Source organism: Dromiciops gliroides, chromosome 6 (genome assembly GCF_019393635.1).
Source record: "Dromiciops gliroides isolate mDroGli1 chromosome 6, mDroGli1.pri, whole genome shotgun sequence".
NCBI classification, from domain to species: domain Eukaryota; kingdom Metazoa; phylum Chordata; class Mammalia; order Microbiotheria; family Microbiotheriidae; genus Dromiciops; species Dromiciops gliroides.
In genome coordinates this window covers 120644611-120772365 of record NC_057866.1, presented here as the reverse complement: position 1 = coordinate 120772365, position 127755 = coordinate 120644611, and the positions used below count along the sequence as shown (strand labels likewise).

The window sequence follows — 127755 nt, the reverse complement described above, 5'->3', positions numbered from 1 at the left end:
GGGAGGAACCCAGAATTATGATATGGTATGCATTATCATCAGTTCCCTTCTTGTGATTCAAAAATTTCCTCACTATAACAAAAAGAAAAGTAAGAATAAAAATAAAAATAGAAATAGAACATTCAAATTAATAAGGACCAAGCATACACACAAGGTCAATCCTGGCATGGGTGAATAGCCACAAAAGCAGGCTTACAAGGTTAAAATTTAGAAGGCTTTTTTGATACATTGAAAATAGGAGGCTAAAATTTTAAAAAGGGTACTTAACAGGTAAACTATATACTTAGTGGTTAATTTAAAATTTAAAGAGACAGCACATGGGAAATAGGAGAAAATCCTTCTCCAACTGGAAGATCAGAAGATTGCAGGATTCAGCATTCTTCTCGTGGTCACCAGTCTGTAAGGGCCTAAAATTCTAGCTACGATGTCTAAAATCTAATGAGTGGTTGCCTTAAATTAGAAACTTTAGCAAGAGTTTGGACTTTTAAGTATTTATTAAAGTGCATCAGAAGTTAGTGAAGAGAGGGAGAGAAGTAAAAAGCAAACTTCATATAACCATCTAAGAGAGCCCAGCATCTGTCCTTTTGCCAAGCAGAGGTCCCAAAATGAAAGGCCCCGCTCCTCCCAGAAGCCTCCTGTGAAACAGGAAACAGGGCTGTCCACACACACAGCTCCAAGCCAAGTGGTTGGTAGCACTGATTGACAGGACCCACAGGTAGCAAACATCACTTCTTAACTCTCATCTGACTTTTGAAACCCCAGAAAAGTTCGCTTCTGAACACTAATTCACAGGTGGATGCCAAGTCACATGCTTTCTCCTCATGGTGAGGCTTCCTTGCAATATCTTTCCTAACACGTTGGTAGCACTCTAATTCTTACACAAAGTCCTTTTTGAGCCCTTCCATAGCCTGAGTGCAATTCATATTTTTCTTGGAGGCTTTGGATGTAGGAGCTTTGACTTTGTTAGCTTCTTCTAAGTGTGTATTTTGATTTTCTTTTTCATCATAGTAACTTTCTGTGGTCACAATTTTTCCTGTTGTTTGCTCATTTTCTCAGCCTACTTCTTGACTTTTAACTCTTTGTTAAAGTAGGGCTCTGCTTCCAGGGTGGAGGGTTCACTGTCCCATACTTCAGGGATTCTGTGCAGCTATTTTCAGAGATATTTCTAGGGACATGCAAGTTTTCATTTCTTCCAAGGTGATATGATCTAAGAAGAGGTGTGTTTACTATTCTCTTGACCTATGCTGTGGTCTGTGAGAGATGACAAGCCCTCTTTTCTGCCCTGGAACTGTGAGGAGGGTCCCTGCTTCACTGTGGCTGTAAGCTCTCGTGTGCTAGTGCCCCTCCCTGCCCTGGGACTGCTATAACTTGGAACTGAGTATGGGTAAAGCAACTAAATCTTGCCTCAGTGTCAGCAAAGAGACCCCTAGAATCTCCTTCTGATCAGCTGTTCAACCACTTTACCATCTCTGTGCTGGGAGTGCCAGAATCATTTGCTGCGTTTGCTGATTCAGTGGTTGCCAAGGCCTGCCCCTAGTTTGCTGGGGTTTTTTCTGTGCTGGTTTGGCCTGTGCTGGACTGTGCTCCATTCACACCCCAGTACAGCAGACCTTTCCTGGTGACCTTCTAAGTTGCCTTGGGCTGGAAAATTATTTCACCCTGTCTTTTTGTGGGTTCTGTTGCTCCACAAATTGTCTCATGGTATTATTTAAATGTATTTGAAGGTGTTTTTGGGAGAACTCAGGCTAGTCACTGGCTTTCCTCCATCATCTTGGCTCTGCCTGGTCCCGTTTTCTTCATTATATTTATGCCACATCTACTGAGTTTCCTCTTTTCAAATCCTTTTCAATAAAACTATGATGTTGAATCTTCCTTGTTGCCTAGAGCTTTTTCTCAAACGGCAGTCTTTTCTGCCTTTTTATTCACTGGAATAATGACTCCTTTTATTGTAGAAGTAACAGAAAATCTCATGTTGGTGATTTTTAATCTGTTTCCAACATACTGTTTTGCACAAATTTGCGTTTAAAAAACCTGTCAAATAAAGGAATAATTCAGTAATTATGACATTTTAAATTTCTATTGTATCTTATTGATAACAAATGTTTTGCAGCAGCTAGGTGGTGCAGTGGATAAATCACTGGCCCTGGATTCAGGAGGACCTGAGTTCAAATACAGCCTCAGACACTTGACACTTACTAGCTGTGTGACCCTGGGCAAGTCACTTGACCCTCACTGCCCTTCCAAAAAAAATTAAAACAAAACAAAAAACCCCAAGCCCCCCAAATGTTTTACATGTATTATGTCATTTGATCTTCACAACTATTATGTAAAGTGGCTAGGGTAAGGTATTTCCATTTAAGAGATGAGGAAGCCTGAGACTCATATAAGTTAAATAATTTGCTCACAATCACACAATTCATAAGAAATGGAGCTCGGACTCAAACCTTGGCTTTCATAATCGAAATCCTATGCTCTTTCTCTTACAGCATTAATGTAAGTTAGGAAATTCAGGGATTTCATAAAGTGAATTTTTTTCTCTCCTTGGATGTATGGAAGGTAGAAAAAAATTTCAAGATAGTGGAAAAATCTGAAATGTTTCCATTGGAGTCTTCTATTAGAGTAGAGAAATATTAGTACTTTAGAAAGGATGCTAGTGAAAAGAACATTAGATTGGGAACCAGAGGGCCTGGGTTCTAATATCAACTCTATCATTAACCATGATAGCTTAGATTTATAGGTCTAGTTGTCTGAGCTTCAATGAGTGAGTCCTTTTATCCATATGGGCTTCAGTTTCCTCTTCTGTAAAATGGAAGGTAGGCTAGAATAGCTCTATGATCTTTTCCATTTCTGACATTCTATAATTCATTATATTCTCAGATCCTGGAGCCAGGTGTAAGAGAGTGTAATGATCAGCTTATATGATTTGTGATAGCTAGAAGAATATTATAGATAAATTATTTTAATATCAGAACTGATAGAGATCATCTAGTCTGACTTCATCATTTTCCAGATGAGGATACTGAGGTCTAGAGAGGCCATTGTGACTTTTCTAAGGTCTCTCATGTCATGTAGCAGAGCCAGGATTTGAACTCAGGACCATATTTACTAACTGGTAAGATTCTATTCTATTTCTAACCAGACTTTCAGCAAACTAATTGACAGATCTCCAGCTTAGCCAAGAAAATACAATATTAAAATAATTGAGTGTATTATTTAAAGATAGAAATGGTCTTTTTTACTGTTTTGAGCATGAAGTATGTAGACCTTAAAGGCCAGGTTTTTAGAATAGCAACTAAGATCATACTGAATTTAAGCAAGTTTTTGAGGCATTAAAAATACCTGATAAGAAATTGATAAATAAGAAATAAAAGATAATTTGTAATAACTTTCATTTAACTAATATTTCAGGGTTATAAAATAATTCATTTGCAGTACCTGTTGCAATTCCCAGGTCTCATATGGAATTTTGTGGATAACCAATTATGCTGGCAAAGGTGTGAGCACCATCCAGTGCATTCTCTAGAGCTAAACCAGATGAGAAACAAATAACTTGAATAACAAAAGCATTGAATTAAATCATGTTACAATATAAATAACAGGAAAAGAAATCAAGTAGAAAACCATTCTCTCTACTCACACACAAATAGCCAAAATATACCATCCTCTGAACTAACACTTGTTGAGCTGATCCAAGTTCCCATGTTTTTATTCTAAACACCAATTGAAACTATTTAAAAGGCCCAAAGATGTCTATCTATGCTGGTGATCAGTCTTTCAGCATCATAAACCCAGATCTTGAGGGCCCATGTAAAGTTTCAGACTAAAAATATTATTAATATCATGACTGGAAAGATTGGGAGAGGAAGCAGTGACAGGGAGAATTGAAGGGGAAAAATTCATACTTTTGGGACAGAATTTAATGTGAAAGAAGCTGTTCAAAGAATTCTACAGCGCTTGAAATGAGTCTTTCCTTAATGTTGTCATTGTGCACCCTGCAGTCCCACCAGATAGTTGTTCTTGCTATTACACGTGGCATTCTCCCTCTTGTCTCTGCACCTTTATACTAGCTTTATCCCATGGGTGGAAGGCATATTTTCTTAGGTTCACCTCTTTCATGCCTTGTTTCTTTCAAAACCCAACTCAAGTATTATCTTCTTCACCAATCCTTTCCTGATCCCCAGCTGTGCCCTTTCCCACCCCACTACCTGCACAAATTACTTTGCATTTATTTCTATTTTTCCTATACTAATATGTGGACATGTCTTCTCTGATAGAATGCAAGTTCTTTGAGAGTAAGGCGAGTTTCACTTTTGTTTTTGCATCTGTAGCATCTAGCATAGTGCCTGACATATAGGCATTGAATAAATGCTTCTTGATTGATTCATTATTGATGGTAGTGTATAGAGAACCAGCATTAGAGTCAGGAAGACTTTATTTCAAATCCTCCTATAGATAATGTGTGACTGGGAATGCTACTTAATCTTTCTCAGCCTCGGTTTCCTTATCTTTAAATTTAAGATAATTTCTCAGTGAGAATAAGCACCTTCTTCACATGGTTGTTATGAAAATCAAATGTTTCTTTCTTGAAAAAGTCTTTCATATATAACATCTATCAAATTGCTGACTGTCTTAGAGAGGGAAGGGATGGAGGGAAAAAAATTTGGAATTCAAAAGTTTATTTAAAAATGAATGTTAAAATTATCTTTACGTGTAAATTGGGAAATATAAAATACTATTAAAGAAGTAAAAAATAAGAAAAGAAAAACATCTTATTTATGATTGAAGGCTCCTTAAGAGAGGAAACTGGTACTTGACCATTATCAAAGATATTTGAAAATATGTTTATAACATGTGTCATTTGAAATATTGAGGGCCAACCTGTCTCTGTTATAAATTATTGGGAAACTCTGCTGGGGTTTCTAAGATATTGCTACTTATAAATGAATGGCTATTGCATCAGTTTAAGGCATTAAGCATTTAATTCATATTAAATGTTAGTAAAGAGTTGACCGTGCCTGACTTCCCTACTAGTTACATACCTAGCACATTTTTCCAAGAGGGAGAGGAGAGTGCTTGGCTAGCTTAAGTGGGTGCCTAGGACAAGAGAGTGAGCAAAAGAAAGCCTGCTGTGGTCCACCCCAGTTCCTCCTTCCCTAAGGACTATTACACACTGTTCAAAGCTAATTGGCTAGCATCATTCAGTTCCATTGGTTGACATGACCTGAGGGTGGTCCATACCAAAATGAGCTGTACCATGCTGAGGTCAGGACCTGGTGCAAAGACTAACCCTCTGAGGGGAAAGGCACTCTCAAAAAGGTGTGGTTTTAATCTCTATCTACTGAGTTAGTCTGATCTCTATTTTCTGTGGGCTGGCTTTGAAAGAGATCAGCTAAGCTTTCTGAGTGTAAAGAATTAATTGTTATTTGAGGTTTTTAATGCCTCACGGCACACTGGCCTGGGGCTCCGCAAACTGCTAGTTGCTCCACCCACGGGTTGTAGCCATTGCCAGGGCTCTGGCACCTCACGTCATCACCACTCGCAGACGCCTACATGGGCCTGGCAAAATTATAAGGATTGGAAGCCTAGTGAGGGCAGTCATGTGACTGTCAGAGCGGCCATCCCATTGGCTGGGGCTGTGTAGGGGTGTTTCTAGGTTTGGGGGAGGAGAATTGGGCATTCTAGGTGGAAGTTGGAAAGAGACAGGAGTTCTGCTGCGTATTTTCAGCTGATTCCTGGGCGGTGGTATTTTTTCAGGTATTATAATTTCCCTTTCCCCATTTTATTTCCTTTCCCTTGATCCTACTGATCCTGTTTGTGTGTGTTTTTTTAAGTTCGTTCTTGTTAAAATAAATCTTGTTCTTTTTTTGAGGGAGGCTGCCAGTCTCCTTCCTTGCCCCAATATTGCGGTGAACTGCTTAGCTAGCACTCCCCAATTAAAAATTGGTCCCCACATGAGCTAATAAGCCTTGGAGTGGAGGGGTCCCTGTGTTCCACAAAAGTCTATTATTAATAATTATTTTCTCACACATATAAATAGCATTAACTTGTGACCCATATGCCAGATGGTACAGTGGATAGTGATCCAGGCTTGCAGTTAGGAAAACTAGTTCAAATATAACCTGACACTTATTAGCTGTGTGACCCTGGGCAAGTCACTTGAGCTTATTCTGCCTCAGTTTGCTCATCTGTAGAATTGGAACAACAATAGCACTTACTTTCCAGGGTTGTTTTGAGGATCCAGTGCTATAACATTTTCAAAGTGCTTAGCTCAGTGCTGGGGACAGGATGCATTTAATAAATATTTGTTCACTTCCCTCCCTAGGAGACATAGAAAAGATATCTAAGAGAAGGGGGATTAGAAAGAAGAGGTAGACTAGTCATGTAGCAAGAATGGAGAATAACTGGACAGCCTTAATGATTGATCTGTTACCCATAGAATTTTAAAGTTACAGCAAGATATTGCATTTGGGTTTTTCCTTTATGGAGAATTAAGGGCAAGAGGATATGGAAGGCAAGAGTTACACAGGATAAGAAAGAATGGAAGGGTTACAGTCTATTCTACTGAAGAGAGGAACAAGATCCATCAGATAACGAGTGTGTTGAGAGATACAGAATTGTGTTTATGACCCAACATCTTTCCTATTATATGTATTTAAATATATTTTTAGATTGATTACCTTCATTAGTTAGAGTATGGTAGTAATCAGGCCCAAATTATGGGTATTAGTTCAAAAGACTGAGTAGTTTCACTCGCTTACTAGGCAGTGCGGTAGCCACAGTGAGATGACTGGAACTTTGACTTAACATGTGAAAGTGGGAGAGGGTAGAGGTTGCTTCCTTTTTGAGATTTTCCTCTATATAAGGGGGGAGAAGGAAAGAGGAGGAGAATTACATGTGTAACAATGTGTGGGGGGTCAGTTCTTAAATGAGAAGCAGACATGAATTGAATTCATTGGAATTTGTTATTCTAAATCAGGTGTAATATTAGGCAGAGGGGCACCACCAGGGATGAGCAGCAGACTGACATGCAGTCTCTCACATCATTTTCTATTATTAAACAGGGGCCCTTTAGGGACCTTAATTCACTTAAAGGTGTGTGTGGGGGGGTGGGGTGGGTTGGCCGGGGGGAGGTCTATTTCTCTCAATCTTTTTTTTTTTTTTTTTTGCTTCAGCTGAATTGTGGGAAAGAAGGGGAAATGATCCTTTGGGCTATAATTACTAACTCAAGTGAATTTCCTCCAATGTACCAGAATTCAGTGATGGCTCAGTTTTAAGAATACAATTTCATCCTAAGCCCTGTGTAGTCAGCACAGAAATTCATGATGTTTGCTGAGGAAAAGTGTGGATGAATCATTGTCAACCTATCAATACTTATAAAAAATAACTTGCTAGAATTAGTTAATATAATCTTGAATACACATATAGTATTTCTCTTTTTTCTTTAAATAACGTTTGTTGTTAGTGCAAACACATCTTCACTCCATATTGAATTAAAAACCCTAGTAAATAACATTTATCCTGCGAATATAATTTACCCAGATTTTAGCAAAGCTTCCGATAAAATATATAATGACATTCTTATGGAAAAGATGGAGAAATATGGATTAGATGATAATATAATTAAATGCATTCAGAACTGGTTTGATGGTTGGACTTAAATAATAGTTGTTAATGGTTTACTGTCAATGTAGCAAGTGGGATTCCCAAGGGGTTGTTCTTAGTTCTATGTTATTTGCCATTTTTATCAATGACTTGGAAAAAACAGCATGCTCAATAAGTTTATAGATGATATTAAGTTGTGAGAGATAGCTCAAACAGTGGATGACAGGAATAAAAAAGGATTTTCACAGGCTAGAGCATTAGGTTAAATTCAAGAAGATGAAATTCAGTAGCGATAAATGCAAAGTTTTCTGCTTGAGTACAAAAAAAGTAACTCCCCAAGCACAAGATGGAAAGCAATTGTTCTGAAAAAATTCTGGAGGTTTTATTGGAGTATAAGTTCAATATAAGTCTGTATTGTGATATGGCAGCTAAAAAAACCTAATTAGACATTGGGCTATATTGAGTGAAATAGCTTTCAGGAATAGGGAGGTGATAGTGTCTCCTGTCAGAGCTTATCTGGAGTATAACATTCAGTTTTGGCACCATGATTTAAGAAGGACCTTGTTTCCAGAAGCAACCAGGATGATGAATGGCCTTTAGTCAAACGAGTATTGATTGAAGGAATTGAGCATGTTTGGCCTGGAGAAGAATCATGCAGGACATGATAACTTCTTCAAGTATGTGAGTGTCTTTCCTGTGAAAGAGACAATCTATTTGTTCTGTTTTGGCCCTAGACAGCAGAACCTGTAGTAATTAGTGGAAATGGCAAAGAAGCCAATTTAGGCTTGATGTCAGGGAAAACAAACAAACAAAAACCTTGTTAACAATTAGAGCTGTCTTAAAGTAGAATGAGCTGCTTAGAGAGGTGGTGGAACTCTCCTGGGAGTCCTTCAAAAAGGGCTGGACGGCCATTTATCAGCTATGGTAGAGTGAGGATTCCTTTTGCATATGAGTTGGTTGAGGTTGTTGCTGAGGTCTCTTCCCACTTTCAAAATCTGTACTTGGTGAAAAAGGCTCAATAGTACAAAATGAGTATAGAAGTTAAGGGAAAGAATGGAAATGACTTCTTAAGAGAGTCCATTGATAGATTGATTTAACTATACAAAACTAGCTCTTGCACTCAAAGATATTTCTTCATTTATCTAGTTAATTTTTTCAGATAGTTAACTTTCCGGATAAAGAGGACTTAGCAAAAAATACATTGACATTTGGCTTTTTATGAAAGAAAATATTGAATAATATTTGGAGAAATTAAGTAAAAAAGAATCAGATTTCAAGCAGATGGCAATTCTGAACATTTCAGCCATGGAAGACTCTGAAGAAACTAACCAATATACAATTCTTTTCAAGACAGTCTGGCAACCCAGCTAGTACTTGAATTCTTATTCATTAGACTGGGTATGAATTCCCACATTAAAATTCATCACTTGTATTAAACAAACATTTATGGATTGCCTATTGTGGGCTAGAAACTGTAAAATATATGACTTCTACTTAAATCTGGAGGTGGGGTGAAGTGGGCCTGGGAGGGATTGGCTCTCTTTCCCAATGTGATGAAAGACCAGGCTGATTGAGTATGTTTCTACATCTACCTACAAAAGCCCCTTAAACAGGGCACACTAATTGGGGCATGATCCCAAAGACCTTGCATAATGAAAATTATTTGGGTCATCAAATCAGGTTTCACCTTAGGAAAACCAACACATGCATAGCCAAAAGAGTAATCCACACAACCTCTTTCTCCCCCCTCCCCTTTTTCTTTCTGTTCTTGGTGTTCAGAAAATCAAAGCAATTAACTATTTTATATATATTTGGGTGCACTCTTTATTTTTAGCACAGCAGTCACAGGGCCATTTAAACCATCATGATTTGTCTATGACCTGTTCATTTCAGCTCCACATTTCCCCCCACCTGGTTTTAAATCAGAGAACAAACAGAACTAGCATACTGGCAGAGCAGGTATTCGTTTTATTTCCACTTTATTTTTAAACTTTCGAGAGCAGTTAGAATCTAGCCAAAGAACCTTCGTCTTTTTTCTTCTTCTTCTTTTTTCGAGGAGGATAAAACTGAAGGGGAGGTCTGAAAGCAAGTGTGCGTCATTCTGGGAGAGGGTTGCAAAGAAGTCAAAGTAATTTTCAGTAGGCGTCCCCTTTCATCTCCCTCCGGAGGCCCCCAGGCCTGGGGGGTTGGAGTGGGGTGGTTAAAGTGATGGTGGGGGAGGGACATAAAGGATGGAAGGAAGCAAGGGAATATTGGTGGAGAGGGAAGGAGTGCTAATAAAGGAATTAAGTTTTATTAAAGCAGTTGTCTTAAACATGAATAGTGAAGCTCGAGCCTATTTTTGAGTCACCGTATCAGTCATAGATTGGGGTCCGTTCCGTGGAATTTAACCCCTTTACCAGGAGTTGGCTAGCCCTTCTCCCCAAATCCTTGAAGGTGGTAGATTCGTAGTTTCTGCCCCTAAACCATCTCCGTGGATTTGGTTCTTTGGGGATAAAGCGGAGGAGGGGGAAGAAGAAGGACCCCGCCCCCCCCGCCCCCCTTTCCTTGCCCTGAGAAAAAAAGAGGAGTCGTCAAACACCCTATATTTCATTGGCAAAATCAAAATCCATCTCTGGGGGAAGAGGATTAATGGAGGTGGGGGTGGGGGCGGGGTGGGGTTGGGATTAAAGAAGGAGCTTGGAATAGGGGGTGGGGTGGAGAATGTTCCTCTTTTTCCTCCCCGGGAGTTGAAGGTTCAGACAAACTTGCGCAGCCTGGACTGTAGGGGGAAGGAGTGGGAGGGGTGCCGAGGTGGGCACCTACCTCTCTACATTTAAGCTTTTCCTAGAAAAGGCTAGCGATTAAAATCAGGTCCTGCCTTCCCCTCCCACCCGCACCCCAACCCCCCACCGCACACACACTTGCTCATCCTGTGATGAGCGCTCTGGGTGAGTGTGTCAGAGTGTGAGTGTGAGCGCGAGTGTGCGTGTGTGCCCGCGCGGTTGCCAACCGCTGTGTGATCTCTCCGCTCCCTGGACTAGGCATTTGCGAGACGAAAGACGTGAACAGGCTTAAAGTATGGCATGTTGCAAAGATGGTTTCTACCAAGAAGGAGCCAGGAACCACGATGTCCTCCGGGGTCAGTTTTACCCTCTTGCACTTCCTGTGCCTGGCGGCTTGGTGAGTACTCCCCAGAGGCCTTGGGTATGTGGGGTACAGGGTGGCCCAAGTGGCCTACTAGCCAGCCCCCTCCTGCGCCCCGGCTAGTTCCCAGGGCACCCACTCTGGGCTTTGGACTCTGGCTGAACCGAGGCTTTCTTGGGACCTGGTAAAGGGGAGAGCAGAAAGGGGATAGGGAGAAAAGAGCCTGTGTGCATATGTGTGCTTTTGTGGTGGGTAGGGGGAGAAGAAGGGAGAGGAAGTGTGCCTCCTTTGACCATTCCTTTTTTTTTTCCTCCATCCCTCCCTCAATCAGTTCACCTCCTCCCCACTCACTCCTCCCCCCACCCCATCCTCTTCCAATGATGCTTCAGGTGGAGTGCTTTGACCCTTGAAAATCAAGTCAATATTCCCTGTATCTTTCATTTATGATTTTCTGTATTTCATACATTTTTGTTGTTTTTTGTTGATTTTGTGGTGCAGTTTAAACGAACCCCCAGGAGATATCAAAAAGGAGGAGAAATTACGTCCAGAGAATTTCACCCACATCCTGGACAGTTTACTCGATGGTTATGACAACAGACTGCGTCCTGGATTTGGGGGTATGAATGATTTCAAACACGCAAGTGTGTCCTGTCCCTCCTGTCTGTCACTCTCTTCGTCTGCCTGTCTGTCTGTCTTTGGGGATATCAATAGGTACGCTTCTTATGCCAATATAAATCTGTCTCTGTCCCTGTCCCTGTCTCTGGCTCAGTCTCTGTCTCTTAAGTTTCAGTCTCTCTATGATAATTATGATATAAATACCACCCCCACCCTTTCTTGCCCTCTCCCACCTCACTTCTCTCTAGTTGCTTTTTCTTTCTTTCATAGCACCCAGGATCTCTTAGGCTATGTGGGTGAGAGACTAGGGAATTTAAAAAAAAAAAAAAAGGAGGAGGAAGAAGAAGAAGAGTGTCACAGTATCTCAGTTCTGATACACTAAAGTAAAGAGTTTGGAGTTACTCCCTGTCTGAGACTGAATGAGGACACATATTCCTATACCTGAACACTTTGGATGTTTCATGCAAACTTCACCTGTTGTCCTTCCACTAGAACATAATAAGTAGGTGTGTTAACACATGGTCAGCAAGGGAGGGAAGCACAAGAACTTGTTCTTTTTAGTGCTTCAGTTAGTTTGGTGGTTTCTATTTTCTTAGTGTATTTGATTCTCCTCTATGGTTTTGGGAATCTTTTAGGCTCCATCATTAATACATCCACCAAATATTTATTGAGCACTTAAGATGTGCAATGCACTTTGCTAGGTTCCATGCAAGATATGAAGTTGACTAAAACAGTTTCCCTGCTTTCAAGGACTTTACAATCTATTAGAAAAATGTCTTGATTCGAGCATTTCACATTAAGTGCTTTAAATATTTAGAGTAAGGAGAGAATACATCCACATAGGATGATCAAAGAGGTTATTATGGAAGAACTATAGAATCTCAGCATTGAGATGTATTTCAGAAACCACTTTATTTAACCCATACCTAAGCAAGAATCACCACTATAATATACTCAACAAATGGTCACCTAGCCTTTTCTGGAAGTCATTTCATGAGAAGAGATCATTGAGTTGTCTCATTTAATTTCTGTTTAACTCTAATTGTAAGGAAATTCTTTCTTATATAAAACTTAAAATTGCATTTTTAAACTTCTACCCATTGTTCCTAATTCTGTTCTCCAGAGCCAGGCAGCATGTCTAATTCTATTTCTATATGATAGGCTTTCAAATATTGGGGATAGCTATCATTTCCTATGAGGGTTTTTTTTTTTCCTGTAAGCTAAACTCCCTCAATTCTTTCAACTGATCCAAACAGTTTTATATTAAGGACCTTTACAATCCTAGTTACGTTACTCTGGATGCTCCATAACTTATTTCTCCTAAATGTAGTCTCTAGAACTGAACACAGTATTCTAGGTGGGGTTTGATCAGGTCAGACTATAGTGCTTCTGTAATGTCATCTAAAAGCACATTAGCCTTGTTGGCTGTCTTATCATGCTGTTGGCTCATATTAAAGTTGTAGTTCGCTAAAATCCCTAGAACATTTTCATAAGAATTGGAATGTAAACACCTTTTATTTGTGACATTGATTTTTTGAACCTAAGGTGACACTTTACATTTTCCCCCTTTTAGGAAATGGGTTGAAACACAGAGCTCATGATGCAGAGTAGTATGAAATAATAATGCTGGAAAAGTAGGTTGAAGGTGGCATTTGAGATCGGCTTTAACAGTAAAATTTTGAGAGTTGAAACCTAGAAAGAGAACAATGAGAGGAAAGGTGGTCCTAGGCAGTGAAAATTAACAATAGCAAGGGTCAGAGAGTGATCTATATTGGTTAGAACTTTAATTCATGTTTATGCATATTTGGGAGATAAAGTTGGAAAGGCAGGATGGGATTAGGAGTTTGAACCTCCCTCTCATAGGCAACCAGGAACCACTGAACATTATTTACAAAGTTTTTCTTTTTTCCTCTCATTCCATCAAGTCCAAAGATTATTAACCTCATTAAAGCCCACGTGAAAGTGTTTATCATAGAATCATGATTCTAGTGCTAGAATGTTGTTTGTCCTTTGATCTAGAAGAGGACCATGACATTGGGGTGATGTCATGACTTTCAGCGAATTGGATTTAAGTGAGGGAGACCTGTTCAAGGATATCAACCTAAGGCTCTCCTCTGGAGCCATCTGGGTCCAGTGGCAAGATATAGATCAGGATGATTGGAGATGGCTCCAGATATTTAATACAATTGGAGTTAAGTAACTTGCCTAGGGTCACACAGGTAGTAAGTATCTGAGGTGAGATTTGAATTCAGGTCCTCCCAACTTCAGGGGGAGTGCTCTATCCACTGAACCACATAGCTGCCCCTAGTGCTATAATAGGCCTAAGAAATCATATAGTCCCTGTTGAAAAGTCATCAAAAGTGAAATTTGAACCCAGGTCCTCTGCTCTAGAGCCAGTGCTGTTTTCTTAACCCAGATGATTTCTACCAGTTAGTTCTCCTAGGGAAACAAAGAAACAAAAACAAGTGTATTTGAGAGCTATGACTTTTCAACAGGGATATGTTTCCTTGAACAGTGAGTACCTTGGTTTTATGTACAATCACAGAACGTTGGAGTGGGAAGGAGCCTTTGAAATAATCTCTTACAACCCCCTCATTTTATAAATGAAGAAACTGCAATCCTTAGAGTTGAAATGACACCCCAAATGCCATGTAGGTAAAGTAGCATAGTTAGGATTTGAGGGCAGCCACTCAAACTCAAGTTCTGTGCTCTTTCTGCCAAACCACAATGAAAAATTGGTAATTAATTAGGAACATATTTTTTAAAAATAATCTGATCACTTAAGTTACTGAGTAATTCTAATGTCAGTGCAAAAATAGCATGCAGGGAAAATCAGGATACAATTTGGTCATTTTAGATGATTATGTCAATAAAGAAGGGTTGTATTTGGCAATATTTTAAATATGAATTTAAAGAGAATAAAGCAATTATGATTAAATTACATGTATGGTTTCAATGTTGGTTAGGGTCCACCTTACATCATCAGTGAGATTATGAAACTGAGGAATAGTGACTGAAAGTATTGCATTTTTATTGTTAAGTGATCACAAGTAAAATATTAATATCTCTTCAGCTGACTGCTGATAAACTTGGCTATATTTATTTATCATTGGTTTAGACATTATATACAACATATATTGCAAGTGTGTGTGTGTTTGTGTTTGTGTGTTGTTGTTGTTGTTGTTTGACCTTCGTTCCTGAAGAGGACCATGACATCAGGGTGACTTGAAGTAGGCGTGGGAGAGGAACCTAATATTGAGTTCACAGTCATTTTACTTCAGACTCCTCCCTTTCAAGTCAGTAAACTGTTAGTAATAATTCAAATAAGCAATGAGCTTTGAGACTCTCCTTAAATTGTTCTGGGGATTGAAAATGTGGCTAACTGCAATACTGTTGTAATTCTAAAGTTTATATTTAGTTACCTTAATTTGTCATTGTTGACTTTGATTTAATATAGTCTAGCTTCCATACTTTCAAAACTATGCAGGATAGAACTTCCTTCTCATTACTGAGAATATCAGCAGTTGATTAATCATTAAAATATTTACTATACAAATCAAAATTTCCTCTTAGTCTCCTGGTCTACGCTAATAAATATTTATTGCATTAAAGTGATTCATAATTTGAAAGTGAGCCGCCCATCGCTATATGGAGAGTACTCCAAATGTCAGACAATAATAATTCATGCCAAAAGAAAACATAGGCACTTTCATGATGTTAATGTTGTATGTCCCTAAAAAATCAAGAGAAAATTCAGTATTAAAGTCAAGTTTGTTTCCTTCTCTGAAACACACTACCTTAGGGGAAGTTTGGGCTTTTTTAAGGTGAAATAGAAAATACTTGGCTTTGGATGATACACAAAAAAGCCATAAGGAAAGATTTACTTGCTGGTTCTGCTGACTCTAAGAGATAAATCATTTTTATGTCTTTGCTTAAACATTTTATTATGTTCTTTTTAAAATAAAAGTTAAAATGGAAGATTAATCAGTCAGCAAGCATTTAATTTGGATCTTGGTTGACAGCTTGCTCATTAGACTAGGCAGGGGTTTGAATAGATTTGGAACTTAAATAGACTGGTTTTTGTTTATGGAGGATAAAGGAAATGGGATGGTGGTTTGTTTGGTTGTTTGTTTTTACCACCACCTTCTTCCTGCCTTACCCTATAACCTTCCATATTTCCACTTTTCTCTACTTAACCCAATCATTTTTAGAACAATAAAGTATTGGGGTGGGAGAGGAAATTATTAAAAAAAAATAAAAACAAAAACCCCTCAGAAGGATACATGGGAGGAGCCTTGGTGAGTATTCCTAACAGGTTTTCATCTGTTCCACAGTTGAATAAAATTAAAGCCTTCTAAAAAGATATTTAAGAGCAGCTTTACCTTATTCCACCTATACCACAAGCCCTGATTTAGAAACTACTTGTGTGCCTGAAGGAAGCTTGGCTTGTAATTATCCAATCACTTACTGGATGATACAGTAAATGAAATACAACCTAAAATATCTGGATCTTGTGGGACCAGATGTGACTAGGATATAGGAAATCGTTCAGAATGTTATTGTGGAAAGAATGTTGGCTCTAATAGTAGGGGCCCTAGATTCAAATCTCCTCTCTGCTCCTTATTTTGTGATCTGAGCCAATTTACTTTCCCTCTTGGGGCCTCAGCTTCATCTCTAAAATGAGGGTGTTGTTCCAGATGACCCTTAAGGTCTCATTCGGTTCCGATTCCATGATTTCATTGCCCTGGACAATCTACTACAACTCTTTTGAGTTAGGGAAGGAAATGCCAAGGGTCATGTTTTCAAGCAGTTATTGGAAAGTGTTTTAGATTCTAGATAAACTCCTGGAGAAGGGGGGTGAAAATTTAACTTCACATTAATTTGAAGGCTGTTTATATGTATTGCCAAACCCATTTGAACAAACCTTATTGTTACTGATTTAAGTTGTCCATTTAAAATGGCAAAAAACTCACATTTCATTAAAATGAATTGTGATGTATGTGTGAGATACAGTTGCTCAGTTCTGTAAAATTAAAAGATTCAGTAACAAACCACAAAATTTCAGAAATGTGAAGCTTTATGGTATTATTTTTCAAGTCCATCAAAATCTTAGCTCCCATGTATTCTCCATCCCTTGTCCAAAGAAACTTGAAACTACACACAATTCAGTTGAGAAACATAATTATTTCAGTATTTAGAATGTTATTTATAATAATATTATTATTTATATAGTACTTTAAGGCACTTTACAAATATTAGCTCATTTTATCCTCATTAAATGAGGTAGGTGTGGTTATTATCTCCATTTTACAGATGAGAAAAGTGCAGTAAACAGAGATTAAGTGACTTGCCCAGGGTGACACAGGTATTTAGCATCTGAGGCTGGATTTTAACTCTGGTCTTTCTGACTCCAGGTCCAATTCTCTATAACCTCCACCTTTTAGCCCTCTGTGTAGGGGTGTGTGTGTGTGTGTGTGTGTGTGTATATATATATATATATACACACACACATATATATATATATATATATATATATATGTATGTATGTATGTATGTATGTATGCAGGGCAATGAGGCTTAAGTGACTTGCCCAGGATCACACAGCTAGCAAGTGCCAGGTATCTGAGGTTGAATTTGAATATTTGTATTCAGGTCCTCCTGAATCCAGTGTTTGTGCTTTATCCACTGCATCATCTAGCTGCCCCCATGGATGTATAATTTTTAAAGCTTCAATATTTATTTCCTTCTGAATATTGTAGATGTTTATTATTCTGGGTTTTTAAAAATACTTGGACCAGGTAATACCCTGTCTAATATTGGTACATTTAGATACATTTAAAATTTTCAATATTTTGTAAACTAATCTATGGGTTAAAGGTATGTTTCATATATTTTCTATCATGGAATTATCCTAGAAAAGGTGGTTAAATGGTATTAATAGTTTTGTTATTAGACACTTTTACTAAATGAGATACTTTCTTACTGGGCCCATTAGAATCTTCAATCTGAATTCATGTGCCATTAAACCTAATGGTGCTTTTATTTGTTTTAGAGGGTTTGACAATTTAAAGAGAATTTGTGTTCCTAAGGAATAAAAAGAGTGAATTTATTACTGAGTTATCTAATCTCACATTCTAACTAATCCTGATACCCTGAAAAATGTTACATTTACATACAAGAACTCCTGAAAAAAATATTTGTTCACTTTGGTGGGATCCTACCCCAATATACCTCATACTGGAGGATTGTAAACTGTATGCTCATTTGCAACTAAAAATAGTTAAAGAACACTTTTTGATTTTTGTTGGTCTACCTAGGAGTTCACTGTTTAAATTAGTACTAATAGATGAACCTCTTGATTGTAGGGCTACTTAAGCTTGATGGCCAAAAGATTTTTGAGACAAAGCTAAGTGTCTAGGTCCCCTGATTGGGAAAGAGAGTTTAGAGGGGCCTGGAAAGGGAGCATGTGCTTTCTGAATTTCTTCATATTTTAAATTAGGAACAAGTTTTGGACCAGCATTCGTTGTAGTTTGTAATATCAGTTACAAACAGAACTCTGTCCTTCAGTTTGCAGTGATAAGGATATCAGACACTGAGCTTGGGAAAGACCCTCAGAAAGACAACTTTTTGCCAGTTCTAAGAAGCAAGGTGAAATAGCAAGTTGTCAATTCTGAGAAATGGACACATTGTTATTGTTTATACAAGTGGTACAAAACAAATAGAAATGGATGGGCAGCATATTGATTTAGAAAACCACAAATTAACACTACTTATGCTGTATTATATTTTTATTTATTTTGTTAAACATTTCCCCATTACATTTTAATCTGACCCACTCAGGGAGCAGGCCTCCTTGAGTTTGACACCTATGGCTTACTGTTCATATTCACCTGTAAGTTTACAGGTTTCTATTTACTCTTGTATTTATAATTATTTGCTCTTGGGAGTAATCCTCCTTACCCTCACCCCCCCTTTTTAATAGTTAATATGGTAAAATGGAAAGAGCAATGTCTTATGCAGTCAAAAAACATGGGTTCAATCTGAATTCTCCCAATTGTTTGTTACATGACTGACTAAGTTACTGAATATCTCTGGGCCTATGAGAGAGGACACACTTACAACTTGTTATTCACCATTACATCAAACTAATCACTCTTCCTTATTTCACTGAATACATTTGGAAAGCTGAGGAATCTGGGAGAAGAATAATTGTTGTATAGGGCAGTACAAGTTCCACTTCATCAAGAATTCTTTTCCTTCCAATGCTGACGTCATGGAAAGGGAAATTCCACTCTACATGATTGCATGACAGATGGAGGTTTCTAGCATGAAAGACTCCAGGAAAGGATGATGGTTCTAGGCAGGGAAAAAGGGTATGATTAGGTGAGAGAAAGGCTATCTGAGAAAGACTGGAAGTGGAAAAATAAGAGTCCTTTCAGGACTACTGCATACAGACCCCAATATATTTTTACCCAGTTTCAGAATGAGAACATTGCTTCTTTTTAGGAGATGTGCTTTCCTGAAGCTATATGATGGAAAGAAGGCTATTTTTATGCCCCAGTACAGAAAATTGTGGAAATTGCATTAAGTGTCAGCTTTTATTGATCGTATTCAATGTCCCTACTTTCTCCATTTCAAAAATGAGAGTCCTGGAAGATCTTAAACAGTAAACATAGAATGACATAGTGTTAAGGACCATTGCATGATTAATATTCTTTCAATCCATTTATTCAACACAATTAAGTGGTTATTGTGTTTAAGGCACTGTGCCAAACCACTTTTGGAGGCTTAAAGTAAAAGGCATGGTCCCTTTTCTTAAAGAATTTATAACTTAGTAGGAGAATATTATTCTTAGCTCTTTTGGGACAGTGGATTAATTCATAACTTTTGTCTATTGGAGGAAATGTAGCATGATGAATTCTTTTCTGAGGTTAGAGTCAGAAAGACATGAAATAAAAATATACCTCTGACAATGGTGTGTGGGGGGCAGCAAGGTGGCACAGTGGATAAAGCACTGGCTCTGGATTCAGGAGGACCTGAGTTGAAATCTGGCCTCAGACACTTGACACTTGCTAGCTGTGTGACCCTGGGCAAGTCACTTAACCCTCATTGCACCACAAAAAAACAAGCAAACAATAAGACAATGGTGTGTGACACATTCCAAAATTCTCTTAACCTTTTTACGATTCAGGTAATTCTTTAGAATTGATGTGTTATAGGTAGTTCAAAGTGTCTATTGGCCAAATAATTTTCTACATTAATAGAATAATATATCTTGTATATATTACAAAATTTAAAACTATAAATATATGAGTTACTATTTCTATTATAATTCATACTTAATATTGTTATAAATAAAATGATCTGATGATAATAAAATCATTTTAGAATTCTAGAAGGAATGAAAAGTTTGAGAAAAATTTGATATATATCATCAGACTTAATTAGAAATTCCCATGCTTCCTTGAAATGTTTAATGGATAATAAAGTCATAGAATATTTGAGCTGGAAGAAGCCTATGAGCTTTCTGCTCATAGGTCCAAGCTATCATTTATTGGGGGCAGGGGAGGCAGAAGAGAGGGTAGAGTTGGGGAAACTTCAGTCCCTTTCCCCTACAAACACACATATACTTGATCTGCCCCACCCTGATTCATGTTTGCTTAGAATTACATGAAAACAGGGGGGTAGCTAGGTGGCGCAGTGTATAAAGCACCGGCCCTGGATTCAGGAGTACCTGAGTTCAAATCTGGCCTCAGACACTTAACACTTATTAGCTGTGTGACCCTGGGCAAGTCACTTAACCCCCATTGCCCCGCCAAAAAAAAAAAAAAAAGAATTACATGAAAACAAAAAACTCCATGAGACAGCAAATTTATATATATATATATGTAACATATATATTTCTCTCCTTAGCCACAGAAGCAACAAAAATCTCCGCCTCATAAGAAAGTCAATTGCTACAGATTTATTTGTGTGTGTATCTTTACGTGAGCAAATTTTTAATATTAAGAAAATTTCATTTAAAAAAATGAAGAACTCAGTACATTCTGGAGGCTAATCTGAATCAGAGGTGGACATAACTAAATCTTTCTGAGCTTCACTTTGGTTTATATTGAAGCAATTACTGCTGAAAAATGTTGTTTAGACTAGATTCAGAATTCAGTAGGAGGAGTTACTGATGTAGCTCAATGACTCAATTGCTTTAGCTTCATTTGTACCCCTAGTTATGTAAGTTAAGCTTTTATGTAGGGGAGACATTACACAAGGGAGACTCAACCATAGCACTTTCCCTCTTGGCATTTAAAGTTGGGGATTGTACTTGATTATGGTATTTAAAAAAAAATAGTGCATTTATAGTCTATTTTGATGTTTGTATTTCCCCTACTTAGTAGGACACCCCAAGTCTGCATCAAAAGACAGTCTTTTTCCCACGTGTGTTTGTGTGTACGGGCATGTGTGTGTGTGTTTGATTTCAGGACTATTTCAATTTACACGAGACCTGTGGGCAGCTAAGTTTCTCATGAAGATCAGAATTCTCCTTTTCTGTTTGGATTATAAGGTCTTTAAGTAGCTTAAAAGTTGGGCTTTCAAAGCATTGTCTTTGATAACTCGTAAAATCAATAGTTATAAGCCTCCAAGACCAGATTTGTATAAGTGACCCACTGAAAGCACTCCTACCTTAGGTGGAAGGAAAGGAGAAAGTTTTCTTCCTAGAAAATGACACAGTAACATGTGGGGTCTCTCATGTCAGTTTTGTGGAGGTGGTTGTCACCACAGCATACTGCTGAGTCATACTAAAACTCCTAGATCCTAAAATAATAGATCTAGGGCAGGAAGAGAGGCCATTTAGTCCAATTTCTTCATTTTACAGTTGAAAAAATTGAAGCACAGGGAAATTAAGTGACTTGCCCAAGGTCATGCAGAAAGTGTTTTTTAGACATGCGTACTTGTACAGTTGACTTTGAATCTAAATATGAAAGTTTATGTGAAATTTCATTCTTCATATTTATATCTTTAGAAATGAGCACAGTGCCTGTCACATAGTAGGCATTTATTTAACAAATACTTTTTGATAGAAAGATTGATTCATCGTTCCAATGCTCTTTCTCACCAAGATTTTTTTGGATCCCAACCTTGCTATAAATGAAATTAGCTATTTCTCCCAACTTTATGACACCTGCAAATTTGATGAGGATGCCATCTATGCTTTTATCTAAATCATGAATACAATTTTAAATAGCTAAGGGCCAAGCACAGATCCCTGGGGGATTCCATTGAAATTCTCCAGCCATGTTGACTCCAAACCATTAATAACTCTTTGACTCTAGCCCTGCAACCAGTTCTGAATTGGTAAAATCATGTAATCGTCTAGTAATCTAGTATGTAGAGAAGTAATCATCTCTATATACCAGCTAATGAATTAATTCAGAACATAAAATTCCCTGGTCACTTGATAGTTGCAACCATATATTTCATTTTGTATACAAAATTGACTTAATGTCTTGGTGTCAATACACATCAAGATCCCCAGACTGATTCAGTAATGCTCAGATAGCTACATAAAGCCTTTGGAATGAATTCTATGTGGCTAAACATAGCTTTTTGTCACTTAACATGACTCAGCTAGCAACACAAAGCATGAAGGCTTGGTTTTATACTGTGCTTATTACATATCTCATTATTTAGATCCAATGAGAAATATTTGTAAAGTGCTTAGCACAGGCCTAGCACACAGTAGGTGCTTATTCTCTTTCCCTTCCTCCTGCCTCAAGAGGCAGCTTCATGTAACACTAGGAGTATGGCCTAAGGAGTCAGAACACCTCTGTTCTGTTCCTAATTCTTCTGCATGCTTTATGTGTGACCTTGGACAAATTGTTTGACATCTCTAAGTCTTAGTTTCCTTTCTGGTAAAACAGAATAAAACAACTTCCCTTGCCTATCTAAATCAACTTCAACAGGGTCATTGGGAGGATCATGTGAGATATGTAGGTGGAAATGTTTTGAAAATGCTAAAGTTTAATACAAATAAAAGGTATGGTTATATCATCATTTAGGCATATTCTCTTGTCTCTAGCCTGGTTTTCTAAAGGAGCAGGTTATGATATTTTGGTCTCAGTCTTGATTCAAGCTGCTAGACTGTATTTGAAGTGATCTTTAGGTCACATTTGATTCCCTTTTGAAAGTCAGTCATTTTGAAGAGAGAAAGACTCTTTTCAATATCAAGACTGTTGTGAAGCTAGAGGCCTGTGTGGGAGTATACAGGAAGTCTGGAAAGGGGAGAGGTTGCAACTAAAGGCCAAAATTGGTAAATTGAGTGATACCAAAGGCCTTTTAACCTACTTTTTTTGTTTTACTGATGCTTTTTACTTTTTTGATCTATCATTATCGACAACAAACATTTTTCCCCCAGTTACATGTAAGGGTAGTTTTCAACATTCATTTTCATAAGATTTAGAGTTCCAAATTTTTCTCCCTCCTTTCCTCTCTTTCCTCCCCCTCCACAACACCACAATCAGGTTATTTATGTACATTCCACAAGTGCTCTTTTTATCAGTTCTTTCTATGGGGGTGGATAGTAAACTTCCTCATTAGACCCTTGGGATTGTCTTGGATCATTTGCATTGGTGAGTTAAGTCATTCACAATTGCTCATTGAACAGTACTGCTGTCACTATGTACAATGTCCTCCCAGCTCTGCTCACTTCACTATACATCAGATCATGAGTCTTTCTAGGTTTTTTCTGGGATCATCCTGTTTGTCATTTCCTATAGCACAAGACCATTCCACCACAATCATATACCATAGCTTCAGCTGTCATTCCTCAGTTAATGGACATTCCCTTGATTCTCAATTCTTAGCCACCACAAAGAGTTGCTATAAATATTTTTTCTATGAAATTTCCCCCTTTTTCATGATAACTATTGTTAACTGTTTCCCTTCCATCCTATTCCTTTCTCCATGATATTTATTCTATTATAATTCTTCTTTCATCCTATCCCTCTTCAAAAGGGATTTGCTTCTGTCTGTCCCCTCCCCCAATCTGCCCTCCCTTCTTTTGCCTCTCTCTCTTTATCCCCTTTCCCTCCTGTTTTCCTGCAGGGTTAGAGAGATTACTCCACCCAATTCAGTGTGTATGTTATTCCCATCTTGAGCCAATTCTAATGAGATTGAGGTCTTTGAGCCAATTCTGATGAGTGCTAGGCTCATTTACTGCCCAGATTAAATAGATTACTCCACCCAGTTGGGTGTATGTGTTAGTTTCCCCTTGAGGCAACTCTGATGAGTTTAAGGTCTTTGAGCCTCTTCTGATGAGTATAAAATTAATTTACTGCCCTGATCCTCTCCCATCTCTTCCCCCACTCCATAAGCCTTTTCCTGTTTCTTTCATGTAGGATTTCACCTCTGCCCTTCCCCCTCCCCTAGTGCATTCCCCTCACCCCTCAATTTAACCTGAAAGATGTCATCATGGGGCAGCTAGGTGACAGAGTGGACAAAGCATCCACCCTGGACCCAGGTTGATCCCAGCCAAAACCCGTCCTCAGACACAAGAGAGTCACCCACTGCACAACCCCAGGTATGTCCCCCAACTCCAATATTTTATGGTTCTCTAGAGTCTTGTATTTGAAAGTCAAATTTGCCATTCAGTTCAGGTCTTTACATCATGAATACCTGAAAGTCTTCTTTTTCATTAAAGTCCCATTTTTTCCTCTGAAAGATTATGCTGAGTTTTGCTGGGTAGGTGATTCTTGGTTGTAATCCTAATTCCTTTGCCTTCTGGAATATCATATTCCATGCCCTCCGGTCCTTTAATGTAGCAGCTGCTAGATCTTGTGCTATTCTGACTGGGGCTCCACAGTATTTGGATTCTTACTTTTGGGCAGCTTGCAATATTTTTTCCTTGACCTGAGAGCTCTGGAATTTGGCTATAATATTCCTAGGAGTTTTCCTTTTGGGATCTCTTTCTGGAGGTGATTGGTGGATTCTTTCAATTTCTATTTTAGCTTCTTCTTCTAGAATTTCAGGGCAGTTTTCCCTGACAAATTTTTGGAGGGTGATGTCTAAGCTATTTTCTTGATCATGGTTTTTCAGATAGACCAATAATTTTCAAATGATCTCTCCTGGACCTATTTTCCAGATCAGCAATTTTTCCCAGAAGATATTTCACATTGCCCTCTATTTTAAAATTCATTTGGATTTGCTTTATTGTGTCTTGGTTTCTCATAAAGTCACTGGCTTCCATTTGTTCCATCCTAATACTTAGGCAATGATATTCATCAGAGAGCTTTTCAAGCTGTTGACTTTTTTCTCATGTCTTTCCTACATCACCCCCATTTCTCTTTTCATTTTTTCCTCTACCTCTCTAACTTTATCTTCAAAGTCCTTTTTGAGTACCTCTGTGGCCTGAGATCAATTCATATTTTTCTTGGAAGCTTTAGCTATAGGGGCCCTGATATTCACTTCTTCCTCTGAGGGTGCACCTCGATCTTCCTTGTCACTAAAGAAACTTTCTATGGTCCTCACCTTTCTCTGTCTGCTCATTTTGCCTTTCATTTACTTGGCTTTTAGCTCCTTAAAGTGCAGCACTGTTTCCAGGCTGAAGTATCCCAAGGTTCAGAAGTCCTAGGTGGTATGATTTAAGGAGGATCAGGGGGCAGCTTGGTGGCACAGTGGATGGAGCACTGGCCCTGGATTCAGGAGGACCTGAGTTCAGGTCCAGCCTCAGGCACTTAACACTTACTGGCTGTGTGGCCCTGGGCAAGTCACTTAACCCTAATTGCCTCCCCCTCCCCCCCCCAAAAAAAAAGGAGGAGCAGGTTCTTCACTCACCTGGCCTGTTCTCTGGTCCATAGATGACCCCAGACCAACTTGCTAATCAACCAGCTTTGTGTGATGTGGCTGTCAGCTCCACCTTGGCCACTGCTTTTTAAGTCTACCTCCTGGTTCCCAGCAGGGGTGGAAAACCCAAGTTCTGCCTCAGCTTCAGCATAGACCTCTGTAGTCCCACCCCCCCTGCCAAGTGCTCAGCCCTCTTATCAGACTGTGAGTTTAGTTCCAGATGACACTGGCCCTTCAGCTGATTCAGAGGCTCTGGGGGTCTCCTTCTCTGGTGAAGCCTTCCTGGGACTGGATCTGTGTCAGGGTGACTCTGGGGTTGGGCTCCTCTCCTGTCTTAGCACAGCAGCTCCCTCCTTCTGACCTTCCAAACCGTTCTTGGTTAGAAGATGATTTCAGCACATTCTTCTGTGGATTTTGCTGCTCCAGGCATTGTCCTATGGCATTATTTGGATGCTTTTTGGAGTGATCTTGTCATGAGTTCGAGAGCTCACTGCCTTTCCTCTGCCATCTTGGTTCCACCCTGGAAGTCGATTAACCTGCTTTTGAAGTTGAAAAACCTGATGTTTCTTAAGGAAATAGGAATTTTGTATTGATGTTTATTTGCCATATTTTCATAGTTATGTGTTTACTATAGGTAAGGGATGTGAGAAAGTTGCTTTGTTATTTTAGGAACTTTTCTATGAAGAGGAAAACACTGATAGTTATCTGGTAATAAAGATGTGGGGATCCTTGACAAATTGTGTAGCTAATTAGAACATTCATGTACTTTATAGCTTGAATAAGTTATGTATGAAACATGATGAATTTTCCTTTTTTTGAATCTCAATTTTATTTGCAAATGTTACCCCCTGCCTTGACTTCCTAGAAGCTATTTCTTATAACAAAGAATTTTAAAAGAAGAGGAAAGAAAATAAAAGAAAGCAGTTCAGTAAAATAATAAAGCTGGCTTTTAAATAGCACTTTAAAGATATGATTTCATTTTGTCCTAATGATAGTCCTGGGAGATAGTCTTCTTTCCTTTTTACAGATGAAGAAATTGAGGCAGGCAGAGATTAAGTGACTTGCACAGGGTCACAAAGCTAATAAGTACCTGAAGTAAGAGTTGAAATTAGGTCTTCCTGACCACAAGTCCAGGACTAGATCCCCTCTATCACCTACTGCTTAGAACTAAACATCCCATCGATTTGGTCTGATATATAGAATATTCACACTCATAATCTCCTACCTCTGCAAAGAAGGTAGAGAAATGCATTTTCTCTTCTTTACTGTTGAGTTTGATTATGATAATCACACAGTCCCTCCTATCCATCTGCCCGCACCCCTCCCTTTTTGGTTCCACTTTATACATTTACTTTGTTGGTTTTTTTTGTTTGTTTCTTTTTGTTTTTGTTTTTTTTGGCAGGGCAATGAGGGATAAGTGACTTGCCCAAGGTCACACAGCTAGTAAGTGTCAAGTGTCTGAGGTCTGATTTGAACTCAGGTCCTCCTGAATCCAGGGCCAGTGCTTTATCCACTGCGCCACCTAGCTGCCCCCTATACATTTACTTTGTAGTAGTCATTGCATATTTTATTTTCCTGGTTCTTACTTTGCTTTGTATCCTTTAATACAAATCTTCTTATGCCTCTTATTGTTGAATGGATGGATGAGTAAAGCATTCATTAAATGCTTCCTATATGTGAAGCCTTCTTCTAAACATAGGGGATACCCATACTAAAGCAAAGTATGCTTTGCCTCAAGGTACACACATTCTAATGAGGGAATTTACACATTTGGAGGGTTTCAGCTGCCAGTCAGTTGGTAAGGTCCTGTGTACCTGAGGGTGCAGCAGCAAAGCAGATGGTAATGTCTCTTTTAAAATGTCATTTTCTCTGATGAAGATCATAGCAGTTCATGATGTTATCTGTTTGCCAGTTCCAAGGACTTTGGTGGCAAGAATAATCTTTTCTGGGTCCTTAGTAGCAGGAGCTGTGGGACCTAGGGTTTACCTTCCTGCTTCTGGGGTACATCTTCCACCTCCTTGGGTATATCACCCCACTCCTGGGGTACCTCTGCCAGTCCCAGGGGTGCATCCTCCAGCTCAGCACCTGGAATTCATCCTCAGACTCCAGGGGTACCCTCAAAATCCCAGGTGTGTATCCCCCAAACCCAAGACTACATCCCCCAACTCCTATGCTCCCAATGTTATGACCCCCTCTTCCTTCAGAAGCTCCTAGAAACATTATTTCTTCTCTACTAACCAATTGAAAAGTTTTTTCTCCTCCCCTACCAAGTTGATTTTTATTTACATTATATCATTTCCCCAAAGGTAAGTTTTGTTGTTTGTTGTTTTTTGTTTTCGTACAGGGATTGGCACTCTGTCCTCAAAGTTCATTAAACGGATTTCTGCCTTGTTTACACTGAATGGAAAAAAAAAATCACAGAATGACGGCCAAAGAGTGTGGAGATATTTCTGTTCCCAAGCTCTTGGGTTCAGGGTTCTGGGCTGTTGTCTCCATCTGTGTCTGAGGGGAGATGGTGATCAAAGTGATGGGGGTGGACTGACTTGACTGGCCCATGCTGCCTCCTGTTTCACACTCTATGTGCCTTGTTGCTATATTCTTTACACTTGCTTATTTTGTAGTGCAGTAAAACTTCATATTAATTCATGGGAGTTTAATTAGCCATTCCCAATTAATGAGCACTTGCATTGTTCATAGTTCTTTGCTAGTACCACAAATGCTGCGATAAAGATTTTGGTGTTTATTGGATCTTTTTGTATGTGTGTGTTTTTTAAACAATCTTTGATCTCCTTGGACTATGTGTCCAGCAGTGGACATTTTAGTTATTTTCTTAACATTAATACTTTCTAGAATGGCTCAATCAATTTCCAATCCTACCAACATTGTATTTGTGTTCTTGTCTTTTCACAACCCCCTCACCATTTATTCCTAGCTGCTGTTATCTTTGACGATTTGCTGAGTGGGAGATGAAAACTCAGATTAAAAACTAAACAAAACAAAACAAAAAACAAAAAGCAATTATTTGGAACAACTTTTCATGTGGTTGTATAAAGTTTGTGATTCTGCTTTGAGACTATTTGTTTATATTCTTTCACTAGTTATTCATTGAGGAATGTTTTTTTAAAAAAAAATCATATTTGTGTTAGTTCCCTATAGATAGATATATATCTTGGAGTTTGGATATTAATATACAGATACATTGATTATCAATCTCTTGTCAAAAATATTGGATGCAAAGAATTTCCCTCAAATGAATTTTACCTTCTTACCATAACTTTTCATATTAATTTTTATGCAAAATCTTTTCAATTTCACATAATTAAAATTACCTTTTTATTTCTTTTGAGGTAAACTTGATCTTTTATTTGTTTAAGAAGTCTCCCTCTATGCCTAATTGTAAATTGTGCCTGCTCTGGCTCTTTCTTATATTTTTAGTGGTGTGGCATTTAACATTCAGATTGTGGTATAACTATATATGGCATCAGGTGCTTATCTAAACCTAATTTGTGCCAAATTACTTAATAGTTATTCCACTGGTACTTTTTCAAATAGGGAGCTATTTCCTAAGTAATTTATTCCCTGGTTTAGCAAACCTAGCTTGTTATTGAGTTAAATTATTTCTGATTCCTCTTTATATACTGTGTTCCACTGATTTACTATCTTACTCAATACCAAGGAGTTTTGATGATAACTGATTTATGGTATAATTTGAGGTCTGGAAGAGCTATTTTCTCCTCATTGCTACATCTTTGATTATTTTCATTGCGAATCTAGATCTTTTGTCCTTCCAAATTAATTTTGTTACTTTAACTCTATAAAGTATTCTCTTGGTGTTTAAGTGGTATGGCATTAAATTTGTAAATTAATTTAGGATCATCATTTTTATTATGTTGGCATGGCCCAGACATGAACAATGACTCCAATCAATCAGACATTTATTCACATGCCAAGGCCTCTGCTAAGTGCTGTTATTTGAATTATTTTTAAAATGCCTTTAATGAATTCTATATGTCTTCTATACAATCCTTGAGTGTACCTTGCTAGATTGACTCCTTAATGTTTTTGTGCATTTTGTAGTTTTTTTGAAACATGACAAAAAATAAGAAGTTTTATAGTTTTTTCTTTATGTAACTATGTCTGCTGCACTGTATATGTTGAATAGCTTGCTTAACTTATACAATTTCCTCATGTGTAGAAACTAAAGAATTCCTGTGGGATACTTATGTAGGAGGGAAGTGCCTTGGGGAGACTGGAATATGAGTAGACATTCCATTACTAGTTGTAGGTGGCTAATCACTTAGTGCAGAGGAGGCTCTTTGTTTGGCTGTAGAAACACTCAAAGAGGCCTGTTGGCTTCAGTCACCTCCTCATTGCCTCTCTGCTTCATTCAGTAATTCTTTAAGTCATAATATCTTTTGAGAATTGATTCTCCAAGGGAAAAGTTCTTAGGGCTTTCTTCACTTTTCAGGCCATACAGTCCAAGAACTGGTCTCTGGTCTTTGGCCTCTGCATTTTTTTCCATTCTAGGTAAAAAGAGTAGACCCTCTATGACTTTTTTAGTTTCAAAATTTCAGAGGGCAACTGAGCACCCCAGTGTTCCAGAGCACAGAAGGCCTTCAGTGTTACAGAGCTGGTTTTGCAGATATTCCAACATTGATGCTTCAAGGAACAAGGAAAGACCTTCTAGACTTAACCCAAATCTGGACATGAATTTTATAGGAACAATAACATGTAGGGAATGAGCTAAGGTAACTCTACATCTCCTGCTCTCCTCCAGAGAAGAGGTGGCACAGGGGAGAACATACTCCTGAGATATTGGGGCAAATGTATGTATTTTGTTCTTGCTGTACCTTGATTAAGTAGTTAAATGTCCCCTAACAATGAGAGAAACAGAGCTGAGAAAGACTAAAGCCATCACCGGAGGAGACACAATTTTCCCGTCCTTCCCCCCCAAAAAAACAAACAAGCAAAAACAAACCTTCAGGATATCCTAGAATTCTTAGGAGCAAATGTAGCCAGCTTGGCTCTGGGAGAGATGGCCAGAGCACACACAATACTTTTATCTTGAGTGTTTCTTCTTCACTCAATTTTGTTTTCAAATTGGAATGACATCAATATGAACTTTTCTCCATTGCTAGGAAAAATACCCCCCCCCCCAGATCTTTTTAGTTATAATAGCAAGTAATCTTATACTAGATGACACATTTTAGGTGCATAATAAATACTTCTTTATTTGACCTTTTTCATCATATGTAACCACTGGCCTATAAACATTTTCATCTTAGAAATTACTTCCTTCAAGTAACATTAAAATAATTCATCCTAAAAATTTGTTCATATTCTAGTAAAAGATAGATTAGTGGACTACTTGATCTTATTTTCCCCTTTCCTCATTTCTCAGCAAAGACTGTGATAAATGCTCTTGCATAATATTTGTGGACAAAGAGAGAAAATGTGAATTACTTGACAGTAGCCTTGGTTGGATTTGGAACTTTGAGAGTGTAACATGGAGTAATATCTCTAGGAAGATTTCCAAAGCATCTTTTCTTGGCCCAACTGTTCAACTGTTTTCCCCCCTATGACTTGTATGAAGGCACAAATAGCATGCTTATCAGCTTTGTAGATAAATTAAGGCTTTGAAGGATAGCTCATCTGTTGTATGAAAGTAAAAATGACTTGACAGTGCATTGCCTATGGAGTGAGTGGAGTGGGGTGAATGAGAATAAAGAATGGAGAATGACCCCAAGGATGTAAGCCTAGGTGTCTGAGAAGATGGTGCTACTCTTGGTAGCAATAATGAAGCTCAGAATGGAATGGGGTTTGGAGGGAAATAATGAGTTCTGTTTTTGGAATGTTGATTTTAAGATGTCTATGGCAATTCAGGCTTAAGATATATGAGGCAGTTAGAGATATATGACTGTAACTCAAGAGAGAGTCTGGTTCTGGATATATAGATTTGGGAATTATCCGTATGGAGTTTACAAGTGAACCCATGGGAGCTGATGGGATCACCAAATGAGAGAATCAGGATCCAAAAGACTCCTGACAGGATAGGCTACTGGGCAAAAAACAGTAAAATAAAATTTAATTGTGATGAAAATAAAACCCTATTCTCATAAGTACCATGTACAGTTGGTGTGGCTAGGCAACAGTTCATTAGAAAAACATCTAGGGATTTGTAATGGATTAGAAACTCCATATCATTCAGTACTCTGATTACTCTGATGTAGCAGCTGAAAAGGCTAATGAAGACGTAGGCTTCCTTGAGTTATAGTGTTAAGAATAAGGGAAAAGGGGGGCAGCTAGGTGGTGCAGTGGATAGAGCACCGGCCCTGGAGTCAGGAGGACCTGAGTTCAAATCAGGTCTCAGATACTTAACACTTACTAGCTGTGTGACCCTGGGCAAGTCACTTAACCCTCATTGCCTCATCAACAAACAAACAAACAAGAATAAGGGAAAAGGATAGTTCTGCTCAATTATGATTTGGTCAGACCACATTTGGAATATTTGTTTTCCATTCTGGATGCTACTTTTGAGAAAGGATATTGGTAAGCTGGAAAATCTCCAGAGAAAGTAGGTCAGGCTGATAAAAGATTTCAAAACCATGTCATTTAAGGATCAATTGAAGGAATTTTGAATATTTAGTCTGGAGAAGAAAAGACTCAAGTGAGACATGATTGTTGTCTTCAAGTTTTTGAGAGACTGTCATTTGAGAGAGGGATGAACCAGTGGTAATGGGGTGAAGTTGCAGACCAAATTTGTATTTGATGTAAAGAAAACCCTAATAAATTACAGGTAACCAAAAGTAGAATGCACTGCCTTAGGGCCTAATGTCTTTTTCCTTGTCTCTGGTCTTCTAGCTAAGTTGGGTGATTATTTGTAGAGGGGATTGTCATTTAGATATATATTGGTTTACGTGACTTGTGTGATATTTTCCAAGTCTGAGATTCTGTTATTCTTACAGATTTCGTACTGTGCCATGGAGTCGAACTAAGATTCTGTAATTCTGTGATTATTTACTGGTTCTGTAGAGTCCAATTGTGTAATGATAACTTACAGTTTCATAATGGTTTAAGCTTTGAAAAACTGTTTCTGTTTTGGAAGGAAAGTCCATTCATTCTTTGAGTTTAATTTCTATAATTTCTAAAGGTCTTCTCAAGTTAAAGTTCCCAATGGGAAAGCTATGTATTTATGTGTATATATAGTATGTGTAAACATGTAAGTATGCATATGCATACACATGTATATGTATACACACATACATATATATGAAAAATATATTCTCTATAAAACTTTCGAATGACAAGCTATTTTCTTAATTCTTTCCAAAAGTGGCTTAATAATTAAGAACAATATCCTTTCCCTTAACCTTTCCTTTCTAGCAGTACTGTTTTCCACTTCTTAGAGATCTCTCTCTATCTCTATATATGCATATCTATCCATCTGTCTGTCTATCTATCTATCATGGAGTAAAGCTTAAAGACATTATACAACACATAACACTCTTAGACTTCCTTGGTATAAGTCTAGTGAGTGACTTGTTTTTAACTAAATTTAAAAATCCCTTTATAAAGTGCAAACTCTATTTGAAGGACTATACTGGAAACAAATGTAACTAAAATAAAGAGGACATGGTCTTGACCTCAAGTAGTTTATAGTCTTACAGAGAGTATCCATGGGTCATTTCATAAGGAGCTATTTTTTCTGCTATGAGGGTCCTGCAGTGCTTCTGTTCCTGAAAGCTACAGATCAGTAAGGAATGGGATGGCTATGACTTCCTAGTATGCCCTTTTCTGAAATCTATACAACAAGTTCTCTGGTCCCCTCCCCATACTTTCATGAAGCTCTACTGCTTTGGATATCCAAGAATGGAAAGGGCTACGTCAAGACAGTGCCTTCTCATTTGAGGTTTTCATATGAAGGCTAGATGACAACATATAGGGGATATTACAAATGAAATTTTAGGTCACCTATGGGCTACTGATGGCATATGAAGTCTCTTCTAGGTTTGGTATTCATTGATTCTCATAGTATTATCATTTAAAAAATTCTAGAATGATGATTATCTTTTTAAAACTTAATGGCCACATTCCCGTGGCCCATCTACATAGGTATGCGTGTTACCAGCTGAGGATTTCTTTTCACATCTGGTAGAAACACTGAATTTCAGAGGTGGAAATGATCTAAAAGGCGAAATTCCTAGTCCAACCTGTACCTGGCAAAGAATACAATTTAGAACTTTTATAAATGATTGCCTGAGCCCCAGGGACAAGAGCTTATTCAGTCTTCTGTAAAAGACCCTAATTGGGGAAGAACTTATTACCTTCTCAGGCAGTCCAATCTTTTGGATAGCTCTGCTTGTCAGGAGGTTTTCCTTTACTTTAAGCTGAAATTTGTCTCTGAAACTAATACCCATTTCTGCTAGTTCTGATCTCTAATGAGCAAAACAAGTAAATTCTCTTTTCCAGAAAGTAGCCCTTCAAAAATGTGAAAACAACTATCAGGTCCCCCTAAGTCATTTCTTTAAATAGCTAGTACTTATATAGTGCTTTAAAATATGACAAATAATTTCTGCACATTATCTTATTTGTTCCTTATATTAACACTCTCAAGGAGGTGCAATCATTATCCCCATTTTACATGTTAGAAAACTGAATCAATCCAAGAGAGACTAACTGTCTTGCTGATGGTAATATGGCTAGTGACTCTGTGTGGTAAGATTCAAATTCGTGTCTTCTTGACTCTTACTTAAGTTCCTTGCTATATCCATTGTTCCTCTTCTCTAAGTTATGCATCCCCAGTTATTTCAACTGATCCCCATATTTCAAGAATTTCCTATTGTACTGAGAAATTTAATAATATTCATATTTCCGAGAAGATATATGACTTCTGGGAGCTGTTATGGATTTCTTTCCCCTTCCACATTAGCAAGTTCCAGGTTAACCACCCTTTAATGATTTACCTCCTTGATCTCGGTTTATTGAAGATCTCTCAAAAGCATTTCGTCTTCACCATGGAGCTCCAAGGTCAGAGGCTCTTTTGAAATCATGGGATAATTGCTGTCTATCAGGACACACAAGCCTTTCATTTAATGTCAGGTTAACCTGGGAGACCTTAATTAACATAGCAACTGTTATAGACCACATGTATTTGCAGAAACAAACTTACTAAGGTAGTGTTAACCCTGAGCTATTTGTGGCTCTTTCTTTCTTTGAGAGATGTTCAGAATGGCATCGCCATTTCTGGGGTTCTATTAGTTTACATTCTTGAGAGAACTTGTGAAGTAGTGGAAAGAAGACTGGATATTGAAAAGGAAGATTTGGGTTCAAATATTTTGTGTGACCATGGGCATTTCACATGACTAACGTCTAAGCCTCGGTTTCCCCATCTGTAAAATGAGGAGGTTGGCCTGAATGATCTTTGAGGGTTCTTTTATCTCTAGATTCTCTGATCTAGGACACCAATAGTTTTGTTGGTAACCAACTGGGATTTAAGTTCTGGCTTTAATTGACTCTCATTGCCTGCATATGTGTGTATTTGTAAAAACCGTGTCTACTTTTTAGTGATCTCCTAGAAACTTTAAGGCAATAATTACAAAAACCTATGTGTATTTTTTATTACTTCCTCTCACCCAGTTATCCTGTAAAATTAATGATTATTTTTTCACACTCATCTATTTCCTATCTACTAGGTCCTGTTACAGAAGTGAAAACTGACATATATGTCACCAGCTTCGGGCCTGTTTCTGATGTGGAAATGGTAGGTGTTGGAGAAATTTAAAATAGCTTTCTGTAGTTAGGAGAAACCATGCACAACAGAAGGAAATAGATGTTTATTTCACTGTCAATCAGGAGAGTAAGAGCAGCTCTGTTTCTAGTGTGAGTAATTAGACCCATACATTTGTCAAGAGGAGGTCACAGAATTTGCATTTCAACCCTAACATTTGAGTACATTTTTGCCTGGATTTATTTTCTACAAAAGGAAAGAACTTTATTGTTACTACTCCCCATACGACAGTCTTATCAGTTGATTTTTTTCCCTGTGAAAACCACTGAGATGGAGAAAATTAGAGATTATAACAGCTGAAATTATTTCTGGCACAAAACTATCTCACAGTCCTGAGGGGCCATATTTTAGCATTTCATTTTGGTCCAGTTGTATGTTTTTTCCCCTTAATGCTTGAAGAGCTCAGTACACCAAACTCTGGTAGATGTTGGAATGAATTCATCTATTTTAGTGTGTGCTCTTAAGGTTACATAAAGATCTTTAGCTTGCCCAGTGGATAGTTGGTGGTACCTTTAAATCAGGTACACGTGATTTAAAGTCCTTGAATACCTCCTTTTCTAATTTTAATTAATTTTTTGGGTATAAAACTGTTTTAGTTGTTGATTTACTTTATTCTTTTATTTTACTGTTGTAAAAAACCCAGTAACATTTGTTACTGTATTATTTCATTTTGTTTCCTCATACATATTAGATTGAAAATGCAGTTGCTACCTTCCTGAAATCTTATTGAATTATAGTAATTATTTTTGAATGATTAAATATGTATGGTGATTTATTTATCTGACTAATGTGGGGAGTTGAAGTATCAATACATATATACCGTGCTTTAATTGCTGGAACTCTGTGTCACTGCCTTTTGTAAATTTCTGCTCCTGTTGATTTGGTTTTACTTGTGTGGTGTTGTGTGCATATGTGCATATGTGCCTATGCATTCTATTTTTGATTTATGTATAATAACCTGTGTTTGGGATTGCTGTGGTTTGCTCATCTAGGAATACACAATGGATGTCTTCTTCCGGCAAACATGGATTGACAAAAGACTAAAATATGATGGTCCCATTGAAATTTTAAGGCTGAACAATATGATGGTGACTAAAGTGTGGACACCTGATACTTTCTTCAGGAATGGGAAAAAATCTGTTTCCCATAATATGACCGCCCCAAACAAGCTTTTTAGAATTATGAGAAATGGCACCATTTTATACACAATGAGGTGATCAACTCATTCTTTCATTTTTATGCATATTAAGAAATAAAGATGATCATGAAAATGATTAAATCTTTCTGATTTTATTTGTTTCATTGTAGGCTTACCATAAGTGCAGAGTGTCCCATGAGATTAGTGGATTTCCCCATGGATGGTCATGCATGCCCTTTGAAATTTGGGAGTTGTAAGTTATAATCATAGAGCTTCTTTTCACTAACTATTCAATTCAGTAATAAATTTTATAAAGTACTTAATAAAAGCTTACCCATACCATTCCACAGAATGTGAGTGAGAGGGGAGGGCCAAAGATGACCCCAAGGTTGCAAGCCTTGGTGTTTGGCAGGATGGGTAAAATGTAATAGTTTTAGATTCATGAAATATTGGGTTTTCAGCATATCATCTATAAGCTGGTAATCATCAAACAGGGCCAAAATATTCTTGAAGCACCCTTGAGGCTTTGTATTTGCTGACAGTTTGGGTGGAAGGAATGATAGAATCCTGCCATGTCAGCTCTCAGGTTGGCTGCTGGTTCTTCTGTATAAGAATAAGGGATTTATGGGATGGGATTAGGGCTACTCTGTGGTCCTTCAGTTGATCTTCAGGTAAGTGCTTCAGGGAGAAAACCAGGAGATATGATGATATGCCCATCATCTTCATTGGAGTAATAAGCAAATGAAGTGATTTATCACGTCTGCTAAAGTGCAACAGAATAGTTTTAGTCTTATGAAATGAAGTGAGTAGTGTTTTGCCTCATGCTACCTTTAAATTCAAGTACCGATGATGATTCAGAGTAATTCAAAATCTGGTTTGCAGTCTTGGGACCCACAGGAGGCTCCCTTAATGTCATAACTTCTTGATTGAATATCAGTGTAGAACATGTCAGTGTCTGCATAAACTCAGTTTCCCAGAATTTGGAGGGAACTTTTGCCTATGGAGACAGATAGCACTTAGCTGACTTCATTGTGGAGAGATGACCTTCAAATCCAGATACCACATCCACATAGATTTCCCTTTCCCTGTGCAACTTCTCTTAGGTGGCATTGGGAAAACAACTCATTGGCCTCTAATTGAAATGGAAAATGTGTGTTGCTATTGTGAGAATGAAGACAAGAACATGATGCTTATTACCAGTGCTTATTCTTCTCTTCTATTCATTCAACAGGCATTTTCAAAATAACTGCTATGTGCCTATTATCCTTATATCTAAGGAACATATGTACACACATATGTGCATATTTAAGTATGTTTAGGTATATGTTTGTTTATACATATGTTATCCATAAGCTGATTATCTTGAAATAAAATCTATATACCCACATGTCTATACATGCATACACACATACATTCATACACAGTATGGATTTTTTTCTTTGCATCTCTAATGCTTAGTGTCATGCCTCATACTTAAAAACTACTTAGTAATTATTTGTTGTTCAATTAGTTGTTTTTTTAGCATCAGCAGTCATTGTTTTTATTATTATTTCTGTTAATTATACATAGAACTTGCTAAAGCAATATCAAATATTTTCCTGGTGGTTTTTATAATTGGCTTAAAAGAGAGAGGATTAAAAGGATGGAGCTTACATTCTTTTAAGAGAGATAAGACACAGATGCATATAGTTATAAGAGGTAATCCTATTTGATAAGACAATTAGAATGCAAAAAAAAAAGTGGTAGGAGAACTCTGAGGGGAAAACTTGCAATGTACTGGGGTATTAGGGAAGACTACCATGGGGAAGCAGCATTTGGGTTTGTTTTTAAAAGATGGCTAGGAATTCAATAGGAAAAGAGAGGGAAGAAACATCTTCTAAACAGGGAAAAGCCTTGGCATGAGTAGAAAGGCATGAGAGTATGATGGAAGTTCATAAGGAAGAATGCTTCCTAGTGGCTATAGAGCTGTAGAGTTTGGAACATTGTGTGTGTGTGTGTGTGTGTGTGTGTGTGTGTGTGTGTGATTATAGCAGATAATGATGAAATTGAAGACTAGGTTGCAGATTGAATGCCAGGTAAAGTGGAATAATAGGAGGTATTTTTTGGAAAGGAAGACTAGATTATAAGGATGGGCTTTAGTATCTTGAACTTTACTTTTTTTTTCCATAAAAGTATTTATTTTCCAGTTACATGTAAAGATAGTTTTCAACATTCATTTTCATAAGATTTTTAGTTACAAATTTTTCTCCCTCCCTCCCTCCCTTCCCTTCCCTTCCCTTCCCACCCCGCCCCAGATAGAAAGCAATCCAATATAGGTTATATATGTACAATCATATTAAACATTTCTGCATTAGTCATGTTGTGAAAGAAGAATCTTGAGGAGGAGAAAAGAGACAACTACTATGATTTTTGAGCAGGGGGAATTATAGTCACAGATCTATTCCAAGAAAGCTTATTCTGTCACTAGTATGAAGGACAGCTTAAAGGGGAAAAGAGTGCAGGCAAGAAGGCCTGAGGTGCCAAAGAGGACTTTCTCTCAAGCAGGGGTTCTTCATCTATTTTTTGTATATATCATGGATCCCTTCAGCAGTCTGGCAGAATCTAAGGACTACTCAGAATAAAGTTTTTAAGTATATAAAATAAAATATGTAAGATTACCGAAGAAACCAATTGTATTCAAATGCAATTATCAAAATATTAAAAACAAAATAAGTTAGTGGTAGTGGGAATCAAGGGAAGGGTATGAATTTGAGATATGCTGTAGAATCTAGAAGACCTTTTTTTACTGATTGACTGTGAAAGGTAAAGGAAAGGGAAGTGTCAAAAGTCTAGAGGTTCCTAAGGTTATGGAAACTGGGGACCAGTTGGTATCACAGAAAGGAAGAATGAGATTCAAAAGGAGAAGCAGCTCTAAGGGGAAAGTTGATAAGCACTATTTTTGACATATTAAGTATGAAGTACTTGTGGTACACCTGGGAAGGCAGCTCAGAAGAAAGGTCTAAAAGATTTAGATCTAGGAGTAATGTACTGGGCACATATGTTTTCATCCATTCATTCTTCATAGATGATTGAACCATGGAAGCAAACAAAAAATTCAAGGAAGGGGGGAAGAGGGTTAAGGACAGATCTTTGTGGAGCTGCCATATGTCAAGCTCAGGGAGAAAATGCAAAGGCAGAAAAGGAGTGGTTAGAGAAGAAGGAAGATCAGAAGTGTACTGAGGTACAGAACACAATGGGGCCTTGATGATAGGAATAAAATATTTTGAACTTGCCATAGGTAAATTTTGGTTACATAGTGGTACATTGTAAATTGAAGACAGGTAGCATCATATTTTTTTCCTCCATATAATTTGTAAAGTGCTTTTTTGGTTAATTTTTTAGAACAGACATTCTTATGTAGGGTAGGGTCAAGTAGCAGTTCCTGTCTAATCTTGGCCATGAAGTCAATACTCCATGATCATAATGTTGGATTGGTTTGTGTCTGAGTGAAGACATTCTCTTGGGAGAGTGCTAAGCAGTTGTTATCTATTTACACTGATAACAGGACAAGAGGAAATGGATTTAAATGACAGCTACTGGGATTTATGGTAGATGTAAGGGGAAAATATCCCGATTATAAAGGTTCAAAGGTAGTGCAACTGTTTATATAATCCCATTCCCTGGAGAGCTTTAAAAAAGGCAGAGGCAGTCATCTGTGTAGAGTGGTTTAGATGCAGTGTACTTTGCCCAGAGGCAGTGGGCTGGACTAGGTGACCCCTGGAGATCTCTTCCAACAATAGCATCCTTTGTTATAAATAGCATCTGGCATTTTCTTATTGGCAATTTTGCATTAAGGTGGAAGAAGTAAGTTATGGTCCAATATTGGAGAGGAGTCAGAGATGAGAGAGAGAGAGGAAGGAGTGGGTTTATTTAACTTTAATAGAAAAGATTTTAGATGGACTGCCTGGTATTTTCCCCTGCACATTTCCAGGTGCAGTGATGCAGACACAGCATTTTAGTTTATTTTCCTTTGACCTGAACAAAAGAAATCCTGCTGAATTGCAAGGCTTATTTGGATTTTTAGACTTCTCTGAGGCTTAAAGCTGACCCTAAATAAGTTAAAGGGTTGTTGTTTTCCAACAGTTTTTGTTTTTGCTATTCCCAGCTAGCCCAGCATGTCTACTTGTGAAACTGATAAGGATGTAAGCCCTCAACCTAATTTCTTACCCTGTGTTGCTGTCTAGATGCTTACCCAAAGAGTGAGATGATCTATACCTGGACAAAAGGTCCTGAGAAGTCTGTGGAAGTTCCAAAAGAGTCTTCCAGTTTAGTTCAGTATGACCTGGTTGGGCAAACAGTGTCCAGCGAAACCATCAAATCTATTACAGGTAAGATGGCTACCAATTAGAATGAACTTGGGCTATGACATCTGCAATATAGTTTTGTCTTACCCATTGTTTAGAGAGGATTCTGATAAAGACTCCCGAAGCAGAATGGCATGGCAAATATGGCTTAGGTTTTCTTTCTTTAGATTTGTATTCTTGAACCCATCAATGATCTGTCTGGTATTTGAGCCATAAGTCCATCAAAGAAACCAGATGATGTTACCAGTCAGAAAGGTTAGAAGAGGATGTATCATGACCATTGAAACACATATACGAGGTGCAGGGGACATTTTTATTTTCTTAGATAAGTAGCATAAAGGCTATTCTGCAGGTCATTGAAGTTGCTGATGCTTTCACAGAGCCATCTTTATCTTGCTCAGTTTGTAATTGTACCTCTGAGTTAGAAGAGGAAATGATGTAGAGCCATGTAAGGGGACTTTAAGAGACTTTAGAGAAGATGTAGTTGACAAGTATAAAAGGTCTTTATACCATCTATGGTCTTAGAATTTATGTGAAAAAGAATAAAAAAATTGATTTTAGTTTACTTAAAGGGAAAATGCCAACTGGTTATTTGAAAATGATGCCTCTTCTTCAGTTTTTAGACCTAAGCTCACACACCTTGTATGCATTTCTAAAAATGAATTATCTGGGGCAGGTAGGTGGCACCGTGGATAGAACATTGGCCCTGGAGTCAGGAGGACCTGAGTTCAAATCTGACCTCAGACACTTAACACTTACTAGCTGTGTGACCCTGGGCAAGGCATTAACCCCAATTGCCTCACCCCCCCCCCAAAAAAAAAAAAGAAAAGAAAAATTAATTATCCAGTTTTCTGCTGGACAATGCCACTTTAAAAACATGTGGATGACTTCTGAAAGCTTAGGTTACATAGTTAATGGAAACCAGAGTTTTCTTCCAAAGCTTTCTTAAATGGGAGTTTGGTGGTTGGCATTTTAAAATTACCTTATTATTATTATTTTTTTCTGACAGGGAGTAGACATCCAAATTTGTTTTAATTAGGTCTATGGTTTAAAAAATTTTTTATTTAATTTTTAAATTTTTTTGGTGGGGCAATGGGGGGTTAAGTGACTTGCTTAGGGTCACACAGCTAGTACATGTCAAGTGTCTGAGGCTGGATTTGAACTCAGGTCCTCCTAAATCCAGGGTCAGTGCTTCATCCGCTGTGCCACCTAGCTACCCCCCATGTCTATGTTTATAAAGCAAATTAAAAAGCAAGGTAAAATTATAACTGTAGAGTGTGTGTGAATATTCAGGTGTGATCACATATGTAGCTATATCTATTTCAATTCAAATGTGTACCATATGGAAATTAAGTCCTTGGTGTAAACTGTTGACCTAAACTCTTAGGAGAAGTGATTTGGACCATTTGGAGAGAGAACCAGACTCGGAATGAGGTATACCAGTTCAATTCCTGTTTCCAATTGATCCCAACTGTGTGACTGTGTCTAAGTCACTTAAACATTCAATGCCCCAGGAAACTTTGTATGACTTTTAGTCACAGAATTGCTATTCTTCTCTCCTGGAGGAAGTTTCCACACAAGGAACTCCTTATACATATGAAATATCAGGTCTAGACTTCTTCTTCAGCTTCCCCTTCCCCAACAAAAGAAAACAAAGCAAAACAAAACAAACACAAATTCCCATTGTTATGAATATATCCATTTAAATCAGCAGGCTTAAACCAGTAATTTTCCAAGTAGAAAATTAAGATCTCACAGGTTGTACCCTATGTGTGTATCATCATTCCTTTAAGTGCTAAATGAGGTTAGCTAAGAACTCATACCATAATCCCTCACCCAAAAAACCATTGTCATTATTGGCCCTAAACGTTGTCAACAGATTATCACAGTGAAAAAAAAGTGATATTCGGCCTCCTTTAAGCATCTCTTTCTGCATCTCTCCCCACCATGCGTGCGTGTGTGCGCATGCGCGTGCGCGCGCGCGCACACACACACACACACACACAGAGTTTCTGGTTTGTGTTCCAAAGCTTAGATGATATTATTACTTCAGATATAAGTTGGTACTTTGAAATATGCATATGGAAAAATGACATGCAGAGCCAGTAACACATTTTGCTTGTGTTTTATTTTGTAGGTGAATACATTGTTATGACAGTTTACTTCCATCTCAGAAGGAAAATGGGCTATTTCATGATTCAGACATATATCCCATGCATCATGACTGTGATTCTTTCTCAAGTTTCCTTCTGGATAAATAAAGAATCTGTTCCAGCTAGAACTGTGTTTGGTAATTACAATTTATTTATTCGTCCTTTTTTGTTAACTGTCCTCCTTTAGAATATTGCTTTCAGAATGAAACTTCCCTTAAGATCTTTGTGTTAGCATGTTTATGTCAGGTTGAGTAATGTACAGAATCTTATTTGTATTTACAAATGTCTAGCCAGAAAGAAACGTTAAGGTTATGTGTATGTATAGTCCTTGTAGCTTATGGTACCTTTAGGTGTTTGGGTAAAAATACTACCAGAAGCCCTCCTGTTGAAGTCATATTAAATTAACCTCAATAGGAACCATGAGTGTGAAGGCCAAATGTACCCCTGAACATAATTTCCCTTTCAGTGATAGCCTTGGATTCGTAGCCTAGTGCTATGTAATTTAATTGAAATTGTATCTAGATGTTAAAATGAAGTACACTGGGATGCAATTTGCAAAGAAACACTTAAAATAAAACAAATCAAAATCATGGTTGAATGGTTATGTGAAGGCCTGGAATAATTGGGCTTTAAATGAAAGGAAAAAAATAACCCAACCCTTAAATGATTTAAATTCAACAAAACAAAAGATTTCATATATCTTTAGTTTCTTAGTTCATTATTAAATGCACATATGCAACTATATTTTTTGTTGGCTTATGTTTTTGTTTTCTAGAATATATAATGCCCAGACTTGCTTGAGTTTGGGAAAATTTTTTTTTTTTGGGGGGGGTGAGGCAATTGGGGTTAAGTGACTTGCCCAGGGTCACACAGCTAGTAAGTGTGTAAAGTGTCTGAGGCCGGATTTGAACTCAGGTCCTCCTGAATCCAGGGCCCGTGCTCTATCCACTGTGCCACCTAGCTGCCCCGAGTTTGGGAAATTTAACGTTTCAATAACTACTTTCTATATATGGGGGAGCACTGTGTAATGGAAGGAGCTTTGGCTGTGTAGTCCAAGGATAGGACTTGGGTTAAAATTCTGCCACTTACCACCTCTGTGACCATGGGTGGGCAAGCCACTTCATTTCTCCTGGCTTTATCCTCTATTTTCCATCAGTAAAAATAGAGTTGGATTAAATGACCTCTGAGGTCCTTTTTAGCTCCAAATCTATAATCTTAAAATTAATCAGATTTGTTAAATAGTAAGTTAGTGTTTAAAGGGATTTTAAATGATGAAGCTTCTGACTTTTCATTCTGGTAATTGTGCATTACTATAGCAGGGCAGATAGAGGTGGGAGTGGGGAAGACAGCTGCCTGGAGATGTGCCCTGGAATGGGAGTGGCTGATGGTTGGACGACTTGTGGGGCGCCCATGGTCATGGGATTGTTATTGTAGGATCAGAGCAATCATGTTGTTTTGTGGGGCACTTCTACAGTAGGATGTGAATGTCTGTGGAAACTATGAATATGCACAACTCTCCATGTGAACCTCTGCACCTTGAATTGGCTTCTTGAAGCACCTAGGATATTCTGACATAAGCAGTCCACAGAGAGTGCTTATAGGTGCTAATCTCGTTCTGGGCCAGATGCCTGTCCAGGTAACTTCTAGAAGATTTACATATTCTGCTTGGAGGAAATGAATGGAGTCTTGGAAATCTGCTGCTCCTTTTATCACCAAATACTTTCTTAGAATATTGTGGTAAGGCCAAAATAGGTACCTCAGGCTTTTTACCATTAAAGCCTCCATCTAGAAATAACATTCCATAATGGCTTTGAATCTCTGAAAAGTACTTCCAATTACATTACCATGTATTTATTTTTAGTAGGGGTCCAAGGAACACAGAATAGGAATCATTGGTAATCAGTTATTAGTTGATATCAAAAACTCTTATCAGCTGGCTATTGCCACACATTCTCCTCCACAGTAATTTTTGGATATTCTTAGGGAGGAAGGAGAATTATAGCTGGCAGCTACCCTCCCTCTGTTGATGACTCAGATGATTGTCACTCCGCAACCTTCACCCACCTCCTGGTAGCAATAATAAAATTTTAACTTTGGGAAGTAAAAAGTAAGTAGATATCTAGGAAAAAAAAGTAGGTGTTCATAGGCTCATTCTCTGCTCTGGAACAGCTCAGCATGTCTACATACAATCCAAGGATGTCTTTTAGGTATCTTGTCCCATTTGTATGAGAGGAGTTTACTCATAGGATGCCCAGATGGAGAAGTGAGCTATGAGTTTTCATGGTGCTCAGAGCTCTAGGATTCTAATGAACTAAGGCGGATAGAACTAAGTTATTGAAAAGCTGTGTTTCTATGTAACCAACCAGAAGGACCTGTCAGAGATTCTGAAAGTGGAATTTGCATTAGGTGCTTTTGTAGAAACAATCTAAAAATATTAAGTGTGTGTGAGAATATTATTTCTTAGTCCAGCAACTTGTTTTCTTTAGTGTCTAAATTACACTTTTCTATTCATACCAATTTCTCCCTCCACCAAAAGATTATATATTTAGCCCTAGAAGGGAACTTAGTGGGATGTCCTCTTGTCCACCCACTTCATTTTACAGGATATTTGTTACCACATACAGTCAAAGAGAATGTCAAAAACTGAAAAAAGTACAAGTACTTGACCTTGGGTGTCACTTCTTTGGGCCTCATTTTCCCTTTAGTAAAACGAAGGTTTAGTGTAAATGACCTCTAAGTTCCCTCTATGATTCTAAGATTTAAAAATAGGCTGAGAGAGGGGAACTTTAAACATGTGAGTAAATGTCAGCTGGCGGGCAGAAATGTGTTATCGCACTGTTAAGTTAATGCTCTTTATTTCCCTTGTGATTGGTCAGCCCATATTCACCTCTGTGTACATACAGCTTTTATTCACACCATGGGCAAAAACGTTCATGTTCTGTGTTCTAACTCAGGGATTGGCATTCACATTTAAATGTGCCTAAAAGGAAAAACAAAAAAAAGCACACCATTGTATTGAACTATCTGTAGGGTGGACACAGGCCAAGAAATGTCTTCAGACAGATGCACACTGACATCAGCCTTTCTAGTGGCAAAAGAGTGGCTGCTATGGTTTGATTGTAATCTGGGTTGTTACTTCTGCCTGCTGCCCTGTCCAGCATTTACTTGACTGTGTGGTCAGGCAAATGCTACACTAAATTGATGTGTAATGCATATGCCCAAGGAAATGCTCTGTGTCACCCTTGATATAATAACATTAGAAAGAGAGGTGTTTTTTCCTGGCTGAAAGGGGAATGATTTAAACATCTCAGCCTGTGTTAAAAATGTCATGCCCTTTGTTAATCTCTCAGATAGTCACCCAGAAGACAAAGGCCATATTGGTTGGAGGGTTCCTTCCTATTTCTTCTTCCTACTACTCCCACCCCGCCCCCTCTCATTCCCTTTTCTTTCCCCACTCATGTTTTAATGTCAGGTTTACAGACACCAAAGAGACCTGGAGAGTGGAATGTCCAAAGATTTTGAGTTAGTGTACATAACCTTCCTAGATCAATCATGTCACCTTCAACATCTCTGTTCCAATTATTGCTGGAATTACATTCCCACTTTATTTTACCTTGTCTCTGTAAAAAAAAAAAAAGCCAAAAGGCAGAAAATCCCAAAGTATAGTAAAAGAAATCGAGGGCCATCTTGCCTGTGGGACAAGTAGTCCTTAGGGTGGCATACTCTACTTTAACAGGTTTTCAAAGCAATGAAGCTCACAGAAACACTAGTTTTTGTTGTTTTCTTAGTTTGTGAGTTTCATTAAATCACATTAAAGTTGAAGTAAATGATTTTTCCTCCCTTGATGTTTCAGTAATAGAATTGTTTTAATAAAGGAAATGGGAATTTTGCAATTTGAAGGGCTTTCTGAGCTATCTCTTTCACACTAAGGATGCAGATGTCTAACCTAGGTAACACACTTGATTGTGGCTAGTTAGTGGAAAATAGTGGTGGAGGTCACAGAAAAACTTATTGCTCCTAAATTTTAATTAAAGTGACGGTCTTTCATAAGATAAAAGACTAATTAGGCTTCATCCCCACATTATGTAGCTAGAAGATAAAAAAGCCTTCACAGGACATTGTTAATTAACAAAGTCATCAGCATGACAGCATTTCTTTTCTGAACAGTGAAATACATCTTAATTTCCTTTCAACTGGAAAGTTTTATGGCTTTGTCAGTTTGTGGTTAAATGGGGAAAATGCTAAAATTCCATGAATTCTTTCTATGTTCATGTGAAAACTTTTAAGGTAAAGAGATTGTGAAATCCAGAAGATATTTGTTTTATCCTTAAGGGATACATTAACTTTTAATTTAATGTATTGGTGATGATCTATAATAGCGTATAACCTAATTTCTATTTCTCTTGAAATCTTTAGAAGATATTTTGCAAAATTTATCTCTGAATAAGAATTTCCTCTTTAGCATACCATATAAGTCATCAGAAAGTTTTTTTTTTTTTCTGCAAGATCCCCAAAGAGGCAGAATTTACCACCTCCTGAGCCAGCCCATTCTACTTTTGGACATTGCTATTTTTAAAAAGTTTTTCCTTACATTGAACATAATTTCGCCTCTTTGTAACTTCCAGACATGGCTCCTAGTTCTATCCATTGGAACACTGAAGGACAAGTGTCCCTGGGAACCAGTCTGCCATTTCTTTCAGTAGGTACCTTAGGATATAGCTCATTTAAACTAGGTGACTTGAATTTATCAACTTTAGCCCTTGGTTTTCTTATAATCTCTTTACTTATCTTCAGTATTCACTCCAAGTTAATCATCTTTGTCTTGTCCTTTCCAGTAAGTACATAGGACATTCTCCTTGGTAGAGGAAACGAAAAGAACAATCAGAATTTAACAGCCTTATCTTTTTTTTATGCCATTAATTATATGCATCCTGTCCATTCCAAGTAGCATTCTTATGTCTTCTTTGACACTCTTCAATACAGCAAAACCAAAACAAAACAAAAAATTGTTCTCCATAGTATTTCTCACCACTATCAGCTCATTCTGGAATTCAATACTTCAGCCACTGTTCTTAGAGGAGTATAACATATTTTTCTATCCATCCTTCATTACCCTTGCTTTCTTAATCTATATGTCTTTGAAAAATTTAAGTTTGTTGATGAGTTTTCTGTGCATCCACATCAGTAAATGCGTATTTCCCATCTCTTTGAGTATTGTTTTTCTTTAGGAATTTAATTCTTGGGAGCTTTTTATCCTACTTCAAATGACTTCCACGGAAGAATTTTCATCCAAGATATGTCCTGTTCTTCTTCTGAACTATGTTAAATTGCCTCTTCTCTAAGCTAGGGTGAATATTTGCCCATTCCTATATTCCTTCTTCTTTTATAACTATGAACCTAACCACAACACTCTTCTGTTTATTGGCTTGCTGCTGCTTTTCCTCAGCCTAACGTTCATAATACTCCATCTATGACACCAGCTTACCATTCCAAAATTATTTAACATTCTTCCCCTTTATATGCTATATGTGTGTGAAAGCTTAAAAGACCCACTTGTCATTCCATGAACCTATATTATCCATCTTCTGCCTCTATGCCTTTGAACAGATTAATTGCCATAGAGCTTAGTTCTCCCTGCATCCTCAAATAATCATAAATAAACTTATCTATTTACATATTGTATCTCCCTAGTGGAATGTAAGTTCTTTAGGGAGCAGTATTTGTCTTTCATTTTACCTTTGTGTCTCCAGTATTTACCATAGTATATTCATATAAAACATGCTTAAAAATTCTTGTTGGATTAGACTCTCTATATCCTCTCTCTATCCCAGAATTTGGTATGGAGTGGTGACTTCCTCCCAGGATTGCTATCAGTAGGAAAGTCAATATGTATTACTCATTCAGAGATAGATAGAATCCATCATCTTGTTAAATACTCTATATTTCTGTGGGCTAGCTACTTCAGGCTTTGGGCTTTTATAATTGTTCTTCATTGCCATTGAAAAGCATTTGGCTATCTAATCACTTGGTTGGCTTTCTGCTGGGTCATGTATAAAAGAAGCTTAGATGGGCTAATCCTCTTGGGAGTTCATAATCTGAAAAAACACTGACACAGTAACCATAACAAAGATATATACATGCATATAACTGGAAAAAATCAATGGATATTAAAATTCAGGGTTCTTGTATATATTCCCCCAGGGAAATATGTTATGGTGTGGAATTGAGACTGGACTGCATTGTGGGACTTTTTATAGGGAATACCATGTTTTCTAGTTTCTGAGAAATATTATGGCAGAGGAGGTAGGATTTCAGGAACTAATTAAAAGAATCTTAGTGTGTGTTCCTAAATATTCAGGTCAGTCAAGAACCTGAGAGAATTTTGTAACTGCTGACAAATATCTTTTTTTCTTATTATCATTTTAGAAATATAGTTGTCTAAGTATACTTCATTCTGACACATCAACCCCTTGAATTGCTTTCTCTTCATTATTCACTGGTAACATGTTTTAAAAGTAATATTCAATTAATTATATAATTTCCCCCCTCAGATGTGGTACATTCCTGCAATTTAGTAGTCAAGCACTTGAATAGTTATTTTAACATTTTATCATGTATCCTCATCTCTAATTGTTTTAAAATAAAACTAAATATTGTGGTTTCTGTTTCTTTGTTTTGAAGGAATAACAACTGTTCTGACAATGACAACTCTGAGCATCAGTGCCAGGCATTCCTTGCCCAAAGTGTCTTATGCTACTGCCATGGATTGGTTCATAGCTGTGTGCTTTGCTTTTGTGTTCTCTGCTCTCATTGAGTTTGCTGCGGTCAACTACTTTACTAATGTCCAAATGGAAAAAGCCAAAAGGAAGCCATCAAAACCCCAGCAGGAACTTCCTGGCCCTTCAGTACAGAAAGAAAAGTGTTCTGAAGAACCACTTCAGGTATTTGATTTATTTTCTCTTTGGTCCAGTACTCAGTGCCATAGGTACAGTTAATAAGGGGATACTCAGTTCCTACTAGTGTGTCATTCCTAACCCTAGAAAACAAAACAAAACAATAAATCAGTCCAAGTTTGGAAGCTTAACAAACTGTGGTCCATGATGGAAAACCAAAGGAACTTAACTGCACAGTGAAATATTTAATTCAACTCAGCCATATTTATTAATCACTAACCATGTACCAGGTGCAAGGCTAGGTTCTGGGGATACAAAGACAAAAAGTAAATAGTCCCTCTCTTAAAGGAGCTTCTCTTCTCCTGCAGGACACAAAGTGTACAGAGAAATAGATGCAAAATAGACATGCAGGGGCAGCTAGATGGCGCAGTGGATAGAACTCCGGCCCTGGATTCAGGAGTACCTGAGTTCAAATCCGACCTCAGACACTTAACACTTACTAGCTGTGTGACCCTGGGCAAGTCACTTAATCCCAATTGCCTCACCAAAAAAAAAAAAAAAATAGACATGCAGTAAATTAAAAGTAATGTGTGCAGTACAAAGAAATGTGGAAATCATCCTAAGAACAAGACTCCAGGAGAGAGATTATCCTTTTCATCTGCAGGATGGAACTGGAGTTGGTGAGAGAGGGAAAGTCAATGTGTGAGGGCTATTGCTATGTGAGTCTCAAGGGGGTTCTGCTAAAAGTGGCCAGCATGATCACAGTGCCTGGTATGTTTCCAGTCAACGCTTCATCACTGTAGGGCACCTGTGGGCAATTTCTCTCTCCAGCCAAGCAGAAACCTTGATGGAGTAGAGAATTACTAGGGATGCAAGTGGAAAGTAATGACTACTCTTTGCAAGCTTAGGAAAGGAATTAGTTCTGTCCTATGCTCTAGTAGATAAGAGTATCTGGTTTTATAGGTAAATTCAGGGTTAATTCAATTTAAGAAATGCATATTAAGGACCTACCAATTGTGATGTGCTATGCTAGGCATGGGAGATACAAATATAAAATAAAACAGTGCTGTCCCAAGGAGTTTACAATTTAGTGGGCTACTATGCAATAGTCTCATTAAAAAAAAAAGCTCACCATATTTCTATCACTGTGGTATTACACAAAACTGAATTTCATTAGAAGAAAATAAAAGGAACAGTGAAAAAATGTTAGGTAACAAATGCCCATGGAAAATTTGATGCATGTGCAAGAATATATATTTGATATATGTAGAGCACTGAAGAATAGAAAGATATGTTGTTGAGTTTTTTCAGTAGATTCTGACAGTTGATGACCCATCTGAGATTTTCTTTGTTTTTTGTTGTTTTTGCAGGGCAATGAGGGTTAGTTAAGTGACTTGTCCAGGGTCACACAACTAGTATGTGTCAAGTGTCTGAGGCTGGATTTTAACTCAAGTCCTCTTGAATCTAGGGCTGGTGCTTTCTCCACTGTGCCATCTAGCTGCCCCCATCTGGGGTTTTCTTGGTAAAGACACTGAAGTGTTTTGCCATTTCTTCTCTATCAATTTTACAGAAGAGAAACTGAGATAAATAAGGTTAAATGACTTACCCAGGGTCACATAGATAGTAAGTGTCTGAAGCCACATTTGAACTCAGGTCCTTTTGACTTCAAGACCAATGCTCTATCCACTGTACTACCTAGCTGTCCTCTTGAAAGGTTATTTATTCTGTAAAAGGCTTAATGTTGAAAGTGTTATGTGTTTTTTGTTGTTTTGCTCAATAGAATTTTATTGTAACTTAATGGAACTTTGAAGCCTTTCTCTGTCTTTTGTAAATCAAATACATTCTTGTCGACTTGTACACATGGACATAGTTTTATATGCTACCTTGCTGTTGATGGAATCCTTGCAGTATTTTACATTTTCTTTGGAATAGATATAAAATGGTATCTGTTTTCTAAGCTTTACATATTATAAGAGGGAGCATTGCACAGATTGCACATCCCTTTGGAATGCCAATTAACCACTTTTGATATTATTAAGCATTTTGTTTTTCCTTTTGCTCCCTGATTTTATTTTCCACTTGCTTTGTGTGTTTGGAAAATGGGAACTCCATGCCAGGGCAATTAATAAATAGACGTTTGGGTGAGGTGAAAGTTCTTACCTAGCCAAACTGGTCTGCAAAACCTATTTTTGAATGAGAGGATTGTTGATTTGACTGATAAAACAGTGGAGATTTCTAGACTTCCTGTGTAACATAATGGAAAACAAGATAAAGTCTGGATACTTGGGTTGAATGTAGTGAAAAACTGATATATATATATATATTTTATATATTTTAAAAAGGCACATAGAATATGATTGAAAGAGGTAGGGATAAACTGAAAAACTAAGTAAGAATACTTCATTACTTTTATTACTTAAACATACAATAGTTGGTATTTAGCTAGTGCTTTGTGGTTCACAAATTCCTCCCAGTGACTCTGTGAGTTAGGGAGCACAAATCTTTGGTTTTGGGTGGCTGCTGTGACCTCATGGTATAGGGGAAATGCCCTCCATCAGTAGAGATCAGATAACTTCTCTTTAATATAGATTTGTAGAGTGTTGCTTAGAGCCTTGATAAATTAAGACTTGCCACTGGTTTATACCTAGGATGTTACCAGAGATTGGGTTTTTAACCAAAGTCTTCCTGACTCAGAGGACAGTCTATTGCTATTCACTAAGACACTACATCTTGGTATAAATACTTTCTCTTTTTATAAAAGTGGAGACCAAAGAAATAAATGGCTCACACAGAGTTTAACCATTAGTACGTATCTGAACATTGACTAGGACCCAAGACTTCTCTGCCTTAGACCTATACTCCTCCTGTTACTTTATAGACCTCTCTAATTTTGGCCAAGTCAGTTTGCACTGATAGGGAAGAGAGAGAGGCAAAAGAGAGAGGCTATTGAGAGTTATTGAAGCATGTTTACTTTATGAGACAGTGGGTCTGAAATAAGTAGTCCTCTGACTTGAGGGCCACTCATAGATTTATCTTTCCTCTTTCACACACAGTAAGTCAGAGGTACTTACTGATAAATTGACTTAATGTAGCTAAATTACTCAGATGTACCTTACTTAGAATTGTGTGGCATGAGGAATATACTTGGGGAGGGATTTGGGCTGTGCTAATTTTTACAACTACCAGTTATATTTTATTTTTGTAAATACAAAGCCAAATCTATTCAATTCTTGCCACATTTTCTTTTATGCTAAGATTTCCTTATTTTCCTGAATGATGTAATCCATTTCTGATTGTGGTTACTTTTTCTTGAGTAGAGATGGTTGCATTGTAAATACTGACATGTAAGTGACAATTATATTCCTGGGATAGAGAGGAACTTTAGTAGTTAATTATAGCTTGTATTTGCTTTTTATGATTTACTGTTTTTCTGTTCCACTTAATCATTTTGCAGTTTCTTATACCATTCTATACCCATTTATCAAGACAGAAAATATACAAATATGAGATATAGAAATATATATACATATATATGTAGATAGATAGGTAGATCTATCATATCCTTATCTCTATTTGTGATGACAATCATCAATTTTTGGATGGGTTGTAATGTTGTCGAATGATTAGACTTTTCTGCTTTACCCTGGGGGCAGAACTAGAAACAATAGGTGGCTATCAGAGACAGACAAATTATGTTCTATTCAATTCATCAAAACATTAAATATCCACTATGTGCAAAGCTTGAAGTAAGGGAAAACAATCTTCCTAAAGGTCAGCACTATTCAAAAGTGGAATTGACTGCCTTGGAAGTGTAGTGGGTTTCCTTTCATGTTGTTGTTGTTCAGTCATTTCAGTTATGTTTGACTCTTTGTGACTCCTGACACCTTTGTAAGGGGCTACAATTCTAGCTAGTCTGTCTAAAATATCTAATGAGTGGTTGCCAAGAAATTATAAGCTTTAGCAAGAGTTAGACTTTTAAGTATTTATTAAGGAGAATAAGAATTTGGTAAAGAGAAAGGCCTAGATTCATCTATCTATTAAAGGGAGAGAGCATTTCTCCCTCCACTCTCAACCAGAGTCCTGACCAAAGAGAGCGAAAGCACCAGCCTCCCCGCTCTTCCCCCCACAAGCAAACATCACTTCCTGATGCCAAAGAGCCGGATGTCTTGCCCTCAGATGCCTTCTCATGGTGGAGCTTTGCTACAGTAAGTCTCCAGCAGGTGGCGTCATTCCAATTGTTACACTTTTTGGGGTTTTCTTGGCAAAGATCCAGGAGTGGTTTTGCTATTTCCTTTTCTAGTTCATTTCACAAATGAAGAAACTGAAGAAAACATGATTAAGTGACATGCCCAGGGTTACACAGCTAGTAAGTGTCTGAGGCCAGATGTGATTTCAGAAGATGAGTCTTCCTGATTCAAGGCCTGGCCCCCTATCCATTGTGCCAATTAGCTGCCCTTTATTTCATACTTTAAAGCAAAGGTTAGATAACCCCTTGTTGGTAAAGTAGTAGGAAGGAATCTTGGACCAAGTTGAGATAAGGTTATTGTGTTCCTTTCCAACACTGAGATTGTGCTATTTTTCTGTGACCTTAGACCCATTTTCATTACCTAAGGTAGGGGGATCCATTAGTAGATTACAAAAATAAGCATGTGTTGCTTCATGGTAAAATGCATCTTGAGTATAAACAGGCTTTAGTATGTCATGAGGAGGATTTGCATGTGAAAAATTGTATACAAGGGATAATGCAGGATCAAGATAAAGATTTCTGAAAGAGGGCTGAGGTATCACAGATTTACAACCCAAGTGGTATCATTGTGATATAAAAGAACAAGAGGAAGGCCTCTAGCAACCTGAGAACTGTCATGCTGGGGAAAGATCAATATATTTGAGTCTGAATTTCCATTTTTGATTTTTCTGCCTGTATGACCTTGGGGCAAGAGACTTAATTCCTTTGTCTCACTTTCCTCATCTTTAGAGTTTAGCATTAGATTAGGTTTCCTTTGATAACCCTACCAGTTTTAGATATGATTCTAGCATCCATGGAGGCTTTATGGTTAAGTATGGACCTAAATTAAATAGAAGGAGAAGGCACAAAATCCCAAGAGTTGTAATCTTCATTGGTAGAGAAAGTACCCATACTAATGAAAGAAAACGTGATTACACCATTGCTCCACTGATAAAAACAAATAAGTAATATTTGTTTTATTGTATAAGATATGTAGTAGCATTGCCTATTTATCATTCAGTGATTCTCTAAGTACACAGATTCTTTAATATATAACATTGTAAGGGCCTAAAATTCTAGTTATGATGTCTAAAATCTAATGAGTGGTCACCTTAAATTAGAAGCTTTAGCAAGAGGTTAGACTTTCAAGTATTTATTAAAGTGCATCAGAAGTTAGTGAGGAGAGAGAGAGAGAGAGAGAGGTAAAAAGCAAACTTCATCTAACTATCTAAGAGAGCTCAGAATCTGTGTTCTTGCCAAGCTGCAGTTCCCAAAACGAAAGGCCCCTCCTCAGGGGCTTCTCCCAGAATCCCCCTCTGACACTGGAAATTGGGCCATCTTCACACACAGCTACAAGCTAATTGGTTGGTAGCACTGATTGACAGGACTCAGACGGCAGTCACAACTTCCGGAGGCCAAAGTCACATGGTTTCTTTTCATGGTGGAGCTTCCCTGCAGTATCTTTCTCAACAAGTTGGTAGCACTCTAAATCTCACAACATGGTAGAATTAGGGGCAGCTAGATAGACTGATAGGGGATAGAGCCTGCAGGGCTAAGAGTCAGGAAGACCTGAGTTCAAATCTGACTTTAAATACTTACCAGCTGTGTGACCCTGGGCAAGTTGCTTTATCTCTATTTGCCTTAATTTCCTTATTTGTAAAATGAAGATAATGATAGCACCTACTGAGCATGGTTGCTGTAATGAGATAAATGAGATAATAATTGTAAAATGCTTAGCACAATGCCTGGCACATAGTAAGTACTATATCAATGTTAGTTATTATTATTATTATTATTATTATTTTATTACTGTTATAGTGGATTTATATGTAACATGCTTTCTTTATATATAAAAAATGACACTACTAATTCTATTTTAGTAGAACTTATATCTTCAGTTTATCAGTTAATGGGAATAGGTTTGTATGACTAATCCCTCTGACTCTCTTGACACCAATGATTTGTTATCTGTGACCAATGATTTGTTAGTTCTATCTAAAATATGATACAATTTTTTGTTTTTGGAAAAAAAAACAGCCATTATTTGGATCACAAATACCATGTGATTTCTTTACCACCTGTTATCTTCTTTTGGGCTTATTTTTGTTTTATGAGGTAACATCATCTCATTATTCTGGCTACCATTGAAAGGGGAAGAAATAAAGGTCAGTAGCATGTCTTCCATTCCCACCTCATCCACAAAGTTCTGATTGTTTTTATTTCCTCCCAGCAGCCAAGAAGCAGAGTCAGGTAGAAGAAGGAGAGGAAAAAAGTAAATGGAAATACTGGTGTCCTAGAGGCACTGGTCTAGTGTATCATCTTGAGGTTAAACTTGCCATATGACTGACATCAGGGTGATAGCACTCAGACCTTCCTATTTAACATCCTTAGCTGGTCTGCAAGTATCACATAGGAAATGGAATGGTCACATAACATTACTTTCTGGTTTTGTTCTTATGAGAAGGGATACAGAGAGAGCAAGGGGATGTGCCGGTAATTCTGAGCCCAGAGGGACTGTGTGGGGACAGCAAGGGGAAAATAGGGAGACTGAATAAACACTGTTCCAAAATATTAGCAATGAGTAGTTTTCAAATCCATCATGGAGAGGTTTCAGTTGGACAATTGCACACGTCCTAGACATGCAATGATTAAGTGGACTTTGCTTGTGGAAAGAAATGCAGATATCCCAGGGTCCCGGTAGTAGCTTTGGTTTCAAGGAGGAGAGATCATGTGGTACTTTTCTAGGATCTTTATCAGGTTGCCTGTTTGTTGGTGCAGTGAGAGTGACGACAAAAGAAATCTAGTTAGTTGGCAGCTTGTGCATTGGACTATGACTGTTGTCTTCTGGCCAAACCATCTCCTTTTTTAATCATTCTTCCCATCATGGATGGCTAAGAGAAAAAGTCAAGCATAACTAGACATCGTAGAGCCTGAGAGAAAGCTGAATACTAGTGCCGTTACTCTTCTATACACACAGAAAGCTTGAGAAATGTCTGTCTCTATTTACAGAAAGTCTCTAGGGAATGAATAAAAGTTCAGTGAGCAAAGGACTTCAAACGACCACTTTTCTCTGTCTCAGGCTCTAAGCTGTCCTGTTGTTTGCTTCTGATCTTCCTTTTCTTATATGCATTTAAAAATGATTCAATTATATATGTATGTATTTATTTGTTTTGATATGTACTTATTCCAATGGTACTATTCTTGCTCATAACAATTTTAGAACTAGATTTCCCATTTTGGAATTGCAGAACCTCTTTTGAACATCCTCAATTGTAGCACATCTTTTAGGCATTGATTGGATTTTTGGAAAAGGACCAAAGTCATTCAGAGACAAGAATGAGGAATAAGGTGCGTAATTATAATGTGTAATATTTTGTTTGGTTTTAAAAATGAGCTGTGATTCCAAAGTAATGTGACTCATTTTTTTTGTTTCTTTGCCATACAAATGTCTCTGAAGGCAACTAGACTGCATCAGCTCGTCTTTCAAGGTGATGAGTTTGAAGGCCAACTCCCAATGTGAAATATAAGGTCACACCTTTTGGAGTAGGGCTGTTCTGGAATTACTTCTTCATTCTGTGCTGCCCCTACTTCTTCTTAATCTTAATCATGAGAAAAATGTGCTGTGGTTTATTTAAAGGAAAATTATTGATTTATTTCCAGACTCACATATTTTCCGGCACCTAAATGTGGCATAGAATAAGAAACAGTCATATTTCAGTGACTGCAGGATGCTTTTCCAGGTCATCCATACTCAGAGCTTTGCAAAGAGAGACAGCTCAGCCTAAGTATTCAGGAGTGCACAAAGAAAACAACAGAACCTCAGCTTTGAGGTATTGTTTATCCAAAGGAGATCTTAAAACAAAGAGATGAAAGCCTGGGAAAGATTGTTAATTCTGAAGTCATGACAGTACCTGAAGTATTCTCTGTTCGACAACTTTCCATCCCTTTTGCTAACAGCAAGATCGGTTTGGTGACCATGTTCAGCTGTTCTGTTTTTGATTTTTTTTGTTTGTTTGTATGTTTGGTTTTTTTGCGGGGCAGTGAGGGTTAAGTGACTTGCCCAGGGTCACACAGCTAGTAAGTGTTAAGTGTCTGAGCCCGGATTTGAACTCAGGTCCTCCTGAATCCAGAGCCAGTGCTTTATCCACTGTGCCACCTAGCTGCCCCCCTGTTTTTGATTTAAAAAAAAATCAACTAACAGATGATTGATTCAACCCCTCCTTACTACTTTCCCCACCTCTGCATTAAATAAATTTTTTTTTGTCTCTCTCTTTTTTTTTTTTAGTGAGGCAATTGGGGTTAAGTGACTTGCCCAGGGTCACACAGCTAATAAGTGTTAATTGTCTGAGGCCGGATTTGAACTCAGGTACACCTGAGTGCAGGGCTGGTGCTCTATCCACTGCACCATCTAGCTGCCACTAAATACATTTTTAAAAAGAAAGAAAACTAAATAACATATAGCTGCATAATTTTGCAAAACAAATTTCCACATTGATCATACCTGAAAATGTACCTCTCTCTATTCAGTTTATTTTATGACCTTCCTATAAGTGGCAAATTTCATCCTCATTACTTTGGGCTCCTGGTTTAGCATCATGTTGACTAGAGTTCTAAAGTCTTTCAAAGTTGTTTTTCTTTGCACTGTTGTTGTCTTTGCATAAATTGTTTTCCTAGTTCTGTTCAATTTGCTCTGCATTAGTTCACAAAATTCTTCCTGATTTCCCCTGAAATTACCCATTATTTTGTGACACAATAATATTGCATTTTATCTGTATACCTCAATTTTGTTTTGCTATTCCTTTCTAGGAAGGTATTCCCATAGTTTACAATTTTTGGCTACCATGGAAAGAGCTACTATAAATATATTTGAACACATATATCATTTTCCTCTTTGATTTGTTTGGAGTATAGACCTTGAAATGGTATAGCTGGGTTGGCTGTGACTGTTTTTAAACAGTGTATAAAAAAGAAAACATTGTGAGAAATCCATCCTGGCAAAAAAATTATAAAATTATTTTTGTATTTTATTCCTGGAAGTAATCCATATTTTACTTCCACTCTTCTTGATTGGTGTTTTTTTAGACACAGTCTAAGATCATTGGGATTGAGAAGAAATAGGCTGGAATTCTGGTTGCTATCTGTGTGATTTCTCTGTGTCTTAGTTTTTTAAGGATGTAGTGATGGTAGGACCTAGGGTGGGTGGAGAAATTGTGAATTCAATGATCTCTAAGGCTCCTAATTCTAAAATCCTATGGTCATTTAGGGAAGTGTAGATAGCAGCTTTTTTTCTTTGCTTTGGAGTGACATTCTCTGCATTACTTTTTAGTAACTATTAACACTTAGCATGGGCTGTTGATCATTTTTTATTCCTTGAAAATACGTATGACTATGACTTTGGCATATTTAAGAGGCGTTATGAAGTGGTAAAGTGGAAGCAGCAATGCTTGAGAAACATGGCTTCCCAGAAGCTAATATATACCCTGACTCTGTCTTTATTTTGTTTCACTTGGATTCTGTTCTTGCTCCCTCTCTGTCTATATTCTTATTGTCTTTCTATGTCTACAACCTGAGTAGTACAGGACATTTGGCTTAATTGGTAGAATGAAAAGCAAAGAAGGGATAATTTTAAAATTTTTTTAATAAAATTTTTAACATGAAAATCACCTGACCTGAGACTGTTTGTGAAGATAAATGTTTATACTGTAGTGTCATAGATTTAGGATTGGAAGGGACCTTAGACATCAAGTCTAACCTCTCCATTCTGCAGATGACAAAAGTGAAGCATGGAGAGATGATTGATGTAACTTACACAGGGTCACACAGTGATTGAATGTCTGAGGCAGGATTTGAACCCAGGTTTTTGTGATCCCAAGTCCAGTTACTGATCCTCTATGCCTCATTGTCTCTCTGTTATAGGGCCGGCTTTTCTACTTCACAAAATCAGATTACTGCATGTGGACTTCAAAAGAATCTTGACAGTTTCCTCGCAATCCTACCTAAAAGTCAGAGTTGGATTAAGTGATAGATGGAAATTTCAGAGGATCCTATAACTGAGTAGTACCTTTTTCTTTACCAGGTAGAAAAGGAGTCAAAGAAATATGTTTTTGTCTAATTTAAGGAGTGAATTCCATGAGACTTGCCATAATTCCATTAATCTTATCAAGTGTGCATTAATTCCAACCAGTCACCATTATCACCTTTTTTTCCCCTCTTAACTATTCACATTATTTTCTGCTACTGTCCATATCATTAAGCTAATTAAACATGAGCCCATAGTAAATATACTCTGACCTTTCCCTGCAAATGCAAAGTCTCATGAAAACCAAATCAAATGGAATATGCCGGAGAAACTGAATATATAAAAAACTCTAAAGGCCTGCTGTTGGATTTCCTCTGGGTATTCCTTGATTTGTCTTCATCTCTGATCAGACCAGTGAATGTCTTTAATGACTGAAGAATATAGAATTCAGGGTTCTATTTATTTTTATTAGAGCTCTAGAGAGGCAGAATGAAATAGTACCTAGAACAGCCATTCTCAAACTTTTTTTATCTCAAGCTTCCTAAGACCTCTTTTCATTCTTAAAAATTGTTGAGGACCCCCAATAGCTTTTATTTTTGTGTGTCTTATCTATCAGTACTTACTGTACCATAAATTAAAAGTGATATTTAAAATATTGATTAATTTGTTTTAAATAACAATAACCAACTGATTATATTTTAACATACTTTTAAGGAAAAAAATAAGTATTTTTCAAAACAAAAGTTAGGGAGAAGAATGGCATTGCTTTATTTCTTGCAAATTTCTTTAAAAGCTTAATAGAAAACAGCTGGATTTTCATATCTGTTTCCACATGAAATCTGTTGCAATCTGTTGTTTTTGTTAAGGCACAAGAAGAAAACTATCCTCACACAGATATATAGTTGGGAAAGGGAGGGAGTATTTTAATAGAAAAATTATGAATTAATCATATTATAAAAATAGTTTTGACCTAGCAGACCACCAGAATGTGAGGAACCTTGAGGAGTAAACATCACACTTTGAGAACTACTGAGCTATAGGGTTGGCCTTGGAGTCAGGAAGTCCTGGGTTCAAGTCCTGTCTGTGATGTATACTGGAACTTTGATGGTAGGTGAGTCACTCACTCTTTATATTTGTACCCTCAGTACACAGCACAGTGCCTGGTACAGAGTGTTTAGTAAATCCTTCATTGGTCTGTATCTTCAGGTAAATTTCTAAAAGCATAAATGTCAGGTTTTGGGGAAGGGTAAAATTCTACTTTGGGAGGACATTGAACTGATGAGATCACAAGTCCAGAAACACACACACACACACACACACACACACACACACTCTAAACTAACAACCTTGACTAGATGATTTATAGAACATGCCCCTCTGATTCCATGATTAACAGATAAGGGCTCTAGACTCATACTTCTCTTTAAAGAACAAATTAGAGACCATATTCTTTTATAGCTTGTACTCAATGACTACTTTTATTATTGTCTTCCTTTGCCCCAGTCTCTGACAAAGAGGTAGACCTTCTCCTTGCCATGGCCAAACCCTCTATATGTGCAATTGATCCTATCTCCTGTTAGATCATCTGTCATATTGCAATGCTAAATCATCTCTCCTCTCTCAAGAATCTTCAGCCTCTTCCTAAATACTAAATCCTTCTCAATTTCCTTTTTGACAGGTAAAACTAAATGTGTGTGGTCACCCTACCTGTCCCCTGTGTGCAGAAAGCTAACTAGGACAACAGTTTAATAGTTTAGGTATTCAACATTTATTAAAATATATTAGAGGTTAACAAAGAGAGAACAAGTGTCTCTGAAAGAATAGGAAAACCCTAACTACCTCAACCGCCCCTGGTTCAGCTGCCAGCTCCACCAGGTTCCAACCACCAACTGACAAAACCAACTGCCTTCCACACTGCTTCAAACTGATTGGTTGAGAGTGGTCTCATGTTGACGTGAGGTAACTTTGGGACACTTAGAACCTTAGAAAGGTTAACCTATGCTCTCATAGCAGGGCCCCCTGATAATAATATTCTCACACCTTGAAACATGAATGGGTCTCTCAGATTCCCGTCAAGCTACAATTATGCCTTTTTCAGCCATACTCCTAGGGAAAAAAACAAAAACAAAAACCCATCTACATCTGATGCTTCCTTTACATTCAAATACCATGATGTTTTTTAGCCATTCCCCAATTGATGGACATTGACTTTGTTACTAGTTCTTTGCTACCAAAAAGTACTATTAATATTTTTGTTTCTTTGGGGGGGTTGCTTCTTATCAATGACTTCCTTAGGATATATGCCTAGGAATAGAATCCCTGGGTTGAAGTTTAAGGACATTTTAGTCATTTTTATGCATAATTCCAAATTGTTCTACAAAATGGTTGTACTGATTCATAGCACCAGCAGAAAATTGATTATGTGCTTGTCTCCTCATAATTCATAAAATATATTTTATCATCTTTGAAAGTTTGAAGAGTATGAGGTGAAACATGAGGATTGTTTTGATAAGATTTGTTTTATTATTAGTGATTGGGATCATTATTTCATGTGCTTGTTAATAGTTTGTAATTCTTTTGAGAATTGTTTGTTCACAGTTCACATCCTTTACGTATTTATTGGGTATTGGCTTTTGGATATCTATCTATCTACCTATCTATCCATCCCTCCATCTATCAATCCATCCATCCATCCATCCATCCATCCATCCATCCATCCATCCATCCATCCATCCATCCATCCATCCATCCATCCATCCATCCATCCATCTATCTCTACTACTACACACACACATACACACACACACATACATATATATGTAGGTATATAAAGCATATCTATTTGGACACACATATATGTATGCACATATATATATACACACACATGCATATTACAGAAATCTTCATGATTAGCTAAAGTGGCACTACGACTTTTGAGACATCTATGTATCTCTTAGTTGTACATATATCTTGGATATGAAACCCTTATCTGAGGAAATTGACATAAATGTTTCTTTTCGGAGGCAGCTAGGTGGCGCAGCGGATAAAGTATTGGCCCTGGATTCAGAAGGACCTGAGTTCAAATCAGTCACTTGACACATACTAGCTGTGTGACCCTGGGCAAGTCACTTAATCCTCATTGACCTGCAAAAAACCAAATAAATACAAACAAATAAATAAATATTTCTTTTCCTTTTTGATTGCTTTCTTTCTTTACCTGGATGCATTAATGTTATTTGAGCAGGATCTTTTTTCTTTTTCATATAATGAAAATTATCTTTTTCTTTAAAATATTTAAAATATTATGCATTGTATTGAATGATTCTCTGGGAGGGAGGAAAAGATAATGGGAGAATTTGGCAATATTGAAACAAAAGACATTGATACAACTTATGAAAAATAAAGCAAAACAGTTCACTAGAGTAGTTGGTATGGAAGACATGTTACAAAGGTCTTAGATGTGAATGAATGAGGATGAAGCATAGGTATCATGTAAAGTATAATGTTTTTTTATCAAGACATGTCTCATTTCCCTAATAATAATTTAAGTTCCTTGAATATTAGGTCCCATGACTTATTAATCTTTACCTCTCCCCATCCCAAAGACTTTGGACATAGAAATTTCTTGTATATAGCACAAAATTGATGAATATTTAATTGAATCAAATTGTGGATGCATTCTTGTGATATGATCTGCTCTGAGACTACATTAACTGAAAGCTAAGTAGACTATGGAAGGCTGATAATAACTAAAAATCACTAAACTTCAGTCTTTGATAGGCTCTGCAGATAGTAGATATTACCTGAACCAAAGAACAATACTTCCTTCTGCAATATGCCTAAGAATTTGCTAGTAATTATGGGTATTTTCATCCACATGTACCCAAATAGGGTACATGGCCATCAGTAACATCATCTTGGAAATTATTTTATTTTTAATTTATGAAATAAAACAAGCATTTCCATAGCATAGTATGATAAAAAAATAATTGTACATGAAACTGTAAATCTACTATGTATAACTTGCTATTCCTTTTAAATTTGCAACAAAGTTATCATGTAAGTTTCTTTTATCTTTCTCCACTCCCACCCTAGAGATAGCTACTATTAGATACAAATAAGTCTGTGTATGTGTACAAATATATATACATGCATGTACACACATAAACATACATACAAATAGCTATATATGTATACACATATGCATGTACAATATGCAGATTTATTCTATACATGCTTATTTATCAGTTCTTTGGATGAAGATAAAGCATTTCTTCATTTGTCCTTTATGGTTAATTTGAATATTCATAATAGTCAATGTAATCTTAAATCAAAAGTTAATAATATGAAAACTTATCTGTACAATGGTATTCTCTTACTAAGTTGATGTACAGACACCATTCATGCTCTCCAGTGGAAATCTTTCTTGGAATTTAATGACAGTGTAGGGTCTACTCTTCAAAGCTGCTTAAGAAAGGAACTGATTCCAAAGCCAAGTGCAGAGTTTGTGCCACTATCCCATGCTGCCTCAAATGTTTGTCAGTTGACTTGACATCTCAGTGTATTTGTAAAAAATTAGTGCCATTCTTTAAATCTTGTGGGAATAAGGAATATGCAGAGCCAGTGCTGCTTCATGCTACAGTATTCTGTCATTAGCTGTACCCTTTCATTACTGAGTGAATGTTTAATTGAGCTGTTATTCCAGTGCATGATTTTAATGACATGATAGTCAGACTAGTGTTTAATCTTTGCTGGTATGTGGGGGTGGGGAACGTTTTTTTTTTTCTTTTTGACATTTGAACAGATTGCTCTTAAACATATCCCTATGTCACCTGAAGTTGAGTTAAATCCATTGTATTAATTTCAACAAGCATAGAAATGACCCAAGGGCAAAGAACACCATCCCAAATGCAGAAGAAACAGTCAATTATTTGTGGCTCATTTTGGTAAGCATTCCTTGGCAATGCAGTAGCTGGGAAAATATGATAAAAATATCACAGTAGTTCAGGATTTAGGTGGCTCAAAAATGTTGGGCTGAAGCTCAGCTGAGAGATATATTTAGGAGCACTACATTATCTTCAGTGCTGTACTGAATGGGAGTATAATGGGAACTGGATATATTGGGGGCATAGTTCAAGGCCAACTGAAGGTGTGTGGATTTTCTGGAGTTCATCTATCACCGTGGGATGTGTCTACATGACACCAACACATCCCAACAATAGAATCCTAAAATTAGTTGACTTGATGAGACAACATTGTTAAATTGATTGTAGCATCATTTAAACATAGTCTTTCTTGGCAAAGACACCAGAGTGGTTTGCCATTTCCTTCTCCGGCTCCTTTTTCAGATGAGGAAACTGAGGCAAACAGGGTTAAGTGACTTGCCCAGTATCAAAGTTAGTAAATGCATGGGGCCAGATTTGAGCTCAGGAAGATGTCTTCCTGACACCAGAGCTGGCCCTCTCGCCAATGAGGCAGCCGGTTTTCCCTAATAAAAACAATAAGTGGTATTTATATAATTCTTTAAGATTTACATTGTGTGATTATTGGTCTTGTCCTTCCATAAATATTGTATCTACTTTGATTTGTGAGTTAAAATCTCAATAAAAATAAGAATAATTGTTACTTATAACTCACTTTAAGGTTTACAGAGCACTTTGTTTGCTGTATCTCATTTCATAGGAACATAGATGATCCTAGATTTAGAGCTGGAAGGAACATTAGAGAGTATCGGATCCGATGTCCTCATTTTGCAGATTGGGTGACAGCATTCCAAGAGGGAAACTGACTTGAGCAAGGTCATATAAGCAATAAGTGGCAGAGCAAGGATTTGAAACTAGGTCCTGAGGTAATGTAGTAATGGGGAAAGGGTGCCGGCTCCAGAGTCAAAAGACCAGGGTTCAAATCTTTCCTCTCATGTTTCCTATCTCTGTGACCTTGGCCAACAACTTCCTTAAGCCTCAGTTTCCTGTATTGTGGGGGGAGGGTCAGATTGGATGGCCCCAAGGAACCATCTCTACAATCCTATAAACTTATGATCTATGATCCTAGATCCTGATCACAACAACCATGTGAGCTATGTATACCAGGTAGTGTGATCTCGCTTTGCTCTGTGTGAGTGAATTTCAAATATGAAACTTCAAGGGATTTTATCAATTTCATACTTACTTAATTTAGAAATTTATATGAATTGATAACTCTCCCCTTACCCAGTTTCTGGCCAGTGCTAAAAAAAGAATGTTTAACAGATACTTATTGATTGGATAATTAACATTACATCTGTAATATTGATCAAATATAGAATTACTCCAGGTATAGCAATAGAAGCATGTAGAGCAAACTGTCAGAGTTGAAAATGAGGCATTAAAAATTGATAGTTGTCTAAACATGCTCTTTTGAAGATCTTTATAATATAGGCAGGCATGGGTTTCTGGAATTGCTGTTTATGTTGGTGGAAGCAGTCTTTTAGGATCTAGATGGCAAGAGCAGCTGCAGAGCCTTTGAAGAGACTTCTCTCAGTGATTGTCTGGATGAGCCAAGTCTTTCCTCTTTTCTCATGGAGTGGAATTATTTACTCTTCCTCCTTTCTCTTCTGGCCCAGATGCCAGTCTTTCTCTGTAGCTATTTGGCAGGGCTAAGTTATTCACCAGTACTGTATGATATATATCAATAAACTCCCAACTTTCCAACAAAACACCACATTAACTCATTGTGGGCAATGACTACTCAAACTAAACTGAGTTACATTCATTTTGTTTTTGTTTTTGTTTTCTCTATAACATTATTTATTTATTTAAAGTTTTGAGTTCCAAGTTTTATCCCTCTCTCATTCCCTCCTTCCCTGCCCTTCCCCCTCCCCAAGGTTGCAAGCAATCAGTATAGGTTATACATGTGCAATTATGTAAAACATTACCATGTCGGTCATTTTACATATAAAGACTCAAGTAAAAAAAAAAAGAGAAAATGAAAAATAGCATGCTTCAGTCTGTGTTCAGTCAATATCAGTTGTTTCTCTGGAGGTGGATAGTATGCTTCATTATTATTCCTTTGGGATTGTCTTGGATCATTGCATTGCTAAGAATAGTTAAGTCATTCACAATTGCTTATAGAGCAATAATGCTGTCACTGTGCACAATGTTTTCCTGGTTCTGCTCACCTCACTATACATCAGTTCATATGAGCCTTTCCACATTTTTCTGAAATCATCTTGCTTGTCATTTCTTATAGCACAATAATATTCCATTACAATCGTATACCATAGCTTGTTCAGTCATTCCCCAATTGATGGACGTTCCTTCAATTTCCAATTCTTAGCCACCACAAAGAGCTGCTATAAATATTTTTTGTAAATTTTTTTCTTTTCTTTTTTTCACAGTTACTATTCTTCACTTGTTTCCCTCTATCCTATTCCCTTCCCCATGATATTTACTCTGTTATATCTTCTTTCATCCTATCCCTCCTCAGAAGGGATTTGCTTCTGACTTCCTCCTCCCCCAATCTGCCCTCCCTCCTTTTACTCCTCCCTCCCTACCCCCCTTCCCCTCCTGCTTTCCTGCAGGGTGGGATTATTCCACCCAATTGAGTGTGTACGTTAGTTCCTCCTTGAGCCAACTCTGATGAGATTATGGTCTTTGAGCCAATTCTGATGAGTGTAAGGTTCATTCACTGCCCAGTTTAGATAGATTACTTCACCCAATTGGGTATGTATGTTAATCCTTCCTTGAGACAACTCTGCTGAGATTAAGGTCTTTGAGCCTATTTTGATGAATGTAAGGTTCATTTACTACCCTGCTCCTCTCCCATCTCTCCCCCCACTCCATAAGCCCTTTCCTATTTCTTTCATGTGGGATTTCTTCCCATTCTACCTCTCTCCTTCCCCCTCCCCCTGTGCATTCCTCTCACCCCTCAATTTTACCCTAAAGATGTCATCATGGGGCAGCTAGGTGACACAGTGGACAAAACACCTACCCTGCACCCAGGAGTACCCCAGGCCCAATCTGACCTCAGACATAAGACACTCACCCACTGCACAATCCCAGGCATATCACCCAATTTCAACCACTCAACAACAATTAAAAAGATAAACAAAATAAATACTTTACAAGTATCATCCCTTCATAATCAATTCCCATCTGTGCCCTCTATCTAAATTTATTTCTGTCATCTGCCCTAATAATGAGAAAGTTCTTATGAGTTAGCTGTATCATCTTCCCATGAAGGAAAGTAAACAGTTTAATCTTTTTATATACCTCTTAATTTATTTTTCCTGTTTACCTTTTTATGCTCTTCTAGGGTCTTTTATTTGAAAGTCAGATTTTCTATTCAGTTCAGGTTTTTTCATCATGAATACTTGAAAGTCCTCTTTTTTATTGAAGTCCCATTTTTCCCCCTAAAACATTGTACTCAGTTTTGCTGGGTAGGTGATTTTTGGATGTAATCTCAATTCCTTTGCCCTCTGGAATATCATATTCCATGGCCTCTCATACTTTAATGTAGAAGCTGCTAGAGCTTGTGCTATTTTGACCGTGGATCCACAGTACTTGAATCGTTTCTTTTTGGCAGCTTGCAATATTTTCTCCTTGACCTGGGCACTCTGGAATTTGGCTATGATATTCCTGGAAGTTTTCATTTTGGGATCTTTTCAGGAGGTGATTGTTGGATTCTTTCATTTTATATTTTACCCTCTTCTAGAATATCTGGGCAATTTTCCCTGACAATTTACTGGAAGATGATGTCTAAGCTCTTTACTTGATCATGGTTTTCAGGTAGTCCAATAATTTTCAAATTCTCTCTCCTGGATCTATTTTCCAAGTCAGCTGTTTTTCCAAGGTGGTATTTCACATTGCCCTCTATTTTTTTATTCATTTGGATTTCTTTTTTTTGCGTCATGATTTCTCTTTTTTTAATTGGAAACTTTATTTTATTATTATTATTTTTTCTAGTTACAGGTAGAGATAGTTTTCAACATTTGTTTTTATAATATTTCCAGTTTCAAATTTCTCTCCTTCCTTCCCCTTTCTCTCCTCCCCGCCTCCCCAAGACAGCAAGCAATCTGATATAGGTTATATATGTACAATCACACTAAACATTTCTCCACATTAGCCACGCTATGAAAGAAGAAATCAGAGCAAAAGGGAAAAACCTCAAAAAAGGAAAACAAAACAAATAAAAAAGTAGAAATAGTATGGTTCAATTTACATCTAGATTCCACAGGTCTTTTTTTTTTTTGAGAGGATTTTCCATCATAAATCCTTTGTAACTATCTTAGACCACTGTATTGCTGTATTGCTGAAAAAGAGTAAAGTCTATCACAGTTAATCAACACACAATGTTGTCAATACTGTGTACAATGTTCTTGTAGTTCTGATCATCTCACTCAGCATCAGTTCATTTGAGTCCTTTCAGATTTCTCTGAAATAAATCTGCTTGCTCATCATTTCTTCACATTGGTTTTTTTTTTTTTTAAACTTTGTGTTCTAAATTTTCTTCTTCCCTCCCTCCTTAACCTTCCCTATGGAATCAAGCAATTCAATATGTCATACTTGTGCAGTTATGCCAAGCATCTTCACATTAGTCAAGTTGTGAAATAAAATAGAATAACTTTCGAAAGAGGAACTAACAAATAAAATTATACTTCAATCTGTATTCAAATACCATCAGGTCTTCCTCTGTTGATGGTTTGCATTTTTCATACGTCCTTCTGATATCATCCTGCTCATTTCTTTCACAATTTCTATTACTAACTGTATTACCCTCCATCCTATTCCCTCCCCTTGATATTTACTCCATTTTCTATCTTCTTTCACCCTATCCCTCCTCAGAAGTGTTTTGTTTTTTACTGCTCCCTGCCCCAATCTGCCTTCCCTTCCTTCACCTCTCTCCCCCACCCTTTTCCTCTTCTCCTCCCACTTTACCTCAGGGCAAAATATATTACTATACCAACTTGAGTGTTTATGTTATTCCCTCTTTGAATCAATTCTGATGAAAGTAAGGTTCACTCACTCCCCAACTCCTTCCCCATTTTCCCCTCTACTCCATAAGCTTTTTCTTGTTTCTTTTATGTGAGCTTTTTAACACTCTTCCATCTCTCCCTTTCCCTTTCCCTTTCTTCCAGTGAATTTCTCTTACCCTTTAATTTTATTTTAAAGATGTCATCATGGGTCTGTAAGGTGATACAGTGGACAAAGCACCAACCCTGTATCCAGGAGGCCCCGAGCCCAAATCCAGTCCCCGACATAAGCCACCCCATCCTGCCTGCCCACAAAAAAATTGGACAAATGCTTTATAGATATCATCACTTCATATTCGATTCACACCTGTTCCCTCTGTCTATGTATATTCCTTTCAGCTTCTCTAATACTGAGAGAGTCCTTTTGAGTTGGAAGTATTATCTTCTCAAGTAAGAATGTAAACAGTTTAACCATTTAATATCCCTCATGATTTCTTTTTCCTGTTTACCTCTTTTTATGCTTCTCTAGGGTCTTGTATTTAAAAGTCAAATTTTCTATTCAGTTCAGGTCTTTTTATCACAAATGCCTGGAAGTCCTCTTTTTCACTAAAGTCCCATTTTTTCCCCCAAAAGATTATAAAAAGTTTTGCTGGGTAGGTTATTTTAGTTTGTAGTCTCAGTTCTGTTGCCCTCTGGAATATCATATTCCATGCCCTCCAGTCCTTTAATGTATAAGCTGCTAAATTGTGTGTTATCCTGATTGTGGCTCCACAGTATTTGAATTCCTTTTTTCTAGCTGCTTGTAATATTTTCTTTTCGACCTGTGATGTCTGTAATGTGGCTATAATATTCCTGGAAGTTTTCTTTTTGGGAACTCTTTCTGGAGGTGATTGGTGGATTCTTTCCTTTTCTATTTTACCCTCTGCTTCTAGAATATCAGGGCAATTTTACCTTACAATTCCTTGGAAGATGATGTCTAGGCTCTTATTTTGGTCATGGTTTTCAGGTAGACAAATAATTTTCAAATGCTCTCTCTTGGATCTATTTTCCAGGTCAGCTATTTTTCCATGGAGATATTTCCTATTTCCCTCTATTTTTTCATTAAATTAGATTTGCTTATCTGTGTCTTGGTTTCTCATAGTCACTAGCTTCCATTTGTTCAATCCTAATTCTTAGGCAATTATTTTCTTCAGAGAGTTTTTCTATCTCCTTTCCCATTTGACTATTCAAGCTGTTGACTTTTTTCTCATGACTTTCCTGCATCACTCTCATTTTTCTTTCCATTCTTTCCTCCCTCTCTCTAAATCTTCCTTTTATCTCTCCTGTTTTCTCTTCAAAGTCCCTTTTGAATGCTTCTAATGCCAGAGACCAGATGGGAACATTTTTCAAGGACTAGCTTTAAAAAAAAAGAATGAAACTGAATTGAAAAAAGTATAAATCATTCCATATATATATGTATGTATGTATACATATGTATGTATATATGTTCATATATGTATGTATATACATATATAATTATTATTCTATGAGTTTTTCTCATCTTATTTTATTTGCACATGTTCTTCAAAACTTTTTTTTGGAAAAATTTGGTGTCCATTCTAGTGATACTTGATCTTCATTTACCAACTTCTCTGATGTTTCTCCATGCCTTTTTCATTTAATATGTACCATTTCCAATTGGCGTGTTATTTAACATCTTCATTTACACAATTAACGAACAGTTTTCTCTTCAGTTTTCTGGCTAATATAACAACTAAGCATGTCTACGAGCTAAAGTTGTTCAATTCAAAATTCTTTCCTGAAGTATTGTTAGTTTGTTGCTTTCTGCTAGCTCCAATCATTTTTAACCTACCTTAAAATTTCTTTTCTAAGAAATGCTGAAAGCACCTACCCTGGATTCAGGAGGACCTCAGTTAAAATCTGGCCCCAGACACTTGACACTTACTAGCTGTGTGACCCTGGGCAAGTCACTTAACCCTCTTTGTCTCCCCCCCCCCCCCCCAAATGCTGATTATGCTTTGAGGATGATATTTTAGTTTCCATAAGCAAACAATGGTAGGATGATCCATAGTGATGGGGGGCTTGAGGTAATTTACACTGTGCTTCTGTTTTTCCTTCACTACATTTTTAAACAGGTGAAATTAGTCTATAATGAATTTCAGGGGCAGTCTTGAAGGGGAAAATAATGACAATATTTACTTGATGCTTTGTTGCATCTATAATCTTATCAATGTGAATACTTCTTCCAGTGTTGTAGAATTTAGCCCATACATGCTTTCTCATCCTGAGTACATTTATCCTTGTCCTTCCATAAACTATCCACAGGGGAATCTACTAAATATAATGCTAGCCTTTGTTTCAGTTCCTTGATGTTGTCTGGATACCAGTGGAGCATATGGACTATCCATTGGCTCTTACCACATGACTGACATACCTTCATTTCCTATCATACAGCTGTCTGCTGACATTCTTCACATCATTTCTCTAGTACAATTCTTGGTTGGAACCTTTCACAAACTATTCATATTCCTCATGTGCCTCTAAATCATACTTTGGGTTTCCCTCAACTTTAATTCTTAAAATTTGGTCTGTTATTCTAGTCAGACAGATTTTTCTCATCTCCTTCCCTTTCACTCTTCCTTCCCTCCCTTCCCCCACCCTCAAATAAAACACACAGGGTTCTTTAGTTAGGGATCTAAAGATAAGTTCATAGTGTTGAGAAAAGACAATCCAGAAGTGATTTTGCCACACCCATTCTGACCCTTAAAAATTGTCCTGCAGAAGCTAGAATGAGTTCAAAGAGAATGGTTCCCCTCCTTTTCTTCTTTATTTCCTTCTTGACTGGGGTGATTACCTCCTCAACAATTCTTACCTGTGTGGGATAATAACTATAATGAAAAAGGCTAAGATGGATTCTCATATGTATCTAGCACTTTATAATTTTCAGAGTATAATGTAATACAAATACCATCATTCTCATTCTACTTATAAAATAAAAAAAACAACTCCACTGCATTTCAGAAGAGTTAAGTGATTTGATCACAATCATATAGAGTGTATGAATGTACTGGTACAGATATTTGATCCCAGACATTCTAACATCAAGTCCATTATTCTTTTTTATTTATTTATTTATTTATTTATTTTTTTAGTGAGACAATTGGGGTTAAGTGACTTGCCCAGGGTCACACAGCTAGTAAGTATTAAGTGTCTGAGGCCGGATTTGAACTCAGGTACTCCTGACTCCAGGGCCGGTGCTTTATCCACTGCGCCACCTAGCTGCCCCAAGTCCATTATTCTTCATACTACAAACCTATGGGCTCCTAAGCACATTGATTAAGAAACAATTTATTCTTCAAATTTTACAAATTATCCACACCAACATTTGAATTGGAAATTCACCAACACTTGAATAGGGAATATAATTTATATTAGTTAACATCATTTATGTTTATAAATATCATTGAGCAAAAATTGGACAAGTCCTAAACAATGCCCTGCAAATTCTCTGTCTCTCTCTGTCTCTTTGTCTGTCTCTCTGTCTGTCTCTTGCTCTCTCTCTCTTTCTTTGTGGGGCAATGAGGGTTAAGTGATTTGCCCAGGGTCACGCAGCTAGTACGTTTGAACTCAGGTCTTCCTGAATCCAGGGTCAGTGCTTTATCCACTGTGCCATCTAGCTCTACCCTGCCTTGCAAATCTCTCTCTCTCTCTCTCTCTCTCTCTCTCTCTCTCTCTCTCTCTCTCATACACACACACACACACACACACACACACACACACACATTCATTTGTGATTTCATCAGTGTAGGGACCTATTGTTGAAGAACTTCTACCAATATGTCTTCTTTAGAACTTTTGAATGAATGTACAAATGCTAAAAAGAAACGCATTTTTAAGCACTTGTTAAGTGCCAAACTCTGTGTTAAGTGCTGGAGATAGAAATAGAAATGCAAAGCAGTCCCTTTTCTCAATAAAAGCAACACATAGGGGGTTTCAGCATGTCAGCTGCAAGTCAGAGGGAATAACCCAAGTGTCTCTAGGGTGAAGTAGTAAAGCAGATGAATATGTAATTTCTTTAGTGAATTTGAATTGAAAAAAAAATCAGTTTCTGACGTTTACCCATTTAATAAAAGTACTAAGGATTTTCGGCAGGCAAGAATGTTCTCATCTGGTTAAATTTTTTTTTCAGTTACTTTGACTTATGGGGAGGAATGGGCATGCAGAGAAAACTGCAGTGTCTACAGATGCATTTGCCAGGTTGCCTATCTTCAGGGTTGTTCTTTCTATATAAGTTGGGCTAAAAGCAGGACTGATTGTATAAGGCATGTTGTGAGTAAAATTAAATGTGGTCACCCCATTACTGTCCCAAGTTCAGGGAAAATTATCTTGGGTTTATTATATATTTGTTACTTAGAAATTAAAGGCTACCGCACCAGTTTGGGGGCAGTAAGCATTTATTAAACCATATTAAGTATTAGTAAAGATAAAGCACATGGCCCTGAAAGTTAGGAAAGCCTAGCTAGGATCTAGGGGAGATAATCATCTGCGTCCTGCTTCCTTGAGCATTTCAAGCCAAGAGAGTGATCAGCAAGCACAAGCTCTCTGTGGGAAGGTAGAGAGGTGGCCCTTACACACCGCTTCAAGCTAATTGGCTAGCATCATTCAAATCTATTGGTTCACTGGATTTGAGGGTGGTTCGGCATAGTGCACGCTGATGTCAGAGCCCAAAGAACAGATTCTCTGGTGGGAACAAGGCTTTCAGGTGGTTGTGGTTTTAATCCCCATTCACACTCCCAGGTCCCACTTGGATGACTCTGGACCAGTCTTAAAAGGTCAGGCAGTTAGGCCCTTGAGTGAGGGGGTCTCTGAGAGTCCCCAAACCCTGTTATTTTCTCACAGGCAGCACTGCTATAACAGGGGCTCTTGGATTTATCTGCTCATTGTTGGCTGTTGGTCAGCAGTGGGTGTTGGAGTTCATGGAGGTGGGGATAATGGACCCTTTATCTACAAAAGTTGTCTCTCATTAGTGATGCCTTCTTTGATTATGAAGAAGGCAATGTCAGGGATCTTGAGGACATTGCTATTCCTAGAGTTCTTGGGTGTAGCAACTTGGTTTATCTCCCTATAGGTCCGAGGAAAGCTGGAAAAAATGGTATCTCTTCACCTGGAATATTCCAGTCCCTCTCTCTACCTTAGAATATCTTGCTGCTCTAGCTAGGATGGCTTGTCTGTCTTCGTGGTAGCAATTGGTAGGTGGTTGGTGTTGGGGAGAAGTGGTTTTTATGGGCCCCCTTCTCTATAGTTTGACCTGGGGCACTAAGAGATTAATCATCTTTCCTAGGATTACACAGCCAGAATATACCAATGATGAGACTTAAACCTAGGTCTTTCTGACTGGGAGGCTGATTCTCTGCCTACTATGTAATGGCGTTTTTCAAAAAACTAATAAAGTAGCCAAGTGACAGAGTCTATCTATCTAGGGCAGCATGGTGGCATAATGGATAAGAACACTGGGCTTGGAGTCAGAAAGACTCATCTTTGTTAGTTCAAATGTGGCCTCCTGCATCATTCTTATTTCTCTTTCCATTTTTCCTATACCTCTCTTACTTTATCTTTAAAATCCCTTTTGAGGACTTCCATGCCTTGAGACCAGTTCATATTTTTCTTGGAAGCTTTGGATGTAGAAGACCTGACATTGCTATCCTCTTCTAAGGGTGCACCTCAATCTTCCTTGTCACTAAAGAAACTTTCTATGGTTCACAACTTTCTCTGCTTGCTTGTCTTGCCTGTATTTTACTTGACTTTTATCTCCTTCTTAGAGTGGGACCCTGCTTCCAAGCTACACTGTCCCAAGCTTCAGGGGGTCTCAGGTGGTACAATTTAAGGAGGAGGAGCAGGTTCTTTACTTGCCTGGCCTATGCTCTGGTTTGTATATAACCCCAAGACAACTTGTTAATTAACCAGGCAACAAATTTTTTTTTTTTTTTGCTGTGGTTCTCAGCTCCAATGAGCCTGTACCACTCCCCTACCTGGGCCTCTGCTACTCAAGATTTCTTCCTCACAGACACCCCTGTATTCTGTCCACTCCCGCCCCGCGCGCCCCCCCCCCCCCCGGCTTTGGCCAACCTTTCAGCCCTCTCACCACACAGTGTGCTTAGTTCCAGAAAATGCAGGCACTGCAGCTTATTTGGAGGCTCAGGGGTAAGTTTCTTTGGTGCAGCCTGCCTGAGGCTGGATCTGTGTTGTCTTGATTGCGGGGTTGGACTCCACTCCCAGCCCGGCTCAGCAGCCCCCTCTTCCCAAACTTCTAATCTGTCTTTGGCTGGAAAATGATCTCAGCTCATCTTTTTGTAGGTTCCGCTGCTCCAGGAGTTGTCTTATGGCTGTGTTTGGAGTTTTGGAGTAATTGTGTCAGGAGCTCTGAGCGCTTTATGCCTTTCCTCCAACATCTTGGCTCCACCCCCAAAGGGATCACCAATACTTTAAAAATTGCAATTAGCAATTATTTTATCCAATTGCTCAATAGTCTGCAGAATATATCAGAGAACAATTGTAGAATAGCTACTCATAACTATATCGGACTCCAACAAACAAGATAAGATGAATGAGCTAACCACTGATGTGTATATAGTGCTTTAAAGTTGATAATGCCTCGATATTTCATACAGAAGATAACTGGGAAAGGCATTATCTTCAACTTTGCAAGGGGTAAGTCATTGGCAAGGTGCAATAGGAATTGAGATAGCTGTCCAACTAATGCAAATAATTATCTGGGTTTATAAGAGAAAAGTTAGGTGGGGTGAGAAGAGTTGAATTTTCAATATAATTGCCTCAGTTCTGGGTTTTTCTGATTTCCAGCGAATTGAACTGATTGGTTAGAAAGGGTTTCTTTTTCTTTTTTGTCTTTTTGTTTTGGTGTTTTTTGTTTGCTGTCTGTCTCCCTCTATGTGCCACTCCCAACCCCCCTCCCTCCCCCCCAAGCCCAGTGACTGACTAGCTTTTGTGTTATTATATTTTAAGCCCTAGATAGAGCCTTGGCTTCAGGGGCAAATAGACTTTACTTAGAGCCTGCTCTGTGTGCCTGGAAGGTGGGGGGGTGGGGTGGGTGTAGAGAGGAGGAAGGCCCTGCAGGCATTTTAGTGATCTCACTAGAGGGTTTTTTTTTTTTCAGTTAGCTTATTTATTTTTATTTTCAGCTTAAAGCAGCTTAGCCTTGTGGAAACACAGCATATATTCAAAAGAAAGATTCCTTTGTGAATAGCTCAGAATGGCTGCTGCTTGGGGGGGAAAGCCCCCAAAGGCCATACTTTGTTAAAACCTGGATTGATCCTGAAAAAAATGGTAATTTGCTTTTTACCTGAAGTTTGCCAATGGGCTAATCTAAAAATGGTATCAAGGAGGTGATCTATTATCCACAGAACAAGAATACATTTAGGTACCAAAATAGAATGAGTCAATGGGGACTTATGTGCCAACAGAAAGATATTTTAGTACTTTAGCAGTTTTAAAGAAATACATTCAAATTTTTCCATTCATTTTATTGTAAACCTTTTAAAAATAATTTAGCTCTCTGGACCCTTTGGCAACTTTCAAGGCGTATTCTCATTTTATTTTTCTGCTTAAGACCTGGGTTTGAGTCCTGTGTTAGATAGTTAACTAATTTTGTGACCTTGGGCAAGTGACTTAATTGTTCTAAGTCTCAGTTTCCTCATTTATAAAATGATAATAATAATACTTAAGATAATTAAAATGAAATACAATCTGTTAAATACTTAAGATATATATCATCTAATATTACTTTTCAATATCATTCTGACTAAATGTATCAAAGTCATGTAAGAATTGTTAATTTTCTTCCTTTTTTAATATGGGTTAAACATCAAATTTCCCTTTGTCTATTTCATAAATATTAGAATTTAAAAGATGAGGACCTAGAATCTTAGAACAGTTCAGTAAAAATATCAGATATTACCTGAAATGATTTTCTATTTGGACAGATAAATCTTAATTACAGGGCATCCAAAATCCTGCTGAATTTCAAAATTTCAGATTAATGTTCAATGCAGCATTTTACACAATGAAAATTGGCTTCATTGTTTCAACTACATATTTCCAAAATGCAATTGAAATAGTTGGCTTCTGTTGTTTTATAAAATGTGTTCCAAAGATGGTGCTTGGAACTAAAGTTATCATTTATAGGGGTATTTCCAGATCTCTGGAGATGATTTTAGCTGATTAGTGGATGGATTTAGCACCATGCTTTTTTTCAGTAATTTTTGTATGTGTTTCTTACTAATTTTTGCCGTTGGGTAGAGTTTGCTACTTACAATCCTAATAGTCTTAGCATTAAGAAACTCCAAATAACTGAAATGTTGTGAATTCATAATGGCCAACCTTGACTGTTGAAGAGATGATGAAATTTATTTCCTTCTCTTCTTTGCAGAATTGGAGAGGGGTTGGGCACCTATGGGTGTGTAATATTGCATATACTATCATAGGCTGTTGATATATTATTTTTGATGAGCTAAATTTTTCCTCTCTCTTTTTTATTTTCTCTTCTGACGGATGGGTTTCTGGGTAGATGGAAAGAGAATGGGTATATTTGAAAATGAAAGCGATTTAAAAACAAACCAAAAAATCAGTAATTATATTTTCAAAGAAACTCCACATTGCAAAGTAAAATAAACTTGAAGGCAGGAGAACAGTTAATGGCATGTCTAGACTTGGTTTCATGAAACAGTTAGTGGAAGACATATACAAGTGACTCTTCTCAGAATTTTAGCACTAGCTGGTATCAACCAGTGTTTGTAGGGGTGGGGGATATGCAGAGAAAGGAATTTGGTATTAAAATCAGAGAGGTGGAATAAGGAACTTGTGTAGAAGAATCCAAGATAATTTTCTCTCTTCTAGATTCCCCTTTGTATTCTGTCTTGCCTCTTATGTGAAGGCTTACATGTTAGCTACAGAGAGTTCTCTGGATTAAGAAGCAGCAAAGTATGAATTATAACCTCTAATGCACATCTGGTAATTCGAGGGCTTGTTATTTTCTTTAGCTTGGTGGGAGAAGAAGATTTTTGATGACTTTTGGCCTGCTGTCATCTATTACAAGCCGATGAGGTCTATGACTATATTCGGTTAAAGTACAGTGAAGGGAATGCTAGATTTAGTCTGAGGACCTGAGTTCAAATCGTTACCCTCCTACACACTGCTCAGTGATTTTGGACAAGTCGCTTGATTTCTGAGCCCCAGTTTCCTCATCTGTAAAATGAGGAGATTAGACTTGATTGCCTTTAAGGTCCCTTTAAATCTGTAATCTTATTATACTCCAAAGCAAAATAATGGACTCAATATACAGGGAAGGCTTTGGATCTTTGTTCTCTTTCTTCTGTGTGCGTGGTACCAAGGTCAGTTTTGTTTATAGCAGTAACTTTTAAAGCTAGAATCTGTGAATACCACATGTGCGTTTGATTGGGATGATACTTAGGCCATGAGCAGACAGGAATTTGGGCTGCATTTCATCAGTAAAAGATGCCAATTCACTGGCTCAAAATCTTTCTAAAATACTCCCTGAGTTCACCAGAGATGACATATAAGAGGACATCATGTAGAGTGTGGGGATAGTGCTGAAGGACAAGAAATCACTGTAAGCTGACATTTAACCATGTCCACATTTGGCAGTGAGGCAAACAATATCTTCAAAAGGTAGATAAAGGAAAAGAAGACACAAGCCCCATGTTATTTGTAGGAATGACATACATTATCTCCTTGGAAACTGTCGGGTGGCATGCAATTTGGCAATCTATGTTGTGTCATTGTGCATGACTGGAAGTCACTGGAACCTTTGGAAACAAAGGAGAGAACATAGGCACAAAGAAGTTGTCTTTTTTTAGTATTCTGGAAAAGCACTGAAAAACCAAGAGAATAACAGACTTCTTTAGGCAATGTTAAAATCCACAAAATGACAGGTTAATTACTCTTTTAACAACTCTGCAATGCTCATTTCTTATCCAAGTCTCCTGTTGACTTGTTTTCTTTGGCCTGTGGAGCTTCAGATAGATATATTTGATTTAGAATGAGGCTGGATGGTAGGTCAAGATGTCATTGTGAAACTCCCATTGCTAATAGATCTTGACCTGTCCCTAAAAAGCATCAAAGGCCACAACATACTCTTTATATTAATTTCCTGCAAACCTCCTGTGTGATCCGTGTGATATTGTGTTTATTCATTTGGAGTCAGGTTAAATTTCCATTACAGTAGCTGTACTTGAAATTTGACCCCCAAACTGAAGGTACACTATTCTATTCTGACAACTTTTCTCTAGTCAATATTTGTGAAATAAAACAGACCAAACCAAACCAAACCAGATCAGACCAAATCAAACCAAACTAAACCAAATCAAATCAAAACTAAACCACCTTCCTATTTATGTAATGGATTATTTAAAAAAATAAATACCCACCTTGTCTGTTCTATAAAATTTTCATAGTAACAACAAATTATTAAATCAAGAAATATAATTTTATATTCATTGACTTTATCAAAAAAAGGATACCTAACTCAGTGGAAAGCAGCATGGTATAATGGTTAGAAATCAGGCTTTGGAGTTAATAGGACTTGGAATCAACTCTTGCTTCTTACGCAAATTATAGAACTTGGATCAGGTCATCTATCTTTTAAGTGCTCAGGTACATCTCTAAGAATACAAATTAGAGAAGTGTTGTCTATTCAGCATAGTGCTGAATAGTAGAGTAACAGCTTTAAGAATCTTTATCCATGTCTTTCCCTTCTCCCCTTTCTCCTCTTTCTTCTCTCTACCCCTCCCTCTCCCTCTCCATGTCTCTCTCTCTCTACTTCTATCTACAACAGTCCAGCAGATCACTACCTACAGAAGTACCTATCAAGATAATATTATAAGTCTGAACTGGAAAACAACAAAATCAGAAAGGAAAAAAAAAAGAAGAAAATAGCATAGAAAAAGGACATCTACTTTATAGCATAGCAGTTAAAGACTTGAATGTTTCCTCATAGCTTTGAGAGCTGCAATGGACTGCAGAGATCATGTTTAGCTATCCCATTTTACAGATGAGGGAACAGAGGCATAATAAAAGGACATAGAATTAGAGCCAGCATGGGAATTCAGTCAAGCCTTCTGATTTAAAACTCAATGCTCTTTCCACTTCCTTGGTTAGAAAGACAGGATATGTTACTAATTGTACAAAAGCTGCAAAAATAGATCTGGATATTTTTGTGGGACTGCTCTGATCCTATGTGGCATGTGATAACACTGATTAAGTGCTAGTAAATGTGGTCAGTAATTCCCAAGGACTCCTGGGACTTCCTGTTTTCAGAAGAATGCTAAAGGCAAGACTTTGGGGTTTTCTCCTAGACTTGATTATTCACAAGAGGTTGATTCTTGGGTCTACAGTAGTACTAATGCTACTGCCCCCCACCCCCGCTCCAGTCAAGTAGTGGGAGCTCATCCACTCATCTCCAATTCTCAGTAGGAGCAGAAGTGGGGAACTCTTCATATTCCACTGGCATGTACAGCACTGCAGTGCGGGCTACTGAGGCCTGGCCAAAAGAAGCACAAATAAGGATCCCTGGCCATGCTTCCAAAGTAGCTGTTCCAGGTGTTCTTCCAACACAAGGGGTTTGGCGAACCCATGGGGTTGTTTGAAAATGATGTGAATACAATTAGCAATCATTTCCCATTTTCCAGATTGTTTTCGTCAGGGTTGATTTGGTGAGGTCCCCCTTAAAGGACAATTTCACATTAGTATTTTCTTGAGGTTTGAGTGTGATATTCATGGAGGATTTAAATAGCATTGCAGCTGTACTGGAAAGCTGTTCCTCTAATATGTGCTTTGAAAACAAGTTTTTCCAATAACTTTTAGCTTTAGGACAGTGAGGGAGATGAAGAAGCCAGACCTTGTTAAGTAAACTGTTTAGCCACTGGCTATGTATTTTAATCATTATGAGAAAGAGGAGCAATTTGCACAATCTATAACTTCTCAGTGGACAGGCCTAACCCCCATGGGCCACATTCCTGTCCTCTCTAATTCCATAGTAGAGGAACAAATGGAAGAAAAATGAAGAAGGTTACCTTCTTCTGCTTATAAACAATCATTCAAGCATACCATAAAATGAGAAGTATGAATAGTGAAAGAAAAAAGCATTTCATTTTGGTTATCAGTTAATATTCCATGATTGACTCATTAAACAGACCATTAACTACTGGAGTGGCCCAGGAAGTATAATGTGGATAGAATAAATAGCTGTCATCTGGTTTTCATGTAGATTTAAATGTACTGCTATTGGCTAAATAGCTTAGTCAACTTATTTGTCTTAGGAGACATTCACATGGTGAATACTCATGAAGTTCTGGAACTATGGTGGAAATGATTTTATATTTCAACTAATTCAATATACTCATCTAATCATCCAGAGAAATATGATTTTAAAAATCTACTAATAAAATTAAATAAAATTGGTGATAAACTCCTGTGTTCACAGAATTCATGATATCTTATTGACTCCCATGTGCCATCATCCTTAACCACTTCTCCTGAATACCAGTATGAGTTCTTTAACAAAGAAATATGTAATTATTTCTTTAAACCAAAGAAGGTATCACAGCAAGTTTAGGGCGGGTCAGAATGGGCTAGACTTTGCCTCAGCCATTCAAGTGCCTCTCAGCCTTGGGGATAAAGCTGATTATCTCGAAACTAGGGTGGGGAACAGTGAAAAATTATGAACAGGGGTATGAGATGGAGGAGTTGGCAAAGTTTTCAGCATCTACTTAATTATCTCTTCCAGTACACATATATTTTAAAAATACATTTTTACTGATGACTTTTGTTTTTTATATCACCATAATATTCCCCAGTAATCCATCACTTTCTCCTTCCCCAAAAGCCAACTTATATAAATAATATTTTTCAAACAAAAAAATAAAATCGAGAGGGAAAAATCAGTGTAATTATACCCTTTCATTACTTTATTTGAAATCAACTCAGTAGATCAGACTCACTTATTCAAATGAGTACTAAAATACATCCAAATCTAAATAAAAATGATTTTTAGACTGCTATTTAAACTAAGCATATCATAACTCAATTTCATTAATAACAACTACCATCTATATGGCATTTTACCTTTTGCAAAGCACCTTATATCAGTATATTATCCTTTTTGTTCCTCATAACAACCCTTTGAGAGAGATATTATTATCATTCCTATTTTATAGATAAGAAATAGAATAGATAATAGAATTTAAATGATTTTCTCAGGGTTATACGATTTTTAAGTATCTGACAAAGGATTCAGACTCAGTTCTTCCTTGCCCCCAAGTTCACAACTCTATGGACTTTTCACTAAGCTGCCTTAAGTAAAGACTTAATTCTAAAGATAACTTTGAAGTGATTTGAAATTGGAAGAAATCAGATAGTGGAATAAGTGATTCAGTAATAATTAAGATGTCCAAAATATTCAATTTTAATTGTTATTAAATTAGTTTTAGACTATTTAAAATTACCAATGCCACTGCCACCACCTCTACCACTACTTTGGTGTTGGCTCCTGAATTTTAACATGCTACCTAGTTGATTAGTAGCAAGAATTGACTGATATATAGAGTATTGTGAACAAAATGGAGAAATAACGAATATAAACCATTTATTAATGAATAAATAATCAGATTTAACCCATTCTTTGACATTCAGCATTTTGGGGGGCCTAATATTTTGTCTATATTTCTGTTAAGTAACTTCACATATAATTTACTACATGCTGATTTGAGTACTTCAAAATATCTATTTCATAAGTATGGATTTTTATGCAATTTGTAATTCCTAGAATCTTAGTAAATGATCTCATAAATTTCTGTATTCGCCTTCCTCCTGCCCCCTTGCCCCCCCACCCCAAAATCACTTGCTGGCCTAGCTTTTGGTGATAAACCATTTTTAAATTATCTGGGTAAATTCTTTTCAAGAGACTTTGTCACTAAGCCTATACTGGAAGCCTTTCCAAATTGAGAATACTTACCATTACTCACAATCTAACTTTGTGAACATAGGTAGCCTCCAAGATGAGATATGATTATAGCAATTCAGTTGATCATTACTGAGTGTAGTGAATAAAAACACCTAGGTGTCAGGAAGGCTCTCCTTTATGTCCTCCCTCTGACAGAAACTGGTGGTATGACCTGGGGCAAGTCACAAAATTTCTCAATGCTCTAGGAGATTCTCTAGGCCTATAAATTGCAGGAAAGTTGCTTATCCACTTTGATAAAGGGGATTTCCAACATTATTGAAATCACACACACATACACACACACACAAATGACTATTTTACTACTTCCTAGTCACAACTACTTTGTTAGCATCAGGGATTGGGGAATCACTAAACTAAATAAAATAGAAGGGTCAGCTCACAGAACTGTCAACATACTTCTAAAATATATTTGTGGCTTTTCATATTTGTTAATAAAAAGCTTATTTGTGAAACATTTGGGAGTATAACAGAAGATAATGAACAGCATCACCTCATAAAATAGAAAATTGGGGGCAGCTAGGTGGAGCAGCGGATAAAGCACTGGCCCTGGATTCAGGAGGATCTGAGTTTGAATCCGGCCTCAGTCACTTAACCCTCATTGCCCTGCCAAAAAAAGAGCAATTAATTAAATTGGTCAATGATATGCCCACAGACAAATAATTCTGAAACTGTTCCTAAGTCAGTGGCTAGTTGTTTCTTGTCTATTGAGATTTAGTAATTTCTTTTCTTTTTTCTTTTCTTTGGTGGCATCAGGGTCTCATAATGTTCAATATCGTCTTATTCTCTTCTTTTAGAAAGTATCCATGCCAAATAGGAATGAGGAGCGTGCTTTCTGCCTGTCTCTTTTCTTATTTCTGATTCATATTTTTCAAACTATTTCAATGAATTTCCCACATCCACACTTATACTGAAGTCAAGGAGAATCAAGACACATGTTGATTTGGTTTGGAAGTATTTGTCAGCTCCTTCAGATTATTGCTCTACTTTGTCATTTTTTGAAAGAGATTTTATGACATGGTCAGTATCTATGTTCATTGCCATCTCCTTGCTTGTGCACATCATAGACCTTACAAAGGCTCATGAAATGCTATTTCTTGGTGGGTTTGGGCACATGATGAAACCAGCTTTTGCTACTCCTTTAGATATCTTTTTTTTGTGAGGCCTTTGGGATTAAGTGACTTGCCCAGGGTCACACAACTAGTAAGTGTCAAGCATCTGAGGTCGGATTTAAACTGAGTTCCTCTTGAATCCAGGGTTGGTGCTCTATCCACTGTGCCACTTAGCTGCCCCCCCCACTCAGATATCTTTCTGAGGAAATCCTATGAATGATCCTTTCATTTGACTACAATTTATTTTTATCTTCTGGTTTCGTTTTTAATGAGAATGTCAACATAGATATCATTCATCACCTTTAGTCATATATCAACTTAATAGGTCACTAAGTAAAGATATCACATGAAGAGTCCTAATACTTAAATTTATGTTGATAGATGGTTTCAGAACTATGAAACAATTTATTCTCTGACCCCGTTTCTACCACTCAGCTACTGATACTTTTACTGGAAGGGGGCAATACAAAACTATTTCATGGCAAACCATGACCAAATGATGCATCATTCAGTGATGGTCTTCAGTATATACCATTAGAAGAAAGGATAAACATAAGAATACATAGCATTCAGTAAGGAAAACTTCATCCCAACCTATATAAACAAGGGGTCAACTATAAAACTTTTTATAAAGACATGGACTTCGGTTATTAGCATTTCTTAGAGTACTCAGACATGTAAAATAATTGCCATAATAAGGTGGCTGAAAAAACCTCCAAGGTGCCTCAGCCAAAAAAGTCTAGCTCTGCATCCTAAGTGGAGAGACAAGGCATTCAAGGGCAGTACCAGTGTAGAATGAAAAACTTATTTGTGAAACAGTTGGGAGTATAACAGAAGATGATGAACAGCATCACCTCACAAAATAGCAAAAAGCTGTGGAGAGCAAAATGAACTTGCAGAAAATGTTGTGTGAGACCTAAGATACATCATCCCTATAGCATCTACACAGTATGTAAAAGGGAAGAGATTTGCCAGCATTTCTGTAGCAATCTATTTTTACCACCAGTTTCTGTAGAACCAACACATTTAGATTATACCACATCAATACATAATATGAGAAAATTAAAATAAAAACGACTGAAAATGTGAAATCAAGAAGAGTGGCTGCATCAAAAAAAGCATACTTGGATAACAATTCTAAAGTCATTAAATGCTCAATTATTAATATATCTCAAGGAGGGAATAGTCCCAAAGGAATGGCAAAGAAAATGAATGGTATTACAGCAACAAAAACAAACCACAATAAAGACTGAGAAAATACCAGGAACTACTAACTCATGTGTCTGTTTACTTTGCTATCTCAATAAAAACATTTATGAGAATGGACTATGGTTATGTCAAGGGTATCCATTATGAAAACAAAGGAAGAAAATAGGCTTTTATTGAATGTTCTCACAACTACATATTTGAAGAAGTATAGATAATGTAAAATTCTCCTGCATTTATTTTTTGTTGATTAACTCCTACCAAAAAAAATGCAAAAAAAATGCAAAAAAAATGCATGTGAGTTGCTAGAGCAAACTCTGCCCTGGTGAATCTTCTCCAATTAGGTATATCAAAGATTATGTAAAGATTATGCAAAATTTCTTGATGCAGTCATATCATCACCTTTTTTGATAATTCTTCATCAAGATCAAACAAGATACGACAAAATATGAGACAGAAGCATATCATTATCCCCTATGTAAAATCCAAATGAAAGAAGATTTTGTAAAAAAGATGGCATTTCCCAGGTGCTCCAGTTTAAAGAATATATGATACTAGCTACATTGAATCCTGAGGCATTACTAGAACTCTTCCATTAGATCTAAAGTGATCATTGTAATCTGCAGTACCACAGTAGTACTGGTGGTAGTAGTGGTAGCAGGAATAGGCACAAAATGAATATATATATATATATATTGACCAGGTTATGATATGAAGTTGGGTAGGCAGCCCATGAAGGTCATTTATCAGCATGTATATTTTGGACATGCTCCACAGTTGTTAGACAATGAAGCCACCAAGAATTGAAAAATCTGGATTTGTCTTTCAGAAGTGGTATGGTATTTTCAATTATTGCAATCTCTTCTTTGTGATGAACACACATCATTTTAATACCAGTAGTCTCCCAATAATGTCAAATGGCTAAAAATTATGAAATACCATTCTTTCATAAAGAAATCTAAATTACAAGTGACTGTGTAACGATAGAAAAGAGGCATCATTCACCTAAATATTGGGAAGTAAATAAGCAACAATGATTTGTATGCAAGAAGTTTTATTAAAGGCATCATCAAGCATATACAGGAGGAGAAAAAGAGGTGATCCATTCCTGTAGAATGAGCAAGAGATAACAGACAAGGAGCCCAACTAGATTGTGTGTTGGCATTCATAGAATATTGGAACACTAGGAGGAATCCTCCCCCTACCTTTTACATAGCTATTCTATGAAGGTAACATGGATTGACATGGTCAGGAATGATGTAGGGGACAGGGTTTGGATGGAGTGTAATCTGTACCACTTGGAAGGGGAACCTTCATCGATGAGATCATTGATAATTTAGAGCATCAAAGTATGTAAATGGACACTAAAATATTAAATTTTAAAAACTTTAAAAAAAATTGATCAATATTTCCAATGTAGCTGATAAACAAAAACAAGTGTTAAACAACACATAATATATATTTTCTGTAAATTGTTCATCAAAAAACACAACCAATAGTATATATGACTGTATATTTTAAAAACATAACTCTATGTTAAAAGAATGGGAATCTATTTTTTTTTTTTGGTGAGGCAATTGGGGTTAAGTGACTTGCCCAGGGTCACACAGCCAGTAAGTGTTAAGTGTCTGAGGCTGGATTTGAACTCAGGTCTTCCTGACTCCAGGGCTGGTGCTCTATCCACTTCGCCATCTAGCTGCCCCCGGGAATCTATGTTTTAATTTTGACAAAGTAGTAGGAAGCTCATCAATTTTATCTAACTCTAGTTTTTGCATCTGTATTACATTGTTTACATTTATGTAGCTGTCTATATGTTTATTCTTTTTTTGGATCTGCTTCTCTTTTCTCTTAATTTTTCTTTAATATTTCTTTGAAATTTAAAATCCAATATTCCTTATAAAACAGAGATGCTTAATGCATGTGCGCGCGTGTGTGTGTGTGTGTGTGTGTGTGTGTGTGTGTGTGTGTGTGTGTGTTGGACTCTTTTGGCAGTCTGGTGCTAATCCTTAATATAATACTTTTAAGTACATAAATTTAACACATAGAAGAACAAAGGAAACTAATCATTTTGACATATATTTAATGAAATATATTTTTTAAAAATTCAAGGTCATGAACTCTAGGTTAAGAAGCCCTTCTGTAGAGCAATAAATTTCCATTACATTCATATATCAGAAATTATTCATTCATTCCCCAATTGTTGGGTAGATAGCTTTTGTCTAAAGGTGTTTGAAAGTACAAATACTACCATTATCAAAGTATTTATGATATTTATTTATATTTTCTTTGGTTATAGTTTCCTTGATATATAAAAATATGAATAGGTTCATTAGAGGCAAAGAGCACAAGCAGTAGGTGATTTCTTTATTGTATAATTCCATGCTTCTGACCAAAAAAGTTGTGTCAAAACCCCAGATTCACCAGTAGTACATTCTTATATCTGCTTTTCATTGTCCTCAATATATTAAATTCTCCAATTTTATTTTTAATTGTTGCCAATTGAATGAACATCAGGTGAAATCTAAGAGTTGTTTTAATTTGTTCAAAATATTTGATTTAGTGGCTTTGTGTAGAAATTTATATCATTCAAAAATATGAAAAGTACTTTATGCTTTGTCCACCGTGCCACCTAGCTAACCCATGATGATATCTTTAAAATAGAGTTGAGGGGTAGGAGGAATGCACTGGGGGAGGGGGAAGGGGAGAGGTGGACTGGGGAGAGGTAGCTCACATGAAGGAAACAAGAAAAAAGCTTATGGAGGGGAGGGGTAAGAGGGGGAAGAAGTGGGGGAGTGAGTGAACCTTACTATCATCAGAATTGGCTCAAAGAGGGAATAACATACATACTCAAGTGGGTAGAGTAATATATTTTGCCCTGAGGCAAAGTGGGATGGGAAGCAGATGAGGGGGAGAAGACAGGAAGGAAGGACAGGCTCTGGGAGGGAGCAGTAAAAAGCAAAACACTTTCAAGAAAGGTGAAGATGTTCTGCATAACTGCACATGCATGACTTATATTGAATTGCTTGATTTCATAGGGAGGGTTGAGGAGGGAGGGAGGAAGAAAATTTAGAACACAGAATTAGCTCAAAGACTTTAGTCTCATCAGAGTGGGCTGAAGGAGGGAATAACATACCCAGCCAATTGGGAGGAGTAATCTATCTAACCCTAGGAGGGGAAGAGGATAAGGAGGGAAGGGTGAAAGAAGGAAGGGCAGAACAGGGGAGGGGGCAGTCAGAAGCAAAACACTTTTGAAGAAGAATAGGGTAAAAGAAGATAGAAAATATGGAAGGAAATAGTTATGATGATTGACTATAATGGCTAAACTTATGGCACCTACTTTGCTGGGCTGTTGTGAAGAAAATTCTTTGTCAAGTTTAAGGTACTATATAAAAGTTATGATGAACAGGATGCTATCAGAAAAAGCTGGAAAGACCTACATGAACTGAAGCAGAGTGAAATGTACTGTATACAAAATAACAGCAATAGTGTAAGATGATCTGCTGGGAAGCACGTAGTTATTTTCAGCAATACAATGATCCAATATAACTCTGAAGGACTTATGAAAATTGCAGTCCATCTACAAAGAAAGAACTGATGGTATCTGAAAACAGATTAAAGCATAATTTTTTTCACAGTTCCTTAATCTGAAATTTTGTTTTTATCAGTTTTCTCTCACAACCTGGCCATTGTGGAGATGTTTTCCATGACTACTCATGTATAACTTATATTTAATTGCTTGAGTTCTTGGGGATGGGAAGTGGGAAAGGAGCGAGGAAAAGAAGTTGGAACACAAAGTTTTAGAAAATTGATGTCAAAATTTGTTTTTACATGTAATTTGGAAAACAAAATTCTAAACAAAAGAATAAAAGAAAAGTACTTTATATGGATTATATAAATGAAAACATTTCATTTTACAAATAAAAATGGCATTCATCTAGCACTTTACTTTTACATAGCATTTTATCTGTCTTATCAGATGTGTGCCTCAAAACAATCCTGTGATGTAACTTTTCTAGGTTTCATTAACTCTATTTTACAAATGAAGAAACTATAGGTCATCAAAAAGACTAATTTGTCTATCATCACACAGCTAGAACTTGTCAGAAGAAACAGTTGAAGCTGCATCTTCCTGAATCCAAATCTAGGGGTGTATTCTATCAATGAGGATGTAAGTTGCTTGATGCCATACTACAGATAAAATAAATTTAATATCTCAGTAATTGCTCTCAGAATATTCATTGATCTCGTACATGTTTTTTACTGTTGTATTTGTTTTCAGAGTTACTTAAGATCATTTAATCAATGAACAGTTATCTTATTGACTTCAAATGGGCTCCTTCATGTTCTCTGCTTACCTGCTAAAGATTTGTTCCTCAGCAGAGTATATTGTGGTTTTGATGAGCCCTTTGCTATAAATCTCTATTCAGATACAGAGCTCAGTTCATGCTAAATTTGCAACATGAACGGCTCCGAAGTGCAAAATTGGCGTGCTTGTCATAAACTGATAAAACATACAAAATGGTCTTAATACCTTATTTTCTGGCTCAAGTCAGATTATCTAGGCTCAGAGGAAGTCTCCAGATTTACACTTTAGATGAACAGCTGCTATGATGTATAATCCTTATTAAATATTTTAAAAATTTGAATTGTCCCCTACTGGAAAACACTGGCTGATAAGAGAGTTCATGTTCTCCAAAACTTCAAAATTATTTAATAAGGAATAGAAAAGAAATGGAAAAAGTCTAAGATAGTAGAGTGCTAGTTTTGCAACAGATACAAGTGCCATCAATTGTTGTTAGTAATATCATCTGTTAATAATATAAAAAAGACTGTTTCATTAGCTTGACCAAGTATATTACAGGAAATTGAGTAAATTATGTTGAATTAAAATAACAGAATAATTCACTTTATTATTTACACTTAAATGCATATAATTCCACTTGGTAAGAGAAAGAGGGCATGACTCTGTACATTTTACAAATTCCTGTGATGTATATATGTATGGATATATGTATGTAGATATAGGGGAGACCAAAAGTCTTAGTACAGTTTTAAGTTTTAAGAGTTGTATAGGTAGATATGATATAATATAATACAATATAAATTAATATATTAATCATACCATTAAATAATGTTTATATTACCTGAATATATAACATATAAAAATATATACATACAGATATTTACACACTCCTTTGTATTTGTGTTTATGTGTGCATGCATGTCTGCCTTAGAACGTAATCTGGGGTTGTTAGATATGTCCTAGTTTTAACCTATAACTGTGGGAGTTAACCAAGATGCCAACTAATCCATTCATATTTCTTTTGGATTACAAAGTTTCAGTGATTACTAAATGATCACTCCAATTTGTTACTGTGTGTATGCACACATACTGTATGGATTTAGTGGGTTTGTTGTTGTTGTTGTTGTTGTTATTATTGTTTTTGTTATTGTTTGAAAATGTTATGTTAGGGGGCAGCTAGGTGGCACAGTGGATAAAGCACCAGCCCTGGATTCAGGAAGACCTGAGTTCAAATCCAGCCTCAGACACTGGACACTGTGTGACTCTGGGCAAGTCACTTAACCCTCATTTCCATGTTTTCAGTGCAAATGAATCAGAGATAACCATGTATACAGGAAAAATTCTTGAACCTTCTGCATAATCAGATTTGTGATAGAATGAATATGTTTTGTTTTTCATTGTATTTAAGTTAAGGAACAATTTGTGGTTCAAAATCAGAGAAATTACCGGTTAAGGACTATATTTAAAAAAGAATCTCCAGAATAATATTCCCATTTTGATTATATAATTGTCAAATTCTTAGATATCAGAAGAGGCATTGTTGATTATACTATGGGTCATTTTTAATATATCTAGGATAAAAGTATTATTGGGCAAAATTATAACTTCTTTTTTTTTTTTTTACTAGAAAGCTCTCTTTTTTAAGAAGAATCAGACTTTTCAGCAGTATGAAACCTGTAAATAACACTATTTTAATAAGTAGGTTTCCTTATAATTACCTATGTAGACCTGAGTGCCATGAACCTGGAGATCTATATTATAGAGAGCGGTAGCTGTTAATTACTTTCTATAAAACTAGCATCAAAGAAATAGGAATAAACCCCTGAATAAGGGTGTTAGAAATGTCTGTACAATTCTAGAACACTGTTTTCTAGTATTAAAACAGAAGCACCATTCTTTCTGGTTGTCCTTTAAAATACCAAGCAACTAAAAATAAATGTCACCGCACATTTCTGTGGTCTTGTTGACACTTGTCTAACATGTTCTCCAACTCTTTATGGCCTTTTAAAAAGTCAAACCCTAAAATTTCTTGTTTGAGTGATGCCTGTTTTGCTGTTGTGAGATACTTGGAAAGCATTGGCTTATCCCCAAGTGGATTTTCATTATCCTTATCATCATTGCTGATATGTGTGTGTGTGTGTGTGTGTGTGTGTGTGTGTGTAAAGATTTTTGTTGTTGAGTCATTTCAGTCATGTTTCTTTTGTGACCTCATTTAGGGTTTTCTTGGCAAAGCTACTGAAGTGGTTTGCTATTTTGCTCATTTTACAGAGGAGGAAACTGAGGCAAACATGGTAAAAGTGACTTGCCTAGCATCTCATAGCTAGTATCTGAGACTGGTTGAACTGAGGTCTTCCTGACTCCAGGCCCAGCACACTATCCACTGTGCCACCTAGCTGCCTTTTCTTTTAAAGATAAAGCATCATTAAGTGATTACCATATGCTATGGCACTGTATTAAATTCTATAGATACAAATGCAAGTAAAACAAGACAGCTCCTACGCTTAAAGAACTTATACTCTAATCAGTGAAGATACACATAAGGGAACTCAAAAGTAGGAAGGGGTATGTGGAAGCTGGCAAACACTTGGAGAAGTATACAAAGTGAGTGAAATTGGAGCGAGCTGAATTCAGGCTGAGGCCCTTGCCAAGAGAATGATGCTGGTGAGGAAGTTAATAATTAAGAGTGGAATCTCAGAGTAGAAGTTTCTCTTGGGTGACAAGGTTGCTGGCAAGGAAGAGGAGTGGTTAGGAGAGGGAGTCCAGGCATTGATCTTTGTACCCATAGTCCATTTCAAAATCAGGGCAATTTTCATTTTTAGAAGGTGGGTTTAAACAAGGAGAAGAAGGAAGGTAGGAAATAAACATTTATGTGGTGCTCACGATGTGCCGGGCATTGTCCTAAGTTATTTAAAAATATCTCATTTGATCTTCACAACTGTTCTGCAAAGTAGGTGCTATTATTATTACCATTTTTACAGTTGAGGAAGCTGAGGCAAGCAGAAGGCGATGTGGATACCTTAAAAGTAAAAGAATTATGTGGGCTCCTAGTTTAGGATTTAAATGCTGATGTTTGTTCCTCAATGTTTGATCATAGAATTACATATATTTATTTCATTTCTGCAAGGTATTTTTTCTAAATGTTTATTTTTGATGTAGGAAGAGAAAAACAAATACTTACAATTTAAAAAAAATAATTATATTTTTCCTAATACTGAAAAAAAGTCAGGGTCTGTAAACCCATGTATACATACTAATTAAATTTCATGGTAAGGAATAATGGAGAATAGACTGGATTTGGAGATGGGAATACCTGTGCTCTGAGGTATGCTGGTTGAACAACTAGCTCTCCAGAAAACAAAACAAAACAAAAATATATTCATGGCATACTTTTATCTGCATTACTTAATCTGCATTATTATAAATTTCTTTATCACTTTCTTAAGTCTAGGGAATCAACAAAATAATAAATCCAGCCTTGATTTGTCAATTTCCATGTTATAAATACCTACATTGAAAATTTAAATTTAAGGTCTCACAAATGGTATGAGCTGGTTCAAACACACCCCTACCCGGACACTTACTATGGGCCTGGGCCTTTGAGCAAAAGTTTCTTTATTTATTAAATGGGGAAAATAATATCTGTAATGGCTACCTCACATGGTTGTTGTGAGAATCAAATGAGATAATATATGCAAAATGCTTTTGAAAATCTTAAAGTGTTACATAACTATTAGGTATTATTATATTATGGAGAAAATGTAGAGGCCTGAGATAAAGAGAACAGATGATAATTACACAGCCAGATGAATAATTTCTTTTCCTCATAAAACCTCATGCCATTCAATTTCCAAATCTTATAGTATATAATTCATGTGATTTGACCTTTTTTAAAATTCAGGTTTGGAAATTCAAATCTTCATAGCTTTAGTGTTTAGCCCTTACAAACACACATCGTAGGGATGAAAGTCAAGATCTTTCAAGTCATCAGATTTTGGAAGCAAGAGAAGTGTTATTAACGAGAGTGAGGAGGCCGTCAGCCCTCTGAGTACACAGGCATGCTAAAGTTTCTCCCTTGCTTTTTCGACCATAGAATAATGGATTCAGAACCGAAAGAAGCCTTAGAGGTTATTGGACACATCCTCTTCTTTTTAAAGATGAAGAAATTGAGGTATACATTTAGTGACTTGCCCAATATTATACAACTAGTAAGTTTCACAGGTGGGATTTGGAGGGATTTCTGACTCCAGTTCTAGTGCTTTAATGGAGAAGGTTGGTTATTAAAAAGTCTATTCTTTGGAGTAATGACCTGGGCTATGGATATTCCACTCCCAGAAGTGACTTAACAATCTATATATTTTTTTTCTGTTTAGAATTTTATTTTCCAAATTACATGTAAAAACAAATTTTGACATCAATTTAAAAAAAACTTTGTGTTCCAACTTTTCTTCCTCCCTCCTCCCCCAAGAACTCAAGCAATTCAATATAAGTTATACATGGGGCAGCTAGGTGGCACAGTGGACAAAGCACGGGCCCTGGATTCAGGAGTACCTGAGTTCAAATCCCACCTCAGACACTTGAGACTGGCTGTGTGACCCTGGCCAAGTCATTTAACCCCCCATAGCCCCACCAAAAGAAAAAAAAAGTTATATATGAGTAGTCATGCAAAACATCTCCACATTAGCCAGGTTGTGAGAGAAAACAGACAAAAACAAAACTTCAGGTTAAGGAATTATCAAAAAAGTATGCTTCACTTGGTTTTCAGATGCCATCTGTTCTTTCTCTGTAGATGGATTGCAATTTCTTTCTTTCTCTCTTTCTTTCTTTCTTTCTTTCTTTCTTTCTTTCTTTCTTTCTTTCTTTCTTTCTTTTTTTTTTTTTTTTGCTTGGCAATGAGGGTTAAGTGCCTTCTCCAGGGTCACACAGCTAGTAAGTACCAAGTTTCTGAGGCCAGATTTGAACTCAGGTCCTCCTGAATCCAGGGCTGGTGCTTTATCCACTGTGCCACCTAACTGCCCCCTGAGGTCCTATTTGAACTCAGGTCTTCCTGGCTTTAGGCCCAGCCCTTTATCCACTGTGCTAACCAGCTGCTTCTGCAGAGGTAGATCTGATGGAGTTTGGGTTTATAGGATTGGGCCCCTAATGGAATGTTTTTACAATGTAGAGGTTCTACCATCTCTATAGAATAGATGGGCACAAGAGAGAACAGATCTTCGAGTACTTCAAGTCCATGTAGAATGGGAGCAGGATTTTGAGCAGTGAATGTTGAGGCAGCAAGACTATCAGAACTGAATTTGGGATTAGAGTGAATGTAAATAAAGGCTCTAGGAGGTTGACACCTTGTTGGGTTTGATAGAAATGAGTTCAAGGAAAAGATGGGCAATGAACCCCTCTTTGTCTCTGGAGATGGCTAGGGAGGTTGACCCTGGATCCCATGCTGATGGTTATGCAATAATATCGGTATTTTGAAAGTTGTAATGACCAACCTCTAACCATATGTTGATGTATTATATGCCTAATCTTTAGCCCCTAGATGTCTCTGCACAGGAAAAGGGAATATAGTTATTCCTTCCACATTGCAGGGGTTAGGGGTGTGGCACCTCCGTGATCTAGAAAATCCATGTAAAATTTTTTGGCTCTTTCTTCATAACCAGAGACTAAGTTTGAATTCTTTTTTCCTTTTATGGGGTGTTTACAGTACCTTATTGTAAAATTTGGGTTAAATATTTGGTCATAGGTTCTGTTTTGTCTGTTGGCCTTTATGTGTCATCAGGGGCTTCTGCAAAACTCCTCAAAAATTCCCATTTACTTCCCTATATTGATCCTCAATATATATCAAAACTGAGATGTGGAAGGGATAACTGTACTTTACTCGAGAGAATCCTATTGACCTTCAGTCTTGATGTAAGTATAATTAGTGGTCAGTGGCTAAGTGCTTCTAAGTATGGCTGTGTATCTGAATGTATGGTGGGGGTGGAGGTGGACAGGTTGGCATCACTAATTTAAGTTGGTTAAAAGTCAAAATAAGCACAGGTGAGAGAAGCAAATGGGTTCCTATGCAGAAATGACAGTTTTTTTTACTGTGGTTTGGTGTTACTCATATTTCTTTCTCAGTTCTCAGCAAGGATGATGCTTGTTTGTACTGAGATTTGGCGTCGCAGCAACATTAAGTTAATATAAAGTATGAGACACTTGTTACAAGAATGATGTAAACAGAAGGTTGTTACCACTACACAGAAGTGGCAGGATGGTAGGGAGTGTGCTGTGTGGGGAGTATAACTAAAAGACATCCTCACATCATATCCTCAACTTTCAAATATATGGTGACAAAGTAAATTTCATTCTTCAGGCCCTAAATGTTTCCTGGTAATGAAAAATTAAACCTCTGTATTTCTTATTTAGTTATAAGAAATGGATGGCAATATCTCTACAAGTTATGGCACTATGAATTAGTGAACTAAATGTTGACATTAGGAAGCATGAGTCCAAATACATAATGAACTCATTTTCTTTTCTCTAAAATTTTGGGGTCAATAAATTATTAAGTTCCTTGCTAATGATTTATGCGACAGCCAGAATGTTTATCATTTTTTCCACCATTTCTCTGTCTCTAGCCACTGCTAGCTCCTCAGTTTAAAAATGGCCTTGGGGTATCCAGTTGAGCTCAGCTCTCTTCTATCCAAACAAATTTTGTGGGCAACCCCTGGAGCAATGTTGGGAAATGAATGCTTTGGATAAATGCATTTGCATTATTATTTTCCATTTTTTTGTGGTAAGACATTGACTCATTGGTAGTCTAGAAGATAAACATGTTCATTATTAGCCTTGTTTGTTTTTAATTTAGAATGGGGTAAATTACATTTTATTAAACTTTGTTAGCTTTCCAAGCAGGCTAGCAAGATGGATATAGCTGCTTTGCATTCCGTAATTCTAATCCATTCCCAGTATCTCCATGCTGCTAGAATGAAAGCTTCAATAATGATTACTGCTACTCACGACACTGCTGCTAAAAACCATGTCAATTCGCCATTATGATTGATAAGCTACTTGGAAGGGCTTATGTTTGGCTGTTGTTTTAATTTGTTGGTAATGTTTGAATCTGCTACCACACATCCCCATCCTACCAGTTTCCTTGCTTCAGGCTATTTTGACTGATGACAAAATAGTTTCAAATTGAGTGGTGTTAAAACACACACACACACACACACACACACAACATGAAATTTAGGTAGATTTACTATTGGAGACTTCTGGGCTTCTGTCAAGTATTAATTGAGCTACTGAATACTGGATATAGCAGACATATAGCCTGGACGGTTTAAAATATAGAGCAAATCTGATCGGAATCTTATCTCCTCCAAATGTTTTCTAACTTGACAAGACTTTAAATGTCTTATTTCTGGTAGATGTGGTACCCACCAGGTAGGTCAACAGGCATCTGATTCTATTTGCTATTTGGCAGCACAGGAAATGAGCTCTCCCCCAGTCCAGGAGCGGAGCTTAGGATTTGCGGCATCATTCGAGATGTAACTCCAGTATGATTTGCCTTAAAAAAAACAAAACAGGAAATGGAAAACTAGGCCAAGAATCAAAGTCTAATCATTTTATAATAGTCACATCAGAATACTGGGCCCTTCATCATTCAATCTCAGCCAGACTTCACATTGGGTCAAGGCAATGTTAGTCCTTTATCTATTGCCATCCTGACTTCTAGAAATATTCTATGCTATGAAAATAACCAAGTTATTTCTGATTTAACAAAGTAATGACATTCCCATGAAGATCAAGGGAATGTTGAGGTATTTCTCCTTTTGGTTTGAGCAATGATTTTTGTTATTCCTTTTGTGAAATTCTAATCAAACAGGTGTGAAAGTAAAATATATACCAAGGAAGAATACTTAATGCTGAGGACGTTCACAGGCAACTGGGGTTTTTTCTCTAAGAACATCTTTTCCTTCACACAAGGATGCCTACCTTTGTTTTGATAAGACAGTAGTGGTGGCCCTTTGGTGTGGTAGGATGCTGATCATAGCAAAGGGTATTTATGAACCCCCTTTATGCATCCTTTGTGTCTTTGGGGTAATGAAATTGGATATGGAGTCTAAACCTTATCCTTGTAACAATTCTATCACAGACTTTTAAGGTACAGGAGTAAGCAGTCAAGACTCCCTGTAGGCCTTTCAAACTGCCTCAGTTCATCCACATTTTCTGTCTAGTTCATTTTAGTTAAGTCATTCTTATGGTTTCAGTGATCGTATTGGCAAGTTACCTTTGCTCTGCTCCACATTTGCAAAATACAAACCAAATGTTTATTCTAATGTTCTTTCCTTGCTTCTCAATCCACCTATTTCTTTAGCTAAGTGTTATTTCTCATTAGTATAATGTAAGCTTTTTGAAATCAGAGACTGTTTAAATTTTGTTTTTGTATCCCTAGCACTCCTAACACAGGGTCCTGAGCAGAGGAGCATTTAATAAATGCTTAATGAGTTTAATTAGAACTTTGACTCCAACTTAAGATGTAGGGCTATTACATTGTATTTAAAATGTGATGCTATGTGGTGACAGATGATGGAAAAATGTAAGCAGTCCATGACTTAAATGAAATGTTCATGGTGGGTCTAATTAGGCTGAAGTATATCATCCATGATGACTCATGCCAATGAAGCACAGAAAACATCAGTAAGGACATGTATGACCAGAAAAGAATAGGAGCTGTTGATGTCATGAGGAGAACTGGTGAAGGGGCATCCCAGGTATGACATTGGCACTATTGAGATAATAAAAGAATGAAAGAAAGGTCTTACAGCAGGAATTAGTAACAATTTTTTATGTGCCATGGATCCCATTGGCAGCCTAATGAAGACTATTGACCCTTTCTCAGAATCATGTTTATTTTTTCTTAATTCATAATAATTGAAGGAAATGCTAAATTTCACTTAGATATTCATTAAAATAAAGATTTATTTTCCTCGTCCAAGGTCTTAAAACAAGTGAAGTATTTCAACATACACCTAGATCCCAGATTAAGAAACCTTTCTCTAAAGGAAAAGTAGATATTTAATGGAGAATGTATGAAAAGATATGAGCCAGAATTACATAGATTGAGAAAATAAAGGACTGTTTTCTCTATCAGAGCAGCCAACCTAATAAAATTAAAAATCCACCATTCCAAGAAGTGGCTTATTGGTCACATTAATATTTTGAAAAAGAAACTAACATTTAATGTCTTACCAACTCAAACATTAAAAAACAACAACAACAACAAAACCCTCAAACCACCAGACAGCTTGTCAGGGAGGGCACTGTCCTGGAACAAGATCACTAGATTCTATATGATCGCTTTTCTGAGTCAGGTCATCACCATTTGTTTCAAGTCTTAAGCACTCAAGAAAATGAACAAAATTTAGAAGTCACAAGATGAGTCTAGTCACTAGGCTGAATGACAGTGTCAGCCTATCTCACTTCCTCATACTACTGTTCAAGATGAAGATGAGAATTCTAGAGAAAGGAAAAGGCTAGCCATGTGTGGTTTCAGAGATTCAAAGTTGTGGTCAGAGACTCCATGTTGAGGTGAGAGGGGACATTCTCATTATGACTGATGAGAACTTGTAAAATCTGTAGGAGTTGGCAGTCTTAGTCAAGTTAACATCAAGCATTTATTATGTACTTACTATATGCCAGGTAGTGATACCAGCAAAAGAAAGTTCCTCACCTCAAGGAGTTTTCATTCTAATTGGGGAAGATGATCCATAAAAAGAAAGTCACTGAATATTGGGATGGGGAAAGGGAGAGAAGTGTCAAGGTGAGAGAATGGAGAAATATAGAGAGTCAGGACCAGAGCCAGGAAAGAAGGGAAGGAGTAACCATAGAATTTGCTCAAAATGGAGGTTCTCAGAGGAACTCAGCCATCAGAGGATGGGCCCTCAGAGGTGTAGGAATTTTCCATGGTGAGAAGACAAGCGGAAAAGATATCTAATCTTTCAGGATAAGAAGATTACTGGAGAATAAAATCATGAAGAGATCCTCATGAGCCACTGTACTAGGGATGGAGGCTTCTGGTCCTTTCAAGCAACCATCTAAAACCCTTCCTCCCAGAAGATCATTTCAGCCTTGGAATTTATACCTCAGAGGTACCTGCCACCCCTCCCTCTGATTGGTTGATTCTTTTCAGAACCTCCTTTTAAGGAGGGCTACTAAGCCAACCATTTCTTCGTGATCCCATGGATAGTATATTCTTTCCCATCTTTTCCCTCTACTTTTCAGCTTCCTTTTACATAGTCTTCTCCCATTAGAACACAGGAACTGTCTTTTTGATTATATTTGTATTTCCAATCCTTAGCACAGTAGCACAGTAGTAAGGGCATATTTGATACTTCCTGTTAATTTTGTCGTTAGTCCTTCACAGCTCACTTCTCCAAGCTTAGAGAAATCTACTATCAATGAAGGCACTTTCACTATCTTTGCTAGAGGATAGAGCTATGGCTGCCTGTCAGATTGGGTACACAAATAAGAGTCTCGACCCTAAAAGGGCTCAGTTGTTTCATATGGGAGCATCAATCCAGGCTTAGAGGATGAATGTTGCCTCCACATCATGACAATTGCATACATTCTCCTGATGTGTACCTAGGAGCTGTCATTATGAGCTATCTTGATTGGAAATATGGTCACTTGCTGCTGTTCGAAGAGGGATTAAAATTCTTGTTTTGCTCTGTGTTATATTGCATCTTGACTCAACTTCCTTAAACATGACATATTTTGGTATCCTTCTGTTTAGGATTGATAATGGGTGCTTCCTATTTACTCTATCAAGTTTAAACTCTTCCTCCTAGCTTTCAAAACCTTCCATGGTCTGCCTCCACTCTATAGAGTCAAACCTTTTTACAATATGTTACAATCTGAACTCTTCCCTTCAGTGCAGCTGGTTTCCCTAATCCTCTTTCCACCTATTCAATGCTTATTCCAGTCTCCATGCCTTTGCTTATTCCCAGCCCTATATTGTTACCTTTACAAATCCTATTCATCCTTCAAGATTCTACTCAAGTTTCTCATCCTTCCCAATGCCTTCCTTGAAAATGTAAGGCCACACTGATTTCTTCCTTCTCCAAATTCTTTTTTGTTTGTTTGTTTGTTTGGTTTTTTGGATTTTTTTTTGCAGGGCATTGAATTTTAAGTGACTTGCCCAGGGTCACACAGCTAGTAAGTGTCAAGTGTCTGAGGCCAGATTTGAACTCAAGTGCTCCTGAATCCAGGGCCAGTGCTTTATCCACTGCACCACCTAGCTGCCCCCTAAATTCGTGTATCAGTTATAATCTATAACATATCTTTAAAAATGGAATTGTTAGTTCATTAGTATAGCCACCAATGTGGTGAGGAACCTCTTACTACCCATGCAGATGAATACCTGCTCTGCAATTAAGAGTCTTTGGTGCTGTAGCCCTGAGAGGTTAGCTGACTTGTCCCCAGTGCACAGATGATAGGGTTTGAGTCCCACAGTCTCTAGTATGATACATGACAAATAGAAGGTGATTGATAAATATTTGTTGATCAATTCAATTAGGTCAGTATATTAAATTAGTTTCTTTTAAGTTTCCTCTATACTAATCAGTATTTACTAATTTGGAAGGAGATTTATGTAAATTCAACTTTAAAGAATTAGGCTTCTTTTTAAAAGCTACCTTGTAAGTATTAAAAAAAATAATAGAATTATTCCTTCCTTACTAGGTACTTGGTCTAGTAGACATTTTTCCATTTATTCAGGAAATTAATAAATTTCATAGAAATGAAATGATATAACGCAAAGAATACATGTATAGCATATAGGGCATGACACTGACCTCCAAATTTATCTCTTTCAGAGTTGGGGGATGGCTTGCTCACTTCACCTACATCCTCGATGACAGGTTCGTGGTGGATTCCCAGAAGAGTGATTGTTCTGTTACAGCTCACTCTCAGTCCTAGGGGTAATGCTGGGAATATGTGGACAGACATATGTCTGCTACTCACAACTGTAACTCTTGAGACTTCCAGCAGTGTGTTTTTCATTTAAACAAATCAGCCAGGATGACACCATCAATTCTTAAACATAAAACATTTAGTACCAGAAGGTGAAGTGATAATAATCATAGCTAACAGTCAACCCATAAAATAATAGTCTAGGTCTCACTCTCCTATTAATACACACAGGATCCATGAAGTGGGGCGGGCACAGAAATACCTGAAAATGAAACACATGAAGAGGGGAAACAACGTGCCTTTGTATTGCAAACCTTAATATCCTTTGCCTCTTAGGTAACATCTGCACCATGCACTACGTGCTGGGTGGGGCTGCTCCCCTTCTGGGCTTCTTCACTATTCTGATGGATGAGTTCTTTTTTGTTGTTGTTGTTTTGTTTTGTTCCTCTCAAACCAGTGGAACAGTTTTCCACTCTTTGTCTTCAGATGTGGATTTGCAGAACTTCCTGGCTCTGCTCCCTTGGCTAGGTGTTAAAGGAATATGAAATATTTTCCACGTAAAGTTCCCTTAACCTTGAGGTTAACAGGAAAGCCATTCACATCTCCTCTCTAAAGGAAGGAAAGGGAAGTTGTAGACAGTTTTCCAGAGGATTTCCCCTTTCTCAAGCTATAGATGGTGCTAGAGAACAAGGCAGCTTCTTCCCAGTCAGGTCCTCAAAAGGTGGAGGATTCTGCTTTCTTTAATCAGCAATTAGCATCAGAGCTGTTCTCCAAACAGATCAGTTCCCTGCATCAACTGAAGAGCCTGTCTGACTTTAGTCAGGTGGCTTCAACTCAAAGCAGCTGCCTTTGTTTTCTCTTTTGGCTCCATTTCTCTGTTTCTGTCAATTTCTCAGTTGTGTTGGCTTTTGTCTTCTGGTTTCTGCATATGGCTTCTGCTTTTTCCTTTAGATTCTGAAGTCACTCTTACTTCAAATCAGGGTATAATGACCTACCTTTAACTTTGGTTGAGAAACAAAATCTATGTTTCTGTCAGCTATGCAACAAATAGTCAATACACAATTGATTCACATTACTACTGTAATAGTCCTATGAAAATTAGCTGTAGGGAAGCAATAAACTATAGCCATCTTTCCCATCGGTCAATACTTTTTCCTCTAAATAAGATTGCTTTCATTCAGGCAGGTCCTCTTAGAACCATCTGTGTTTCTCCTTTGTGTTGTTTTTTTATCTGTGTTTATTTCACAAATCTACCCCTTTCTGTAATAAAATATCCATATAAGAAAGGGACAATAAAGATACAATGAGCTATGATGACCTTTGATATCAGATACTTGTGATGTTTAAGAAGTTTGAGATATAATTTCTGTGTTAATTTATCACTTTATTAATAATGCTAGCATATTACTAATAAAATGGGTCAATGATGCTCTGGAATACCAAAGACAAATCACGGCAGTGGGCTTATGGTTTAAATGCCCATGGAAGCCTGGGTGCTCCTGACATTGGAAATCCAATCTGACTGGTTAACAATTAATGAGAATGAATATTATAATAAGAAATGGACCTATTCTAATAAGGGGCTGGGACATGTGACTTTGATTATGCCATTTATTTTGGCAGGGCAATGAGGCTTAAGTAAGTTGCCCAGGCTCACATAGCTAGTAAGTGTCAAGTGTCTGAGGCCATATTTGAACTCAGGTCCTCCTGAATACAGGGCCAGTGCTTTATCCACTGTGCCACCTAGTTGCCCATGCCATTTACTTTTTTTTTTTTTTTGGTGCCGAAACCTGGGAGCCATTTACTTTTAAATTGCTCAGCCTTGTGCAATCTAATCAAAGAATTTTTATCTATTCAAACCTGTGTAGAGCACAATGAGCTTCCCCACCTCAATGGGGTCTGACGAAGATTGAGGAGAAAGTCCATTAAATCTCATTATCAGCCATGTCCTTCTATAAGCTTCTGAAAAAATCCTGGTGCTAATTCAATAATTGATTATTAATAAGAGAGAACTGATCATTTTTCTCAATTATATCATAATTATACAGATTTGCACAAATGGTCTTTCATGTCTGACATACATTCTCTCCTCACATCCAGTTAAAAAAACCTCTAGCTGTCTTCAAAACTCAGCTCAGGTGCTACCTCCCACATGAGGACTTTCCTGGTTCTCCCAGTTATTAGTATTTTTTCAGCCATAAAATTATTTTGTATTTATTTTTGTGGTGGGGAGGGGAGAGGTAGGAGTGGATGACCCCTAAAGTCCCTTCCAGCTGTAAATCTATAATACTGTGTCTTATAAGTATGTTAAATTCCTCTAGTATAATTCAAGTCCTTTTTGGACAAGGTTTATTTAATTTTCATATTTCTATCCTTGGCCCCTAGAATAGTTCTTTAATAAAGTAAATAGTAGGTTTGTTCAATTGAATAGAGTTAAAATGAATCCTCTTCAAAATTCTAAGTGCTGTGTTGTTTTTCAAATCAGTAGAACTCTGAAAGCAGAGAACAGTGTGATGAAAAGACCACTGAACTTGGCCACAAGGGTTCAAGTCCCATTTTCACCAATTTCTGAATTTTCTTGGGTGACCCAATTAACCTACCTTAAGTTCAATTTCTTTATCTATAGAGCTATTTCGAATAAAGTGCCATATCAAACCTAGCATGCTTTACAAAAGAAATGAGTTATTGTTATTAGGTCAAATGATAATTTCTATTTGAGATTTGGAAAAGGAAGCAGTTATTTTGGTTACGTAACAATTTAGCTTCTTTTAGGAGTCAAGCAGTTTTCTGCGAATTAGTGAACTGCCTGTTGGATGTGGGGGTGGAATTTTGGATCACAACAGTGTCCCACTAGATGTAATGATCTAGCTTCTGAAATCTGTAGTCTGAAAATGTTAAGGAAACTGTCATCCTATTCAAACACTTGATGACTATAAGCTGATATCCTATCACTTATCAGTGGAAAGACTGTAAGGTTTCTTTACTGTCTGCCATGGTGCCACAGACTTTGGATAGGTAATGACAGACAGACCTGGCCAACATCCAGGCACATATTCACAAAAAAAGACACTAAGAGGTTGTCATGCTAACACCATTGACCTTAGTAAAAATAATTCAACAAGAAATTGTTTTAAGTGAGTTAAAATGGACAGTTCCTGTTTTAGAGGAGGTTAATATTTAAGGCAAACTATGACGTTCCAAAGTGTATTCAGTGACCATAGAGTTTGCTTACGAAATAAGTTCATTTCTTTAGCACCTGGTACTATGATATGGTTTTGAGTCACAGAACACTACTATCTCAGAAGTCTTAATATTGCAGGTGGTTCGGAGACCAATTGAGAGATGAATGGTGGGTATGGTTAGGCAGTAGCATAATACATTATGCCCTATATACCATGATGCATAGATATGGCATATAGCAGAGAATGGTAGTTTATTATATTTCTATAATACAATTGATATATCATATTTGTACATTAATTATATTATTTTCTTACCATATCCCATAGATAAATAGCATAAAAGGCATCTTTAAGGATATTCATAAATAGAAAAGGTGGGGCATTCATGTAGTGAGAATCAAATGTAATAGATATATAGCTCAGGTGCTACATTTGTGCATTGGATACTAACTGGAGAGATGGCTTGAGCATATCATGCAAATAGTCTTTGGAGGACTTATGGACAGGCATGGATTAGCTTCATATAGGAGGAGAAGGAGGATGAATGATATAATTGGGAGGAAGGGGGTTAGAGTATATATTACCCAAAGTTCTTTTCATTCATTTTCTAGATCTTTTGATTCTACACTAGGCAACTGTCAATTAGATCAGTGATTTATCTAAGTAATAGTGACATAAAGTAGATGATCATATAGAAGATGCCTGAAGAAAATGCACAAGACCGAGGCCAGATGGTCCAACCTCTCACCTGAACAAAAACATCTCTGCATCATCCCCAACTAAGTGTCATTAAATTTTTACTTGAAGACCTCCTGATCAGTGAAAGGAAAAATATCATGTTCTAAGGTGGCCAATCCCATTCTTGACTAGTATTAATTGTCAGGGAGTTTTTCTTTGTAGAAAACCCAAATCTACTTCTTTTCATCTTTTACTCATCACTCCTAGTTCAGGGTCCAGGGACCAAGCAGAACAAGGCTCATTCTTTTTCCATGTAATAGACCATCACATACTTGAAGGCAGCTAGCACATCACTCCCTAAATCTTCACTTATATTGGCTAAACATTTCCTAGTGCCTTCAACTGACAGTCAGGGAGACTCAACCTCCTGAATTTAAATCTGACCTCAGGCACTTACTGTGTGACCCTGAGCAAATCACTTAACCAAGTTTGCCTCACTATCCTCCTCTGCAAAATGACCTGCAGAAGCAAATGGCAAATGACTTACAATATTTTTGTCAAGAAAACCCCAAATAGGGTTATAAAGTATTGGACATAACTGATGCAACTGAAGAGCAGCAGCAGCAAAAGTTGGTGCTCAAAACTAACAAAGTATTCCTGAAATGGTTTGATGAAGGAGGAATGGCTACCTCCCTACTTTGGACATGACACTTCTCTTAATGTCACCTGTGATTGCAGTAGCTTTCTTGGAAGTCATATAACACTGACACCTGATACCTAGACCACAGTTCATTAAATCTTCCACATCTGTTTCAGACAAACTGCTGACTAGCCATACCTCTTCATCCTTTATCCGTGAAGTTAATATTTTCAACAAAAGCATAAGAAAAGATCTTATATTTATCTCTATCAAATTTAAAATTTTTCCCAATGAACTAGGCTGTTGAGGGTTTTTTTGGTTTGTTTTTGTTTTTGTGTTTTTGGCAGCCACCTAAAAATTAGACTATATTTAAAACTATTTGCTTCATGCCTATTTTGGAATATAAATTCAACTGCTCATTTAATCATTTCTTCTTTCCCTGACTTTTGTGTTACTAGATATTTATGCTCATATTTTGGTAATTGATCACATACAATCTTATGTTGACCATTCATTGTTACATGTTCCAAAGCCCATGAGATAGGAAGTAAGCTCCTTGAGGACTATGATTTCAATTTTTTTTACTTGTTTTCCATTCAAGTTCCATAATAACAATGAGCCCACTACTTGTAGTGAGTTGAATTGCCTCGAACTGAATTGGTATCAACAGATTTTATAAAAATTGGCATTCTAAATGGGGAGAAAGAACATATTTCCCTTCCCCTCCATTCTCATCATCTCCCTATAACCTTGGGCAAGTCACTCTCTGATTTATTTTCTCATTTCATAGACTGGAAGTAATAATATCTTCAGCACAGAAGGATTAAAGATGTGAGAATTAATTAGGCAATGTTTGTAAGTGCTTTGCAGAAAAAAAGTGCTGGGTAAGTAATGGGCGCTTCAACTTTTAGGTGGGTGTCAATTGTTACTTCAATTGTCTCCATTCAAATTGAGGTGCTTGCCATATGTTAGACTATGTCTTCTCATTAGTTCAACTGAAACCTACTTGGAAAATTACTGTAGACTGACATGAAGAATGTTCCTTCTCCCTCCCAGAGTCTCATTTGGTTCTAAATTTAGACCTTTCCCTTTCTACACCCAGTAACCTTGGAATCATGATTCATTGTGTCTATGAGGTATGAACTGAACTTGAGTAACATACTTGGTGAGGGGCTTTAAGACTATTGGGGGTACCAAAACAACAATGTTTTTATAAGCAAAATGAAATCTCCTTTATGCAGCCAACTTTCAATTATCTGAGTGCACATGATTGACTCTGTGGATTACTTGCAATCAGTATTTTATCCATTGTTGACTTCCTGCTGTATCTTTCTCACTTCTGAGCTGCCCTTTCCCTTCCTCCACTATGATGTGATAAAAATCACAATTCATTTTACAATCAAATAGAAATAATTTTTGGTTCATTGGAAACACTGTTTTCTCCAAAGTTCAGCTCGAGGGACCTTTCCCGATTCTTATAGCTGCTAATCCCTCCCCACCAAGTTACCTTGCACTTATTTTGCATATATTATATATACACCTACACATATGCATCTGCATCCGCATACACATACACATACATACATTCATGTTGTTGCCCTAATGGAATGTATGCTCTAAAGGCAAGGGATATTTCTTTTTCTTTTGTCTTTGTATGCCCAGCCCATAGCATAGTGCCTTGCACATGGTAGGCACTTAATAAATTTGTGATTATTAGTATAGTGATAATAAAATTGAACAATTCATTGTGCTTAACATCATGTGGTTTAAATTTTTTGTTAATGATTGTATATTGTTAAATTTTACGTAGATATAAGATTTAACAGAAAAAAGTATGTCTGAATAATCAATCCTCCAAACCAGATAAATGTGGTTTTATTTGGAAACAGTTGCTTGATAACAAGTTGTTAAAATGAAACCTTTATTTTCTCTAAGGCTGATGATGCAAATAAGAACTGCCATAAAGGGATACTATTCAAATATTTGACATCATAGTTGAAAAATAAATTGTTTATTCAAGTTTCTGTATTGAGTAGAATACCCTCAAAAATACTAATGACATGTTTTTTTTATTTGTTACTCTACAAAAGGGTACCATAAAATTTAATTTGAAGGGAAATATTTACATGTAAATAAGTGTATATTGGATATTTGGGTATTGGTTTCCATTTGATGAACCTGAGATATCATCGTGGAGGGGGTGGGCAGAATTCCACTTTGGCAAACTTCCTATAACAAAAGCAGATGAACTTTAGTTTTAGAGAGTAGTCTGTGGCATTGAGGGGTTAAATGATTCACCAGTGGTCTCTCAGATAGCACGTCAGGGGAAAGCTATGAAACCAGCAGTGTGTTGACAAATGTTTAACAATCATTGGGGTGGTGGTGGTAGTGACACACTTTTAAGTTTGATAGGAGTTTAATAGGCATTATTGGCTTTTTCTCCATCATTTTTTAAAGTTTTATGGATTTTTCCAGTGTAAATGCTCATAATAAAATTTTTCTATAGGTTCTCATTAGCCTACTTGGAGCCTGGCTCCAGTATATTCCTGGTATATTAGGATACTCCATGTATTTCTAACTCCCAGGTCATCCCCCTCATATACACAAGCAAGTACACCAGTATCATGTATAATATAGAGCTTAAGTTTCTTCTTATGAAAGACAATATTGAGGTCTGGGAAATTAAAGTTTTTTAAATCATCAAAAGGAAGGAGTTATACAAGTACAAAAGAGTGTTTTGTCATGCAGTGCATAAAAACAGATGTTCCTTCTGCTTAAAAAAAATCATTGAAATGTTTACAATGCCTAATTGGAGAATTTTAGACATGAGATGCTTTACAATAGAAGAGAACAATGCATGCAGAATACATACAGCTAAAGGCATGAACTCTCAAAATAAAAACAAACACATTCCTTACTTAATCCAGTTCCTTGCAGATTCATTGTCAAATTATTTATAGAAATAATTAATGTATTGAGAAGGTTCTTGATTGACAACTGGAAGTACATGGACATTCATTTGAATTTAAAGTAATGTTTTAAGCTTCTGGATGAAGATAAAGTACTATGGAATGCTTTGTATTTAAGGGTTGATTTTCAAGATCTGACCTACTGAAGGAGTTTTAACCCCACTAGACATTAGTCCAAATGCTTATAATAATTATATATCTAATACTGATTCTCTTTCCCTTCCCTGTCTTGCTCTTTCAGAATACAGATGCCAATTCAAATGTGAGAAAAAGAACCAATGTACCAGTTCAATCTGATGCTGATGTTGGCAACAGAGCCCAGTCTGGAAACGTGTCAACGGAAACTTCTGTAGAAGCTCAGGGGCCTTCTGGCACCACACCACAATCCTATCTAGCTTCCAGTCCCAACCCATTCAGTCGGGTGAATGCAGCTGAGACAATCTCTGCTGCTCGAGCACCTCCTCCAGCTCCTCCATCCACTCCTATTTTAACTGGGTATGTGTCCCAGCTGGTCTCCACTGTCTCTCCAGCTAGGCGTCACGTACTTGGATCAAGACTGAAACAGATCCAAACCAAGGTCAATACTTTTGGATCTTCTGGAAAATCGTCGGCTGTTACGCCTCCCCCTGCGCCACCACCTGTAGGCTCTGGCACGAGTAAAATAGACAAATATGCCCGTATTCTTTTCCCTGTCACATTTGGAGCATTTAATATGGTCTATTGGGTAGTCTACTTATCTAAGGACCCTATGGCGAAATCAGAAAGTCTAATGTAGTGGTGTTTTTGTTTTGTTTTGTTTTGCTGCTATGTAGTAGTTTCCTTAACAATAATGCACTTTAGTGCAGAGTACATTTTAAACTTTTTTAAAAAGCAAAACCATTTCTTTCTCCTATAATGAAAGCTTTGTATATGTTCTTTAATGCTATATATGTATATATTTATGCATATGTCATATATATGTATATGCCAATTACCGAGAGAATTAAATCTTCAGTGAAAAGAAAATAATTTCTTCCCCTCCCCAAATGACAATATAAATAGAAGAAACTTAAATCAATTTAGAAGAAAATCAGAACTTAATTGTCCAGAAGCCCCCATGGGGAAGTTTGGACAAGGAGCACTGGGCTGTTGTTGTTCATTGAAATCTGAAAATGGGCATTGGTGTTTTAAAAATATCCTTAGTGAATATCAGCAGCTTTATGAGTTTATAGTGGTATTCCCCTTAACCAGAAGTATATATGTTGTATCACATGCAGTGACCTTTCAGAATCTTTTTAGTGCCTGTGAGAAAAGAATTTCTCCTGTTAGACCAATGAAGGGGAAAAATACTGAATAGCTGAAATAAATTCCCAATGCATTGATGAAGCAATGCATGTAGGAGAAAAACAAGTTTACTCCTTATTCAGAGCAACCATGACCTGATTGCACCAGCTAGGAAATTCTTGCTTTGGTGCTCCAGTAAACCTGTGATCTCATTGATGTGGGTATTTTCTCCACTCATATAGATCCCAGCTGATCCATACCTGCCATGAATAAAAATATAGCACATTCGTAAGGAAAAGCATTTCTTCTGAAAAGCGCACACCTTTCAACTCACATAGGCAATGAATGTATTGCCCTATCACCATCTTATTACAATTAGCATGAAGAATTGCTTTCCAAGCAGAGAAATACTTGAATTTCCAAAATGAAGTGAATGTCCTAACTATAATAAGATTTTAGTATCTGGTTCCCTCAAAGCTGAATTCTCAGGTAGTGATCAGCTATCTCTTTTTGATCAGTGTGGGTAATTGCCAGGGTAGCAACGTAGGTCTAAAAGTAGATCTAATATAGTTTTAGAGAGAGCTAACAGAAAAGTTTCATGACTTTCCCAGGGTTACTTAGTTAGGATGTGTCAGAAACAGGACATATATCTTGATTCCTGATTTCCTGATTCCAAGGTTCCATTCACTATGCCAAGCTGACTCTTTGTAGAAGATAGACTGATGCTACAGTGTACTCATGTGCAGATTTTAAGATGAAATAAATATGTGACTAGCTTTTGCAGTAGGCACCTAAAAATAAGAACAAAAAGGGGAAAGACAGATTGTCCTGGGTTCCACTGCTGGTATAAATAAATCACTACATACCGCAGTGATGCCGAATATCAGTTCTGGATACCATGAGATTTGACAAATCATAAGCCCTCAGACATGAGTTGAGTCAAATTTTTCTTTGCACCCAAGAGGCCTTATATGAGGTGACTTAATTTTTTGAGTAGTGAGTTAATAGGAAGAAAGGGCTAACATGTAACAAGGCAAATGTTTCATGGTCCTCTTTTGGATCCACTTCCCTACATGAGTTGGCAGAAGCTGCTAAGAATCCTGACAAAAGACTGTACTCTTGGAGAGGCTTGATAATTTCGATGAAGTCTTTGAACTTAACAATATTTCCAAAGGAATGTGGGTAAAATAATAATTCAAAGGCATTGAACAGGGTTTAATTTACTCATTTAGGAAGATTTAAAGAATTTTTAGCAAAGAAACCTTTTTCCGTTACAGAAGGTAGACTGGAGAATGTAATTGAATGTCTCCAATATGGATCATGGAGCTCAGTCTACACTTGACTTTGTGCCTCTTCACTATTCTCCTGCTCTCTTATAAAATCACTCAATGGAATGGGAGCAGTTTTCCTCAAAAGTATTTAGGAATGTTCTGCTGGTAGGAGCCTCCACAAAAAATAGATTGGGAATTTCTTGGCCACTGCCACTGCCTTTTCAAAGCCTCACTTATATAACTTGTACTTCAAGGAGATCTTGATATTGACCATTACTGAAAAGAACAAATACAGAACATCTGCTGTATTTGGGTGTCAAAATTACTGAATATTTATCCTGGGATATTTTTCTAGGTGATGTATACCTGGGATAACTAGAAAAATATGAATAATTTACAGGTTTTTCCCCACCATTATTCACACCACCAACACAATAAATACTCAATATCTTCCAGATTTATCAGGTTGTTCATCTATTTTTTGAAAAGAGAAAACTTCTGGACCTGGAGACTTCAAAGACCTGAGTTAAAATCTAGCCTCAGACACTTACTGGCTGTGTGTCTCTAAACAAGTCACCTAATTTTTTTTTGCCTAAGAAAATCTACAACAAACAAATGCATGAATCCAGAGATATCTCTGGTGGTGAAAAGATGATTTAACTTCATGGTTGCAAAGTGGTAGAGTGTTGGGACTTAATTATTAGAACAAATATAAGGAAAGACTCTGTGTGTTGCAGTGGAAAAAAATCAATGCAATAAAATGGGAATAATAATCTTTGAAGTACTACCTACCAATCATTCAGAGATGTTCTGAGGACAGTGTTTTGTAAACCTTAAAGTGATATTAAAATGTGACTTCTTATTATTAATTTTTATTAAAGAATAGATTCTCCTTGTTTACCCTCAAGCCCTTCCTAGGAATTCCCCATCTTTCCATTGTTTTTCCTAACCTTCACTTATGATCTTGGCAGATTTTAGAAGGTTACCATAAAATCCAGCATTGATATACATAGATCCCATTGAATTTACACAGTATCCTGTACAAAATCATTATTCTGATTTTAACAATTAATCAAATCAAGAATCACACATGGATTGAGATCACAAGACTATTTCTCTAGATCATTAAGGAACCTTGATGGGACAACTATGGAGGGAGGTGAATAACCTATATTTAATGAACCTATGAAGAGGTGGCATGGTATAATGAATAGAGAGTTGCCCTGGGACTCAGGAAGATCAACACCTGTCCTGCCTTTTATGCATACAAACTACAGGACCACATGGAAGTCACTTAACATTGTCCCAGAAAACTCTGAGAATATAAATTCCATATACACTGTACTTTGCACTGGCCATAGGTTTTTCCATACTGGGAATTTCCTATACTTAGCCAGTGAAATTATGGGTACAGATATCTCCTCCATCTATCCTCTCAAAATTTACCTATATACAATTGGAAGTTTTTTTCTTTGGTTTTGGACTATAGTCAGAATCACTAGATGTCAACAGACCTGAGATTTAGTTCCAGCTCAGCTGCTAATAAATACATCTGACATTGTGTGACACTTGGAGACTTATAAGGTGTTTTGCATAATACTACTTTGCTTGATCCTTGTAACGTTATTAAGTAGATATGCATATATTATTATGCTTATTTCATAAATGAGTAAATAAAGCAATCAGAGAGTTGGGTGAAGTTATATGCCTAACACTTATGACACAGGTGGAAGTATAGCTCTGGTTCTCTAGAAGCAGCAAGGTGGTGGAGAAGTAGAATCTTGAGTAACACACCACTCAGTTGTCCAAGATCCTACAGGTAGTTGGTGTGCTAAAATGCAGTGAGGGCTGATTTTGAAGGAAAGAAGGAAAGATGTATTTATTACATGCCTACTATATGTGAGATATTATTTTAAACACTTTCCAAATATTATCATTTTGTCTTCACAGCAACTCTAGGAGATAGATGCTATTATTATACTCATTTTATAGTACTCTAAGGCAAAGAGAAGTTAAGTGATTTGCTCAGGATCATACAGATACTGTCTGAGGCTGGATTTGAACTTAGGTCTTCAAGTCTCCTCTTTCAACATTCTATCCACTGTGTCACCTACCTACTCATCAGGGTGGTGTTGTGGGAAGACTGGATTTAAAGTCAGAGGGATGGAGTTCTAATCCTTACCCTTCCTATTAGCTGTGTGACTTTGTACAAGTCACTTAGCCATCCTTAGGCTTAGTTTCCTAATGTTTAAAGTGAGGGTGTCAGAGGGAAATACATCAAAAAAGATGTCTTTTTTTCTGTATGGTATGTGGCACTTTGATACAATGATAAATTTGCAAACTAATAATTACATTAAAATAGGTAATCCTTTATATTTTATAATATTTAAAGTTTTCAAAAATATTTTTTTAATGTCTTATTTAACTTGATTATCCTCATTGCTCTGTTAGGTATTATTGTCCCCATTTTACAGATGAACAAAATAATATTCTCATTTGTATACCAAAAGTTATATAAAGCATGAAAAAGTTGAGATATTCATCTTATGTGGGAAATACAGGCTGAAAAACACTTTTAAAAGTTCTTTCCATAAGTCGAGAGTACATTACAATCAGTAGCTTTCAAAGTTAATTAAGCCAGTCAAAGTTCTGATTGGCTTGTACATATTATCATGTGCTCTGCTCCCAGTCACCAACTGCATGTTCTCCATGGTACTGCATTATTTCCCCCAATGAAAATAGCAAAAAACCAATTAGACTGGGAGTGATGAGATGGTTTCTATTTCTCATTTTGCCACTTATTAGCTTTGTGATTTTGAGCCACACAGCTTCCTTGGCCATTAGTTTGTTGTTGTTATTGTTTTTCATCCATAAAATGAGAGCTTTCCAAATTGCTTTTCCAATTAAGTAGCCACAAATCTTTTCCCTCTAGTTTTCATTAATAGGGGATGGGGGAGGGAGGAAAAGAATCTTCAAAAGTTCCTTTTCTGGCCATCTTTAAGAAGTAGAAAAACTACAAAGGTAGAAAATGATAGAAGAGAACAGTGAAAGAACCACAGAGAAAATAAAGTCATCATTAGAAAGAATGAATTTCTATTAGGCTGGAATGAGCTAAGGAGCCATTAAAATCAGGATTAGCTTAAATTGAATAGTCATGGGTGTAAGGAAAATTCTGTCCTGTGGACTCTATTTCAAAGCTTTTTCCAAAATCTGTGAGTCAAGGCTCTGAGTTCATCTCCTGTGGGCATATGCTTGTAGTCAGAGCCTTATCTGAGTCTTAGAGTCAAACAGATCTTTGGATGATATTCTCCTTGTGAAAGGTAGGATCATAAGATCATACCCTTAGAGCTACACAGTATCTTAGAAATGAATTAATAAAGGAAACAGAGACCAAGAAGTGTTAAGTGATGTGCCAGAGGTCAAAAAGATAGTTGGTAGTAGAGATGGAATCTGCATATATCTTTGATTCAACACCTGGCAACAGTGCCTGGCCCATAGAAGACACTTCATAAATGTACACTGACTGACAACCTAACTTTCCATTGTGCCCCATGCCCCATGTGTAACCATAGAAAAGCACTTAAATCTCATTAAGCCTCAGTTTCCGTGCCTGACAAAATAATGCTAAATATCTTGCAGTATTTTTGTTGGGTACCAAATGAGGTAATATATGGGAAGTTGTTTTGATAAGCTTTAAAGAACTATATAAATCATTATAGCTACTGAATGTGGCATCTTAGTGATTAGGATGCTATTTTGATACATTGAACTATCTGTGGTTTCATCATCATGGACAAACCCTCCATTTTTTTCTGGTCCTATGGGACTCTTTTTGCTGTTCAGTCATACCTGTCTTTTACCATACATTCCTGCCAAGTGTTCTGGAGGTTTGATCTCAATTGTTTCATTTCTTGAGAGTGCCATCTTAAAACTTGATTTGCCCAGACTGACTCTCACTTGGTGAGTGGCCCATTTCATTTTCTAGTCATCTCCTTGACAGTATCACTGAATATTCGACAAGGCTCTATTATTGAAAAAGCCCTTCATGTTCTTTCTTCAATTTGATTATCACAACAATCCTTTGACATTTCATTAATGCTTTAAGGCTTACAAGGCACTTTCCTTACCACAAATAAAGTAGAGAGAATGTAAGGACAATTTTATTGATGTGGAAACTGAGGCTTAGGGTAGTTAAATGACTTGATCCAGGTCACACATCAAATTATCAAAAAGCAGAGCAGAGTATGAGCATGATTCACCACATCAGGATGGGGGATCATTTATTTTTTACCTTATTCCCATGGCATTTCCCATTTCCACATTCTCTCTTTCTCTCCCTCCAACTCTTTGCTCATAGGATTTCTTTTCTTCTTTTTTTTTTTTTTGTGGGACAGTGAGGATTAAATGACTTGCCCAGGGTCACACAGCTAGTAAGCGTCAAGTGTCTGAGGCCGGATTTGAACTCAGGTCCTCCTGAATCCAGGGCCGGTGCTTTATCCACTGCGCCACCTAGAGGCCCCCCTCATATTATTTCTTTTAGAGCACTTTTCCTTCCTTCACTCTTATGCATAGATTTCTTTTGTCCCCATGTTTATATTCTCATGTCCTTCAATTACCCAGCAGGTTACATGAGGGTTAATACCCTTAATTAAGAGGGAAAACAATTTAAAGCTGATGTTTCAATAATAATCAGCCTTGCAGGAAAGTGGACTAGATTGTGGTATAATAACAACGGCAGCTCAGTGATGAATACATGTCCACATACTCTTCGTGATTCTATGTATCACTGATTATTCTAGTTAGAACTGAATTGAGTACCTTGAAGTCCTGAAAAAAAGGGCAAATTGGGAGGAAAAGACTGTGCCTTTTTTGTAGAAGCGACAGGTGAAAGGAAGCTGTAACATTAGAACATCTGTATTTCAAAATGGAAAAATAAAATTATTCAAAGGGAATCCATTTAAAATGGAAGAGGAGGAAGTTTAAGTTTTCTCCCATTGAAACACATTCCCTGACTGGAAGGAATCCATCATGCTGTTGTTTGATCAAATTTGACATTTCTGGGAACACTGGTGACATGGTCGTTCTTTTTTTTTTTTTGGCGGGGCAATGGGGGTTAAGTGACTTGCCCAGGGTCACACAGCTAGTATGTGTCAAGTGTCTGAGGCCAGATTTGAACTCAGGTACCCCTGAATCTAGGGCTGGTGCTTTATCCACTGCACCACCCAGCTGCCCTGGTCATTCTTGATTAAGAGGAAAGTCAGGACTAATAAATTTTACCATACAGTCAATCCACTTTCATAAACAGCCCATACCTATCCAGATTATATTTAATGCAATATTTTCTAATTTAAAGTAAAACACAGTTGCTGTCACCTCTTTGCCATCTATGTGAATACAGTTGCTATAAGCTAGAAAGCACTTTGTATTGAAGCCCCCATGTATAGATCCTTTTTTGCTTGTAAAAACTAGACGCATAGCATTTTTTTTTGGCAGGGGGGCAACTAGGGTTAAGTGACTTGCCCAAGATCACACAGCTAGTAAGTGTCAAGTGTCTGAGGCTGGATTTGAACTCAGGTCTTCTTGAAACCAGGGATGGTGCTTTAGCCACTGTGCCACCTAGCTGCCTCCTTAAGTGATCCCTAGATGAAGGGTATCCACATATGTTCTTTATTCATTGGAAGAAATGTACATAAACAAAGTTGCTATCATATTAGTTTAGGAGATAGTTTGGTGTCAGATTGAGGGGGCTAGATTTGGAGTCCGAAAGATCTGGGTTCAAATCCTGCCTCTCTCATTTACTGGGTGAGTGAGTCTGGCCAAGTCATTTAACTTCTCTGTTTCTGTTTCCTCATCTGGAAAATGAAGGGGGTAGATTAGGTGCCTTCCAAGGTCCCTTCCACCTCTAACTTTATGATCCAAAGAAATAAAGAGATGGAATTACTATGTATTTTAACATTCGTTTTCTCTTAATCTTTTTTCTTCTTAAAAAACTAATTTCCCTTTGAATTTGAACTATTCCTCACAAAACATTTGTTTCTTCTTATTTCTTAGTAAAATCCATTGGCCAAAAAATCCCACTTGGCTGTTCTTCCATGTGTCATAGGGATTTTAGTGGACTGTAAGCTCGATATGATCCAATAGACACAAAATCCTGATGAATAATCCTCTGATCATTAAGTCCTATGAAGTAAGGTAGGCCTCAGATGGCAGACATATGCCAGCACTTGATTTTTACTGAGACAGTTTTTAAGAACCTGGGGTAATCACCTCACCATGAAAAAGCATCAGAAAAGTACAAGAGTGGTAAATATTCTATTGTAATTCAGTAGTTTGAAGGTAGAAGTTAAAGGTCCCATTCATTTGTCTTTAATAAGGATAGTTTCTTGACATGAAATTCAGGGTGAACCTGCCAAGAATTCAGAACGCTTTCCTTTACCTGCATGGAATCCAAAGTGTTTCCTAATTTGTGCTACTGGAATGAACTTCCACACCCCTTAGATTAATCTTCAATTCTTCTTTGCAAGTTGCTATCTTGAAAAGCTTTTGTTATGTTCGAAATCTTCTCATCATCAAAGTCAAGATGAATAATGCATTTTTAGGCAGAGATGCATTTAGTACAGCCTATGCTTTATTGTTTTTATTCACTTAGATGAGAGATGTATCCTTTGGGTGTGATGTTTAAAACATTTCAAAGCTAAGATAAGTACACAGTATCTGGAACTCTTTTGGGATTATAGTTTTGCCAGAAAATAATGAAACATTTCTGTATGTTGCATGGAGGAGTGCCTAGTAAAGGGATTTTAATTAATGAAATTTTTTTGAAAAGTAATACCCCAAACAAGAGGTCACTCAGCCTCTGCTTGCCTATCTCCAGTGACAGGGGAATTAGTTCTTAAAGGAGTTCATTCATTTTTAGAAATTTCTAATTATTAGGAAATGTTTCTTTCTGATCAGATAGAATCCACCTCTATCATTTCCATCCATTGTTCCCACTTCTGCCCTTTGGGGTCAAGTAAAAGAGATTTAATCCTTCTTCCACTAGACATTGATTTCACCTTTGAAGCTCCATTCTTGTCATCATTAATCTTGGCTTTTATTTATATCCTACTCTCTCTAAGTTCTCTGCAGTCTCAAATCTTGTGTTCTCTGTTTGCCTAGGTTGGCCTGTTAAAAGAACGAATGGGTATCAGTAGATGTGTGGGCTACAAATTGGAAGTTAAGAGGAGATGCTCAATTAGAGCCCCACTTGATCTGAAATCTTATAGAGTGGGATTCAGGTCAATTAGTAACAGAATCAGATAGCATCTATCAAGTTTGGCCTATGTTTTCTAATTTGGCAAGCAAAGCCCAAGGGAAAAAGTCAGGGATAAGTGTAGAGATTCAGTGTAAAGCTGAATTGCTGTAACTGGAGATGAAATGACCTTCTGAAAAATCTAATGTCAAGAAGGGACTGACTAGAGACAAGAGGGGCACGTTTAATAGCTAATATAGAAATTCAATCATTATTCTTTTCAAGAGTTGAAGCACACTGTGACCTGTGACAGTAGAAGAGTTTTCTGTTACATTTAGAAACATAAAATGAGAAATTTTAAATGTATGTTTATGTTTGATGCCCATAAACAGCTTATTTTTCTATTGGCAGATGTGGGGATTAAAAGACAGCTTTTTCTCTAAAAAACTTGTACCTGAGTTGAAAATTGAGTACAGAAAATTGACTATAATTTTCTCCATTTTGAAGATAGGCACACATTTTTTTTATTAGCACAATTTTATAATGTATGAGATGATGCATATTCTTCATGCTATTGTATATGGAATATTATTCGGCTAAATCTATTTCACACTAAAAGAAGTTGCTTCAAGAAGTATAACTATGCTTTGACCTTGAAAATCTCTATTGCCCTTCACAGTCTTTAAAAATGTAAAGCCCATTCCACTGTGTAGTGAACAAAGTACTGAAACTTAGTTTTTCAAACCCTCAGTGACCTTACTGACATCTCACTGGCTTTACAGGGCAGAACTAGAACCAATGGGTGAACATTGCAAAATAATAATTTTTGACTTATCAAACATTTCCCCACATTTAGTTATCAAAAAATGAAACTTACTTATTTCGAGGGGTAGTATGATCCCAATCAGAATTTAATGGCATTTTTCCAAGGCCGTTGTTGTCTGGACTCAAGCTTTGGGGTGAGCGGAGGATTAAGTGATCTCTGAGTTCTCTTTCAGTTCTAAGATTCTATGAGTCTACCTATTACAGGTGTCTAGTCCTCACTGAATAGAAAACCTACTAGAAACTTCCTCTATTGTCAGTATGTCCTGACCTATCATGGCAATGAAGAAAATGACTACAGTTAAAATAACATCCTGCGAATGAATTCATCCATATACACACGTGTATACACATACACAAGCATCAAAGAGAAAGAAAAAAAGAGACCAAAATTTGATTAATTTAGAAACTTAACTTTGTTTAGTTTCATGGGATTCAGAGCTAGAAATAAAATCTACTCTAATTCCATATTTTAAATTACAGACTAGGTGAGGTAAGGGCATTTGCCCAAAGTCACATAAAAGGAAAGGAAGGATTTGAACGCAGCTCCTCTAACTCCAAATTCAGAGCTCTAACCACTATACCACATTGCCTCTGTTTTGTGAACACTTTATAAACAGGAAGCACCTTTATGGGAAAAATGACGTACAGTGAATTTTTCCACTGCTTGCAAAATAAAAATTCTGAATGATTATGTTAACAGATTCTGAAGTGGTCTAATAGCTATGATCTTGTATGGCTGTTACTAAACTTTACTTTTACCTCTACAGTATCATGAACATCTGCACATCCTGGAAAGAAACCTATTGGATAAGAAAGGTCATGTGAAATTGTGACTATGACATTCCATTGTATTTTACTGATGTCAATAAATTTCTCTCTTAGCAGTTCTTAAGCACTTTATGTATTTATTTTGGACCAGGTCTGTGACTTGGGCAAAAGAGGGAGAACTGGCAGGGAGGAGCTTCCTTTATTAAAGAAGATGTGTATCTTCTTTGCAATTTATACTCAAAGTGGCACTTGGCACCTTGAGTGGACAAGGGTCTTTTCCAGGGTCACACAGAGAGGATGTGGCAAAGGCAAGGCTTGAATAGAGGTCTTCCTGCTCCTGAAGCTAACTCTCAGTTTCAAATGACCTCTCATTAATGTTAGCCCACTCATTTTCATCTGGAACATGAAAGTGATGTCATGTTTGTTCCTTGGTTTTTACTATATTAATATTTACATATATGGGCATCCATCCGTATATACATATACATCCACAGATATATACATATACATATATTATACACACACATAAACACACACTAACTATATACATAAAATACACATACACTATATATACAGACTATATATAATACACACACTATATATATACTACACACACATACATATACTATACATATACACTCACTATATATATAATACCCACACATATCCAAACACTATATCTATATCTATATCTACACATATACACACACACTATACACACATATGTATATAGGCATACATATATCTCTTCAAGGTAGCATTCATTAGCTACCTGTCACTGCATTTCTTGAACGGGTCCCATCAGCTATATGATGGATGCTAATCTGTGTCACAATTTATTAAACAAGGCACACAACTACTAATGTAATAATGTAATTGTCAAGATGCCCCCTCTGTACATTAATCAGCTGAAGGCTAAACAAATTGCTACATTTGTACTTGTAATAGAAGCAAAATCACAAAGAAGACATACACTCCTTCAATATTCTGACACAGTCCCGGCTCTACCGTATTTGTCTTTTTCTGTCTTCCCTGCCTACCTTTTCCTAGTGTAAGTTCTCCTAGATGAGACATAGGCCTTGGCTTATTTTCTATACTGAGGCCATGCCAATGTACTTATTTAACACTTGCAATGTGGTTGCATGCTAATGGTAGGGATATGACTTGAAAACCTCTTAAGACTCCTTGGACAGCTCAGGGAAGGAGGAAGATAGAAATAAAATAAACAATCCTCTGGGTGAAATGGCATGCTCTCTATAGCTAAGAACCCTAGCTCTCCTGTTTATCCCGAAATGGCTGGATGGGAGGCTGGATGAATTTCCTCAAGAAGTAATTGCTGATGCTCGCTTGACACCAAAAGGCTTACGAGACTTAATGCATCTCCAGAAGGAGGACAATTTATTCTTCACACTCAAGTAAGATCAGATCTAATATCTCCTTGGGTAGAAAAAAGAAAAAAACCAAACAAGAAAAACAAACTCTTGCTTTTCATTTTGATAAAGACAGCATTGCACAGAGAATACCTCCTGGCCATTTCAGGAGTAAGCCATGCACAGAATAGAAAATGACCTTTAGAGCTGGCATTAACTGAAGGATTCAAACATTGTCTGGAAAATAAGGTCGAAATACTGGCATTGCCCAGAGAGGCTGAGAAATATCTAGTTTCTTGCCCATTTTGAGATCTAGTACTAAGGAATGATGTCTTCAATTTAATGCAGACTTCCTGGTAATATCTGATACCATTAATAACACATAGCCTCTAGGATTTCAATAAATAACACTTTTATTTGAAGGACTACTCATTTCTAAGCCACTGTCCTAGACCTAACCTATGTCAGCATCCAGAAAAGAGATTTTACTTATATATGCTTTCTTTACAGTGAAAAATTTGCTTATTTGAAACAAAAGGCAGAAAATAGAAATATTGGAAGTTAGGAGCCCTGGGTTCTAATTCTATCTCTGCCAACAACTGGCAGTATGACCATAGGTAAATCTTGCTGATTCATTTTCATCATGTTTAAAATGAGGCCATTAGACCAAATGATTCATGAGGTCTTCTTCAGTTTTCATATTCTTTGGACCAATAAGTCAAATTCCTTACATGATTTCAGCCCAAGATTCAGCCCAAGAGTTAGGCTAAAAGAATCTTTTTGTTTTGGTGGGGCAAGGAGGGTTAAGTGACTAATAAGTATCAAGTATCTGGGACTGTATTTGAACTCAGGTCCTCCTCAATCCAGGGCTGGTGCTTTTTCCATTGTACCACCTAGTTGCCCCAAGAATCATTTTCAATAGTGGCCAACAAAGATAGCAGAGTAGGAGGATGCAGCCCAACTTCCCCCTACTCAACTACAATGAAGATGTATAGGGTGCCAGACCAAATAGTGATTGCAAAATCTAAGGAGAAACCAATATAGGTCATCTTCTCCATCCAATATCAAAATTATACCCCACAGACAAGTGACCAGGGCAGAACCTGTGGAACAGGAGTGAACTGGTATCATAGATTCATTCCCTGGGCTTGGAACAGTACTGTAATACTGTTACTCTGGCAATAGTGGGAGAAATCACAGAACTAAGCCCTCCTATTAAGAACTGGCTTAGGGGCAGCTAGATGGCACAGTGGATGGAGCGCCGGCCCTGGATTCAGGAGGACCTGAGTTCAAATCCGGCCTCAGACACTTAACACTTACTAGCTGTGTGACCCTGGGCAAGTCACTTAACCCCAATTGCCTTACTAAAAAAAAAAAAAAAAAGAACTGGCTTAGGCGACAAGACCTATTTCTCTGACCCCAGATAGGGATCATGGACTTAACTCCAGAACAGGTCTAGGCTAATAGAGTTTCTCTCTCTCTCTCTCTCTCTCTCTCTCTCTCTCTCTCTCTCTCTCTCTCTCTCTCTCTCTCCCTAAATCAAGATTGTGGACTCAGAAAAGTCTCTCTAGCTGATAACAGGGTTAAACAAATATTGCTATTGCTCTGAACCTGAAAAGCCTTCTGGTGAGTTAACAGAATAGGGCCAGGAATGGTCTCCTGAATCCTGATCCAGGGGGAAGTCAGTAACTATATTGACTAGACCCAAAATAGTATTTGGAGCCTAGAAAGACTAGCAAGGCATTAATCAGGCTGTGCCTTGTTCAGACCACAGAGAGCACCCTGAAAATATGTAGCTCTCTGACCTGTAACCCTGCGATCCTTAAAGAGTGCAACATTTACGATATGGTGGCCCCAGAGAAGGAAGGCTGGAACCACATAAAGCTAGAACAATTCTGTCTAAGTCTGTGAAGACTGGTTCTAACACTAAGTCCCAGTTTAGGAGGTAAGGTAGAAAAATGAGTAAACAAACAAAAAATATAGAGGTATTCTGGTACGCAGAAGCCTAGGGCAAACATTTAGAAGAGGAGAATAATTCGAAATCACCTTTAAGCAAAGTAAAACTTCACCAGATTGTGTGTGTGTGTGCATGCATGTGTGTATTTATGTGTGTATGTATGCATGCATACACACATATCGCCACACACCATAGTATAGCAAATCACATGGAATATGTATATGTGTGTATATGCATATACACATGTGTGCATATTTATATGTGTGTACATATATACATTATGTGGTCAAATTGTACTTTGCTTGTTGGTTATTTGGAGTTATTCCCCATACACATGTGTGGATGTAGACACATATACACATAAATGCTTGTTTTATATACTGTATTTGTGTGTGCATATATATATATATATGAATATGTATACATGTCTATGCATACAATTATGTATATGTGTGCATGTATGCATACACACTGTCTCTTGTTATAGTCACACACATAGTGCACAAATGCATACATGGTTATACATGTGTGTTTGTATGTACGACTATATAAACACACTTGCATATGGGTTCTTATATATGGGTTATATTAATGTATCTATGTATATACATATGTGTATACATTTATACACAATGACTCTCGTTACACACCTGTATGCATGTATATATACACACATACGTGCATACATGGCAAACAAGAGCCAATGCATGTATATGAACATGAATATAATCAGGGATAATATATACATATATCTCTTTACACACATGTGAATATAATCAGGGATAAAGCAAGTATGTCTATTTCAACCACTACTATTTAACATACTGTTAGAAATTTAAGTTACAGAAATAAGATAAGAAAAAGAAATCAAGGATATGAACATGTTCAAAATAGAAATAAAATTATCCTTTTTTGTAGATTTAATGGTTTACTTAGAGAATGCTAAAAAGTAATTCAAGAAATAGAACAATAACATCAGAAAAGTTGCAAGATATAACATAAATTCACAAAAATTATAATCATTTCTATATATTACCAACAATAATCAGAAAAAAGAAATTCCATTTGAAATAACAACAGAATGCTTTCTATTTACCAACAGAATGGATTCTGTCTACCTATAATGTAGTCTATCTACTAAGATACACACAGGAGTTATATGAATACAATTATAAAGTTATTTTTACAGTAATACAGATAACATTATTTGGAAAAATAGTATTGCTCACTGGTAACTAGAGTGAATTATTAATAGTTTCTTAATTTATTTATTACGTGCCATGCCAATCAAACTACCAGAGGGTTAACTTTACAAAGTAAAATAAAATAACAACTGAATTCATTTGGAAAAAGAAAAGGTCAAGGATCTCAAAAAATAGTAAACTCAATATGTACAAAATAGAAATTAAAAAAAAAATCCCTCTTCTTCCAAACATCCCTTTTACTGTCAAGTATACCATCATCCTCTCAGGTGACTATAATACAAAAGACCCACAATATACCATCAAGCTTTCACTTCCTCCCTCCTATTCCCAAACACAGTTAATGGAAGCTTTGTTTTGGGCAGATGAGCAATCCACACAGACCCAAAAGTTCTAATGTCTTAGGCGCTGAGGAATTGTAGATGGACTTTTCATGGAATTTAGTCATGAAAGAGAGGCATGATATAAGATGATAGCTGGAGGGGATGGTCAGATCAAGTGAGGGTTTCTTAAGCATGGAAGAGATATGAGCATGTTTGTATCTAGCTGGTAATTAGCAGAAAGGAAGAAATTGAAGATTAGTGAGTAAGAGAGATGTTAGAGAGGCAGTCTTCTCTAGAAGTTGCCTCTTAATTACTAACTCAATTCAGTCCATTAGGTATGTATTAAATGCCTGCCCTGTGGTAAGATGGCAAAATGAACATAGATTATCAACAAAAGCACCTAAAAATTTTCAATACTTTTGAAAAAACAAAACTTCAGACTTTCCTTTTACAATCTGACTGACTTGTCTTGTTCTCATTGAATTATCAACTCTCTTGGGCTATACAGTCTTCGATAGCAAAAAGGAAGCATTACAATTATACAAAATTATATATTCAGTTAATTCAATTAAATTCACAGAACATTGCTATAAACTGATTCTTTTTATTAACTAACTTTTTAAACCTGATCCCCCTTCCTCTTTTAGAGACTTGTGTGAAGATTTGTTATTTAGTTATATACATATATAAATCTTAAATATATACACAGGCAGAGAGAAAGAGAAACAGAGACAGACAGACAGGCAGAGAGAATAGACATGTAAATTATTCTCCATGGTTGGTTGTATTGTGTTTGCATATTTTGTTTGCATATAGTTTTGAATCATGTATTGTCCTCACTGTCAAATATTTGAATTTTACTTTCAAATTTACCTAGATGTAAAAGTACAAAAAATAAGCTCAATCATATCTTTATTCACTCTAATTTTACATAGAACATACCATTGAACTTCATGATTCCAGAAAGATATTTGAAGGGCTTTAAAGGACAGGGACATTTTAGTCCTTGGATTAAATAAAAGACAAGTTGTATAAATCATATCATAAATTGGGGTTGGCCACAAACCTAAATACTATATAGTGAGTCTGATAGTACCCCACTAAGGAGACAAGTCATCTGTAGAGGTCAGAAAGCAGTAGAGAGATCGTCACTTTCCAGGGAGGTTGCAGAGGGGTCAATTTTGCACTCTGAGATTATGCGATTCCATCATGGAAACAGGAGAGGCCAATGAGCTCAATTCTCTTCCCTTGTTGTTGTTTAGTTGTTTCAGTTGTGTCTGACATTTTGTTACCCCATTTGCGATTTTATTGGCAAAGATGCTGGAGTGGTTTGTCACTTCTTTCTCCAGCTCATTTTGCAGATAAGGAAACTGAGGCAAACAGGGTTAAGTGGCGTGCCTAGGGTCTCACAGCTAGTAAGAGTCAGAGGCCTGATTTGAATTTGGGAAGCTGAGTCATCCTCATTCTAGGCCCAGCACTCTATCCACTGTGCCACCTACCTTCTTAGGAAAGTACAGATACCATGTCCCTAAGGTATTCTTCAGCATGGAGGAGGAAAGGTGTACAAGTAGAGACATATTACATAGACCAACAGAAAAGAGTCTTGCTCTAAGCCCTACTCCCTTTGGAGACCATGTAGTTCACATTTCCAGAAATGGAACTTAAAATTACAAGTACTTTCCTCACTCACACCAGCCACATGAGGCAGATATTGAAAGTATCATTGTCTTCCCCTAATGCCAGTCTAGTGAAATTAAATTATTTTCTTAC

General features: G+C 37.1%; 1 protein-coding gene across 1 annotated transcript; it reads left to right on the top strand.

Annotated features, from left to right (window-relative positions):
- The first annotated feature begins 10319 nt into the window (after positions 1 to 10319).
- Positions 10320 to 116742, top strand: GABRA4 (gamma-aminobutyric acid type A receptor subunit alpha4). Its single transcript, XM_043970628.1, has 9 exons — positions 10320 to 10764; positions 11227 to 11345; positions 34872 to 34939; positions 35959 to 36179; positions 36275 to 36357; positions 40328 to 40471; positions 42585 to 42737; positions 49282 to 49541; positions 110017 to 116742. The coding sequence occupies exons 1-9, from the start codon at positions 10679 to 10681 to the stop codon at positions 110548 to 110550; spliced, it is 1668 nt and encodes a 555-aa protein (XP_043826563.1). The 5' UTR covers positions 10320 to 10678; the 3' UTR covers positions 110551 to 116742.
- Positions 116743 to 127755: the final 11013 nt, after the last annotated feature.

Bases quoted from the DNA above. Each gene is read 5' to 3' on its own strand.
- GABRA4 (XM_043970628.1), top strand. From the start codon at position 10,679: ATGGTTTCTACCAAGAAGGAGCCAGGAACCACGATGTCCTCCGGGGTC. The intron at 11,346-34,871 runs GTATGAATGATT...CCTATCTACTAG, and splicing joins ACTGCGTCCTGGATTTGGGG to GTCCTGTTACAGAAGTGAAA. The intron at 49,542-110,016 runs GTATTTGATTTA...TTGCTCTTTCAG, and splicing joins GTTCTGAAGAACCACTTCAG to AATACAGATGCCAATTCAAA.